The sequence below is a fragment of the Perna viridis genome, chromosome 8 (assembly GCF_037379345.1).
Source record: "Perna viridis isolate PV_CMFRI_1.1 ecotype Kerala chromosome 8, ASM3737934v1, whole genome shotgun sequence".
NCBI lineage: Eukaryota > Metazoa > Mollusca > Bivalvia > Mytilida > Mytilidae > Perna > Perna viridis.
The window spans coordinates 42,736,734-42,869,088 of NC_142452.1; the positions used below are offsets into that span (position 1 = coordinate 42,736,734).

Here is a 132,355-nt window from a genome sequence, read left to right on the forward strand (position 1 = left end):
TTATTTTAAACAGACGCGTCTTATGGTTTAATTACTCCTTGAAGCACATGTACAGTATATCGAAATTAACAATATATACATGTATGATCGGTATATCTTGTATTTAAATTTGTAGTCTCTTTTGTTTTTCTTGTTAGTTAAATGTTTGTAGTTCCGATTCTTTTGTTTGTATCTTCAGTTCTGCTTTAAAAGAGTAATCAAGTTAACCAAGTTTATAGCGGTAATCAAAAGAATGTAATCCAGGGACAAAGACCAGACATGGAAAACAGACATACACAACAAAGAAAATATAGTAACTAAAATCATACATACAAAGTAACAAATGCAAATGAGCAACTCGGACTCCACTAAAAACTGGAAGCATGGACCACGTGCACCGTCCTCTGTTTTTTTAGAAACACCCGCCGAGTTGTTCATAAAAGTCGAGTCCGGGGTAGACAAACGAGGAAAGGAAATTTTTGACCCGTTGAATAAATCAGTTTCCATGGTGCAGATGGATACACCATAAAGATGCACGAGTTCATGATGACGACCATAAAACTTCTGTAGTCATGAATTCAGTATTGTAGCAACATAACTCTGTTCCAAAAGCCTATTTGTTAGCGTACTAGCACGATACAAAAAGTCTGCGTAGTTTCGGCAAGCTCTAGCATAACGTATAAGTTGTGATATGAACATTCCATACACAGCTGCTGAAGGGATGTTGCCGCTGATGAAAGGAATTCTGAATGACAAGTCATCACCTTTGTCGTAAAGTTTGATTTGATTTTTATCGAATGAAAATTTGTGTTCTCTGCCGGAAATATTTAGCCACCGTGAAATCGAGAACATTGCACGGTCTTAAACCTTGTTTTTTTCCAGAATATCCATCGGTAAAGTTTGTCCCAAGTAAGTACAATTGGAATGTTTTTCATTTGTCCAGTTTCTACCTTGAGATTGCCATTTATGTTGCGGCTTTCTCTTTATGACTATTCATTTTGGCTAGAGTTTATCAGTTGGGGACTTTTGTTATAACACTCATTGGAAATATGATCAATTGTTATTCTATAATATCCTTTCCATTTTTAGTATCATGTTTTGTTAAAGTATACTTCCTATCTTTCCTAAGGAGGTAGACCTAGGGTAAAGAACATAACTCATGAGATCAGTGATATGTTTGTATCATATTCACATTCAATTTCACCAAAGCCTATCGAGCTTTCATTTGACCGACTCAGAATGAAATCAATCCAAGTTTCATTGAAGCTTACATAACATTGATGTAAAATGCTGAATACAAACGTTCCAATGTTTTTTTAAGAGTTGTGTCCCATACTCTAGATCTACATCCTTGGGGGAAATTATAGCTTTTGACCTCTGTCTACCAAATATTCATTTTAATGAGTTTATATTCTTGTGAGTAAGTCATATATTATTTACAAACTTTGCCATAAAATTATTGATATGGTAAGAGTAATCAAGGGAACCATGATTCTAGCGGAAATCAAAAGAATCTAATCCAGAGACAAGACCAGACATGGAAAACAGACAAATACAATAAAGAACATAAAGAAGCAAAGATAATACGTAAGTCTGACTAGTGGACAAGAACTACCGTTAGCGTAGTAACAAACACAGATAAATGCACTATTGTATTACCTTTATATAATTACAGAGATAACCAAAAGGTCTTCCATAAGTGTAAACACACCTTCAGGTAAGTCCCGAAACGCCCCTCCGACAAAAGTAATAAAATACACGGTAACAAAACGATGACAAACGACACATAGACACATCATTGTCAAACACTGTTGACATTAGGGCGACTGTGTAATCAAATGAAAGAACATTCCAGCAGGAATCAATTTAATGTAATTCAAGACCGGACATGGAAAACACACTAACACAACTAACATAAACAAACAAAATATTACAAAGAAACAAAAGTAAAACTCGGACTCCACTAAAAACTGGAAGCATGGATTAGGTGCACCGGAATGGTAAGCGTCCTCTGCTTTTCTAGAAGTACCCGCCGAGTTGCTTATAAAAAGCCAATTCCGAAGTAGACCAAAGAGGAAAGGAAATTATTCATTTGCAGTTTGTTTTGCAGTAGACATTAGCATTGATGCCTCCATTATTCACTTAAATTTAAAATTAGTTTTATTGTTTATATTGGTCAGCTGTTATATCCATATAAATTAATTGTTGCTTTTTGTTTGTTTCTCACTACAACAAGTTAATTTCAATATCTGCTATGTCCTGATTGAGAATTTCAATGAGTAAAGAATTTGCAAGATAAACCATATTGTCCAATCATAACTTTCAATTAACTTTATTATTGTCGACATATAAGGTAACAAGTAAAAGATGCTCTGAAAATTTACAAAAAGATGTTTCTGAGTTTGAAAATTCAACTGACAAAAAAAAAAACAACTTTACATCTCAGCTATAGCCTTGCTTGTCTCCATGAAAATAATATTATTGCTACATATACCAACTGTTAACACTTATAAGAAGTTTCAACTGCAGTCCTATCTAACTTTTCATATGCTTGGAAGTGACATTTAGTAGGCTGAAATATATGTCTTATTCATAGTAGTTTCTTAACGGAAAAAATACAAAACAAAACCAAACTGATATGTAATGGGATTTTCCTACTTTTATTTTATTATAAAAAGACATGCGCAATGAACATTGGGAATACATGCCTTGTTTTATCAATCTGTTCTTATATTGTATTTCTTTATAATTATATTCAAAACAACAAACTGATCATGGCTGATTTTTTTTGTACTTTAAAAAAGTTTAAAGCGAGGGAGGAGTTTTCAAAAGAACAACACTTTTACATTTACATTATGATACGAAGAACAAGACACACAATACAAGAGAACTATGTATGAACAAATATAGAATATGAATAAATCTCATAGTATTAGATTCTTCAGAATTGTGAACATCTACATAAAAACTAGATATTAGCATATATATGTTTCTTTACATCTTTGTATATCAAAACCAGTGTATTATTCTATTCGAGATCCTATTTTGTATAAGTTACATACTTTATAAAAGGAAATGCAGACGTCAAAAGCGAAGTTGAAACTTTCTACAACCTATAAATAAACGGTGAACAGCTCATGAATGTACAACGTGCTTCATCTCTTCATTCTCCACCGGACCTTTCTCTACACGCTCTATGAAATGTTTATTACTCCTCATTTCATTTTGTTTTCTGTATATTACCGAAGAAGATTATTTATAAGTTTAAATTGTTTGACACGTACACGTTTTTGTTTATATAAATTTGATTTAATATATAATTTATTTTCAAAATTGAGTTCATTGTTTTTTTTCCATGCGAACTCTTAATCCATATTCCCGGCTCCCACTACCCATATTCAGAAGAATGAGACATTTATCATATGCATGTACTGTATACATATGCAATACTTGAAATAGTAACATTTTCAAAGCTGATATTACACATACGATTTACAAATATCCTTCATAAGCAATTGCACTAGGTTAAATGAATTATAAAATCATGTAAAATGCTCGATGCATACTTTTGCATCCAGCATTCTACAAGATTGCATGCTATATGTGCGTCTTTAAAAAAAAAGTGAGAAAAGTTAAATTAAAAATACTTCTATTTCACATGATGCATAACCGATCAATGGTCAAACAACAGGTGCCTGCTACACATGTAAACAAGAAGTATACACACGGACATTAAAACCTGCTAGCTAATAAACTCGTCATGCATTATACCAACCTGCCATAGTTTGTTGAAAAGTTCCAAATTTTGAAAGTCAAAAGTTTTTCTTTGTGGAATTATGTGTATAACTGCATCAATAACAACTTCAGGAAGCTTCCCATGGTATAGATGCCAACCGCCAATGGGTCAAATACACATACATGATCTGGCAACACAGAGTAAATGATAGCTCTAAGCATAATGCAAACTGTTTTCAGATAGTACCTTTGGAATACAAATTGAAATATGCATAGACTGCACCTCAATTTGACTATTTATAATATTAGGTACTGTAAACCAAGAAATTTTTGCGTGATATAAACTTCCGCTGTTTTTGCGAGCCTGTGAAAATCGCGAAAGTTTATATCCGCGAACAAGTCGGGGAAATTGGATTTTATAAGGTTGGGTGTCTTGTGTACAATGTTATCATTGAATTTTTAACTTCCGGTTGATCAAATAAATACAGTTGTCTTCCTTTGATTTTCAATTTTCGTCTTAATACCTGGAAAATGTCAGATAGGTATATAAAGTATTTATTTTTAGTCCACAAAAATAATGTTTTGTAGCATTCTTAAACTTTAAAACATTCAGTTTAAAATCACTAAAACACGGGGATTTCAAACGTTTGTAGTACGTCAGCACAACTCTCATTTCGGCATCCCTGTTCTGCGCCATCCAGTTTGAATAACGTTGGTTTCTTCCCTGATTTTCTCCCACGCATTTATAATCCATCCATCACGGGTTTAATGTGTAAAAGTTTAAGGTCAATATCACGCTCTTTAACATATTTTCCGGCTTTCGGTTGTGATGAAATCTGTTTATCATCCCAGGAGACAAACTGCGATTTTACTACCTCCTTGAATTGAGCGTTGCCCGATAGGTCTAATGGTTGAAGTTCACCAGTACATCCACCCGGAATAAATTTCACCTTTATTCCAGCCCCTTCTAATTTCGTTCGAAATGAGTCGACACGCTGAGCGGCAAAGACATCGAAGATTACTAAAGCAGGATGTCTGAGAGGTAGATCAAGTCTCTCGCGAGTCCTCATTACATATGAAATGATGATCTTATCTAGAAAACGGAGCATGGTTTCTTCATTTGATCAGTAGTTTTTGGGATATTAATTTTTGGATGGCAATTTTTAGTTTTTCCTTGGTACAATAACTGGGGCGGTACATGTAAGACAACAAAGCAGTTATTTCATGCTCTTTACTTCTGTTTGGCACCTGAAAGTTTGAATAAACCTTGTAAAAACTTTTCAAAAGATCAACACCTAATTTACTGTCATACAAACAACTTGACCACTAAATCAATAAAAAAACAACTTATTGTAATTGAAATCTCCGACACTAGTATTAAACACCTCCAGGGATTAAAAGGTAAAACAGAAATTTAAAATCCACTTAATTGTGAACAAAATATTGTTTATACAATGGTTTTTACCTTTTATTATTTTCATAAAAGGTTTCTGTTGTCTGATTAACATATCATGAGTTAAATTTATATTGTTTTTCCAAAAATAAAATTTATTTAAAATATGAATTGGACTAACCTTCTTGGTGCATAGTCCAGTTTCCACATGGAATAATGCTGATGTTGGTTTGATCAAATTTGATAATCATTTCATGTGGAATTTGACGATCAGTGACAACTGTGTGGATGCTTGCGAGAAAATCAAAATTCTGTTCTTCAAAGTCAAGAGGCAGTTTACGGACTGCCATTGTGCCTTTCCGTCTGACAAATCCAATTCGTCTTAGGAACGATTCTGCCCAAGAACGTACAAGACTAATGTGACCTCCATTTTCACGTTACATGTGTTTTTCTTTCTGTTGAATTATTCCGGTAGCACATGCTATCACAATACTGACAATAGCTCCCGAATTGCGAAGTTCATGAGCATAGTCAACTACATCCTCGTCATACTTTCATAGCAATAGCGGTCTTCCCGGTTTCGCTTTGGAAGTTATGACACTGTATTGTTGGGTGAATGTTATTATTATCTGAAATATTGTTTCGTCATAGAACGAATGGTACTTTCAGTGATTGGTTTGCCTAGTTCCTTAGAAAAATGTCTAACCACACTAGCATTTCCATTCTCGCAAGCATATCGGGATATTTTAGCTCTCTGACTACTGTCATATTGGGAATAATTTCCTCTTTTCCTTTTATCACTGGAACGTATGGCAAATAAAACTGAAGAATTTGCAGCCTGTGTTGTTTTTGCATTTTCTGGTGATTTTTTCCCAAATTTGGATCAGGCAACAAACTTTCCAAATTACTAGTACTAGTATTTACATTCTGAGTTTTTGTTTTTATCAACCACCTTGACAAAGACATTTTGCAATTTGAAAAAAAATAATACCCGAAATTGAGTTGGTGTTCATAAAATCATTCACCCATAAATTTCGATAGGCAATTGACAAGACAAAGTCAATAACGTTAACTATACAATAAATGGCGGTTCCCCGTCATATAGGAGGGATATCCATAGGAAGACAGGGTAAGATAAAGAAAGATAACTCGTTTTTATTTGTATTTTATTTGACAAGGTAGTCGTAGATCCGCTGATATTAATTTTCAGTGATGTCAATATCGCGAAAATTATTATCCGCGAATCGGTCCATTGACTAAAATTCGCAAAAGTTTATCAATGCGAATTATAGTTGGTTTACAGTGAACAGTGGGGAAACCCGCGCATTGTCATCATGATATATTGTACAATAAGATAATGTTAAAAATGTGATTTCCTGTTGCATTTCAGGTCTTCTGAAGGGACAATAAATAATCAACAATAAACACAATTACTATTGAACAATATTGAACAAAACAAATACTCCCAAACCTTCTTCCGGTGAGAAAAAAAAACAAAACTATTTAGAAATAGAAACTTTTAGTTTTAAAATGTAATGTTCACATTGTTTACCTCCTTTTAATACTCTTTCCATTTTCATTAAAACACCTTTTTGAATATTATATCAATTATGGTGTCATACAGAAGACAAAGCCCAAAAAAAATTTTTATATTCTAAAATATGAAATAAAAGTTAAACAAGTACATTTCATAAAATCTATTATAGTAAATTTTGTCCTATTACAATGTCAGTTCTGCTTCATTACACACAGCTCGAACTCGAGCTCGAACAGCATTTTCCCCTTTTTGAGACACACTTAAGATCACTTTCAAGGTTGGAACAGCATGTTACGTCCGAAAATCTTATCAAAAACTGCAGACAGACCTTTCCAAAATTTTAAGAATCTTTAAATACGGGTGAAATGTATATACGAAACGATGTCGAATTGTCAAACGACAATTTCTTTATTCGTATTGGTAACCATTATTTGAATTAAAAAAGTAAAAGTGATGAAAGATACTTTGAAACTGGTCAATTTCGACAATATAAGAGTGAAATTCGCCCTGCTTTTCCTTTAATTTCATAAAAAGGTACAAAACTGAGTTTACTGTGCTTCATAAATCTATTACTGTATATTTTAGGACTAATAATCTCAGTCGATATCCATGTAGAATTCACGTAGGTGATATTGAGCTTTTCATTGTTGTGTGCATATACATGTAAAAGAAAATAAATAGAAAAATGTAGCGTAGTCAATCACATTTTTTTCATATAAATCCTTACAATTTGACCTTTTATAAATGTTGAAACATCATTTTTACTGGAGAAAAAAAACGCGAGGGTTCTGACAAGTAATCTGAATAGGAAGTAAGATGTAGAGTTAAAGGTAGTATACCCCTACGTTGTGTGAGTATATTATAGACGTACTTAATGATTTTACGTAATACTATAACACATACTGCCTGCAGTTGAAGGTGGCATACTGGAATACCACACACAGGAGGAATATTGCATGAGACGAAGTGATCTAGTAGCCTACCTTCAAGTTCGTGTTTGGATATTACATAATCAAAACGATCTGATTCACTTACGCTGTTTACTAGATCTAGAACTTGAACAATACGATTTCTCGTTGGACAATTTGTATAGTTTCCTTTGCTTGCGTCCTTATTTACTGATAAATTACTTGTATACTTTTTAATTAACATAATAATTCATCTTTGTAAACCAATGAAAAACGTAGAATTTCCTATGCAATATAATATCATAAGATAAAGAGACTCTCCATTTAAACAAGGCATATTCCATGATATGTGTAGCATAATAACAATTCAACTCATTCATCAAATATTTCTATTTATTTAAAAATTTATAACTTATAACGTTCTTAACATGTCATCAAATTACAAGAAAAAAATCCTTTCTTAAGAAATACGAGTTTGTGTTGATGGATGCATTTTAAAACAGGAATAATAGGCATATGCCATAGCATAGGTCTTCATTACCCCCTAAATATACTCCATTGTTGGCAAACGCCTACACTGTATTTTAGCAAGACATATACATATATTACATACATTGCTAATAGTCTGAAATCGATGATTATCGTCATTTAAGGATCATCACATTTTATCACTATAAGTATCTTTATTGTATTTTCTAAATATTGAAATTGCTTTTTCTTTGATCAAGGAGGTGACATTGCACTTGTATCGGTCGTTTTTTAAGAAGAACCTTTTTTATAATATGTTCGACTGATATGATGTTAAGAACATAAAAAGTCAGGGGATCAAAGTGTTCAAGGCTATATAACTATCCTTAAAAATATTGGTTTGCTTTGTAAATTACATATGTAATGAAGCCTCTAAATTTTAGGAGGAATTGTTTCAAAATTGATATGAATAAATAAGTTTTCAAAAGTTACAACATTAAACTTTCAAATGTTATGTTTTCTTACAAAGATAAACATTTTTCCTTGTCAAACATTATAATAGTGCTGTTTAACGTTAAAAAAAGCATCCTATGCAGATTTCCTTTTCTCTGTAACATTTCGTATAGAAGTCCCATCCTGCTTCATTTACGAATGGTATATCTTCTAAATCCCCATTGATGGTTAAAAGTTCACATCTGAAAACATACAAATTAAATTGAATAGATTTAACTATCTAATCTGGTAATGATAGCTTTTCATATCTGCTGTACCATATCAAAATCAGACACACCTTACTTTGAGGTGATGAAGCTGAGCAGAATGAATAACAAAAATAACATTTTACGTTATATGTTTACGTAATTTCACATTTTTGCTGATGTATCTAGTGTGAATTGAAATCGAAAGGTTAATGTTTAAGTTACATTGGTATTTTAATAACTTTTCCCGTGGCTTCACACATCGCCTGACTAGCAAAGTACTGTAAGAGTAGGTAAGATTGTGCTAAATGACCAGACCACGTAGGTTCATTATGGACTCTACGATAGTTTTGGTATATTCATCTGCGCCACGTGAACACTTTGTTTACCGTGTCTTTTATAATTAGTTGTCCTTTTTTGCTTTCGTCTATCCCGAGACGTGATATTTTTTTATCAACTCGACTGGTTTTTTTAGAAGAAAGAGGGCGCTTAAACTATCGATGTATCTCGTCAATACTCAAAGGTTTTAGTTGTAATTGGCTAGTTTACTTTTGTTTCTTTGTACGGAATATTTTGGTTATTTACTTCTTTTTGTCAATTAACCTTGTCTGGTATTTATACTTGGAACATATCCCTTTGATTTTCGATCATCTTAGTTCCTTCTATTATATTATCACTTCAATATTTCTTTCGTGTAAAAGGTAGAAATCATTTTACAAAATGACATTTTCTTTAAATAAAAAAAATATATTTTCATTGATGGAGAAATTTAAAACAAATTACCGATTCGAAGGAGTAAAAATATGGAACCCAAGACAGTTTTCGGTCCTACAGTGGGCTGCACAAAGGGCTAATGGCGCTGTCAGAGAATCTAGGACTATTAGCCCCGTTTTAGTGTTTGTCCGTCCACACTTGCTGAAGAACCCAGTAAAGTTGTCTGAAACTTAAAATATTTCAATATATTACCTAAAATTGTTCAGTTCAGCACTGTTTAATCATTTCTACAATAAACGTTGTCAATATGCCTCGTTATGAAGTCTGGTTATGTAATTATTCCGATAAAGACTTTTCGTGTTTCAAAATCACGAGTCATGGTCAGGAATGTCTTGTAAAGAGACGATAAGTATTGAAATAGGTAGACCTAGGACAAGCGACACAACTCTTACAACTCATAGGAACGTTTGTTTTCAGCATTTTAAAGTAATTTAGTGTAAGCATCACAGTAACTTGGACTGATTTCATTCTGTTTAAAATGAAAGTTTGATAGGCTTTGGTGAAATTGAATGTGATACAAACATAATACTGATTTCAAGAGTTAGTTCACTTACCCTAGGTCTACCTCATTAATCACGACTAAATAATAAATAATAAAGAACATTTTAGTTCTTATGAATATTTGTCAAAAGAAAGTCGACATAGTAATTCCTAACTTTCTTAATTTACTGTCCAGAGGCAGCGATGTCTTCATGCAGCATTTTCCCTCAAAATACTACTACATTAGAACTTAAAATTGAGCCCAAAACCACTCTTTAAAGGAAGCATCAGTGAAAAGTAAAAAACCTATTCCGACGTTCAAACTTCAGAAATCGTTTGAGTTGTGTACAGAAAGATTGGTATTGGCTATCGAATTTCTTAACCCACTTAAAGAAACTTACTACTTGTTTTAATTCTCCATTGGCCCGTTTGACCAAACGCCGTAGTCAGACCAACACCTTGTATATCTAAAGGTTCAACATCAAACCAAGATAATATAACATCTTTATTGACTGTAGTCCCTCGGCCGTAACTAAGAACACCATTTTTCCAGTCGAACCAAAATGATGCGTAGTTAGGACACTCTAAAATGTTTTGATAAGTAAACGCTTTCATCGAATTCGAGTTACCTACAGTGAACTTGTATATAGCAGTCCACGTATTGCCAGATGCCCCAATAAAAAAATTGTAAATTCCCGTCATGTCTTGTCCTTCCTTCGAATCGTATAAATAAACACTCGTGTCTGAACATGCTATCACCTCTAAAGTCAAAGACGTGATTGATTCAGCTTCTATACCATATTGTCGTAAATCTGTGATATAATTGACTATGCCAGCCCCATACATGTTGACATCTTTATATCCAATATTAGGAGTGGATACAGGCACATTGACCAGCAATGCTACAATTAAAAAAAAACTGCCGGCAAAGCTCAATAAATAAAATATGAAATATTAAATTTATATTGATGATGGCAAAACCTTCTTTTAATAATTTCTGTCAAAATGTGAAGTTTAAAGTAGTAATTATAATTAATTTGTTTTGAGGTATTTCGGTCTTATCTCGAATTTTCCTACTAAAGCATTTTATAAAGTCACATCATACTGTTGAAATATACCAGACCTTTCTTTAAGAGTAATTTGCAGTTGCAAGGTTAGTACTTAATCATTTTTGTTTGTGGTAAATGGTATCAAACGGTATATGTTTACAGACTGTCTACAGTTACTGCATTCTGTTTACAAGGAAACCTGTTTAACTGTTTAATTACTTTTGTTTTTGCATATTACAATTACATATTTGGCTAACTGTTTTCACATCATTGGTTGACCCTTCTATTTCTTTAAAGATTCGAACATACATGCAACATTGTTTCTCCTGCAATCATCGCCTTGATATACAGGTATAAGGTGTCGTGTGTAGCTGTGCTTTGCTGTATTTGTGTTTATTATGTTTTTTAGAATAAACAAACAAAACTAGAGGAAGCATTCACTAAGGATACGACAATTAACATTTAAAAACAGTTTATGCTTTAAAATATATAGACTTGTGTGTGTTTGAGCTGTTTCCTAGCATCAATTACCGACGCGTCAAAAATAGAAGGATAATTCAGATAGATCAGTATCAATGTACATTTTACCTGTATACAAATATACCAAGTCTGTAATTTTAAATTTCTAACATACTGCAAACTCAAGGATTATTAAAGCATCCGGTAAAAAATAATGAAGTAAAGCAACATTAATCCAAAATAAAATATGTTCTACTTCCGAAAAGGAAAGTACTTAATTGGTCAAAAATAATATAACAATATCGAAATATCTTACGTCAAAACACTATGAATACAAACAAAACCAATAACAAAACACAAACACGAACACAAATAAAAGCAAAACAACAACAAACACGACAAAAGAAACACAAAAATTAATTAAAAGAAAAAAGTACCACGAAATTCGACATACAAAATATTCCGAAATTAACTAAACAAACGAAATAAATAATAAAAAGTACGCTGCACTTACAATTCGTATACTGCAAACATATTAACAAAATATAGCAATTCCAAATATTAAACTGCATTTCAAATTTCTTTTTAGTTCACACGAAATTTTAAAGATCACAGCTTACTGAAAAAAGAGTTTATATATATACACACAAGGTATGATTCCTTTACGGTATTTAAATATAAGTCTTTCCTAGAATCTGGTCTGTTAAGTAACTGTAATGTTGTAATGAAAACATACAAACAATCCCCTTTTTGTGACCACATTATGGACACATGAGATAAAACAACGCTTAGAAATATCAAAAAGAAAACGCCGAACTCGAAGATATGGTTAAATTCTCCGTATATTTTGTTAATGTGGTATGTTGAACAATTATAGGTATAAATATAGTAAATATTCATGGCGTCACAAGGCCTGCCCCTTTTTGAGAGAAGAGAAGGCATGTGGCCACGGGATTGAATAACATTGTTCCAATTTAATATAATTTGAGAGATATTTCATTTTTGCACTTCAGAATATGCCAGTACTTCATTTTGCTGTTCAAACACTTTAAACAGTGGTGGGGGATAGGGTCAAAATTTAGCACATTTTCGCATTGTATGTAAACAAGCCATATTAATGGTCAAAAATGCCACATGACCCTATGTTTTGACAGTAGCAAAAGATAACTTGGCTTATGAACCTAAAAAAGTGATACATAAAACTGCTTGATTTCTAAAGGTTTATTCACAAGGGGCATCACTTAAAATATGGGTTTGCATTGAAAGCAATGGAAGTTTTTTACTGAATGTATTTCTATAGCGTTCGTTAGGTTAGTGTGATATATATTTTACTCTGTTAAGTAGCAACAAAACATAAATAGAAGCAGCAATCACCAAGGACACTGCAAATAACATGAACAACCCTTCAATGTTTAAAGATATTATTAGATTATTTAATATGTTTTTCAACGAGAGGGAGGGCTTTGCCGTGAGACAAGATGAGCATGAGAAACTCCCGCGAGTTAAATAAAAATATTAAATAATGTGCTGAATTGTAAGGTATTAGTTTTCTTTTATTTTCAGTAGTCCTGACCTAAATATGAAAGTTTTATAAGCGCTGCAAAATTTCCTTTCAAGACTATTTTTCGGCGACGTGCTACGTGACGTCACGTATGTTGTGCAGCTGTGATACACATCATTTGTAAAAATCGTTTAACTATGAATGTCGCGTTTAAAATTTGTGGAATGATTTTGGGATTTATTCATTCTAATCGGGTAAGTTAGTGTATTTAATCATTTTCCATTGTAGACTAGACAATATTGCCACAAATTAGCCATTATTTCATACGCAGTAAACAAAGAGACGTTATTTGGGTCGTCAAATATTCCTACGCTGTTGCTTGTATGTCACGCGAGGACATATATAGAAACTGGCGATAATTTTCATTCTCACTCGACTGGCGTGAGACTGAAAATTATCGTATAGCAAGATCAAAGGGATTTTAAACAGAATAGCGATAATTTTGATAATTTTTTGAGCTGGTTAATGACATCATATTTTCATTGTGTTCATAATATCCCGACAAAGAGGAGAAAACCACTGAGGCGTCAAAAATATAACGCAATTAAAAAAAAGAAACATTAGTGCACAAAAAGAATACCTTGACATGAAAACATTGACAAGGATGATTAAAATGATGTTTTTGTTTGTAGTGGGTAACAAAGGTTTTTTTTACATCTAGGCAGGTTTTCAGATGCGGAATATTTTTTGACACTTTTATTTTCAAAGTGAAAACATTGAGCGCAAGGTGAACGTTTTCAAATCTAAGAATATTTATTAAAAATTGCCGCGTTTGAGTTATTTCTTTTCTTAAACCAAAGTTATCACCCTGTTCGTTTTTTTGCTTTACTTCGATCGACGATCTATCAAAAACCGATAAAATAATAAACAACAAAGATCTATCAAAAAGTATTATACCCTCTTCGCAGGAGGTGGGTGTGAAACTAAATAAATTTTATGATGATTTCATACATATTAGAAAAGAACTAAGATCACCCAAAAAGCGAGAAACATATGAAGATAGTTTAACTGAATGTGTAACGGTGTGTCTTTGTGAAAAATGCACAAAAACTTTTGCAACCACAGGGATCAACTTTGAACAGTGATTTATAGTTTTCTTTCGGCTTAAAATTGAAACAATTAAAATATAACATGAAATATCGAAAATATCTTTCGATGAATAATGTCCAGTAAAACATTTTCGAATAATACGAGAATTAAATGCTTTCAAATGATTCTAATATAAATATATCTACTTCCAATACATAAAAGGATATTCTTTGTAGCAATATATCAATATATCTACATTTTTATGCTCTTTTAATTGCTTCTTGACCGTTGAAACTGGGAAATAACTTGTGAAATATATCCTATAGAATAGATGATAACCATCTACGATCGTAAAATTCTAAAGTTTCCTCCTTCTATGGATTGGTGAAAAGGCTTGTGATAGATCTTTTCATTGTACACAACAATAAGGTTCATAAAGTAACGACCGACTGTAGGAAAGATAATTTTCAATGGTTCATTATCCAAAATATTTTAGTACAGGCCCTTGATCGAAAAAAAAAACACATTAACATTTATGAACTATAGAAAACCACATGGCACCAGATTTTTGCTGTCTTAGTAAAATGTTTTTGGACTGAATATTTGGTTTAGTTTATACAAGACCAAAGCACATTTAAACTACGATTTCAGCTGAGGTTTCCTTTCCTTGTTTGCGTATATAAAGCCTCAGTAACACAGTGATTTTTTTTTTCGAAGAGTCAAAGATAATACTAAAACTACAAAACAGAAGAAATTAATTCGCTATACTTACATAAAATAAGAATAACGATAAACAAGGTGCTTCAAATTCCCGAACAAATACAAAACAAAAAAAAAAAGAAAAACAAAATCACTAAAGACAAACAAGCAAATGTGTTTTAGTTAATACTAATTCATATAAATCTAGTACGTCGTGATTCAACACAACAACAACAAAAACAAAAAAACAACACAAAAAATAAAAAAAAACAAAGAAAAAAACAACAAAAGTGTTAGCCATGTATGAATCAGGCGTTTTGTCACATTAATATTTCTGATATATACACATATAATTCTGTCAAGAACATCATTTTTCTATAATTCATTTAAAACATTTCTGAACAAATCCAGTAATGCAGTATTCAAATCATGGCCTTTTCATTGAAAAATTTCATCCGTAAGGTAACCTGTTTTGTTTGATCGATTGGTAATTTACATGCTTCGTTTTTTTTTACTTTCCTGATTCTTTCAAATACTTAGACTTGAAATATTGAAGGTTTTTTTCAGAGAAATATAGTAATCTTCATACTGAGTCAAATATGTTTACCACTTCTTTTGTCGGTAAAAGATATTATTTGATCAATCAGTTGATAATAAATTTATATATTAATTTTCTGTCACTTGTTTTGTTTCATTTCAGTAGTTGGTTAAGGGGGTAGACCTAGGGTAAGGGACATAACTGTTGAAATCAGTGATGTGTATGTATGATATTCAATTTTAACAAGCCCTATCAAGCTTTTATTTCAAACAGAATGAAATCAATCTATATTAGTATGATGCTTTCTCCTTAAATTCCTTGTTAAATAGGTAATTTTTCGTGCATATTGGAAGCAACTAAAACCTCTCAGATAATTGAAGACACGACATTGTAGCAAAATAAAAAATACATGGTCTTGGTAACAGAATGATAGATGATTTGACGATGGTTGGTTAGAACATCAACGGATTTCAACGAACAGGGAGATAATGATTAAGTTGGCCGTGTTTTGATATGTTTGATCTGGGTCTTAAAAGAAAGTTACAAGAAATACTCAAGATGTTCATTTGCTTTTCTTTAAAAGATAATGAAAGTGAAAGCGTGTCAATGTAAATTTATTTATACTCACAGCTGTCAAAAGGGTCTCCAGTACTACAGCAATACTTGATACTCCCATAGTGGTATTAATTCAATATGGATCTTGAAAAATTCGAAATATTTTCTAGAGACCCTCAATTTAAGATTATTTTCTAAATACAATAGCATTAAAACGTATGAGTTTTCAATACTGTGTACTTTTATTCCAGATACTTTGTAAAAATCCTGACTCAAAAACATTATATATCGTTGTTTCTAAAAAAAAAAAAGAGAAGATTCATCATACTTTGTGACAAAATAATTCCAAATTATCTTCCAAATACACAGAAGATGTTTTCAAAATGCTGGAATATTTGATTGACAGCATATTTGTCCAGTGTGGTGGACGCGTTTTCCAACAAACGGTCCGCATTCCAATAGGAATACATTTTGCTCCTAAACTTGCTAACATATTCCTTCACACTTATGAGGCTGACTTTGCAGCTGATTTGGTCCGAAAGAAAGAATATTGTTTAGCTAGATCCTTTAATCTCAGTTTCCGGTATATAGATGACGTATTATCGTTGAACAAGCCTAGTTTTAGGGATTTGATAAATTCCATCTACCCCCCAGAACTTGCGATAAATAATTCTACAGACATTGTGAGGTCAGCCTCATATCGAAAATAAGAAAATTATTGATAAACTTTAAAACAAACTTGATTATTTTTCATCCTATAGAAAACAATAATAATTAATCTTAAAAATATTTTCAAATGAATTATGTCTGGCATGTTCCATATTCTCTGAACTTATTAAGGTAATATTCAGAGTATTGATACTCTCCATCAAATTAGTATGTGAGTTTATTCATGAAGATGCTTGTTATTCAACCTCAAGTGTTGGTTCCTCTGTTGGCAATATTAGCATTCTAAATCTCTGCAATTAACAATATTCAATAAAAAAAATCAAGTTTAAAATGAGTTTAATGGGACAACTGTGGAAATAGTAGGACATAGTCGGATTCATATGATAGGCAAATTCATTATCTTCAAAACACTACTCCTTGTTAATCACTTTGCCTTGAAGCATTACCGTTTTAATTGCAGGCGATCTTGGATGATGAAAAGTATGAATTTGCAAATACTAATTTTGTATATTCACGGTCTAGATAAGCTCAAGGGTCGAGGCATTTGAAAGTACATAAAGCACATTGATCCTTGTCGGTAAGAACGATCTTGTGGAAACGTGAAGATATGTAGTGTAAGAACCAGTTCCTATGCAATACAATATCTATATAACTCATAATTTTAACCGTCCTGTCCCAGTAAACAGCAATTACAAATAGAGAAACCCAGTCTTGCATAAGTCTAGGATATCATCATAGCTTCTATGGATTAGCCAACTGGATATACAAAAAAAAACACAGTTTGTATCAGTTAAAATCAAGAATTGACTCGATGACAGTTAGTCAATAGCATTTGATTTTCATACAAACTAGGACGAATAAATGCGTCCTTTTTTCATTGATTTGCCATTAAAAATTCGTGGGAGTGCCAAACAAATTAATTATTTGACAAAACAAATATATTCAAAAGATAGTAATTTGGGTCATGAACATTAGTCTATTACAAAACACTAGCACAAAGAGCCAAAAATTGTCATTCGGTGCTTTGTACATTGATCCAAATTTCTCAATCCCCTAGCAACACCTGATGGAGGTAATGAATGCCAGTCCTGTGTTAAAGGATTGAGAGTGATTGAATCCAAAATGTGTATTCAATTACTACACCAGCATGGGCATTATAAATTGAAAGCAGGATGGGTATTTTAAAATGAGAAGTGGTGTGACGTCATGTTTAATACTGGGAAGAGGTTAACAACCGAACGTATTTTGTATGATCCGAACGTTTTCAAAGCAATTAATGAAGAGTTCTGTTATGAAATTAAAATTAGAAAATGCAAAAAAAAAATATATAAAAAGAGGAGTGAATTTCATTTTGTGTCATATATCTTCATATTCCATATACTCTCTATAACATAAAATTGATATGGCGTGGTGGTGGTGCCCCAAGTTTGTAATAATTGTGTTGGTACAGTTTATAGGTCCAAAAATAATCAAAGCCTTGTAATTTCGATTTTATTGTCATTTCATAAAGTTGATAAATTTAAACCTATGAAGTTGTCAATATAGTTATTTCGTAATAAAAAAAATAAATAAACAAAGCAACACAAAACAAAACAAAACAATACAAAAAAAATATAAATATATTTTTTTTTAAAATAAGAAAACAAAACAAAACAAAAGATATCTGATCATGATTTTGCTTTTTCCGAAGACATTTCTACTATCATATTCCAAATAATATATGTAGGATAAGACAAACAGACAAAGGCAATTATATATGAATACGTGGAATACATTTGTTTTAACAACATTAAATAATACAAAACTTTATGACCTATTTTTCGTAATGCACCTACTATCATTTCGTTTCATGTTAACATGACATCATACTATACTCGATGTCACATACTGCTCATTTTCCAATATATGTTCTATTTTTTCAACTGTCGGGATTTACCACTAGATTGTCTCTCTTTTATCTACTCTGAAGATAGTTCGCTTATATGCATGAAGAGTCATGATCTACGAGTCGTTTTTGGCTTAAATCATTCGTAACAAATCCGTGCAGGAAAATCCCATAATAAATATCCGGCATGCTGGTTTATACGGAACGATTTATCTACAATTGGAGTTCGTAGTTCTCGTTGAAATCCGGTGACTTTCGCCAAATTGGATGTAAACAAAGAGCTAAATTGACGGACACTTCTCACATAAAACTTTGCAGTTTTTAAGTCGTTAAACAGTTCTAATTACAGCTCTTGAATGCTATAAACTTCCCGCTTACACCATATATTAACCCCATTCCCTATTCCCCATTGGAAATTCCCCATTTCCCACAGAAAAAAGCCCCATTCCTCCATTCAATCCCCATTACATTTTTCTTATCAAATATTAACATTATCAAATTAAATTTAATATTTTTCAAGTTCTTGACATTTTAGCTGTATTTATAAATATTTAAACCATATTTTCATATTGACAAATATTTCAAAATTAATTTCCCAATTCTTCCCATTCAAAATCCCAATCTCCCATACACCATCCCCATCCCCCATATACATTATAGAATGGGAAGCTTTCTCCATACAAGTACTGTACACTGTTTTTGTACATTATTTATGATTTAAAACAATTCAAAACTAGATTTGAAAAAAAGATAGCCGGGATTGACGAGTTGAGGGATTTTATTACTGTCAGTAAGTCACATGCAATGGAAATGTGAATAATACTGAAATCATACTAATTGAGTTATTACTCAATAAAGCTTGACAGATTACAGTTTAGAGTATTAAATGTGCATATAACACATGGCATTTCATGCAAAAGGTAATCAAGGGAACCAAGATTCTAGTGGAAATCAAAAGAAGGTAATGTAGGGACAACAACCAGACATAGAAAACAAACAAACACAAAAAAGAACGTAAAGTAATTAGAATAATACATAAAAAGTAACAAAAGTTAGTGAGCAACTCGGACTCCACTAAAAAAACTGGGCGTATGGACCAGGTGCACCGGTGGGGTATGCATCCCCTGCTACTTCAGAAACACCCGCCGAGCTGCTTATTAAAAGTCAAGTCTGGGTTAGACGAAAGACACGTTGAACAAATCAGTTTTTTAAAATATGTACAGAAAATGCGATTAGCTTGGTATGCTCTTCATTTAAAAGCTTATATAGGTCAGCGGACACTTTTGTTTGTTTGTTTGTTTGTTTGTTTGTTTTTTTTTTTGTTTTGTTTTTTTTTTCATAGACTTGTAATTGATTTACATGATACTAGTATGATATCAGATATTGCTCATGACACAAGGTACATCTGAACAGGTTTGTTATCGAACACATTGCTGTATGACATGTAGTCATATTGTTTTACCTTGAAATAAATGTCAACAACCAAAAGAGCTCAGTAATTCTCCTTTGATTGTACTATATAGTCAAAAAGTACAAGATGTGCACCATCTTAGTGCACAGGTGTACATGAGTTTCCAACAGCAGCTTTATTTTAGTTAGTTAATGTGTATTTAATTCAAGGTAGAACTTTCAAGGATCATTGGTGTATTTTTTTACCAAGTTAACCATATTTTAATAAATCACAATAATGACAAACGTTTGTGTCCACATTTTCTACAAGTACATATAATAGTAAAACATCGCCACAATATTCCGTCAATTTTAGTTTTTCGACATGTTTAATTCGATCAAACTAGTCTTTGACGAAACAAAGTATGACATGACCTTTTATTGTCATTGTAACTGTCCATTACTCTTAACTTTCATTGTGGGTATGTAGATAGGAAATGTATTTTGTATTATAGTTCAATTATATAGAGTTATCAAATTATTTCAAATATTGGTGTTCAATAGACAAAACCCATTGCGGATAGATGAGAATGTTTTTGTTTCTATGGAGGAAGGGGTAGGGACATTTTTATTAGGTACAAGTATGAAGGTTGAGAAAAGGGCAAACACATAATTTTAATTTAGGGCTTATTATATTACACTTGAGTTTTGTACACGTATTAATCATTATTAATGCAAATTTTCAATCAATGAATCAAGGCATGGTGAAGAAAAAATAATATGATTCAAGGTATTTTTTTTACCACATTTAACAATTATAAAGTAATTTAACAATTCAAATTTCAGCATAATCTGGTAATTTAAAATTCCAATAATAATAACAAGTTATTATACATCCTAAACAAATCAACCCCAATGCTATCACATATTAATTATCTGGTAAATATAATATATACTTATTGACTGGATATGAGGCAAATTTATTGTTCGGACAAGAGTCACAGTCGAGGGGAACAATAAACTTGCTATTTCCCAAATACCCAGTCTATAAGTACTTTATTATACCGAAAACATTAGATTTGTAGTACATTTACTCCATATCCTTCCATTGTTCATAGTTGAATGATCATCTCAAAATGATAACCCAGAAAAACGTTTTCCACAATATTTTCAATTTGAATGGCACTGGTATTTTCTCTTCATCACCTTAAAATGTTCAAAACCCAGAAAAACATGCATCTTTTGGCAAAATTTTAATCTGAATGTTGTCTCATTGACCTTTTCACCAGTTCAAGTGGCTGTGAGCATAGTCCATTACGACTACAGACTGAGGAGTCAATCTTGGGAGGGAGTGACTTTCAACCTCCTCTGTAAAGAGATCCTTATTTATCTCGTCACGATAATTCTTACTATCGGTTTTACACTTAATGTTCTGACCACACCCGTGGGATCAAGCCTTGACCATTGTAATCAGCATCAAGGATTATCAATCTAGTACCTTTCTTTTTTGGTATCTTATGAGAACTGTCTTTACAGCGTGGCTCAAAAACTGACGTGGAGGTATTGAGAATATCCAGCGAATCTCCCTTTACTTACGTATCTTGTAAAGGTATATATGACGCCACCAGTGATAAAACATAACCTTATAATTTCGTCATCTTAGGAAAGCATATAAGTTGTTCACATATATCGGTCAGCAGATTTTTATTATTTGCTCGAAGTGTGATTTTGTTTTTAGTTTTTTAAGTAAAAAGAGCGTAAAATGTGCTCTGACTTGTGTGAAGTGAGCTTGAAGCGATGAAAATATTAGGATAGCTAAATACCGATTTCCCTCTAGATTTAAAGCTTATCTTTATAGCAGTTTTATGTCAAGAATAGTGACAAATAGAGGGGTCAAGGCAATGCAAACTCCTAGCTTTTAACAAAATTGATAAATTTGTGCAGAACACCATATTGTTTGTATTTTAAAGACGTACTACATGTACTTATTCACTGCTGTTATAGTACATGTTTCAGTATGCTACTGTCTTAAGGTTTACATATTAAGTAATTACCGAAACCCAAGTTGCTTCACTGTCTGCCACATTAGATACCGAATCAATAATATCTTTCTCCTTCAAGGATTGCTGAAGTGCGAGCATGGTTACAGCTTATGACGTCTGGTGCATCTCATAAAATGTTCTTACCACACATTTGTTAAAATTCTACCTGATAGGAACATGTTGCCGGGTATTGGGCAGATGAATAGACATCACCATAACTCGCAAGGGGTCGTTCCTCTCCTTATCCGTGGGCCATCTGATGATGATTTTTATTTTCATTCCTGAAAAATATGTTACCTGGTAAATACTATGAATATATTAATGTATACCTAGCTAAGGAAATGTTTTCTGGGAAAGAAGTAGCCACTTTTTGTTTGTAATTGTTTACTTTATGCTGAATTCCTTGATCCATGAATTATGACTATTTCCCTCAATGAGGTGCTCAATATTGTTGTCCTTCATAGACAATTGGATGGCGCTTACGAGATTTAAACATGTAAAACCCTTTATTTGAATTATCTCCCGTTGGATTCCTCCGACAGTATGTATTTTCTTTCATGCACATCTACATATGATACCAGCGTTGCTATAAGATTTCATCAAAATACAATGAGTGATTAAGGAGTTATGTTGCGTTTACAAGAAATAAGGGCAGACGGGCAAACGGGATGATTTCTGCAGGGGATATAATGACTTGAATGCTATTTGCTGGATCAAGGCAATAGTGCAATTTATCAACTTCTTTTTCAACTATGTTTGAATCACTTACACTATTTCTTTCTTCCTATTGCAAATTTGAAATTGAAATATATTATTACCTCTTGCTCAACAATACGATTTACTGGGCCTTTGAGGCACCAGTTCACTCACGAAACATCTGCTACTAGCATCTCGTTCCTCGATACCTCCGGAAACGTCTAGGGCAACTGAAGGACAATTTAAGAAGAAGAGGATATAGATACAAGACCATCAATGAAGGGTTCCAAAAAATTCACAATATCCCAAGAAGTAGTCTGTTACAATACAAGGCAAAGAAAAAATGTAAAAGAACCCCTTGTGTTCTAACATACCACCCCTGCTTAAAAAACAGCCACAACACCATTCGTGAGCACTTGGCCTCTGTCGAGAGAAACTCAACATTAGTGGGAGTCAGTGAAGTGGGAGGGATTTTGGATAAAAGAACTCCGTGTTTTACACCCACACGGAATTAACAAAAAACATTAAGTTCTTCCTATTCTGTATAGTTTCGTATAAAAGTGTTTGTAAATATTTTTATTTTTATAGTTCAGTATTCAAGATCAACACACAACGTGTGTCTATAGCACAATGTTCAAGATCTTTGTTACTGTCGGTAAAATTTTATACGTCACAGGTATTCACCTGATTAGGTAGTGAGTTGTCTTCACAGACCATTTACTTTCATACACACTCAGTTTATTTAAGGCACTGAAGAAGGTCATTTGTTGACTGAAAATTTTGCCCATTATATACTTTATTATAGTGTGTTAACATCTTTATCGGTATCCATGTACAATCCTTTAGACTTATATAATTATTTTTGTTTGTGCTGCATCGTCATGACTGGACGATCCGATACCCATTAAGTTTGCTGGTTGGCAGATATATACATGTACTTCATCTTTGTAGGTAATAAAATCTCGCAGGGCACAGCTTGACACAACCAGAGAGTTTATTCGTTGAATAATTCGGTCAGGTATTGACTCTATATATTCAGGCTAATTACAACTCTTTATTTTGGTAGTAATTTATCAGTTTACAAGGGAGTATTTTTACAGGAGTGAAACTTAGGAATTTCAAGCTGGTACATGTAGCCCAGATAACATTTCTGTTAAATAAATGTTTGTTCATCTAATCAACTAAACTTTACCAAAAATTTTTAGACCATCTCAAAATCTAGTAGCCATGGGCGACTGGGCAACTGCAATTTTTATCACTAAGATACGTATCAAGATTACAACTTCCTATCCCTTAGTGAGGATAGGTCAGATATGAAATACAAGTTAGGATCGAAATATCAGGAGAAAAATCCTTCAGAAGCTATAAGAAAAAAAATAGAGATCTTTTATTTTTCTATTATGTTGTGTTTATGTTAAAAAAGAAAAACTGCCAAGATAACTGTAAGACTCGGAAGTGCGATGGGGACGCCGAAGTGCGAACGTCTTATTTCATGCATCGTGGCAAATATAATATATATAAGATATAAGATATCAGATGTACCGGGACAACTTTGTTGCACCTGGTCCATGCTCCCAGTTTTTAGTGGAGTCCAAGTTGCTCATTTGCTTTCGTTACTTTGTATGTATGATTTTATTTACTTCATGTTGTTTGTTGTGTATGTCTGTTTTCCATGTCTGGTCTTTGTCCCTGGATTACATTCTTTTGATTACCGCCATAACCTTGGTTCCCTCGATAATTCTTACAAGTAAAGTTGTATTAAAAATCGGAAAAAAAATGTTGCTTTTTTATAATATATAACATTGTTATAGAATGTCGAAGTTCCGGGGGACCAGACTGGCACTTTCTTCTTCATATTAAGTATAGTCAGTTAATCCATCAAATGTAGACCTCTGTTTGTAGCATCAATCATTCTTTGATAACCTTAGCAGCAGTATGGATGACAGGATGACACATTTGAAAAAAAAAAGCGCCGTCTTATAGTACATTCCATTTGTATTTGCAAATTCTACAGGTACTGTTGATAATTTTGTTATGTAGTACATGTAGTTTATATGCCAATACAGAAGTCTTAAAGCTATCCTCAACCATTTTATAGCTAAATTAGACAAGAAATATTTTCATATTAAAGAGTACTCGTCCTTCCAAGAGACTGCCAGGTTTATTCAATTTTCATTTGGGTGTAGGAAAAAAATGGAGAAAAATGATAAATTTTGGTTTTATAATGTCCTCGACAGTTGGCAGTATGAAAGAAATGAAAGCAGTTTTTTCTGATTGCATGATGACTAATATCATGTCAGTAGAATTTCAAGATAATCGTATATTTACGGTATCAACGAAACAAAATTACATGATAGTCAAAACATTTCAGCGAATCACAAAAGAAAAAAAAACAATAAATAAATAAACGCATCTCGGCGTACTACCGTCGCACTTCTGGGCGACCATCGTACCTCAGCATTAATAATGTAACGCCGAATATAATAACGTTTAATCTTTCATAAGAACTAGAAACTCTTTTTCTGTATACATGTACAACTTATGTTGCGAAGTATCAAATATTAAGTTTTCACTGAAAAAATAATTAAAAAAAACCAACATTAATAACAGAAACATACCATATTGTTGAATCAATAAAATATTTGAACAACCATTAAATTTTTCGAAGTTTATATGTTAAATAATAAAATCATCTTATCTTATTTACATTTTGTGACAATAGTAATTTTACAAGCGTCAAGGTCTACCACAAATCCTGGTAATAATGATTATGAAACACATGTATAAACATATAGATTGTCTTCACAAAATGACAAGTGACATTCTTGTACGAATTAAATTAAGCTGTATAAAGTGTTTTGTTAACCAGCAGTAAAACACTTCAGAACGTTAAGTACAATTCTGTGTAAGAATCAGGCACATCATGTTCTCCAATTAAGGCGTGTTTGCCTCATTATCCTGAAGCATCTGTGACGTGGATCTTATTTTACTGTTTCTGTAGGAAAAGAGTGCGCGAAAATTTTCCCGCCATTTTTCCATATTGAATTTCAAATAAATTTGACCTATTTGACGATGCTATTTGTATATAAATAAAATTTAACTTACTCAATAATACATCCATGTGCTGTTGTTGATGATGTCTCTACCATAAGGGATATGCGAAACTTATTTTAATACTTGTTGTACGTCTGTTTTAAGTTCTAACAATCACAACCTTAGTCGATGTTTTTATTCTATTATCTTTTCGTTAAGACAGTTTTGCTTATATTGACAAAATATGGCTGTTGCGGGGCTGAAGTGGACGGTTATGCTACAGAGAACATCTATCTGAATTTTAACAAATAGCTATACATTTCTAGAACCGGTCGTAAGTAATAACATAAAAAAATCCAGACATGTAAAACAAACAATCACAACAAAGTACATACAGTTATTAAAACAAAACATACAAAGTTACAAAAGAAAACTCGGACTCCACTAAAAACCAGGAACATGGATCAGGTGCACCGGTAGGGTAAGCATCGAACAATCATAAAGTGTTGAACTCAATCGTTTTAATCGTGCTTTCATTTAGTAGATTTCTATTTTCTCCACAATACTAAAGTCTGTATAACAGCAGATATGGAAGTCTATCTTGATAAACAGATAAATAATTCATGAACAAACATCTAAAGCGTAGCTTTTTACTATGATCATTCCTATAGATTCTATATAAAACAAGTAATTTCACAAAATGTTACATAAAACATATTATCATCTTTTATAAAAACAAACCATCTGTGATACAAAATTTGCACGAAGCGTTTCAGAATGATAAATCTATTTGGGTCGTTTCAACTTTTTGAAAGACGAAGAAAAGTTTAACATAAAAATGTCTATTACACATTAAAATTATTTTATTATAATGTATATGGTTCACTACATCAGTATACATTATAAAAATATGTTTACCGGTGACGCCAAAATTTTTGTATAAGAATACTTCACACTGAAAGAGAACCACGATTCTAGCGGAAATCAAAACAATGTAATCAAGTGGAAAAAACAGACATGGAAAGCAAACACAAACAATCAAAAACACAAAATACCCAAAATAATACATACAAAGCAACAAAAGAAAACTCGGACACCACTAATAACAAGGAGCATGGGCCACGTGCACCGGTATGGTAAGGGTTCTTTGTTTTTTTCCAGAAACAACTCCCTAGGTGATCTTAAAATCTCAAAGCTGGAGTAGACGAAAGGGAAAGAAAAACTGTGATTCGTTGAATAAATCTCATGGTGTAGGTGGATACACCGTAACAATCCATACAATCCTTCTGTAGTGATGACTTCAACCTTTTAGCAACATAACCCCTGTTTCATTGAAGTATTCCAAACTTAATTGATTGCGTACATTTGCTTTGATTATAGCCCAATTGATTCAAAATATCAAATCACTCATGTTATATGTATTATGAATAATCATTTTTACGATACTATATAACGAGAATAGGTATGTTGTATATGTCACAGAGACAACAACCCCATCGGGATGAAAATGTCTCCCCAAGCCCACCCATTGGTCTTCAATGAACGACGAGGGAACCCTCATACCACAGGACAGGATGCAACTGGCCTTTAAATATTATTATCCACAGATACAGCTAATAAGTTGCCGGAAAATAATCAAGTAATATAAAAATAAACTAAAAGGTAAAAACACAAGACGTGCAGAGGGAAGAAATTCCTGACTGGTACAAGCGCAAAATTGGACGGGGTTAAGGTATTTTGGCATGATCACTACCCACCCATTTTAACCATTTGAATCTCGATTTTGCTACGTATTGGATCTAACGCAGATAATGGTGGATTACTCCTTGAAACCCGTTTATTACATACATATTGGGAAAAAGTCTTCAAAATATATTTTCCTTACTCGAGCTTCCTGGTTTAATATATACATTCTACGAGTAAAGTACTTCCTATATCAATGTAATCAGGTTTTATTTATCATATAAATCAAAATTTTCAGTAATACAAATTTCAAAATACCTTAATCACTGAGGCTTAAATCCCTGCATTGCACATAGTAGAACCTTTCACTGATAGATTTGTCTTCCTAGAGGGTATGTAAGTCTCGTCATGTGACCCCGCGATTTCACGAGAATGGGTCATAGTCTACCATTCAAAAGCATGGAGACTTGTCATTTAGAAAGCGTTTAGTTCAGTGTTGAGAGCAAAACATCATTTTGTAAAAAATACCGACAAAATATTACTAATATCTATTTCTATATGATAAAGTTATTAAGAAAAAATATGAAATAGAAGATTTCGCATTGTTATACAGCGTTTTGAGTACCCGGAAGTAAACAATAAAATGCATATCGGTCTTCGGTTTTCAATACGTTCTACGTCGTAAATTCCGGTAAAGAAATTGAAACTAGAACGAGACTTACATACCCTATGTCGATAGTGTTGGTTAAGTGCATCTACAAATATGTTTTTGAACTACACAAATTATTTAATGTGACAGTTACTTCACTTTTTTACATATTATATCTGCAAAACTCACATATCCCTTCTTTTGTAATCGATCATGTTCCTAAATACTATCTGCAATTTTCCCGCCATTTTTCCATAGTGAATTTCAACTTAATTTGACCTATCAATATCTTAAAAGGCAAATTTTACAAACACTTTAAATGTTACTTCTGGAGTTTATCGGGTATAAGGACTTGGTTAATGCAATAAAATCTCCGCGTTTTTTTTTTGTCCTTCATGAACCACACTTTATACATATTTTGCATAGTTTTAAGACGGAAAAGTACTTAATTGTTAAATGGCAACATTAAAGGGGAATCAAGGGACCATAATCAGGGAAAAGGTTTTTCATGAAAAACACTGCAATGGGGATTCTATTGGGGATAGGGATTTTTCTATGAGGAATGGAGAAATATCAATGGGAAATAGCGATGGGGACAATGAGAAATTGGGATGATGTATTGTAAAATTGGGGAAATTATACAATTTAAGAGCTGTAACACGCACATAAGCTATTAAGTAATTGTGCACCCTCAACTCCATTCGAAACTGGAGGCATGGGCAAAGTACATCGGTCGATTTAACGGCCTGTGCTTTCTAGAAATATTAGCCGAGTTGATCGTAAAATGTAGCTCCCGGTCGGAATAAAAAGAAAAGAAAAAAAACAATGAAATCGGGTCTTTTGGTGTAGATGAATATACAATAATTATCCACAAATTCATAATGACGACCACAAAACTTTTGAAGTGAAAACTTGAAATTTGTAGCACCATTATCCTGTACATGAAACCTGATAAGAATACACACCATGCTCAAGCGCCACGTATTTTAAGATTTTATAACACATCATCCATCATGTGTTAGGGTCTTACATCGATCAAGTGTTATTTTCAAAGACATTAAATATAGGGCAATTTGCTGTTCTTAATGTCTTGGCAATATTCCTTCATCTTACAAACTGAATTATGCATGCGAAAAATAGTCTGTAATATAACATCAATCTTCTATAAGTTATCCGTCAAACAGACAGATATTCGAATTATGTCGAAAATAAAAAAAAAAACAAAACAAAACAAAAAAAGTAATTAAAAAAAATCAACTAAACACAACAATAAACAAAAAGCAAAAAACAAAACAAACAAACAAGCAAACAAACAAAAAAACAACAACCAAATAACAAAAAACAAAAAAAGAAAACAAATATATATCTGTGATACCTAAAATAATGAGTAATTTTAGCGGACAAAAATTAATACCCTTATGCTTATTTTTTTATGCTAAAACAAGAAAAAACAATCAAAACAAAACAAAGCATGAAAACGAAAACAAATGTTTACTTAACCTTGTACAAATAAAGTTTAATATACCATGCTAATGTTTCAAAATAAAATTGATAAATTTGTCAGTTATTACAGAATAACTTAAGAGGGAAAAATAGCGACAAGAGGGTTTTCTATATATAAAACTTAGGCTTCATACAGGTAACAAATGCCTCTTGATAAGATAAACGGCTTGCCTAGGTTTGATTATTTAGGACAAAGCTATTTGTATATAAATAAAATTTAACTTACTCCATAATACATTCATGTGCTGTTGTTGTTGATGTCGTGACCATAAGGGATATGCAAGACTTCTTTTAACTCTTGTTGTACGTCTGTTTTAAGTTCCAACAATCATAACCTTAGTCGATGTTCTTATTCTATTATCTTTTCGTAAAGACAGTTTTGCTTATATTGACAAAATATGGCTGTTGCGGGACTGAAGTGGACGGTTATGCTACAGAGAACATCTATCTGAATTTTAACAAATAGATATACATTTCTAGAACCGGTCGTAAGTAATAACATAAAAAAATCCAGACATGCAAAAAAAAACAATCACCACAAAGAACATACAGTTATTAAAACAAAACATACAAAGTTACAAAAGAAAACTCGGTCTCCACTAAAAACCAGGAACATGGATCAGGTGCACCGGTAGAGTAAGCGTCTAACAATCATAAGGTGTGGAACTCAATCGTTTTAATCGTGCTTTCATTTAGTAGATTTCTATTTTCTCCACAATACTAAAGTCTGTATAACAGCAGATATGGAGGTCTATCTTGATAAACAGATAAATAATTTATGAACGAACATCTAAAGCGTAGCTTTTTACTATGATCATTCCTATAGATTATATATAAAACAAGTAATTTCACAAAAATGTTACATAAAACATATTATCATCGTTTATAATAACAAACCATCTATGATACAAAATTTGCACGAAGCGTTTCAGAATGATAAATCTATTTGGGTCGTTTCAACTGTTTGAAAGACGAAGAAAACTTAGCCTAAAAATGTCTATTACACATTAATTTTTTTCTTTCATGATGTATATGGTTCACTACATCAGTATACATTATAAAAATATGTTTACCGGTGTGGCCAAAATTGTTGTATAAGAATACTTCACACTGAAAGAGAACCACGATTCTAATGGGCCCCGTGCAGGTGCGGGTGTCAAGAGAATAGGACTGCAGCAGCGTTTAGCTTGTCGTAAAAGGCGACTAAATAGTGCTCAGAACCCTAGCCGGGGGCTAGGGCGCTCTGCCCACAGAGCAACTGGAATGTGTGCCCCAGGTGGTGGAATGGGGTACCCCTGGCGTGTTATATGCTGGAGTTGTCAGGCTATAATACGGAAAACCTGACCCCAAACCGTAGTGGTGCACCGTGTTGGGAAAGATGGCACGTACCTCGCACGTTAAAGAACCCTACTGTGGTATTCTCCCGGAGTAGGAACCTTAGGGCTTTGCCACAGGAGGCAAATTGCCCGACCCTACCCACCTCTCCCTATTTCCAGTGGCAATCAAAATTTGTCGACCCCATTGTCCTTGTGTCCCATCCCTTTTTCATTTCATCATCATTTCATGTTCATTTTATCATCAATTTCATGTTCATCGTCTGAATATAGCTGAAATACTGCTGCTCGGACGTTAAACTTCAACAAACAAAAAAACGATTCTAATGGAAATCAAAATTATGTAATCAAGGGGTAAAATAGACATGGAAAGCAAACACAAACAACCAAGAACATAAAATACCCAAAATAATACATACAAAGCAACAAAAGAAAACTCGGACACCACTAATAACATGGAGCATGGGCCAGGTGCACCGGTACGGTAAGGGTCCTTTGTTTTCCAGAAATACCCCCGAGGTGATCTTAAAAACTCAAATCTGGAATAGACGAAAGGGAAAGAAAAACTGGGACTCGTTGAATAAATCCTATATGGTGTAGGTGGATACACCGTACCAATCCATACAATCCTTCTGTAGTGATGACTTCAACCTTTTAGCAACATAACCTTGTTCCATTGAAGTATTTCAAACTTAATTGCGTACATTTGCTTTGATTATAAACCAATTGATTCAAAATATCAAATCACTCATGTTATATGTATTATAAATAATCATTTGTACGATACTATATAACGAGAATAGGTATGGTGTATATGTCCAACAACAACCCAATCGGGATGAAAATGTCTCCCCAAGCCCACCCATTGGTCTTCAATGAACGACGAGGGAACCCTAATACCACAGGACAGGATGCAACTGGCCTTTAAATATCATTATCCACAGATACAGCTAATAAGTTGCCGAAAAATAATCAAGTAACATAAAAATAAACTAAAAGGTAAAAACACAACAAGACTTGCATAGGCCAGAAATTCCTGACTTGGTACAAGCACAAAATTGGACGGGGTTAAGGTATTTTGGCATGATCACTACCCACCCATTTTAACCATTTGAATCTCGATTTTGCTACGTATTGGATCTTACGCAGATAATGGTGGATTACTCCTTGAAACCCGTTTATTACATACATATTGGGAAAAAGTCTTCAAAATATATTTTCCTTACTCGAGCTTCCTGGTTTAATATATACATTCTACGAGTAAAGTACTTCCTATATCAATGTAATCAGGTTTTATTTATCATATAAATCTAAATTTTCAGTAATACAAATTTCAAAATACCTTAATCACTGAGGCTTAAATCCCTGCATTGCACATAGTAGAACCTTTCACTGATAGATTTGTCTTCCTAGAGGGTATGTACGTCTCGTCATGTGACCCCGCGATTTCACGAGAATGGGTCATAGTCTACCATTCAAAAGCATGGAGACTTGTCATTTAGAAAGCGTTTAGTTCAGTGTTGAGAGCAAAACATCTTTTTGTGTAAAAAAAAATATCGACAAAAAATGACTAATATCTATTTCTATATGATAAAGTTATTCAGAAAAAATATGAAATAGAAGATTTTGCATTATTATACAGCGTTTTGAGTACCCGGAAGTAAACGATAAAATGCAGATCGGTTTTCGGTTTTCAATACGTTCTACGTCGTAAATTCCGGTAAAGAAAATGAAACTAGAACGAGACTTACATACCCTATGACGATAGTGTTGGTTAAGTGCATATACAGTTATTTTTTTGAACTACACAAATTATTTAATGTGACAGTTACTTCACTTGTTTACAAATTATATCTGCAAAACTCACATATCCCTTCTTTTATAATCAATCATATTCCTTAATTCTATCTGAAAATCAACCATGTTGACAAAGCAAATGAGACTGATAAATATATGGTTAGCGTTCCAAATTTCTGTAAAATGTTTATCTTTTCGATAAAGTAAAGGCTTATTATGAAAACATTTGTTTGTTCTTAAATTAGAATAAATAATGTTCTTGTATGTTGTAAACGTTGTTATCTGTAAAATATATTAATTTTCAATGCGATACTTGAGTTTGGTATAACGTTGCAATAACTGTTTATGTTTATGAATGTTTATGAATTTAACTTATCAGAACTTATTAGAACACAGAACAGCATTTGCAATCATGATGATTTTGATGTGGATAATGTATTCGAGGTATAATTGAGAATAAAATAATGTCGAATCCAAGGTGTTGCTTTCGAATCCAAAGATTCTCAGATGCTAAGGTTTTCTACATCATTATGTCCTATGTGTGTCGTATAGGGACAATATTTAGTATTGCCGTCGAATATTTTCAGTTTACAAATAACTGCAAAAAACACTGAACCTCAGCAGTGTTAATATATAAAAATGTCAAATTTAAAAAAAACATGGCTTAAACATGGACACATGTAACAAAAAACGGGGAGTGACATCAGGTGCCCCTTGAGAGAAAGGGTATCCTGCTCCGCCAGCAGCACCTGCCATGTAGTAAGTAAGGTATAAGCCAGTAATAATCTGACAACAATTTTGTAGTTCAGCACTTCGTGCCAGACACTTTTGTCTTAAGGGCGAAACGGATTGACAAAAATAAAACATCTAGTAGGCAGTAAATCCTACAAAAATCAAGTTTTGTGGGTATGATTGCTGATAATAAGGATTGGTAAATGACATCTTGGAATTAACAAAAAATGATTTTTTTTCAAATAAAAAAAATATATTCACGCCTTTCGTAATAGTATAAAACTATTTCAAATGTAAAGTCACTAAGTTTCCACATCATACGATGTTAATACAAGAAGTAAGCAGAGAAGAACGACAAACAATGGAATATAAGTCAAATGCTATTTTTAGGAGTGTTGGAAAGATAAAAAGTGTTAAAGCAATTGTGGTAATTATCAAGGCTAGAACGTACGCTGCTTGTCTAATTGATGGCCATGGTTTAGCACTTAAACTGCTTTGAACACTGTAATAAATACATTTATTTTGAGGAAAACAATGACTGAATAGGAGAGGTTAGAGTTCTTTGTCTCTTTTTTTAATGTTGACAAGGTAAGATCATTTTCAAGAAAATAATTCAGATTGCCAGAATGAACATCAACTTGCTGTTACTAAATTTTGTCCTGGAAATATGCGCTTATCAAACAAACACTTTAGATGCTTTGGAAGCAGCCATTGCTAATGCAGTAGCAGAAGTTAGCAAACGGAAATCAGCACAAGATCAAGCAATTAACGGTAAAAATCATTTATATAAGAAATTCCTTTCATTATTTATCTTTATTTTCAATTTTGCAATTGTTGATTGCTTTTGTGTATTTTTAATCAAACTAAAAAAAATTGATTTTGATGAACCGTGCAATATTGACTCAAAATTAATATCTAGGCTCTGATATACAGTGCCATTAAGATTAGGCATGATTGTTGAAAGAAAGTTTCGCCATTTTTCTTACTTCCTACTTAACAATCGCCAAGAAAAAAATTTTGATAACTATTTTATCATTCACAAGCATAGTGGTTGTCTCAATCTGTTAAAACTGACAATATAATGGTTGTTAGGTTCGAATATGAACTATATAACTGCTCACGAACACAAAAGCAATAAGGGAATATGATACAATATTTTCATTCTGATCAGTTTTGTCCACCTTACCAGTGCACCTTGTCCATGCTCCCAGTTTGTAGTGGCGTTCGAGTTGATCATTTGCTTTTGTTACTTTGTATGTATGATTTTAGTTACTTAATGTTCTTTGTTGTGTATGTTTTGTTTCCATGTCTGGTCTTTGTCCCTGGATTACATTATTTTGATTACCGCTATAACCTTGGTTCTCTTGATCATTCGTTGCACTTGTATATTGATATCAAGAATACATTTATTGATCTTTATATGTATGTATGTATTCGTCAAGACTTTGACTTTGAGATAACCTCGACTCGTTTTTACGGGCTGCCAGGTTTTATATTAAGTCTTCCTGCTATATATTAACAAGTGTATACAGGTAAATGCTAATACTGTAAATGCCGGATATGAATGGATGAAGCTTCATTCGATGATTAATTCTGGCGAATTTTCAGTATATATGATATCTGAATTTCAAGATGTCGCTGTAGTTGTGTGCTTGTTTCACGTAGGAAACTAATTGTTCTACGGACAATCTGTAGCATGTTTCACTTCTTTCTGAATGATATCTTGGAGGTGTTTATCAATACATGATCCCATGGACGATACACTCAGCTATTTGCGCTTCACTTGGCATGTTCCAAAGTGGGTTTCGTTCATACATCGATATTTTTTCCGTTCCTATGAAATAACGTTGTGTCTATCTAAACCACGTGACTAAAATCACTTTAGACTGTAGGGTTCCTATTTCGCAACACATTACAGATACATTATGTCATTACTTACTTTTATCAATTGAGTGGCTGTTACCTGTTTTAATCTTATGTGCTTTGTGTTTCATTGTTGTATGATGAGTTATGTTTGAGGAGATTGCTGCAAATTATGTGAGTTGTCAAAATGTGTTTTATATTCTCATTTTTTGTTATGATACTTTCTCTCATGATACTTCTTAATAGTCTTTGTGTACCTATCTTTTATTGCGTTTTATGAATAATTAGATATCGATATATAGGACCTATTCAAGTGTGAATTTATCAATCATTAGGTGACAGAGAAGAAAATGTGACATTACGAAGAAGGACAGGGTTAGCGTTTAATCCTGTTAATATCCATGCAATGTTTAGTTATAGGCGGGAAACGCATACAGCTGTTGAAGAAATTGGAAAAGCTGGTGATATTGTAGTGACAGCAACTGAAATATACGCATCACGGTAATATTGAAATACATAAATTAATTGGTACGTAATAACACATCCATCCAGCGTTGATCTCAAAATCGGAAATAAATAATAAAATTAGAAACACTAGACTAAGGTAACAAAGGAATTGCAAATACAAAGGAAACTGAATCTTCAATAAAATATGATTCATCAAAGTAAACAGCATGAAAAATTCGGTTGATTAATTACTCAATAAATAATTATCGTGTACTGATTGAACATTTTATCCTTACGATTTAATTTCATTTGAGCATCATGCTTTTGATCGTATACAATTACAGTCTTGCATATTAGTCGGTAATAAAACTGTTTTATCATTAATTACAAAGAAGCGTGAATTTCAAACCCCATATTGTGTGCTATACAATTGTACAAGTCACCTCGAGGTTGCCACTGTATGTTCGTTTCTGAAAAGTATTTGTTTTGTTCTACTGACTTAATGGACCTACAGTAGTTCAATAGAAAGCGGAATTTTCTCTAGCCCTCATAGTTTCATCTCGGTATTCGTAACATATGTAAATCTCCAGTATATGTCAAAAATCACAAAAAGTGGGAACAAAAGAAAAGAATAAAATGTTCTTATGTAACTTAAATCATAATTAATAATATTGGATATGGTTTTCTATATTGATTATGATTGTTATAAAGATTATTATGCCACTTCCACATAATTGTGTTGATTTATACGTGTAGTAACCTGTTTTATTTACCTCTTTCAGTGTGAGTCCCTCTAACTGTTATTTTAATCGTTTTCCTTATACAATGTATAGGCAAAACAATCATGGAAGCGTGAACAAAGGGACAATTCAAATACGTCAACTACGTGACCTTAAAGTGAAAACATGAAACAAAAACGACAAACAAACAATGTAGCGAACCGAATGAATTAAAATTACATATAAAAACTGAAGGTAAGGTAAAAAAAGGGCGTCACAGACAAAACTGAAGCACAATCAATTAAGTCAGGTGCGGGTGGAAGAGTAAGAAGGTCCGGCGCCACAAATGACAACGTCATAATGAAATTGAGTGTAACCCGGAAAAGGTCAAGTAACAAAAATGCAGCCCACCCCCCTACACGAATCACAATTTGGTCGAATCAAATATCATTCATATTTGTGCGATATAAGTTTCATGATTCTAATAAAATAATATTACAGAAAATTATGAAAATATTATCAAAGTAGAAAAATAAAAATAAGATAATAAAAAATCGCCATATAGCATGGCACAATGTCTATGATTTATATACAAACACCGGTTTATCATTTAACTTGATACAAAGTCATCTCAAGAATCTAAAAGAACATTTCAAAGAAAATGAAATGTATTTTAAATTTATTTCAACGTCATTACTTGTAATAACGTTGTGATTACTATATGTAACTACAATTAAAAAATCGTATTGAATTATATGGCCTAGCTCCTTTGACAAGAGTTGGGGTAGCTACTTCACTGAAGTTAGTCAGTGTCAGGTTCGTAGCTTGCCATCCGGTAAGACGTGAAGTGTATTTGAAAGAGTAATCAAGGGAACCAAGGTTATAGCAGTAATCAAAAGAATGAAGATATCTTGTCTCATTTGTGAAATAGAAATTTCATATCGATTAAACGAATTGTGATGTCGACCGTAAAACGTCTGTAGTGAAGATATTTATTACAAACAAAGGTCGGAAATACTCCTAATTCAAAATTAAACCACCTGACAATATCTGTGCTCGTGTGCAGGCTACACATTCCATGTGGCAGTAACTTTGAAATGTATAACACGAAGAGAAGTTAGAATATTTCCACTTAAAAAGGAAGTGAACGATCAAATTCTTTACTTTTGTCCTATAGTTTTGATTCTAAACGTCTTGCTATTTCTATGTATAAGTAAAGGGCTAGGTATGAAGAGAATGGTATATCAGTTATCTTGTTTAGTTTCAATTTCGATGAAACTAATCTTTGAGACAGTGTGATTATTCAGATTATGCATCATCTTAGTGACGGAAATTGAAACTGATATTCAACATGTAATTTCCTTGGTTGTGTAAATCTATTACATACGTCTCAGAATGTGACAACACTAATCATCTTTTCTCTGAACCATCAGATCAGGATTGACCGATGCAGGAAAGATAACATTAGCTTGTAAGGGAAATTTTCAAACGATATTAAAACTGTCAAAGTTTGCAAATACGTATATAGATTTGGCAGTTTCATTTTCGTGGTCGTTTCTAAATTTTTTTCAATATTTAATTCAGAACTGGGATGATACCAGACGCATTTGCCTTTACTAGACAACTTAAGCGTGTATGTCCGGTTCGTCAGGCTACCTGTGATCCGAGTAACCCCTACAGAATTGTAGATGGCTCATGTAACAATATTGCCTTTCCGCTTTGGGGTGCTGCAATAACTAATCAACCGAGATTTTTACCTCCCGATTATGGGGATAGTAAGTACATGACCTCCCGACTATGGAGAAAGTAAGTACATGACCTCCCGATTATAGGACAGTAAGTACATGACCTTCCGATTATGGGGATAGTAAGTACATGACCTTCCGATTACGGGGATGATAAGTACATGGTCTTACGATTATGGGGATAGTTAGTACATGACAGTCAACTATACTAGATTCTTAAATGTACTGTAGTTAAAATCATTAGCATTTTCACTTTCTGTTCAATTGTGTTTTCGACCTTATAGTTCATAAGATTTGATTTCCACTCGATTCGTTTAAATTTCATGAATTTTTATTCAATGTTATTTAAACAAAAAGAAGCAAAATACATCAATTTCAAGAAGTTCTAACCACATGTGTCATTTCAATGAACTGACAGTAGTTTTATCAAAATATTCGATCTGCATAGAATTGATGTGGGGATTTTGGATCCGTCGAAAATCATGACTTCTGATTGTTCCTTAGGTATGATTGTTAGGAATTTTTTTCAAGAATAAACATAGCTAGTTTTTACAAAAAATAAATGTTGCTTTTCAATCCAGGTGAGCGATTCAGGCTTTTTAGAGTTATATTGATGAAAATGTTTTCATTTTAAACAATTCTTCGTTGTAGAGTTCAATCTGGGCTCAATACCAAGAACAAAGAGTGTAACAGGACTTCCTCTTCCAAGCCCTCGAGTGATTTCGAATGCCGTTCACCAAGGGGGATTTTCTGAACCAAGAAGTAGAATCTTCAATGTTGCCTTTACCCATTTCGGTCAATTTGTTGATCATGATGTTATCGCTACACCTATTCTCGATGGTAAGGAAACATATTTTATATGAAGAATATGCCTCCAAATATATGAGCGACCATGCTGGTTTATTCACATGAGTTTAAAGGTCAGATTGTGTATATTTCCATCGAATTATAACTTGATCTTATCTACAGACAGTTATACTTGAAATCGATACTTATTATTATGGTTGATATATTCCTTGTTTATTGATCATATTTTTTAAATTTGTTTTGTTTTGTTTTTGTTGTTTTGTTTTTGTTTCTGTTTGTTTGTTTTTTTTTTGTTATGCTTTTTGTTTGTTTGTTTTTTGTTGTTGTTGTTGTTGTTGTTTTTTTTTTTTGGTTTTCAGGATACATTTTGTCCTCAAACGTTAATACGTTTTCATGTTTCACAATTTCGTATTGACGGAGAGAAAAATTAAAGCAGATATTGAAATTAAGATGCGTTATTATGTCGATAGAAGTTTTTTATCGAGTGTTCCCAGTGTAATAAATTTCGGAATGCGAATCAAATTTGATAATTTCACTCTCGTTATTTCTCCCGCTAAAACATCAAAAATTTGGTATCAATCCGCCAATCACAGAATTTAAAATTCATGTTGTAAATATAGATAGATTAATAAGAAAATCTACATAGTAAATATGATAATCAATTGATTATCGTGAATAACCAAAATATGATTACATTTGCCAAGAAACTTTGACGATTTAACTCGTGATAATTTGGTTATTCCCTCATTCCAATTATTTATCTTATTAATTTCTTATGTAAAACATTATGTTCATATCAGTGTAATTTGACAGGATCAACATAGAATGAAATGGGCAGATAAGTATTGAATTGTACAAAGGCAAGCAACAAAAAGAAAACTAAAAATGTTTTTTTATGACGCAGACTTAAACAAATACAACATACATCTTTGAAACTCAATGTAGGACTTTAGAGTCTGTTTGGCTACCTACATGACGTATGAGAAGCAAAAACAGACGTTAAAAACGTGAGCAGCTCTGACCAGAGTGCCGGGTTCTGTGTTTTTTTTTCCTGCTGTTTCAATGCATTTCGCATCCAAGAAAAACAAAACATATCAAAAACACATTCCGACCTCGCAATTAGCAATTACAATTAAAGTTAAGTTAAGTTATATTTAATATGATACTTCAAATTTTTTTCAAGCCCCCGAACGGGACTCGAACCCAACACCTCCGGCATGCTGGCTCAGCGTCTCTTTCGCTAGGCTACGGATCATAGATGAAGGATGTGCCATAACACTTAGTGTCAATCCTGCGTCTCAATTTTTGTCAAAAGAAAAAACAAAACAAAACAAAACAAAAGCGTTCAAAGGGAAATAACTGGAATAATAAGAAACGCTTACAGTGTCACCATAACATTGATTTCAGATAATTTTCATAAAAAAGTCGTGGCAAACAATACAGAAAATCGTGCTCCACGTGCAAAACGTGTTTGGCATGTCACGGACGGGCTAGGTCTCGATCCTCACAAAATTAGCTGCCTAATATCAGGGGAAATTACATGAGCTTTGTTTCCTTACATTTCTAGCAGCGGATGACGTCCCATGTGTAATCTCGTTGATAGGGGAAATTGCGAAACAATAAGTAAGGGGACATAACGTAGTCTTGCATTTCCGTACGTCTGTTGTACTGTTATCTATTGGTCTCGTCCGTCTGTGAATAAAGAAAACCTGCACAAAATTTAAAAGATGTGCCGGTTTAATTTTTTATCTTCTAAAATATTGAAAAAAAATACAAAATTAATTAAAAAAAAATAAAATGAAAAATAAAAATAATAATGCTCATTTACAGGTCGGTCGGGTCCCGGAACTATGGTTTACCAGCAGTGGAATCGACGTATTGATTTTTTTTGTTTTGTTGTTGTTTGTTGTTGTAAATTGCGTTCAACTATATTTTCTCTATATATTAATATAAATATTGGTTTATTTTGTTAATTGTAGAAGGAAACCCAATATCATGCTGTTCTGAAGGGCGACCCGTGAAACGGTATTGCTACGTTACATTTGCAGAATAAATAATTGATAAGCATCAACATTATATAACGTGTGTATTCAGTAATTAATCGAGTGCACACACGTTTGCATATAACTTAATACTTTCTTAATGCATCTATATTTGCAAGCTCTGTGGAAAATTGTCTTATTGTCAATTGAAAATATTCATTTCTCCGAATACTATTTTTTTGGAAAAAAATACCTAAGGTTATCCGTATGCAAATTAAATGTCATGTCTATGATGGCAACAACGTCGGCGATAGCTTTAACTTGCGCATGCCTTATAGCCATCTTGTCTACGACAGAAGGTTTTAGATGCAAATTTTGATTTTGTTTGTTTAGGGAATCATATCGGAGATATTTAATTTTGAGCCAATGTAATTTTCTGTTAAGGCCAGAGTGTTTTCCGTTCCCTACCCCTCCCGGTGATTTTCGGTCAACATGTATGTCTTTTGTCAGATCAGCCTTTGGTGTTGAGCCCGGATGTCCTCCATGTATGTATATCTTGTCATAACGGTTTGATATAAACATGCGAAACATGTATCATTTCTTAATAAATGGTGATCACTCATTTTATGAAAAAAGTAGCCTTGAATAATGTAAAATTACGCGTATTCAGTATGGCTTGATGAACAGGTTAATTTGTTAACAGTGTCCATATATTCTGATTGATGTGTTTTTTTTTTTTTGCGCAATTATTATTTGGATTTTGTTTTGGACAATTTCAGTACTGACATTTGTTCGAAGCTGTCTAACAAGTTGGTGTTAACATTTATGATACAGTTTAACGTACACATATATGAAATAGACTGAACTTGTCCATTTTCATTTGGTCGCGTGCATGACTCTTCCAAAACGGTTTTTGGTAAAATTAAGATTAATGGCAATTTATATGCCCTAGAAGCATGATTCATTTAGAGAATAATGAATTTGTGAATGATAGCCATGTTTAAAAGGTAAAAAAGCAACTAAATACAAATAAAATGTTAATCAAACGTAAAAACAATTTGATAAATGTGAGCCCAAAATTTTGTTTTCGTCAGGGCAAATATATTGAAGATAAAACTGTCAATCATATTTTATTTGTATTTAGTTCCTTTTTTACCTTTCAAACGTGGCTATTGTTCACAAATTCATTATTGACATTTAATTTGGGCACTTCACAACATAGGTTATTTTTATGATGTATTATAACTTATCCGCAACTTTCTGTACACCGAATACCTGTTCCAATTGTAGTGTAACTAATGTTATTAAGCGTATTGAATGGCGGAGTTTCCGTATTCTGTGGTCCGTATTGAATGGCGGAGTTTCCGTATTCTGTGGTCCGTTTTGTTACAATGTATAACAAACTACTAGGCAAACGTGTATTTGCAACAATCATATATGCAATCAGGAAAGAACGAGGAAGACAAGTACAAAGAAAATAATTGACAATTAAACAAACAAATAACACACAAACATAAACTCTATAACAAAGCGTTTAAAATAATTTAGAACAAACAAACACAATTTGATATCCAAATTTAAAAAAAGGAAAATAATGTTAAAGAATGACACTTCTTTTTCACCCTAAATTCATCAATGTTTGACCTTTAATTCAAGGTGCCAGAAACCAAATCAATCAGGTGTCCTCATTTGTTGACCTCTCTGTAACCTATGGCAACACAATGGAAGGTCAGAACGCCCTACGTGAACGCGGGACAGGTAAGCCATTCCAAAGAATCTTACAAGTACATGTTTTTCATTACAAATCAATTATAAATTCAGACACTGACAACAATATGGGTGACTCACTGCACACAGAAAAAAACAGAGCAAATTGAGTTTTCTTCAATCTACAAACACCATATTTTACACAGCTATAGTCCTGATCGGTAGTGCATCTTACAAATTGCAAATTTCATTAACAAGCTATCTATTATTTAAAAAAAAACTTAACAACCGAATGCTGAACTCAAACTTTGTGCTCTCTAACTATTTCTGAATCTGAAATAAAAATGATTTTTTTTATGTTTTCACATGGATGAATCATTCTTGAATCGTTGACGTATCGATAAACTTTACATCTATTTGTACTACAGTACAATTCATAGATAAAATGGTTACATGGAAAAATTATCTATAAAATATCACGTGGTCTTAATTTTGTTTTACTTGAAGAATAGATATCAAATTCATGAATTGCTTACTTTAAGTCTTAGCATTCGTTTAGATTTAAATACAATACCTAAAATGAAAAGAATAAAGTTAAAATATTGAATTCCGATCATATAATGTAGTTGTATGTCTATATTCCAAAGTTATGGAAGTAAATCGAACATTATTTTTCAAGACAGATCTATGTTCTTAACCTACAAAAATATAAATTAAAAAATGTACATTTTTTCAACATTTATATCATACCAATAATTCAAAATATGTGTAGCAGGCCATGTGGGTTAATTCAGTAGTCTTACATTTGATACGCTGAGTGTTCCTTTTTTAATTTTTATTTCGTATTAAATATTCCACAACTAAAGTTCGTAATAGTTGATGCTAAAATTGACACTCACTGTTTCTAAAATGAGAGAAATCCTTACAAGAGGAAGACCGTATATGCATGATTTAGGTTTAGTAATTGCATCGAATATAACATATATATTCATATCAATTTTAACGAGATTAAATATGGTGTATATTTAAAATAAACGATACCACCACCAGGATGAAAATGTCAGACCAAGTCTATCCATTGGTTTTCAACGACGAGGAAACCCTCACACCACAGTGCAGACTATATCTAACCTCAAAACTTCATTAAAGGGTAATCAAGGGAACAAAGGTTATGGCGCCAATCAAATGAATGTAATCCAGGGACAAATACCAGACATGGAAAACGGACATACACAACAAAGAACATAAAGTAACTAAAATCATACATACAAAGTAACAAAAGCAAACGAGCAACTCGGACTCCACTAAAAACTGAAAGCATAGACCAGGTGCACCGGTAGGGTAAACGTCCTCTAAAAACAAGTTCAGCGAAAGAAATTACTTAATTACTTGTTTAATTCAGTTTTAAATTTACATATATTTCCTCGAATTAACGCACACTTGACTTAGATTGAAATCAGTTTACAATTAAACAACTCTTGTTCTCCATGTCCTTATTTTGTCATGTGCTATTAAAAAATGGCTTATTTCACCAAGGATATTGAACATTCTATTTTGTTTTTATAAGCTTAAATATATGGATGTTGATACGTGCTATTTAAGTTTTACTTTCGAAATTACATACTTTAGGTAGGCTAATAGAAGGACCAGGCAGGATCTTACCAGACGCATCGACGGATATGGAGTGCGTTATGTCAGACACTTGTTTTTTATCAGGTATAGATCTTTCTAATTGTTGACCCTTTAATCCGTAAGAACGATTGGTAAAGTTAAAAAAAGAATTAGATTAGCGAGCAAGTGAGCTCAACAACAATATTTGTGTACGTGAAAAAAAGGGAAAAAAAGATGTGGTTTTGAAATTAGTAGAAATGAATTTTCCACCGCAAGAATTTATCGGAATCAGTAAACTAAAATTGTTTAGCTTTGATATTTATCCTTGCAAATACATTTGTATACACTCGTTTTAAATGCACACCTTTTATTTTTGTTCTGCTTCTTATTATAATTGATAGAATAGTCTGTTTTAAGCATCTTTCTACATGTTCCGATGGCTGTTGAAGAACAAAACCTGCATTTGAAAACATAAAGTTGCTTTTGTATTACACCATCGGAAGTATAGTTTTTTTTTAATAGAAACAACAATCATATTTTAAATGTAAGAAAGGGACTCATTTAAGTATATTTGATCATCTGTGGAGAACTGTTATATTCCTGGAGTACATGACATTTGACATATACACTGTATCATAAATAATAAATTACACAATTAACATAAAGTGTCAGTTTCTGTACGAATCAGGCAGTGGGTAAAACATGGTATAAAAATGTCATTTTGAAAGTTTAATTTGACCATTTGCACAATCATAATCAAGGAAAAAGATCAGATTTCCCATTTCATTTTGGTTAACTTAAATATAATTTTATTGAAATGCACTGAAAATGAACATTTCAATGGGCAGTCAACTCTGTTAAATACTTTATTTTTCTCACATTCTATTAACAAAAAAAACTATGAAATCCAGTGACGTAGAGATCTAATTATACAGAAAATTACTTATAAGAACTATCCTGATGATGTACTGTCGTGCTAAGTAGGTTGGATCCTTATATTTTTTTTTATCTAAAATGAATCAGGTCCCGATTAACATAAACGGAAAAGCTCTATCAGCCCTCAAGGGGAAACATAAAAATGTCTCGCTTATATAGTCAATGCTTACTCGATGTCATTTTAGTTTGTGATAAATACCATTACATTCTAATATTAATCGCATTTAATCACAAAACTTACTGCTTCATATCGAAATAAAGATTTCACTTAAACATTCCCATTGATAAATCAATATTTCATTTTTGAAGGAAGAAATTCATTAGTTAAGACTATTTTATTCTCTTGCATGTAACTGAAATAAGTTCTCCTTTTCTACGCACTCTCTCGCGTGGTATATTATTTGCAGACCGAGGTTCTTTGATGTACTCAATGTTTCTCTCAATTTAGTGTAAACTCAATTAAAGTATTACAAATGTTTGAAAATAATGAACGCATCTAAAACTATTAGCATTAGCATACAGTACTTCATTGAGAAAACTTTTCATTCTATGATACTTGGGGATTGGTAATGTCAAGATGGGATGTAGGAATGAGGATGTGAATGAGGGTGTGAATGCGGAAGAAGGGGGTACAAGTTTTTAAAGTATTTATTTATATAATCTGTCTTTCAAATTAAATGGAAAATAACATTTTAAGTGTTGAATTATTTGAAAATGTATAATTAAATTGTACATTTTAAAATAATTTAAAATATGGATATTTGATTAAGAAAAATACAATTGGCTTTCTATGAGGGTGGGAATTTTTTTATAGGGACGGGATGGGATGAAGGATGGTATTTTGTGTAAATTGGAAGTTATACCATTTAAGAGCTATTTATTATTTGTTCAAAGAAATATAAAATGATAGTCTCTCTTTCTTTTATAAACCAATTATACTTGTTCAAAATTATGTTCGTAGTTAATGTGAACGGTAGTTCTCTAAAAAAGAGAATATTGTATTGTTACAAATACTCTATTGGGTTAAAATAATTTTATTATTATATAACGAGAATAGTTATGGGGAATATGCCAAAGTGACAATATCCCCATGGGGATGAAAATGTTTAATTTCATTTCATTTCCCCTTTAAGAGCACACACATAAAACGTTATTTTTTTAAGATGCTATTTATTTTCAAATAAAAAGTATTTGTTTGTTTTTCCACGTTTTTAACCTGGTTTTTATCTTATATTCTAGGTGATAATAGGAATTCGGAGGTACCAATGTTGAACGTAATTCATACCATATTTCACAGAGACCACAATAACATTGTAGAAGGCTTGCGAATGGTTAATCCAAAATGGAACTCTGAACGACTTTTCCAAACTGCGAAAAAGATATTGACTGGAATTTATCAACATATAGTTTATACAGAGTTTCTTCCGATTGTTCTTGGTCAAGAAGGCATGGATATGTTTGGGTTGCAAAGTGTGCCTGTTGGTCATAGCCACCAGTACAATCCAACTGTTCATCCGGCTACTCGGAACGCCTTTGGTGCTGCAGCTTTTCGGTTTGGTCATACGTTAATTGGTTCTTTTGTTGGAGCCAACAACCCATATTTGAGATTAAAAGCCTTTGATAAACTAGAAAACCATTTCTTTAGCACAAATGTCACCAGAAATCAAGTTTTATTTGGTACAGATGGCATAGGACGATGGATGTCAGTGCAGCCAATGAGTAAGGCGGATCGGATTTTGACGCCTACAGTGAGAGACAGACTGTTTCAAACCATGCCTGGAAATGGTTTTGACTTAAGTGCTTTAAATATGCAGCGCGGAAGAGACCATGGTATTCCATCTTATAACCATTGGCGAAAATTTTGTGGACTACATCCCGCATTACACTTCGGAACTGGACCTTTAGGCCTTTGCAACCACGATCCATTTACTGCTGCTGCCTTGCGCTCTGTGTATAGGTTAACACTTTATTAACGATATTGCATCATTTTTAACATTGACTATTGTTTGACATAAATATACAATAGTTTGCACAGTTAAAGTGAACCCCTTTTGGACTATAAAATTGGTTCGAAACAAACTTGTTTGCGTTTCACCAAGGTTCAAAATATATTAAACTTGATAGAACAGACTGCTTAAAATGTTTGGTCAGGAAAGGTTTTTGAATTGTTCAAATTGTTATGGAAAAACTTGTACAATAATAGATAAAATGAATTTAAATATTAAATCATGCAAAATTATCCATAAATATTTTGAGTACATTTTCTTCAAACTAATTCGTACTTATATAAGGTGCAATGGCCGAAAAAAAACATACATAACTTTCTCACCCACGTTCATTATATAAAATGCAAATTGCCATTCAGATCCATTTTGCAGACATCCAGATGATATTGATCTATTTGCTGGGGCACTTTCTGAACAGCTAGCTCCTGAAGCGCTAGTGGGTCCGACATTCAGGTGCATAATTGGTCTCCAATTTAGAATGTATAAAGTTGGTGACCGATTCTTCTATGAAAACAACTTTTTTCCTACCGGATTTACACCAGGTAAGTAAGAATCAAATATGTTCTGTATACTGAATGGATATAAAGACAATGTAGTTAGCTTTTTTCTTTTCATGCATATACAAGTATACACTGATTACATTTGAATTTGATTCGTCACAGTCAGTTTACAACTTACAATTATGATTATTTATTAAGCTATAACGAATACATTTTCATTAGCAAAAACTTTCGTCTATACAGATACATTTGGTACCCTCCCCGCTTTTCTCTTTCCCATCATAATAATGCCCCGATCCTGCTTTGAACAGATAAAACGTGTTCAATGTGTCCATCAATGATTGTATATAGAAATTTGTGCCTTAATATTGTAAACAATATGTATTCTATTATAGCTCAACTTAAGGAAATTAAAAGCCAGACCATGTCGTCTCTGTATTGTCGAGCTATAAGCATTAGCAGTATGCCAGAAAATGCATTTGCATCAGGCATATCCGGGTTTGTTTATTTAGATTTATTTTTCTTACGTGTGAAGACAGAGTATTGTGTGTGTGTGTGTGTGTGTAAAATGGATTACTCGATTGATTCTGGTTTCATTTACATCTAAGTTTAAGTTTAAACTATTGATCATTCTGCACAATTATACATCACTCCATTTAGGGTATTATTCAAAATTGGCAAGGGACTAGCGATTATAAATTATATTTTTGGTATAGCATGGACGGGTATGGATTCACACTATCACATCGAAGACGAGGGTGCTGCCACCTGCCACTAGACCAAGAAGCCATTAATAATAAAACGAAGAATCTCGATTTTACGTTATTTCAAAAAAAACAAAAAAAACACACAGCTTACTTGAAAATTTGTATAAGACCATAACATATATATCTCGTCGTCCGTATTGTGTTTCATGTCTAACATAGATATATTCGAGTGAAATTTTCTCTTATACATGACAGTCTCATAAAATTCTGCATAATGTACTTACATGTTCATCCTTTGTTGATCATGTTTGTATTTACGTTCATTAGAAATAAAATGAATTTTAAGTATCCCATAGTGATGGTTTCTTTTCAGATTGTTAGCTACTACAAACGCGTATATACAATTATTTATTTCATATATTGCGTAACATGCGTATTTTTAATTTTTGCAGATCACCCAGAATTCCTTGTAATTTTTTCCGGAAATTGAATATGCTACCATGGAAAGAATACTAATGTTAAACAAATTAAAAGGGAAGATGTATGTGTGACCTGTATTATATTTAGGTTATATTTGTTCAAAACTTTATAATTCGCATATCAAAAAAAATAGAATCTGTATTACGAACATAAGCAGACATTGCATAAGTGAAACCTTCAGTGAAATACATTAAAGATAAAAAAAAAGATTTGTTTTTATCTGCCATCTTGTAAACGCGTTTTATTTTACTTTATGGAGGTAAAAAATAGGGTAATGGATATAACTCTTCAAATCAGTGATCTGTTTGTATTATATTCCATTTCACCGAAACCTGTCAAGCTTTCATTTGAAACAGAATAAAGTCAGTTCAAGTTACTTTGATGCTTACGTAAAATGCTAAATACACACGTTCCAATGATTTGTAAGAGTTGTGTTACCTAGAGATAAATTTGTCATTCTACATTATCAGTTACGTTAAAATTATTCCCCTTATCTAATTCTGTGTACCCTAGATACACTTCCTTAAGTTCAAACACTTTAAATGTGACTATTTCATGATATCTTTGCTTTGTTTACCTGAGTTATATGCACTTGTGAATTATTATGTTTACGTTTGAAGACGTTTTCTTTTTTCCATATAACTTTGACGTGTTTTTTATTTTTTTAAATTTTTTTAGAAAATTCGACCTGAACAAGTTGATAAATAACCGGACGGGTTAGCGTCCTTTGCTATTTGTAAAAACATGTAAAACTATCTAGACTGAAAACTTTGTGTACGAAAGGTCGAATAAGAAGCATTAAAAATAAAATTACATGACAAAAACTTGACAAGAACCGGAATTAGAGACGATTGGAGTGAATTAAGTTCGATGAGCTGATAATCACATAAGACATGAATTCAAACTGAAGTAAATTGTCTCATCTGTGATATATCAATTGCATATAGTTCACTTTAAATGTAAAACAGTTAACTATAAACAATAAACTGCTGTGGTGATATTATCAACAAAACCTGAACATACATCTGTTTGGAAACTGAATGGTAGTACCAATGCTCTTATTGAAACGTAACGTTTCGTTTTCAAACCAGGCACAAGATCTCGAAATGGCAGAAGTTATTTATTTTATATGATGGCATTAACCACATACAGAATGTTAAATAAACAAATAGTTTTTCATACCTCAAATACCAATATGGCAGACATTTGTCCTTTCTGATCAGAAGCTATATGTAAAACAATCTGTATAATATGTTAATAATAGCCCACATTAAATGACATTATATGTAATATCAAGAGAAGATCGGACAACGGACATAACTTACATTACTCGACATTACTTGACATTGCTATTGTTTTTTTAATTTTGAAAAGTGAATTTAATTAAATTGATTTATCTCGCTTTACCTAATTGTCATTTCACATTATCAGTTGCGTTAAAATTATTCCCTTATCTAAGCTTGTGTACTTGTGGTATGCGCATAAATGGCTAATGATTAGTAAATACCGTTTTAAACATTTAACAATAATATTGATATATATTTAATTAAATAAAGTAAAAAAAAATGTAATTGTGAATGAATCATAAAAAATGCATTGTATTTGTCATACTCACACCTAGTAAATAGATGCTCAAATTTCATAAACAATCCATTCAAATAAATGTTTTCATGTCGACAAAACGCTCAATTCCCTAAAAACATCAACAACTTCTATTGAATATGTCAATGAGAAATTAATCAATGTACTGTACTCGAGAAGCAAATATTAAAAATTGACCCAGTAACTCCACTACGTATTAGATGAAAATGTGAATTAAAGTTCTCATGTACTAAATCAATATATATCGATTGTATGAATTTTTACGTCTAAAATAGTCGGGAAATTGCAACAGTTGGGATTACTTTATATAAAAATAAACCATTTCAAACATATCTGAACACGAGTTGTAGTTGTAAATTGTTGAAATTAAACTCTTTGATTTAAATTCACGAATGACATCATATCACACAAAAATTACGTTACATCTTACATGGGTAGTGCGCAAGTTACATGGAACGCCTATATAAATGAATACAAAACTTCCTGACATCCTGCAATATTGAACGACAAACATTTGATTGGCTTTTTTCATGTATCTGAATTTCAATTAAGCGACTGTCTGTTAAATCATTCACACTTGAGCTACAATCTTTAACAGTGGTGGGCCCAGAGACTCATCAATAAAAGGGGACACTAGGGGGCACCAGCAAATCCTCGATGAACACACTTTAATGCATACATTTACACACAAAATATGTTATCTTTATACATTTGAAATTGATAAGGAAGGGGCGGGATCCTGATACCCGTGGGGTCCTTCTTTGGTTGAAATCAATCCTACTTTTAAATAAGTGTACTGTTCATCTAGCCGCAACTAAATTTCATTTGCTAAGCTGTACCTCAAAGGAAACAATATATCGCATAAACACCGTATATAAATTATTACAAATAACAATAACATCAGACTGTTATCAAAATCATAATGATATCGCCTCAGCAAAGTTCTACTTTTATTTGTCTCTTTCGGATGTCACAAGGCGATAACCGTACTAAGTCTCTGTTAAGATCAAGATCAGTATATAATTTATTTTAAATTAACCTAGAAGTCAGTTTTTAGTTCGTCTGAAATCAGCATTTTACCCCCATTACAAGAACGCCTAGATGCTATATGCAGTGACTGAATGAAACAATTGATATGTCTAATTATAACTAAATCACGCAGTCGCTTTCACAAATGTGTCCCATTCGATCGCAAAAAATGTCCATTATACAAGTATGTTACAAACTTTTTATGTTCGTTTTCTGAATTTGATAGAGCTTAGAGGAGGCGATATTTCCATGATATCTACACCAAATACGTTTGTGACTAGTGATATGTATTGATCATATTCGTCCTTTGTGTTCTAAGGGCATAAACTTACAACCAAATATATAAAAAACTATTTCAAATCGTTCAAACCGATACGTATTATCCGCAAAATAGTCAACAGAAAACAAAAACGACTACAAGCGGCCGATATAGAAATATCAAAACGTTCGTCTCTGCGAATATTTCAATTTTACACTAAACCTAGGTTGCTTTGTGGGCACATGCCAGGAGCGTTGTAATTGAAAAAGCCCGGTAAGAATCCTTATACTTCAATTACATATATAGCAGGTATCATTTGTGCCACCTACGTTTTAAAAACTATCAAACTGTATACGTTTGTCAATTGATACATACGTCTTAAACCAAATAAACAAAGAGTAGAACACAACAACTATTTCTCGATCAATACACAATCTCTGTTAAACAAGGCCTACATCCGAGAAGCTTATGACAGGAAAAGAATGTTTCAACCGCTTGGCACCACTGTATTTTGTGTCATTGTACACAACAATTAAGTGGCCCCATCTAACGTTGTTTATTTATAACATAATTATTACGGCAATGAAATCTACGTTTTTAGAAACGATTCGTTTTGTGTGACATATTATCGGTATACTTTTTGTAATAGGACAAGTTTGTGGAGACTGACATATTTATGAGTTCTACATATTTACGATAAAAACGTATATTTTAATCAAATTGATACCGAAACCATCGCCCCCTCTTCCAACCCTAGCATAAGTGCATGAAAAAGGTGATTAGTTATTCATGTTGGCATCGACCTCGAGATGTAACAATATAAACAAAATGACTGAATATTTAGTTCTGAGTGAATATAATATTAACTAAAAGTTGCTACTCGAGTAATTTCAATCTGAAGGAATTTTAAAGATATGTGTTTAAGTGAAACCATTTTGCATCTTTTTTTTTAATGAACCGAATGATTTTGATTTCATTAGCTTAGATTTGGGGTAGCCATCTTAAGGAAACCCAATACTTGTGTGAAATTGTGAAATTGTGTGCATCTTATCTACAAACAAAAAAATTAAACTATAAGTGTACAAAGGGAAAATGGGATATTCCAAATAGACAACATTTTAGCTTACGGCGACACTCATCTAATTGGGCGAATTTCAGTTATAAATGTTTCAAAAGTCACCCAGACAAATTATATGCATTTAAGAAGAAAAGAACGAAAAAAAACTAAGTAAAAAATCCCCTGGGTAAGACTTGATTGAACCTTGTCTTATAAGCAATCTTATGGATCCTGTATGACATGCCCATAAAAAGAAACGAGTGGGTTGAAAAAAATATCTCCATGCAGAACTATAGTGGCAATATTCCAGTATATTTTCAGTACAGTCTTCGTTTGTTTTGTAGCTTAAACCCGCGTCTTTAGTTTTAGTATTTTGAATATAATTCTTCTTATATTCTATAAAAAAAACAAACCCGAAGTGAGCAAATCCTTTCCTAGTAATATAGAAACATTAGTCAAGTTGTGAGAAATTCAATTATTAAAAAAATGATGTTTCGAATTCAATTTACTCGAAATGTTGACCTTAAATTGAAAAGTTTGTGGCAGTGTAAAACATTTAGTTTCTTCGTTTTTATGCTTGCATTCTTTAGATAATTGTTTTCTTACTGAACTAAATATTTCAATGTTTATTTTGTTGTGATAATTCTCGGGCACTTTTCCCCCACAACTAGGGACGCCGTGCAACATGTAACATAACGAAAAAGGAGTTTAATCTTTGAGCATTATTGAAGGTATAGTTTGGTGATGGGGTCTACAAAGGATGATTGGCAGATAGGTGTAAACTGACTGGTTAGGCAGTTCTATACTAAACAATCTCGAAAAGAAAATATCCACAAATAAAGATTCAACAAAGAATAACAATAGATAATAGTAATCAAGCAGTACAGTCTTATATGATAGTGGCTATTCTGGTAGCAACGTGGGACGGATAAAACAGAACTGTTAAAAGATGAAGAGGATACTGTTATGGCCACATTTGGTTTAGATTATAACTTATCAGATCATAAAGTAGCTGATTTATTCATTAAGACTATTTTGGGGGTTAATCAAACAGACGTCATGTGACCGTTGTAATTGTTCTGCCCGCAAATTAAAATCATGACATTGTAAATGTTTCAGAATTTGTATTTCTTTGGCAAGAAAATGACAAAAGTTCTGATATATATGTAAACGTCTCAGAATGTGACGACTCTATTCGCTACATTGCTCCATCGGATCAACTTGCTACAGGGAAAATAAAGAACGATCTGAAAAATTCCCAAAGAGTTCGAGTCCCGCGGAGGGAACGTCCAATTTAATGCAAAAAAGGTTTAGTCAAATCAACCTTCCCTGTATGGTAACGGTACAAAAACCAAAGATATTCACATAATATTGTAGAAAAAAAGGTTACAGTGTACAGAGGTGTACAGTTTAGGGAACTGCAGCAAACATTTTAATTCAAAGTAACTTAAGGGAGATCAGAGAAGGGGTCCAGGGTAAGCCAAAACTCATATATTAGAAAATTGTTATACCTATCTGATGTCGATCAAAAAGACACCCGTTTAATAAATGCCTGAAAAGTACTTCCATTGCGAAAAAAAATCTTCATGGTCAAATGTTGAATATGTACATGAACAAAGAGAAATAAATCGAAATTTAAGAAATGACTTTTTGACATAAGAATAGAATTGTTATACCAAGTAATGTCGAGGCTTAATATGTTATGATCGTAATCAGACTTTCTCTTGTAAAACACTTCTACTTGTTATGTACATTGTCGTACTTAAAACCCATAAACTGAACCGTGCAACTATTAGACAAATCAATGACAGATAACTCATTGTTGTCTGGTCGATAATGATTAGAATTATCTAATAACGGATGATAGGTTCATCTAAATTTTAAATTTATATTTGAATGAATCACATGTAATGAATGTAATTATTATAACTGTATAAAACATGAAATAAAATAAATTCACGTTTTCATAATACGTACAAAAAATGTTTAGAATAAAATGAACTTACGATTTATTTATATGTAACTTTTGTAAAACGAATTAAAAATGCATATCGTTTCACATAGATCAAATGTGATAAAACAGAAAAAAATATATAAAGAATATACCTGTAGGAGTGCAAGATAAGGAAATCACAGACGCTGGAGTGCGAGATCAATTGTTCTCTACCGAGACTCCTTTTGTGTCTGATTCTTTTTCTCAGTTCGAGTAAGTTTTGAATTGATATGTCACGTCAAAGTGTAAAGGCGTAATATTTAGGTCATCTCAAAACAGTATAAAAACAATGAGACTCCGCCTAAGAAAGCGGGTTTTTAATTCTTTTCTCAATTCAAGTTGTGAATTGAAACAATTGATCTTGAAGTATCAGGCACAGACATGAAAAAACGTAAAAAATACTTAGCTTTTTGTTATTTATCATGCTAACATGACATTTGGTAAGTAGCATTTAATTTTATTATATAAAGTCCCAAAGTACTTCTATCCTAGAAGTCAAACTTTCAATTTTGCCTTTACCCATTTCGGTCATTTTGCTGATCATGATGTTTTTGGTACTTCCATTATTAATAGTGAGAAAACTTTAAGTATTATGCATGAAGAATTTGCCTAAGAATTGAAAAAGAAGCAGCCATGCTGTTTTATTTTCCATAGTTTAAAGTAGATTTTTAATTTGACAAACAAAAACAAAAAACAAAAAAAAAAACAAAACAAAACAAAAAAAAATCAAATAAACAAACCAAAAAACATCTTTCCCAGTATTTTGATGACAGATATAATCTTGAAAGTTGATACTTAAATGACGTAGTATATATTCCTTATTTATTATTTGTATTTTTGTTTCAAGGTACGTTTTGCTCCCCAATACAAATACAACATATGTCTTTGAAATTCTAAATACAACTTTTGAGTACATTTGCCTTCGACAGCCTACATTATGAGATGCCATTAACGTCCTAAAAAAACAGGTAGTGCTTTTTATTGGTTAAAAATATTACAGACACATCTGGAAGAAATTATAAACTTTCTGCCTAACGGTAGTTTTCCCTTCCAGAAATTGGAAGCAGAATTAAAAGTACATGATTATGGTTAAGGAATAACTTTTGGGGAATTACTTTCTGTTTAAAAAGTAAAATTCTCAAAAATGCATCTAAGTGCATTGTTTTACTATTAATAAAAAATGACTTTTACAATTCTGTATAACGTAAAATCATGATTGTTTCTAACATTTCATATTAAGGACATTACAGCATCACTTTAAACGGTTAATGAAAATAGGAAATGTGCTCTCATTACATTAGTATATATATATATATATATACATGAATGATTAAAGATCATTATCATCACAAACAATATACAACGCGTGATTTCAGTGTATGAACAAGTATGCAACATGTGTTCATAGGTTTTAATGTTATCTTAATTCTTGTATATTTGTCAGCTCTTCGATAGATTGTCACATCAAGTAAGAAGATTAATGACTATGAATCTGATTAGGTGTGAAAAATATAGAGAGGGTAACCTATCTGCACAAATATGGCTTTAAGGACAATAAGTTCATGGGAAATTCTTTTACAGACGTTATATCTATCTAATATAGGACAAAATATTTTGCACCAATGTAATTTTCTATTCAGTGTCAGTATCTGTAAGAATCAGGCAGTCAGTGAAACATGGTATGAAAACCCACCATTTTGAAAGTGTAATTTGACTATATTCACCATCAGAATCAAGGAAAATATTCCATATCATGCTGGCCCATTGGCATTGAAATGCACTGAAAATGAACATTTCAAGGGCAGATAACTCTGTCAAAAAGGTTATTTTTCTAACAATCCATTGAAAGATTTCTGAGCAAAACCATTGATGCAGAGATGGGGTTTTGACATTTTGCTCGATTCTTACAAATACTTACACTTAAAATTACTATGTTTCCTTTCCATACCACTCCTGTTGAGCTTTGGTCGACATATATGTCTATTGTCAGAATAGCATTTGGTGCTGAGCACGGATGTCCTCCAGGTATGTATATCTTGTCAAAGCAAATTACACTTTGGTATAAACATACGCAACATATCTCATTTTAGTGTAAATAGTGAGAGTTACTCATTTAAAAAAGAGCCTTAAATAACGTAATATTTCGCTCATCTAGTAGTTTCACATGTAGTTAACCTTTTCCTTTTTTACGGTGTCATGGTCATTTGAATGCTCTTTTTGTGGAATATTCAATCGGGTTTTCTTTTATTGCACGACATAATTCAATTTAATTAACTGCTAAAGAATACGTTATGAAAAAACAGCATGGTAAATCATCAATACAATTTTTAAAGATGGTACACCTAGATACAAATATATAGTTCTTGGTAGAGATTCCTCATACTTTGTAAGAAATATTTCAAAATTATTTTCCAAATATACAGAAGAAGATGTTTACAAAATGCTGGAATTTTTAATCGACAACATATTTGTCCAGTGTGGTGGATGTGTTTTTCAACAAACGGTCGGCATTCCAATGGGAACAAATTGTGCTCCTTTACTTGCTGACCTATTCCTTCACTCTTATGAGGCTAACATCCCTTTGGCTCCTGCGTATGGTGTGTTCATATCACAACTCATACGTTATGCCAGAGGTTGCCGAAACTACGCAGATTTTTTTATATCGCGCCTGAACTCTAACAAATAGGCTTCTGGAACAGGGTTATGTTGCTACAAGATTGAAGTCATCACTACAGTAGTTTTATGGTCGTTATCATGAACTCGTGGATCGTTATGGTGTATCAATCAGCACCATGAAAACTGATTTATTCAACGGGTCATAGTTTTCCTTTCCTCGTTTGTCTACCCCGGACTTGACTTTTTATGAGCAACACGGCGGGTGTTTCTAGTAAAGCAGAGGACGCTTACCCTACCGGTGCACCTGGTCCAGTTTTTAGTGGAATCCGAGTTTCTCATTTACTTTTGTTACTTTGTATGTATGATTTTAGTTACTTTATGTTCTTTGTTGTGTATGTCTGTTTTTCATGTCTGGTCTTCGTCCCTGGATTACATTCTTTTGATTACCGCTATAATCTTGGTTCCCTTGATTACTCTTTAAAAATTAATAACGGGAACTACAATACTGATATTCGTCCGAAGCTGTATTAGAAGTCGGTCGGTTACATATATGACACATTTTACTGTATTTATATGTAAAATATTTTTTACCTTTCCATTTTGGACTTCAAACCCATTTTCATCTGGTCGGATGCATGGCTTATTCAAAACGCTTTTTAGTTGAATTAAGTTTAAAAATGTTTATGCCCCAGCAGCATGATGTAGTATAACCTATCCGTGATTTTTTTGTACATCGAAAACCTGTCCCCTTAATGGTGTAACTCATGTTATTGAGCGTGTAGAATGGCTGAGTTTCTTTATTCTGTGGACCAATTTGTTACCAGATAATATTAAGAGACAATTTATTTTCCTTTAACTATATATTGCGAATGCAGCCGATGGAAATCGGAAAATGTTACTAATTCAAAGTACAAAATTTTAAAAATCAAATGCACAAAAACACCTCTAAAACAAAACATCTTCACCAATTAAAACTCTCAAAGAATTAAAACAAGCAAACCAAAATTATCAAATAACAAAACCATAAATGTTCTAGAAAGACACCTATATCTAGCCTATTTTTTCATCAAAGTTTTCCCTTTCCGTCAATGTCCTAGAAACCTAATCAATCAAGTGTCGTCATTTCTTGACCTCCCTGGAACCTATGGCATCACAATGGAAGGTCGGAACTCCCTCCATGGGTACAAGACAAGTAAGTTATTGATAAATTCTTAAAAGTACATGTTTTATTTATACCAAATCCATTTGAAAATTCAGACACTGACAAAGGTAAAGCGATTCATTGCATAGAAAACCCACCAAACTAATTGTTGTGTTTTTCAACGAACCGATTTCATGTACAATCTATACATTTGTTGTTTTTAAATACCAAAACAACCGATTGAAGAACTAAGACTTGGTATGTGCTCTTGAACCGTTTCTTCATTCGGTATAATAGTGTTAATTTTGTGAGGTTTTGACATGGATGAATTACTCCGAGGCTGGTTCACATGATGACTGTTACTGAATATCTCGACATAAACAACATGTAAATGACAATAAGAGGCATCGACCTCTTTATTTATGGTATCTATTTTGTTGTTAAAATAAAATGAGGAACTTGAAACTTAAACGCTCCCGAAGAAGCATATGAATTCAATCACCTTAGTCCTATCATAATTTTTGTCAGCCCTGTTATAATTATCTTTCAAATTGGTCAAATGTGTTTTTATTGTCGTTATTGTCCTTATGCATTCTCCTATTGTCATGGTCTGAAAAATGTATGGGCCGAAATGTCCAGCTTTGGTTGGGAGTTGTTGGTTGTCATGGTTTGGAATGTCTTCGGGTCTAAATGTCCGGTATTGATAACGTCATTTTCGTAAACAATCGGGTGCCATTTTTTGACCATCCCCATCTCAGAAAAAGTTCAATTTGTATTTAATGGCCGAAGCTAGTATATGTTTCCTAGACCCGATTCTACATGCACAAGCCGGATATTGATGCTTTTTCTGAGCATAAGTATGCAAGACCCAGTTGATAATACAGCCATTTACGCTCCTTTCGAGAGCGTATTAAATTTCGATTCGCTTATGTATTGCTTAACATGTTCGTCTATTTATAGGCATTTTTTTCAGAATTTAAAAGTACAATTGATAGTATGAATAGGAGTAAGTGTTATGTACTGTATCTCTAGAATGTCACATGGTCTCTTTTTTAACTTGACACTATGTTATATACAAACAAGTTTGAAAAGTAAATAATATAGAAATGAATAACATACTTTTCATTTATGATATCACCTTTATATTATAATTATAATAGTCAAACTAACTGAAACGAATGAAGTTTTTGATATTGTGACCCAATCAAATCATGCAGTTGTATTTATAGATTCCAAAAACAGAGAAAAAAAACAAAAGATTAATTTTAAAAACTGAATAATGTTCATATATCAGCAAAGACATACATTGAAAAATGTACAAATTTCTTAAACATTTAAAACATACTCAGAATTCCCAGAGGTGTGCACTAAGCGATGAGGGGCATTTAGTATTCTTAAATTGATACGTTGATTATTTTCTTTTCTTCAAAAATGAGGTAAATTCTTAGCAGAGAGAGACCATAGATGTGGAATTGCATCGAACATAAGATTTCTATTCATATCAATTACATTTAATTGTTTACTTTAGTCTTCTTTTTCTTACATTTCCTCGAATTTATGCATACTTGACTTGTGTTAAAAGAAGTTTTCTTTTTTTTTGTTCATCATATTTTTATTTTGGTTTGTGTTATAACAAAATGATTTATTTCATATTTTTGTCATTTTGAAGGTTATTGAATACACTGTTTTTATTTCATAAATTTATATACATAAATGTAAATACGTGCTATTTTTATTAATACTTTTGAAATTATTTCTTGTGGGTAGAGTAATTGAAGGACCAAGTCGGATCTTATCAGACGCATCGACATGCATGGACTGCATTATTCCAGAGACTTGTTTTCTATAACGTATGAAGAGCTTTATCTGTTTCCCTGTTATTTGTGACAAAAAAGTGGTATTGTTCAATAGAAAAATGGAATAGTCAGTATGTGAGCTCAAGAACAACATTTGTATGCGTGCAAAACAAATATTTTGAGATTGCCACAGTGATAGCTAAAGCTGTTCCATTTGCGGTTTTGGAATAAGTAGACATTGATTTTCCGCGGCAAGAATATTCAATATGGACATTTATCGGAACCAGAAAACTAAAATAGCTTAGTTTTGACATTTACCATAAAGGTCTTTCCCTGTCAAGGAAAAGCATTAATACTATTCGTATAATTATTATTATAAATGTTTTCTTTCTTCCGCCAAGATTTGACCTTGTCGTTTCAAGACTTTTTTTGTTTGTTCCTATACTAAATTAATCTTTATAACTTCAATAGGTAACGAGTCATCCTGTGGAACAAAAACATATGTCGTTACAAAATAATTTTATTTTATTCAAAAACCGATTGGCCTTCTTTTCCTCCTAGACTATAATGAGAAGCTCAAAACCATTAATATTATCATGTTTGGTGCTACTTGTTGTGTAGCGTCCCAACATCCTGGAAAGATATGAACACCACATGAAGAGTTATTTCACTTCAAAGTTTGACCTAAAATCGGAAGTGGAATTAGGATGTTACATACACCGAATAAAGGCACTCAAAAAATTAAACAAGAATAAATAAAATTTACATGTAAAAAGAAATCTAAATGGTCTATAAAAATTACCTTTAACAGGATGCTGAATCTGGATGGTTCTTTATAAAACATTAGTTGGGTATTTTAACTCATGTTTTATGTTGAATATATTTAAAGTACAATGATATTTTGCGATAACTGCGAGTTGAAATTACTGTTTAAGTTTTGTTTATTTTTGTTTTTGTTTTTGTTTTTTGTTGTTGTTGTTGTTTTTGGTTTTTTTTATTTTGTTTTGTTTTGTTTTGTTTTTTTTATTTTTTTTTCTTTTGAAAAACCCTCTTTCTATATTTGGTACTTTATTCTTTACAACGGGTTTGCAACGCGTTTATTATTTATTTATTTTTGTTTTGGTAAAATGTATTTACTTCCATCCTATGTATTCTATATTAACGGAAAATATCAGCATCTACCGTGATTTATTGACTTTTTAATGTAAATGACTACAAATATTTTCTATTGTACGAATAATTTGCCTCAAGGCGTGTTTATCACTCTGTTATTTATGATTTCCTACCCTTGAAATTATCTCGTTACAACAGTTTTTCATACCGTAATAAAAACTTTGTTTTATATTTAATACAACAGATCTGAAAATTTGTTTTATGGTGCGAATTTCTTTGTTTTATATATATTACCATCATAACTGTACGACAAATGCTAATTCGTTTAGATCCACTTGAATAGGTATTTTGACAAAAAAACGGCTAAAGCTTAAGTATGTGGAAATAAAAATGAAAAATTACGACAGAAAAAAAAATTCTCTAACTTAGCTTTTGACACTGATAGCTTCTGTTTTATTTTACTTAATTTGAAACTTTATTTATTCTGCTGAATCACTGTCTTATTAAAGGAAGAAAAATTATCATAAATCTGTAAAATTTGTGTAAGGATATTTTTGTTAAAATATGGCATACTACTGTGTTTAATGAAGCTATAGAAAAAATACTGTATTTTGGCCGTAAATACATGTACAGTCAAAAATTGGTATCTCAAACTCCAATGGACCATTGAAATGTGTTCTAGTTATCGGGAGTCCGAGAAATTAAAGTTCGAATATTTCCGGATTTTTTTTCGTTGCCGGTCCGAGTTCGACTCTATCGTTAGAAATTGCACTTACTTCTTACGAAGTTGTATTAGTTCGTGGATCCTTTTCATTCGCTTTCGGAAGATTATGTTGATTTGTGGACATTAAAAATCTTTGTGTTCGCTTTTAAAAACGTTCGGAGTTCGATCTCCTTGGTCAATAATTTGTTTTTATCTAATTTTCTTTCATGCTTTCATCGCACCGACTTCGGCACATTCTCGAACTTCAATCAGTACTATGTTAAGATCAAAACTACCTAATTAGTGATGACTTAAGTATTACCTTTAATTAACTAAAATGACACTGACTAATGATAGGGTTTCAGTTTTTCACATCTTTTATTATCCAAGCTGACGAAATGGCTGACAAGTTCGAGTTAGTGATGGTTATTCTCAAAGATTTACTACCGAACGGACTGACTAGTCAGTTCGAGTGGTCGGGAAATCGAAATTCCAGAAATACATTGTTATTTATATTGATTATATAGGAGAAAATGTTGGTACTTTGAATTGAGCGAGTGAAGTTCGACTGTATATGATCTACTAGTGAGAATTTCTTGTAATTTTTTCCGGAAATTGAACATGCTTCCATGGAAGTAATACTTCAGTTAAGAATATTAAAAAGAAGATTTGTATATGCTATTATGTTTTGATTATTTCTGTTGTCAACCGTGAAAATTGTTATATTTAAAACATGTAATAGTATGTACTGAGGACATAAATAAAAGATGCTAAGTAAAAAAAGATTTTCTCGATCTGCTTTCTGGAAAATGCGATTAATTTAACTTAAAGTACAAAAACATGTAATAGACTGTTTTTATGATCTGACATGACTTATATTGCACTTGTGAATTCTGGAGTTTGACAAGGTTTCCTTCTCCATATCAATTTGTTTTGTATTGAAACATTTATACTTGTTGTGTAGTAATTTGAACTGATCATGTTGATGAAAACTGAAGGAAAACAAATACACAATTTTAATTAATGTACGATGTCCATGATTATTGGAATATATTATTACGTTTATTAATATATTAATTCATTCTCGCTTACATTAAATAATAGTAATGCTTATATGGTGTTGTCTCTACAATAATGTTTAAGATGGTTGAGTACCCTAACTAAACCCTAATAAAATGACCAGTAGAAAGAATAATCAAGGGAACCCAGCTTCGAGTGGAAATGTAAAGAATATATTCCAAGATAAAGACTAGACATGGAATAAAAATATGGTATGCGTAAAAAAAATAAAATAAATAAGCAACCCGGCCACCACTACAAACTGGAAGCAAATGTCAGGTATGCCGGCAGGGTAAGCGCCATCTGTTTTGTTTTGTTCCGATGTGTTTTTTCTTTAAACAAGCAAACTAACCAAACTGAAAAATCATTTTGTGCTCGTTTTTAAATATAGGGATTTTAAATGTATGCTGGAAAAGGACTTCTATAAATTATATTTTCGGTTTTGTCTTAGTAGGATGTATCTATTTATACCAGTAACAACGAATACATTACAAGGATTACATAACAAAAAACCTTTCAAGTAACATTTTGAGGTGTGTTTTATGAAGTCATGAAAAGAAGAATGAGGGTTTACTGGGCAAGAAATTAATGCAATGAAATGGATACAACCATACATACACGTTTAAAAAGAGATGTTATTTACTTGACAAATTTCTTTCGCTTTCGTTTCATTCAACAAGTTCAGACCGGAATCACCGAAGCATTACAGCAAAGGGTCAAACAAGAAACACTTAAAATAAAATTACAAGGTAAAAAAACAGGAACAAGAGACAATACATATACACCGAGTAGAAAACAGATAATAATACACTAAGATATAAAAAAAGATGAGAAAAACAAGACAAAATATTTAAAAAATATTAACAAAAGAAAACTTAAGCTCTTACAACATGAATTAAAAACAAACAAAAGTGATATAATTCTGCTCCGTAAATAGCACCCGTTATGTTGCCAGTGATAACACATCCAGAATCGATCAATTTCGATGAGCTGTTAGTCCAATAAGACATGAACTATAATTGAAATTATATTGTTTCATCTGTGATTTATCAATTACATATGACAATTAAGTGTCAGTCCCTGTAAGAATCAGGAAGTAGATTAAACAGAGTACAAACAATCCATCATTTTGATAGTGTAATTTGACTATTTTGCACCATCAGAATCAAGAAAAACAGTCACGATTTTCAATATCATGCAGAACTATTGAGGTACAATTTCATTGAAATGCACCGAAAATGAACATTTCAAGGGCAGATAACTCATTCAAAAACATCATCTTTCTAACGTTCTATTGAAAAAAAATGAGCAAAGCCAATGATGCAGGGATCAAATAATAGTCTTTTCAAATAGAGATAGTATCCTTGAGTGATATTACATTGTCAGATTGGTGGGTTTTTGACAAGTGTATTTCTGATGTTGTCCATTTTGCCTGAATACATACATACAATACATACAGTTAAACATTAAACTCCTACAGCGGTATTATTCACGAAATCTGAACTTACTTTCATTTCTCTTATTGAAACTTTTGCAAGCCGTCTCGTCTTCAAACCAGGAAGAGAACGTAAAGAGGCTTAAGTTAATAATTTATATGATATCATTTACCAACTCCATGCTCTGGTTTACAACATGTTTCATAATTTAATAATTCATCTTACCTCGGACACCAATATGGCACTCACAGTGGTGTGAGGATTTCCTCGTCGTTCATAGAAAACTTATGGATGGCCTTGCGCTGACATTGTTCTCCCCGTTGTGGTTGTTGTCTGTTTGAGATAAGGTATGTAAGTCTCGTTCTAGTTTCATTTTCTTTACCGGAATTGCCGATGTAGAACGTATTGAAAACCGAAGACCGATCTGTATTTCATTGTTTACTTTCGGGTCCTCAAAACGCTGTATAACAATGCAAAATCTTCTATTTTATGTTTTTTTCTTAACACTTTAAACATGTAGAAATAGATAATGGATTTAGTGCAGGCGGTGTTGCCATAGATGTCACAGCGGTACGAGTTCGAGTCCCGTGGAGGTAACGACAAAACTTTGCTTGACAGTTCTAACATCGTTGGGAATTTGTCAGACCCTTCTTTATATATATATATATATAAAGGGTAAAGACAAAACAGGGAAAATCAGACACACAAAAGAACACACAATAATCAAAATAACACGTACAAAGGAACAGAAGTAAATGGTGTACCGGACACCACTAAAAACAGGGAACATGGACACGGTGCAACGGTAAAGTAAACGGCTTTTCTGGAAATCCATTGAGTTGCTCATATAACGTAACGTCCAGGAAAGACGAATGAGGACAGAAAAATAACTATAAAATAACCTTTCATAATAACAAAGGATTTCAAACAGGTCATTAAGAGATTTGTAGCAAACTAAATAGGGCAAGTATCATTTGTTACATAGCAATGTAGTGACCTAGGTATAAAACCTACTGACCCGTGAAATGCAGTACCGATCACTAAATGAATACGTAATGAACTAACCCCTATTGAAACCCATCATATTCACGACATGCTTGTACTTGATAATAAAATCAAATTTCTAGAATATCAAAGGATCTTGGAATATGGTCACATAATCAATTTATGACACTTTTATTTGTTTTCGTCTTTACAAAGCTGCTAATACTGTTTCAAAACTTGTATAATACTGTGAAAGAATAATAATAAATAAATTAATAGACAACTGGTGAAATACATATTAAAACGTATGTAATTACACTTGTCCTACATTCATTTAAAACCTTTCATAACTGAAATATACGAATCCTGTTATTTATACAAAACATCAATAATTACCAATACAATCTGTACTGTTTTAAGTATGACATGTTACCCATGCATAGTTGTCAGGTAAAACGTAAAAAGTTTCCCATTAACCTTTACAAAAAAATGTAAAAACATAAAATAACTTGTACATTGTTCTTTAAATTAGATCTTGTAATCATTGTGATGAATATGTATTGTTTCTTTTTTGTAATTGTTTATGTCTTAACATAATCATTTCATTTACGGTATTTGTAATAAAAAGCTGTCATCAAGCATGATGTGATATCACGACAGTGAGCAGTTTGTTATAGATATAAAACCCTTTTCAGCATAAAATTCGAACATAATTTACTATTGCAAAAATATTTCTACCGGAATAAATAGTTGCGTAATTCATTGACCCACATAAACATGAAATCATTTTTTCCATTATTTTTCCCTATCAGCTTTGTTATGATACTGCCAATTTCTATTCAAAAACCACCGTTATCCATGCAATTTGTACTGTTGTGTGAGACACCTCGTTATTCATTGAAAGCCCTAAGGTTGACGTGAGTTGATGTTTTATCATTCCGGTGGGGTTATTGTCTCTTTGACATATTCACCAAATCCATTCTCGAACCAAATCCATTCTCGATTTCATTTGTATTACTGTTAGAGTACATTTATTCGTCGGTACCATTTTTCGTAGTTTAGGGAATAATTATCGATTTCGTAGATTCTTAAATTCGAGGTTTTGACAACTTTATCGTAAAATCAAATAGGAATCTTCTTTTGTTGGATACCAAATTTCTTGGTTAACCAAAAACTCGAAAATCACGAAAATTGGTAACCCACGAACAATAATACTTCCACATTATACCTGAGTGTATACTTTCTAAAGTATATCAATATGTAAAGTCACGATGTAATATAATAACGAATTAGTCAAAATGACTTCAGTCTTCTGTTTAACTGGGCAATAGTTTTTATATCTACGTACTTCCATTCCATATTTTTTCCTATTCTCATTGGCTTCCAGATGTTTAGTTATTATAGGAGTTTATCATTGAATACCGTTTAAACCCGATACTACATGAGCAGTCACGGTCGTGCTATTCATAATTGATTGTGAAGGTATCGTTATGGTTCAGTATCTTGAACCATTTGTCGACTGTTCACTCGGAAACAGTGAATTTATAACCCTTCCATGCCAACTATTATCTTTGGCGTTGCTGCAGATGAAAGTTGATACCTCGGGGGTAATAAATTACCGTTTACAGATTAGCAGGTTCCTTTTGGGCAACCAAGGTCGTTCTGAGTAAAAATTAATAATACTGCGCATTCATTAACTTCGACTGGTTCGGATTTTCCGATTTCAAAATTTGATAAATTCTTGGTGGAGTGAGTTGCTCATTTACTTTTGTTACTTTGTATGTATGATTTTAGTTACTTTATATTCTTTGTTGTGAATGTCTGTTTTCCAAGTCTGGTCTGTGTCCCTGGATTACATTCTTTTGATTACCGCTATAACTTTGGTTCCCTTGATTACTCTTCTACAAGTAGATCAATGTTGACTGATCTCGACTGGCAATTAACAATAAAGGGTTAGTTTTAATGTTTTACAATATTTCTATTAAACAACTACGAATGTATATGATGCAGTATAAGCTTCTTCAAAACTCTATTCTGTCGGGTTGTGTAGTAAATAAATGATTTTAAAAAATCTAAAAAGAACTTTTGTTGAAGGGTAACAGAAATGATTAACATACATATTGCATTAAAAGGAGACAATTGGGAAACTAAAGGATGTTCTAATTTGGTGAGTTTGACATTTCAAGAATAAATAATTGTATAGTTCTACGTATAAATCGCCAAAATGTTATTTCATAGTATTGACAAAAAATAAAGATTGATTGTCAACTAGAAAACATGTGGTTTCTTTCTGTCATAACATGCGTTTGTTTGACTGCGCCATCAGTTCCCTTTTTCTCTTTTGAACTAAAGACATGATCAAAAACTGTCTTTCAATAACAATTGTGTTGTCGCTATTTCCTGTTCTAACGTACACTCAGGGTGATATAGGTGCAGCTATTGCCGATGCTGTTACGGAAGTAGGAACTAGAAGACCCGGGGGACCAGCTTTAGCTTCTGCAGCTACAGGTAAAACTGTTTTTTCTTATATTTTCGCATATCATTTTTGTTATATGATAAAAGTTGACATGAAACTATAAACTGTTTTTAATGAAGACGCGCTAACATAGTACTGCTTTCTCGTAATGCCTGAAAAGTAATATGGTAACAAAACAAATAATTACTTAATATATATATATAATGTTCCTGAACGTTTAATGATAATAATAAAATGAAATAACTCATATTTTTAAATTGGGGTGAAAGATATAAAGCAGTACAGGTAATTTGAATTTTAAAATATCCATTCAAAATTATTCTGCCAAGAACGGAGGCATGATTTATTTCCAGCTAAAACTACAAAAAATGCTGTAAGAGACATGTTGGATGTTAAGTGATAAAAAATGCTTAGATTTGTCCTCAATTAAAACTTAAGGAGGTAAACCTAGGGTAAAGGACATAACTCTTAAAAAATATTGGAACATTTGTATAAAGCATTTTACATCAATCTCTTTTAAGCATCAAAGTAACTTGGATTTATTTCATTCTAGTTCAAATGCAGGCTTGATAGGCTTTGATGAAATTGAATATGATGCAAACATATATCTGATTCTAACAGTTATGTACCTTACCCCAGGTCTACCTCCTTACAGTCTCTAACTACAGAATATGATTTGTTAACTGTAAAGCGATTAATATTGCTTGCTATAAATACCTCGCTTTTAAACTGATATAGTGACATTTTAAGATTTAGTACACAAACTTCTTGTTATGAGTACAAAAATATCAAAGCCTACCTTGATTTAAACAAATTACTAACAAAAGTACCAATCTCTTTGTACTGACGATTTCGAACAGGCACTAGCAAACGCTGTTTGTCTTTGTACTTTAGGGGCTGGACCTCCGGCCGATGTATCAGGTTTTGGGGGAGTCCCGGGGGCTGGCCTAGCGGGTGTGGCTGCCCCTGGACCAGCAGATGCAGCGACTGACCCAATATCTATCCATGCTTTGTTCAGTACAAGAAGAGAAGCTCCGGGCACTGTTGCGGCATTTGGAACGGCTGGTGATATCACAACAACGGCAACAGCAAATTTTGCTGCAAGGTCAATACTTTTTCTCAGAGCGACGTGCATTTTCTTCCAGTGTTCCTTGTGCAATGTCAATTTTCTTATATGTAAAACATCTATTTGAATAGCACGATCTACAATGTTTGTTTGTATCTCCATTTTATCTGTTGAAATTGGTCATTAACCCTATGCAAAAATAGACATCGAAGCTCCTTGTGCCACAATTATGTTTCATTTAGGCCGTGTTCGTTTTTTAGCAAGTTCTATGTATCGACTGAATTGGTGATCCAATGCTCATCGATCGTTGGAGTATTTGAAAAACAAATAAAAAAGGATATAAAAGAAACTACATGAGTTTGATATTAATTCATATACTTAAATGTTGATAATCGGTATTAAAAGCATGACAAGTACTTTGTACATTACCCCACAATGTGCTACTCGGTTCACAATATAAATTAGCTATTAGAATATTTTAATTTTGAAATCACTAACCATAAAGAGATACAATCTTTGCGAAACCGGGTTGAATATAATTTTGAAAATTAGATGGGAACACTTTTTATTTCAATCAAAGTGTGGATTAAATTAAACAATGGAAAGGATTTGTAAAATTAGCAGCAAATATTTTTTTCCGCCTTGATTAACAAAATGAACCATGTCCAACAGTTGTAGAATAAATCAGTTATAATGACATTATTTCCAATTATTTATCTTGATACGTCAAATGTCAATGTAGGAGTGGTGGGGCATTACCAGATGCAGGAGAATTTAGCAGACAAATTGCACCATATTGTCCAGTGCGTAGAGCTTTGTGCGATCCTGGTGCACCATATAGAACAGCAGATGGTTCTTGTAATAATCTTAACAATCCATTGTGGGGCGCTTCAATCACTAATCAAGCTAGGTTCATTCCACCTACGTATGGAGACCGTGAGTAATATTACAGATAAGAAATTATTGATAACTTTTTAAATTGTTATTTTCTATAAATAAATATATTCAATTGTTGTCCTGCATAAACGATTTCAAACATAAATGAATCACAAAATTTATTTCACGCCTTTAATCGGATAATCATCCCTCGAAGCGTGGTAGCCAAGTTTGTTTAAGAAAGCTACAACATGCACATGGAATTAACAAAGTTATTAAAACTTCCACTGCTTCTATGAAGATGAACAAGCCATCATAAAAAGTCAAATGCTTCTCAGATTTTAATTATCTATAAATAACATTAGTGTACTTTGTTTTTTTATAATGTCGAATAAATTATTGGATATTGTAGTAGATATGGTTTGTTTAAAATATTCAGAATTATTTAATTTTAATTTTTAATTTTTAATTTCAAACTTGGTTTTGTTTTATTTGTGTTATATTGTTTTGTTTGAGTTTTGATTAATTTTTTTTTATAATAATGTAATCCAAATCTAGCGGTAGCAATCTGTAAATCAAATATCACATATGTTATATTGTCGAGAATGATGTGTGATGGACCTTTTGTTTTATGGTACATGTATCTTGGCGAACAGTAAGTCGTAAAATAACATATATATGCATAACATTCTATACCGCTGCACGATTCCACGGTGGAACGTTTTGAAATACCAAATAACGACAGTTTTGTACACTAGACAGAAAATATAATAGCGAACCCGATCGGGCGAGATTTATATGTTCTTACATGTGTTACAGATAACCTGACGTTTGACTTTCAACAAGTAAAAGTACGTACTTCTTCCCTGAAAACGAATATGTTTGTTCTCTTCTCATAAGAGATCACCGCAATCAAGTGACGTCAAATTATCTCTTTCCTTTGTGTTTTAATATATCTATTTCGCTGTCACTTTTAGGACGTTTCTGGTTGTACGAAAACGAGTTTAGACGAATACGCTTGGCTTCAACTCACACGGTAATTTCAATTCGCAAAGAATCGTTTTCGGGACACTGGTGTTCTGTCAAAACGTTCAAAACTGACGTTTTCCTGTTTTTAGGGATGCCATATTAAATGTAATGTAACTTTGTAATTGGAATAATTGCAGATATTTGCACCAGTTTCCTGAAATAAGAAATTATCAGGCAGTAGAAATAAGATGCCCATGAAATAGAAATAATACGCTATTGTTTCTCCTTCCAGCTTCAAACATTGGTACAACTCCACGAGTCAATAGTGTAATAGGGGTACCTTTACCTAGCCCACGAATAATATCAAACGCCGTTCACAGAGGTGGGGTGTCTCCACCAAGGAGTACTATCTTCAACGTTGCTCTGACTCATTTTGGGCAATTCATCGACCACGACATAATATCTACACCCATTCTTAGAGGTAATATAACGGGAAACAGTTGTCATAATTAGATTAAAAGTGATTGCGTAAACCCTATGTCGTTTACCCTTTATCGCATGCCTTATATCACACCCCAAGGCCTATATCGTATACCTTGTATCACCCCCTTGGACCTATATCGCATACCCCATATCGCACCCTAATAGTTGCACACTTGAAGTATAGTCAAACCCTATGATATAATGAATATGACATTCCAAAATCTGTATCACGCATGATATCAACCCTTGACCTACAGAACCCTGCGGGCCGGTGGGTCCCAAAAAGTACCAAAAGTACAATACTGCTGTTTCCTTTTTACTGCAACACTGCAACTCTTTTTTTTTTGGACACAATTTTTGGTTCTTCTCCAAAGAACTTCAGATGAAGGATACTACAGACACTGTGAAGCCTCTTATATCTTAACCGATACTTAGAGATCGATGGTAAAGGAAAACTACTGATCTAACTATACGACAAACGCGATTACTGTTCATTCCGTATTTTCAACGTTTTCTTTTATCTGTGGCAACATCCATTCAGCACCTGCGTATAGAGTTTTCAAATCAAACCTCATGCATTATGCCAGAGCTTGTAGTAACTATGTAGACTTAGTTTTTTTTACAATTCGGCCTCTGGAACCGGGGTGCTACAGGATTGAAGTCATCACTACCGAAGTTTTATGGTCGTCATCTTGAAGTGAATAGTTACGGTATATCCATCGGCACCTTAAAAACTGATTTGTTCAACGTGTCAAGTTTTCCTTTCCTCTTCCATCTACTGTGAAAAAGCTGAGTACCCTTACTCTATCGGTGCACTTGGTTGTGTCATGCTCTCAGTGGAGTCTAAGTTGCTTTGTAACTTTGTACGTTTTAGTTTGTGTGTCTGTTTTCCATGTCTAGTTTTTCATTGGTTTGGTTCCCTTTTTTCACTCTTTGTATAATCTTCCCAAAAGGCGTCATACATGTTTAAGAAATTATTATGTAAAGCAACTTTATAAATTTAGATCACTATTTTATCCTCAGCTGGATATCCTCCATTCATTTACAGAAATATTATATAAATAATATAACTTTTGCATATTAGACACGCTTTTACCTAGAGTATGGTATTACACTGCAAGCGTCAAAATGTTTGCTTTTTCAGCGATTAACAATCTGGTGCGAAAAAAGTAACTGCATATTTGCATTTTAAAACAATATTTCAAAACCTCAAAATTTGGAACCATCGATAATATTTGACAATAATAAAGAGACTAAATTTGTGTAAACTTAACTTTGATGCAATAACTTATAATCGTCGGGGAGTATGTTAGAAAGTTATCGATAGCCTCTCACACCTTTAAGTATCTAAGCATTTTGAATTAGATTACAATGCGTTTTTATCGACGAATTATGTGTCTGAATAAATAGACGATTAAAAGGCTATTTACCATAACATATTTTCGTTTGATGACTGTATAACCTCTAGATTAAGGGACTTATATGATAGCAAAGTCAACTGTAGTCATGTTCAAATCATATGAAACCAATTAAACTTGAATTTCAGGATGTTTGCTGCTCATGTTTAGTTATTTCTTTACCTTAGACTTACCTGTATGTGTTGGTTTTTTTTAATAGACAAAACCCGCTTATACAAATCCTATGGGAAAATCAAGTCAAATACTATTCAAAATTTTAAAAAGCTTACATCTAAAAAACGAGCGCACTTATCCATCATTTTTTTTTTCATATATTGTTCTTTAGCGTGCAAGATCGCACGTGATTGCACAACCATTTGAAATCTTGTTATTCTTAAACACAGCAGCGAACATCCTTAAGAAACACGTTTAGTCCAATGATCGCTTATCAAAGTTTACTTAAAGTGCAAAATTTAATGATGATGCATTGTAGCACAACGTAATTTGTTAATCAAAGTATGCGTCTTATGACCATAAAAGTACTTTCTGAAGTGTTTTGTCATACAATTTGTCAACCGTGTTTACCGGTACATCAAGATCAAACGGTCTACATGTTTTTATAGCAAATTTAGTGTAATCTGGTACTAAATTTAATTTCGGTACATTGTAAGATATTAGCAACTTTATCCAAAATTATGTTTCCTTTTATAAATTTCCCAATTTAAATTGCCACGAAGCAACATCCGACAAAAGTAAAAATCCAAGGCTCTTAGACATTAAATGATTAGAGTCGATTTTCATAAAAAATGACATCATATGATATTTCTAAAATCTTATCTAGACTCAATTTTCGACCGATCAAAACACTTAGATTTCAGATTTGAAGAAATTAGAAATTATTCGAGCAAATATCTCAATGTTTTATAAGCCAATTTAGTCGTAATGTGACCATGAATCTTTGTGTGAAAATAGTTAATATTGCTCATTGTTTCCTATGTTTTTCTTAATTAGACCTCTTGGTAACTCCACCTTGAGATAGAGTGTCAATGAGCTACATGTATGTAGCAAGACTCTCATCTACTTTTACTCGCATTTACATTGTGCAAGTGGCAAAGGAATGCGTGTGTATTTATACCGAGCATTAAATACCACTTCTGTTTGTTTGTTTGTTTGCTTGCTTATTTTTTGTTGTTGTTGTGTGTTCATTCTTTTGTTGTTGTTTGTTTTTGTGTTTGCTTTTTGTTTTGTTTTGTTTTGTTTTGTTTTGTTTTTTGTTTTTTTTGTTTTGTTTTGAATGTAGATCGTTCTTTTTTTTAGGTTAACGTTTACATCATGGCTGTAATGTCTTTGAATTGTCCTTCTTTTTTGTCGGTATTTTTACCGATAGTAAGAGAATCGCGCTTTAACTCTGAATGGAAAAAATAGTATTTGTTGATTTATTATTTATTTCTACATTGTACTCTATATAAATACAGGTGAGAATTTTGCGGCTATGCTTTACAGTAGAGAGAAAATCATTATAAAACTGTGTGTAATGGTGTGTAACTGTGGAATACCGGGAAAAGTTCTGCTGAGCATTGAGCTCATTGCTTTTATCACTCAAGCTTTTTTCTTGTGTTTTAACTTTTTCAATGATTCAAAAAAACTCTTACTTAAGTTAATTATAATAAGTTTTGTAAAAACAAGTTTTCAAAACTCAATCGGTAAAGTCAGCAAAATATATAGACCAGATTAAATAATAGAATAAATTACATAACTGTACACATAACAAAACTTAACATTAAAGATTAATGATTGGTTTTCCTAAATCTCGCTGTAGTGTAGAACAACTAATGATATATCAATGGGTTTTTTTGTTTTTTCAGATGGTAATGAAGAAATACGATGCTGTACCGGTGCAGGTGTGCCAGTTTTAAGGTAGAACGAAAAAGGCTGATATAAGCATGTCTTTTCAGTATAAAAAGTGGGCAGGTGTACCTTTTTTTAAATATAGTAGGCTCGGAACCCCTATCTGTGAACCAAGTTGTACCAGATTTTTTATTTATATAATGGTAAGAACCTCCTGATGCCAAAGATACTTAGTCATATTTATGACAATTAAATATCTCTATGACGGTTCCATGGAAAGAGTAAGTAGAACTAGACTGTTTATTGTTAATTTATAAGACATATTTGCATCCATTGAAGAACTATTCTAATTCTGATATGTAACTAATGAATTAATTGTCGAATATTGAATGAAAAAAACATGAATATAGAGATAGAACTCTAGCTTTCTCAGAATTGCGACGACTAAATAGCGTTTTCCAACTATAGAACAAATATAAATATATATCTGATTTTTTAAATACATGTATATATCTGTTGTTATACTGTTTTGGCCATTCATTTCTGGCGCAGTATTTTTAAACACTGTTTTAAAAGTACAAGTACATTATTGACGTAGGAAATGTATATTCACTAATACTGACAATGTTTTAGACCAGAATGCTTTTCATTTTTCACACCACCCGGAGATTTCCAAACAACGTGCATGCACTTTGTTCGATCGGACTTTGGTCCAGAACCAGGATGTCCTCCAGGTATTTTATCAATTCTGTATACATAGTTAGGCCTGCATTTATCAAAACCTAGCATTGTCAGATTAGTGTTTTTTTTTCACCGTGGTAATACAAATTGCTTCAAGAAATGCTAGAAATAATTCAGTACGAATTGCATTTCATAATGCCAAAAGAAATGAAATACGGACATTTAATGTGATCCTGAATGCCTCGGTTGCCTCGCGTAAACGTGCCACAATCTTATAAGTATTCCATACTGAACTTCGGCTATTTTGATTCAAAACATTGGATTTTACATTTTTTTGTCGCCGATGGGTGACTTACTGTAACTAGCAATTCCATTGTGAGACATGTAGGTAATATGACACTAAACGGAACCATGTAATACGTTTGAGTACAAGTTACCTTTGATATCCACATAAGTTTTTTTTGTAGAAAATACAAACTGTCAGTGTGTATCATTTGTATGATATGCTTCATAAAATCAAAATAGGAACTGGAAGCAGAAAGAGTAATCAATGGAACCAAGGTTATAGCGGTAATCAAAAGAATGTAATCCAGGGACAAAGACCAGACATGGAAAACAGGCATACACAACAAAGAACATAAAGTAGCTAAAATCATACATACAAGGTAACAAAAGGAATTGAGCAACTTGGACTCCACTAAAAACTGGGAGCTTGGACCAGGTGCAGCGGTAGGGAAAGCATTACGATCTTGACGCATTACGTATCTTATCATATATATATGTATTGTTTCATTAATTTCAGGACCTAGGAATCAGATAAATCAGAGAACGTCCTTCCTGGATCTATCTGTAACCTATGGCAATACACGTGACGGGCAAAATGATCTCCGTGAATTTAATACAGGTGTGTATAATTGTTTGTAATTGACAGTCCTCCCAAAAAAAACTGAAATGTGTAATGTAATATTCATGCTCAGGAATTTTAGAAGAGAACTTTCATAAAATTTGAAAGCTGTGTATAGGAAAATTGGTATTCTAATTGATATTTTAAAGTTGCATTATTTTTAAATATCTATGTCAATTTATATAATTTCAATATTGTAATAAATGAAATTAATCCGTCCACATACATTATCAAGAGTTATGAACACAAATGTAACTCACACTTTGATGATTCGTTGCCTTAACTCGACCAGACTGTTTTATGGTACAATTCTTGTACTTTCAGGTCGTCTTTTGGAAGGCCCAGGCCGAATTCTACCAGAGGGTCCTAGTGGTTCTGAATGTGTAGGACCATCCCCTTGTTTCAAAGCCGGTAAAAAATGTTTGATAATTCAAAAATATACTAAATGTTCGAAGTCTCAGCAATGATGTGTGTTTGTTCGTAGTTTGAACGATGGTCAATAACCTTAATTACTTGCTAATCGTTACATGTTGTGTAAAACCTTTATCTAAATATAACAGTACTACTACAGTTCGTATAAACAGATTGTTGTCTTTGCATGCGCTTGAGGTTGGGAAGCGGAAACGGTACAATTAACACTTAAGAAAGTTTATTGTAGTTTATAAACAAACCTCATTTTGCCTACGATCCTGTTTTTCATATTTATAGTAACGTTCATTTCTCGGTTTAACTATAATGTGGATGCAATTCAGTAGAAATAATCACGAACACGATAAGCTATCATATCATTGTGATACAAAACAGTTTGTTTGTTTGTCTATGCATTCTGAAGCCAGTAAGACTCAACTATACATCACAAAATTACATCATACATTTTTTCTAACGAATACTCGTTTTCTGTAATAGGAGACAACAGACCTGCTGAAATTCCGATGTTGACCGTGATGCATATAGTATTTTTAAGAGAACATAATGACATTGTCGATGGATTGAGGAGTATGAACCCTTCATGGGATGACGAGCGTTTGTATCAAGTTGCGAAAAAGATACTAACGGGAATATATCAGCATATAATATATACAGAGTTCTTGCCGATTATCATAGGTCAACAAGGCATGGATATATTTGGATTAAGAAGTACTCCAGTTGGTCACAGTAATAGCTACAACCCAACAGCTAATCCCGCGACCCGTAACGCCTTTGGAGCTGCAGCTTATAGATTCGGCCATTCTCTAGTTGGTTCATTTGTTGCAGCATACAATATAGATTTAACTCCAAGGGCAACTGATCTCTTAGAAAACAATTTCTTCCGGACCGATGCTATTAGAAATCCAGCTTTATTTGGGGCAGATGGTATTGGACGCTGGATGACGTCGCAACTCAAGAGTAGGGCTGACCGATTCCTTACGCCATCTGTTAGAGATAGACTATTTCAGACAGCGCCTGGTAATGGATTTGACTTAAGTGCATTGAATATTCAACGTGGTAGGGACCACGGCATTCCCTCGTATAACCGTTGGAGGCAGTTTTGTGGACTTCCACCTGCTCTTCACTTTGGAACCGGACCTTTGGGATTAATCAATCATGATCCATCTGCTGCCGCTGCTTTGGGCTCAGTTTACAGGTATAATATGTTGTATTGAGTTTCTTCTTGTATATACAATTAATGTACTGTACAAAATGTATAAGTAAGCTGAAATTTTCTTTTATCCATTGCGACACAGGGCCTATGTCTGAAGTTTTGGATTCAATAGGACAATCTTGTTGCTTTAATAACTTGTGGATATGGAAAATGACATCAAGATGTCGCTGAGATACACAATCACCAAATTACAGAATCGCCATCGTTACAAAAAATGTAGGCATTTTGACAAAATTACTACCGATCTGTGTAACAAAACTGAAGTGTAAATTAATGTATTTGTTTTTTGTTCAGTCAATATGTATTTGACATTTTTTTAGTCATCCAAATGATATCGATCTCTATGCTGGGGCTCTATCGGAAAGACCAGCTCCAGGGGCGCTCGTTGGTCCAATATTCAGATGTATCATTGGGCTTCAATTCAGATTGTATAAGATTGGTGATCGATTCTTCTATGAAAACAACTTTGTTCCTACTGGTTTCACGACGGGTGAGTTCATTTTCAGGATGTTTCTGTATTTTTTTTAAAAAGATTTCCTAGACTATTTCAGCTCTTTTTGCTAGTCAGATCCCAAGTAGTCCCACAGAAACACTTGTTTACATAATCTGTCGTCAGGCATTTTCATAAGTCTATTCCAGTATCTAACCATATGTTGAAAATGTCTATGTCGTGATGGTAACCAACCCATATCTCCGATTATTGCCGATTTAGGTGCGAACTTGTGTACTCCTAAGAAGTATCTGATTGCTTTATTTTGAACATTGTCAATACAGTTGAAACCTTTAAATCCCCATATAGCAGCATTATAGTCAATAATCGGAGCCACACATGAGTAGAACAGTTTTTGAAAAGTACTAACTCCACAGTCCTTTAGCCCGTGCACTTTTGAGATTAGGGCCCCGAGGGCACGACCTCCAGCCTTAGCAAGATTATCGGCATTTGACTCGAATGTTTTCTTTTCATGAAATATCACGCCTAGATACTTATATTGTTCTGTTATTTGTAGCATATTATCACCAATTTTAAACTGGAAGGATGTTCTTGGTCTTCGTCCCGATCGAAAATGAACGACTTTAGATTTGTCCGTGTTAATGAGAACTCGCCACTTTTTACACCAGTTGTAAAGAGTATTCAGCATAAGCTGCATGTCATTCTCGTTAGTCGCAAACATAACTATGTCGTCGGCATACAATAACAGTGAAAGTTTTTTTGAATGGATATCGATACCCAACTCTAGGTTATTTATTTCCTGAACCAAGTCATTTATGAATATCGAGAATAGAGTCGGGGACAAATTATCACCTTGCTTAACTCCTGAATAGCACGTGAACCAGTCTGTCATAGTATTGTTTATTCGTATGCTTGCTGAAGTCAATGAATATATACTTTTCACAGAGTTATAAAGTTTACCATCGATATTCTTTAAGAGTAATTTATAAAGGAGCATATCACGGTCTACGAAATCGAACGCTTTCTTCAGGTCTACGAAAGTTGCTATTATATTTTGGTTATTTCGAATTATACTGTTCAGTGTAAAAACATGGTCCTCACATGATCTTTGTCGGCGGAATCCATTTTGCTCGTCTGCAAGTAAATCATTATCCTCTAAATAGGAAGTTAGACGATTGTTCATAAAAGAGCTAAACAGTTTAGATATACATGACTGTAGACACACTCCTCTATAATTCAATGGTTCTCGCTTATCGGAGGACATGTCTTTCAGGATGGGAAACAATATTGCCTTTCTCCATAAAGATGGTATCAAACTTGTATCAAATATCCATTGAAAAAGAGATAGTAGAATTGGTAAGATGTTCGGCGATTTAAGAACTTCGTATGGTATTTTATCCAAACCAGTAGCTTTTCCATTTTTCGTGGCTTTAATCACTACAGAGACCTCTTCAATAGTAATATTGGAATTTAATTCTTCGTTACATTGATATAACGGATCTAACATGTTGTTTTCTAGTAGATTTTTATGCTGTAGCGATTGTCTATAAAATTCATTATCAAAATCCTGATTTGCATTAGTGTTGTTGTACATTTTTTCAAATTCGGATTTCCATTTTTCGCAAACTTCATTTTCGTCATTAAGAATATTTCGTTCATCGTCATAAACTTCCATGGGTATTTCGGATTGTTTTCGTGGTCCCATATTACGTATTTTAGCCCAGAATTCGTTAGGGTTTTTTGTTGTCATTGTTTCAAGTTCCTCACAGAACGCATTTCGGTGCCGTCTTTCATAAAATCTCAATCTACGATCAAATAGTTTTTGTGCACTTTGGAATTGGAGCCGTTTTAATCGTTTCGAATTTGTATTTCCCGTACATTTTAAGAATGATCGCTCTTTAAAGTGCATGTCTTTCCAAAGAGTCGATAGTTCTTCATTCCAGTATGGTTTATGATTTCGGAAACGTTTTTTCGTTTTGTTACTTGGTGCAAAGCAAGGAATTGTATCATCCATCTCCTTTAAGATAGTATCGCACAAATCCGTATATATTCCATCTATGTTGCTTTGTGTTTCACGGGTCCGTTCAATACGTGTTATAAGTGTTTGTATTGCTTGTTTCGATATATCAGAGGCGAAAAAATCGTTCGGAATCACCTTCAGTTTATATCGTTTTTTGAAAGCACTTCCTGATTTTTTACTTATACTATCGACATTAATTTGTGCGTTCAGTTTAGTTTCTAGTACAGAATGATCCGGGACTTTCGAGCGGTCATTTAGGTATCCAAATAAGTCGTATTTTTCAACTATCGATCGTATGGTGCAAACCTCGAACGAAATGAATGTCTGTAAAGCTTCATGTGGAACGCATATATAATCGACAACTGACTTTCCTTTTCCCGATATGCACGTATAATTGTTTTTTGAATTATCATATCTTCCATTTAGAACGCACGTTTTAGATTCGTTCAAAAAGTCTATAAAGGCATGTCCATGTTGATTAATTGCTTTATCAATGCACGACCTTTCCGGTACAGAATCAAACTCTGAAACGTCGCTTAAGGATCCAATGCGCGCATTCAAGTCTCCGCATATAATATGAGCGTCACAGTCGTTATAAGAGTACATGATTGACAGGATATGCGCAAAGAAACTTTGTGAATCTCGTCCCCAAACTGAATTTTCCGGCGGTAGATAACAAGATATCACGGTGAAACTGAGGTCGGTACTTTTGGAAGTAAATTTTACACATAGAATACCATCGTATGTAGCGTCTATTATTTCCGAAGTATATTCCTGATTAATCCAATGTTTGACGAAAAGTCCGACACCCCCAGACCCTTTCGGTGCGTTTCTGTGAATTTCTTTTCTATTCGATCCTATCCATTTATAATTTTCTATCTCTAGTTTATCATCATTTTTCAAGTGCGTTTCGCATATACTGAATATATCGGCATCTACATTTTTAACAATCTGCTTTCGTAATAAAGAGTTATTTTCAGTCCAACCACAAACATTTAGCTGAGCTATGCTAATAGTCCAGTTGCACCGGCCGTGTACCTATTCCGAATCGTTTTGAATATCGTTTGCCTCCATCGGTACGTTTTCATTTTTCTTAAGAATGCGTCCGCTTCCCGTTATTCTGTACGAATTTCCGTGTGGTAATTCTTTCAATATTGTTCTCGCATTTGTTTCAAGAAGTCTCTCCATGCGTGATTTCGCGCCCTGGATAAACACCCGTTTATATTCATCAACTTCTTTGAGTTTATATTTATTTCGGAGAACGAGTACTTTTTGATCTGAGTTTTCGAAACTGACTTTTATCAATGCCGGTTTGTCACGAAATCGCTTTCGTAGTCTAGCTGCTGCTACAATTTTCACGTCATTTGATATATCTTCACCGATACTATTTATAATGTTATTTGCTTTTTCGGTTATATCTTCATCGTCAGAATATGGAACATTTTTAACTATAACGGTGATTTCATTGTCATTCAGTGGATCTGGCCTACGTGGATTGCCGTGAGCATTTTGTGTATTCGCTTGACCGTTATTGCCTAATCCATGTTCATCGACCGGTACATTGTCAACAATACCCTGTATAGTATCAATACGTGTAGTGAGTGTTTCTAAAGATTTAGCGAGGGTGTCCATGCGTGACGATTCACGGGCCATATCAATGTCTATGTCAGTTTTTAGAGCTTTTATTTTATCATCAATAGTTGATAGGACATCTTTTCTTAGTTTGTCAATTTTTGATTCAACCATCTTTTTCATACTATCTTGTCCATCTTTTATTTCTTTAACACTTTTGGCAATAGAAAGTACTGAGTCTTTTAATTCATTGAAATCGGACAATTCACAGGTAGCCATTTTACTTTGTTTACGTTCGGGTTTGGGGGTCTCACCTTCAGAACTTCGCTGTCTTTTGTTAAATTCGTTCGTTGAGTCCGTCATACTCCAGAAACATATGAAATATTCATAGTGTCAACATCACTTCAAATTTCTAATGTTTTTAAGCACTTAAAGTTCATTTTTTCACTAGTATTTACGCTGCTCGTGTTATTGTGTACCTTTCCACGGTATCTATATAAGGGCCTGAAAAATTCCCAACGATGTTAGAACTGTCAAATTTGCGAAGCAAATTTTTTTGGTCGTTCCCTCCGACTCGAACTCGTACCGCTGTGACATCTATGGCAACACCGCCTGCACTACGTCCAGCGCCCTAGACCACTCGACCAGCTAGGCTATATAAAGATATAGCTTTCGCTGGCCGGGTCATACCTCCTCGTAGGATTATTCTAGGGCTGTAACTTAGTACACGATGCATGTTGGGAACAGTTCATCTAGGTGTTATTATGTAGGATAGAGGATCAAATTAATGATGCATGTCACAACAAATCAATATTATACACCGTCGCAGAATGTGACGACTCTATTCTATAAGTTAACGTTATCTTCCCTGTATCAATTTGATCCGATGGAGCAGTGTAGCGAATAGAGTCGTCACATTCTGAGACGTTGTATAATATTGATTTGTTGTGCCATGCATCATTAATTTGATCCTCTGTCCTACATAAAAACACCTAAATGAACTGTCCCGTACTACCATACATCGTGTACTAAGTTACAGCCCTAGATTAATCCTACGAGGAGGAATGACCCGGCCAGCGAAAGCTAAATCTTTATGTAGCCTAGCTGGTCGAGTGGTCTAGGGCGCTGGACTTAGTGCAGGCGGTGTTGCCATAAATGTCACAGCGGTACGAGTTCCAGTCCCGCGGAGAGAACGACCAAAAAATTTGCTTCGCAAATTTGACAGTTCTAACATGGTTGGGAATTTGTCAGGCTCTTCTTTAAGTTAACGTTATCTTACCTATATCTATTTGATCCCATGGAACAGTCTAGCGAATAGAGTCGTCACATTCTGAGACGTTGTGTATATGTGACGACTCTATTCGCTACACTGCTCTATCGGGTCAAATTGATACAGGGAAGATATGTAAACGTATAGAAAGGTCTGAAAAATTCCAATTACATAATAACATCTAAATGAACTGTCCCGTACTACCATACATCGTGTACTAAGTTACAGTCCTAGATTAATCCTACGAGGAATGACCCGGCCAGCGAAAGCTATATTTTAATATAGCCTAGCTGGCCGAGTGGTCTAGGGCGCTGGACTTTGTGCAGGCAGTGTTGCCATAGATGTCACAGCGACACGAGTTCGAGTCCCGCGGAGGGAACGACCAAAAATTTGCATCGCAAATTTGACAGTTCTAACATGGTTGGGAATTTTTCAGACCTTTCTATACGTTTACATATCTTTCCTGTATCACTTTGATCCGATGGAGCAGTGTAGCGAATAGAGTCGTCACATTCTGAGACGGTGTATAATATTGATTTGTTGTGACATGCATCATTAATTTGATCCTCTATCCTACATAATAACATCTAAATGAACTGTCCTGTACTACCATACATCGTGTACTAAGTTACAGCCCTAGATTAATCCTACGAGGAGGAATGACCCGGCCAGCGAAAGCTATATTTTAATATAGCCTAGCTGGCCGAGTGGTCTAGGGCGCTGGACTTAGTGCGGGCGATGTTGCCATAGATGTCACAGCGATACAAGTTCGAGTCCCGCGGAGGGAACGACCAAACATTTGCACAAATTTGACAGTTCTAACATCGTTGGGAATTTTTCAGACCTTTCTATACGTTTACATATCTTCCCTGTATCAATTTGATCCGATGGAGCAGTTCCAACATCGTTGGGAATTTTTCAGACCTTTCTATACGTTTACATATCTTCCCTGTATCAATTTGATCCGATGGAGCAGTTCCTACATCGTTGGGAATTTTCGGACCTTTCTATATATATATATATATATATATATATATATAAATCTTTGTCTAATGAATATCGTAGTATATTACCAATATAATAAGCCACTCTTGAATAAGGTGGTTAAAAATTATGCTTATACACATCAAGTATGCTTATTATGTGAAAATATATATATATATATCTTTGTCTAAGGAATATCGTAGTATATTACCAATATAATAAGCCACTCTTGAATAAGGTGGTTAAAAATTATGCTTATACACATCAAGTATGCTTATTATGTGAAAATATAGAGTTTTGCATATCGAAACTGGTACAAACTAGTCTGTAATAAAAAAGAAATATACGATATTAGATTACTCTTGAACGTTACCATACATATTTATGGACTGGCAAACCAACCGATTTTTTTCAAATGTCCATATATCCTGTAAAGTAGATAATAGATAGGTACATATTTCGTATGCTTGTAATTTTAATGAAATTAAAAAAAACAAACTTATATAACAATATATATATTGTTGTTTTGAATATAAAAAAACTACGTCATTCTCCTCTTCCAAAGATTTAAGGCATATATTAAAACGTTTTGAACGTAGGTTTTATATTGAAACAGAATATAAAACAACTTTGGAAGATGCACAAAAATAAAAGAATTAATTAAATAGATTATATGCAAAGCCTATTTCAATAATGTTATAGTTCAATTACAATACGATCAGTGTTTTTACTGCATGCTATACCTTTTTTTCTTACATATAAAACATGCACATAAGCGTATACATTTTTTCTCTTTTAGCCCAGCTTAGAGAAATAAAAAGTCAGACGATGTCAGCATTGTACTGTAGAACTATAAGAATTCCCAGTATGCCGGTTAACGCGTTTGTGTCTGACAGAAGTGGGTTTGTATATTTGATATCGACATACCATATTGCCATTGTGAGCAAATTTTACTTTTGCAGCCTTATTATCGATCTTTAAAGAGTCTCTTACTGTCATATTATAATAACCAAATTAGTTTTTACAACGAACCAAACTATAACTCCCAATACGTGAGTATAAAGCATCTTAAGTGACCCTAATATTTATAACTTATCAATGTAAAAAAAAACAAAAGACAAAAACAAACACAGCACCATAATCTCAAAAGAGACAAGTATTTGAAATTGTAGATGAAGATTTTTTTACATTGAATAAAGTAAGGTTTGAGTATGTTAGTAAAAGTGATATCCTATAATGTACACATACCTTGTATGCTTTATTGGAGAAAACGTTTCAATTATGCATAATCCAGTAATATGAAAAATTTGTAATACGTTTTTAATTACCAAAAACGCCCCTCGGATAGAATGCTTTAACAATAATTTTATCCACGAAAGTCCCGATAAAGACAATTGATTCTGAACTACATGACAATTGTATTTAACAAGCTAAACCAATGTACTCATGTTATGTATTCGTCGATGAATCATTAGTTTTAAGAAGAAGATACTAATGCAAGGATAAAATACATTATTTGTCACTGTACAATATTTCGGAAAGGTTACCTAAACAGCATTCCAACGTTGGTGCAACGGAGTCATTTACGTTGGGCCAACGTAGAGTACACAATGTTGGCCCAACGTTGGCCCAACGTAATTCCAACATTGACCTAATGTTGACCCAACTTAGGTCCAACGTTTACCCAACCATGTGGTCCGACGGTGGTATTTCTTAAGATATTAGAACATAATTTTGTATTTTAATTCCTGGTTATATCGCAGAGTGGTGATTCTATGCACTTATTCAGAGATTAAAACACTCAAATTTACCCTCAGTTAATCATATAAATTCTTTTCAGTAAGAATATACCAATGACAAGCTGATTGTAGTTTATAAGATTAAAACAAGAACATATATTATAATATTAGCAGATACTACAAGCATTGGTATATTTAATATTGAAAGTTGGCAATTTTTTTTGCATTTAATTAAATAAACGAATGAATATTTTATTGCATCAGCAAAACATTACTATGGCAAATAACACAATATACATATATGACAAAAATAACAGAGGACAAACAATGTGTAGTATTATCTGGTTATATGAATGGTTATATCTAAATATAGTGAAAATATGAAATAAGCTTCAAATAATTTGAGCCCTCAATTTAGACATTGACATATTTTTTTTTTCTGCACGATCTTGCTTATACCAAATGTCAAAGTTTATGAGTATTAGGCCACGAACAACAATATTTAGGTAAAAATGACATCTCAATGACCTAGGAGTATCGTTATATCTAGGAGTTTAATCAAGGTTTCAAAGTACCACTACGCAATTTGGTTAAAAATACACATTCATAACATAAATAATTTTCAAAAACAAAGTTAATCTTATATGAGCTATGGAAAGGTAATTTTTCATAATTTACTACACTAGCACGTCAGTTCTGATAATATTGATCACTAATACGGTTTTTGATAAATTCAAATGAAAGATAAATGCTATCTTGATCCAGCCATATATTGTTTAAACCAAGGAAGGCTATACAGTAAATCTGGAATTTTATAAGCCCAATTTACTTACATAAAAGTTTATAAACATCATACACAATTTAAATTTCTCATATATAATGCGTAACCAATATTTAATAATTCTATATTTACATACACATTGGCAAGTGGCCAAGTTCGTCATATAAAAATGATGTTGGCACATTTCTTCTTAGTCTAAGAACATTACGACAGAAACGTTTAAAAATAATTTCGACATTGTTGGCCCGATGAGGCCCCAAAATTTCGGAGACATGGTTCAAAACAGATCCAACCACACTATTGAATTATGCACACTTCTGCTTCATCGTAATTAAAACCTTTTTGAATTAATCGATCAAAGATGAAAGCGCTCTTGATTCTTGATGTGATATTCTGTTATGTGTTAGTACAAATTTCCGATTATAATGTAAAGGCATTCCGAGATAAACATAAGAGTTCACTATTTCTAGGTCCTGATCTTTATATAAGGGTGGAGAGGGCTAATCATGTACATTATTATTATCTTAAGTTAGATTTGGTTATTCATTATAAGTTTGGTGTTATCAAGTTCTAATTATTAAACGCGGATACTTGTTGCATAAATATTAAACATGTAATAAGTAACATAATTTGTGAAAAGAGCCAACAAAAGTTTTTTTTTTTTAAAGAAGTAAAATTATGTTAATAAATACATATGTATTTGCTGTTTCCGCGTTGGGCCAACGTTGGCCGAACTTAGTATCGCAGGTAAGGTTTAATACAGTATTTGCTTTCACACGTCCGGATTATCTTCCTTGTTTTACTTTTCTTGAGATCTACATACATTGTTGCATCAAGATCAAGAATAACATGAAGCTGCTTTCACATGTTTGTCACCGAAATTGTTTCCACGTTGGTGCAATGTTGGTTCAGTGTGGGCTCACTGTTGGCTATGGGTAGAACAAATGTAGAATAATGCAAGTAATATTATCATGGTTTTGATTTAATAATTGAAATTTAACAAATCTCTCAAGTACAAATAGATTTTAAAACAAGTTTTTTTTTAAAGAGAAACATAATATGGAACGGTTATCCTGAATATAGTAGTACCAACGCAGAATCTTTCTATTGTATGACATATTTAAAATTTCAAAACGTGGTGTTTAACCATGAGCTTGTCTAGTATAGACCATTTTTGTAAAAATAAATCGAGAAGAAATATTTCCATAACAATCGACGACTACATTGGGCCAAAGCTAACTAAAAGCCAACGAACCAATCATCAGCCAATGGTGGCCCAACGGAGGTATGCTGTCTGGGTTATACATCGTTATGCTTTCTGTCTCACAAAGACTCACGATGTTTGGATAATAATGTTGCGGGAAAATCAATAGAAGGGTTTTTAATCTATCTTGTAGCCTTGTTTGTTCACACATTTTGACATGCATTGTCGCTAATCACATTTAAAAGCCAGCAAATCGTTAAATGTCTATTTGGTATGCAGAAATTTATATATATATATATATATATATATATATATATATATATATATATATATATATATATATATATATATATATATATATATATATATATGTATTTTCATTTCAATTTCATAGGGCACCAAGAATTCCATGTCAGTTTCTCCGTCCATTGGATCTTCGACCATGGAGGAAGTAATCAAAAAAATTGGTTATAGCAGATAGATTTATTGGCAATAAATTATTATAGACAGTTTTGTTTCATTTGTATTTTATCATCGTTTTTATCACATAATTACATCTGTAGAGATATTTTTTATTGAATGGGGTCGACGGGACGACATTAGAATTCCCCCATAGACCATTTAACTACATGCACAATGCTAAATATTAAACATCACACCGTTGTTTATAGGGATACCAGTGTATAACGTTTCCTTATGACGATTTACAGTCTACCCAGTGATGATTGGGTTTTCTCGTAGTTCACTGAAGACCCATGGGTGGTCTTGAAATGACATTTTGTACATCCCGGTTAAGTTGTGGTCTCTTTGCCATATTCACCATATCAATTTTCCTTTTATACCGGATGAAATGAAAAGTCGAAGCAAAACATTTGGTTAAAGGCAAAATTGTTCCAAAAATAAGTGGCAAATAAAGCTCAAATTCCTAGAAAAGCGTCTATTCCTATTGTCGACTTTAATCGGACTCTCTTTATGTGTATCCATGTTTTATAGTTATTCTTTTTTTTTTCAAATAAAACCAGAATTAATTTCAGAAAACTCCCATTCAATACACATGATATAAAGTCAAATGCAACATTAGACAAATGACGCATCGTAGTTATTTTTATAAGTTTAACCCAATGGAAGTTCATCTTCTGAAATGGCCTTCAAGGGCGAAGAATAGTTCCTATCGCACGCAACCCGCTACGGACTATTTTCCAGATAGTTTTAGATATATTTAAATATTTGTACGATTCATTTTTCGGACAAAGGGTTAACCGAGTCAATGAATTGTCTACAGGTGAATCACAAATGTTTGTCGTCGAAATGGTCACTTTCTTATAACTGTTTCACCACTTAGTTTAAATATGATCATTCAAATGACTGACGTAGATGACATTTAAACTAGACAGGAGGGACAAGAAGCTTAGGAATTTTCTTGTTTTTTTTTTTTTTGTTTTTTTTTTTCGTTTGTTTGTTTGTTTGTTGTTTTTTTTTTTGTAAGAACCACTGATGGTGCGGGCTGAAGTCTAAAGAATAACTCGAATCAGTAGTTTTGGGGATATGAATACATCTGCCATATTAACACAAACACAAACAAAAAAAACTCATTACGACCATCATGAATAGTGAAACTCTTTTTTGGTATCGCTGATTTTTCCGCAAACATTTCAAAACTATCCGATTTGGATATTATTTGGTTTTCAAGATAAAAATGGCATGCTGAATCTAATTTTTAAAGATTTGAGATGCATTTTTCAAAAAAAAAGCTGTCGCCATGGTGACCGATTTTTCCGCCAATTTTCAAAATGCTCTGATTTGCAGGAATTTCGAACCTAAGGGAAAACATGAAATGCAGAATCCATTAATGTGGGTTTTGATATTCAAAAGTCGCCGGTAATTTCGACAAATGTTTACTCGTAGAAATCCGAAGTAGAATTTCTATCTGACCGAGGTTTTGTTTTCTTGATATGAACGTTAGCTTTATCCTACCGGTGTGCCTGGTCCATGCTCCCAGTTTTTTTTTAGTGGAGTGCGAGTTGCTCATTTGCTTTTGTTACTTTGTATGTATTATTTTAGTTACTTTATGTTGTGTATGTCTGTTTTCCATGTCTGGTCTTTGTCCTTGGATTACATTCTTTTGATTTCCGCTATAATCTTGGTTCGCTTGATTACCCTTTCAAGCAAATCCATATCATAATATGCGTGCAATGATATTAAAGAGACGTAAATGTATGAATATCATTCACTCAGTTTAACTTACAACTAAAGACTGAGTTAAAATGGCAATATGTCCACTTTTTAAGATATAATCGGTTATTCAAATATTTAATCAAACGATGCTTTAGATTCGGTTCAATTCCACAAAACAAAGTGCTGTGTCTGAATTGCTTATGATATATATAAGTTTGATCTGCAAAACTAATATATGTCATGAAATAAGGAATTATCTGCGCTTTGGTGTTTTGATTGACAGCGTAACAGAGTCAAAGTGCGTTACCAAAACACAGTACTAGTAAGAAAACTATGCACTTTTAAATTTAAAGTGAAGAGACTAAAAAATCAAATTCGATGATGATCTAAGTAATTTTTATCAGGCTAAAGACCAAGGCACATAGAACGTAAATAAAATAAAATTTGGGATATAAAGCCCATTTTTGATGTCCAGTAATGTTTTATAGATTCGAAATTTCTGCAAATCAGAGCATTTTGAAAATTGGCTAGAAAATCGGTCACCATGGCGATTTGTACTTTCGAAAAAAAATATTTGTTTCGATATAAAGTGAAACAAATTGTTCATTATATTCCTGTTAATCACAGTGTTATTGATAATTTCATTTTCCGGTATCACATAATGAGTTACCCTAAGCAATTAGAGCGAAAGAACCAACAATATAAGCATCATTATTCATTATACAAGATAACTTGTGCAGAGAGTGGCATTGTATTGTGATGAACATGGAAACGTTGTCAAATGATTACAAGAGGACATTTATTCTTGTTCAAGCTGCAGTTATGTATTTTTACAGAACATGGGGTAAGCACACGCGTTTGTTTAATACAGCATGGCAGTATCTATTCATATCTATGATTGTTCCCCAAAAGTAAATAATTCACAAATTGGTTTCGATGTTTGTAAAGGTTAATCAAAATACAATACGCATTGTATATTATATAATTTTTTTTGTTTTGTTTTGTTTTGTTTTTTTGTTTTTGTTTTTTTAATTTTTTAGGTTTTTGTTTTTTTATGTATATATACCATGTTTTTTTTATTATTTTGAATTCAGTAAAAGAAATGTTTTATGTACCATAAATGACTGTGTATAATTAAGCATTGAGGCTTTACATTGAGGAGCTATTTGAACATATAACGTTTATTTCTAATAGCCCGTCGTCAATTTGAGAAAAAAAAACTCATTGGGTATTCACGCGTTGGTAAAGTCATGTATTTCTCCCTGTAAAAGTAATCAAGAGAGCCAAAGTTATAGTGTAATTTAAAAGAATGTAATCCAGGGAAAAGACCAGAAATGAAAAACAGACATATACAACAAAGAACATAAAGTAACTAAAATCAAACATACAAAGAAACAAAAGCAAATGGGCTACTCGGACTCCATCAAAATTGGGAGCATTGACCAGGTGCACCGGTAGGGTAGGGTCATCTGCTTTTCTAGAAACACCAGCCCAGTTATTCATAAAAAAGGCATGTCCGGGGTAGACGAAAGAGGAAAGGAAATCTATGGCACGTTGATGATGATGACCATACAACTTCTGTAGTGGTGACTTCAATCTTGTAGAAACATCTTGCAAAAGAATGAAAACATGCTTTTTCTCTTCTTAATGGCCTTCAAGAGGGTTTTGGTGCCTCCTTTTCTTTATATGTACTTTTTAAATTACCAATTTAATGTATAAAATTGAAAAGATATTTATAGTATATATTATGATTTTTTTTTCAGGTCAAAACTTATGTTTTATAAAATTTATACAAATATGTACTGCTTATCTTGTCAGAAAGTTTATGTGCTTGACAGTATGTGAAATCTTGTGTTTCAACCCCTTTAAATTTTAGCTAAAATTTCTTATATTTGTATTTGAAGAACACCGGGTCTCATCAACAGTCTTGGTTCTCACATTTTGAAGAAAAAATTGATGTTTGGTTGACTGCAATTACATGTAAACTAAATCTTATAATAATTTTTTCAGCACTTCAAGAAGTTTTGCTTCCTATAGATACACCAAATATAGGAAACAAGGACATTTGGGAAGAGGATTTTTTATTTCATGTCATTGACCTTACGGGCTATAGATTGGAAACACGGAACTTGTCATTCTTTTCATTTCATGTAAGGGCTTGTGCTGACTGTGCATTATACCTAACAGACTCAGAACATGTGCAAAATGCAAGTGAATTGTACAGCATTTATTTTGGAGCCTCACGTAACAATTATTCTGCAATACGTCTGTGGAGAAATAAAACCGGCAAACAGTTAACTAGAACGTACGGAGCTTTCTTAGATTGCAACGAATTTAAGTCATTCTGGGTTAGCTTGAATGACGGTTTGCTTCAGTTTGGTAAAGGACAAGAAGCAGGAACTGACGTCATATCAACATGGTTAGACCCTACGCCAATCACTATAAATGGTGTTGGTATAGCTACAGGGTTTGGACAAACTGGAAGATGGAAAGTACCATTGAGTGGTAAGTGGTTTTTGCAATTAATATGGAATGGTCTCAAGTAGCTGTATTTGTAAGGGTCATATAAGTATGAATGGGTGATTCATTTTAAACAAAATGCATTCTTTCGTCGGTAGGCATTATATAGTTTTATGATTTAATAGTCAATAATTTTTCACTAAAGGTCATAGATGAATATTATTTTGAGAGTATTTTGAAATAGGGGTTACGACAATTGTCCCATTTTTTTCTATTTGAGAACTTCAATGTTCTAGAACATTCAAAACATATCGCAAATATTGACACCACTGCAGTACTCTTGAAAGAACAACTTCTCAACGAGTTTATTCACATCTTTAAGATATAGTTTGGACTATTGCAGCTTATGACAGATTTGAAACAGCATCTCAGTTGATAGCAATGCCTACTTTATCGTTATCCTTCACACCCCTTTTTGAACCCATTTAATCTATATACAAATGTACCAAACACTACATGCATCACACTAGACTGATAGTATTCTCTTACAAAAGACACGCACGTTGATGTTATTCAATAAAACCAAAATATTCTATCAAAATAATTATACACTTGGTAGATCAATTGTTTTACAGTTTGTGATTTAATAATGAAGAAACATTGAATGGGATGACTCTCTGATTAAAATATGACGAAGCTCTAAAACATCAAAAAACCGGATATTATGAGCTTATGTTAATTCGCGTTCCGAACACACTTGCGCATAATCTTGATTTTTAAAGAAGGATTACGATATTTGATGAATAATTTGTAAATACATCATCTAGTCAATTTATTTTTTACGTTTTATTTTCTGTCGCCTGATACTTAAACCAAATTCATCTTATTGAAAGAGCAATATGCTTCGTCTCCGATAAGGTCATACCATGCAAGATTCATTGACGTTTTGATATTTGATTTAATTTTTATATTGCTCTCATACATTTTTGATTCCCATTCAGAGGCTTTCTAGACTTAAATGAGATGAAAGATAGATGCATAACCATCATAAAACTGAGGAAATTCCTTATGCTCGCAAATGAACACTTTGCACGTTTAATCTTATGTTAACGGGTCTGATATTGGAACATTTCTAACATGACGTTATCCCTGCTTTCAACGGTTTTATATAAAAATTAGACATTATCATTCATATGTATGTGGTAATGAAGTACTAATTTTATAGGATTTTTTTATCATTATCTTATCGAACTTCTTTTTGACATTCTCCGTACAAGTGACTGGTTTTCTCTTAAATGAATTATCTTGAACAGCATAATTTATACTACTTTTATGCGATTTAAATATTAATTTTTTTAATTGATGAAATTTACATTACATATTTTCATCATACAAATATCAATTTTAAAATGTGTCTGATTAATACTTCCAAATTTTGCATTGAGTCGACAAAAAGTATTTTTTAAATGTCTGATCATACTCCTTGAAAATAATGCACGCAATATTTTGACGAACTTCTTAACACATTTTAAGTACCAGTCTGTGTAAAAATCAGGCTATGGGTGGCACATCAAAATTTTCAATTTGGTCTGTTTTGTCTCGATTGTATTCGTTAAATTTAGTAAAAAAGAACATATTCTATTTAAGAGAGCGTCCACGCAAAAACCAGGGAGTGGGTGGCACATGACAAATGGTTTTTTTAAAAACAATTTATCCTTTCTTAAATTTGAATGTTAGTTTTTGATGAACAACAACGGTTGAGGAGAAAAAAATTACATAAAAGGAAATGAAATTCACTATACTGCTGAATGGACCGCATCTTTAATTTATCCTGAAGCATCTATGACGTATTTTATTTTAAACTGCTTATATTAGGAAAAAAGTGCAGAAAAAATTTCATTAGTGCTTTGTAAGTAAATTTGACCTATCAATATCTTAAACTAGTATGTTTAACAAACAATTTAATGGTTATTTATTGAAGTTATCAGGTAAAGATTTTTCACACTTTATGCACATTTTACCCGTTCTTAGACGGAGAAATACTTAAATCCCTTTACCTAATGTTAAAAGCAAAAAATAAGTACACCATCATCAAATTTAATTGCAAAAAATGCAGCACATATTATCATAACAAATTTTGGCATGATGTATATGTGTATAAACGAGTAAACACTCGCTAGTAGCAGTAGAATGAATTACATAAGAATTGAAATCGAAAACCTATTCGAAAACTGAGAGTTTCTACCTGATCCAACTTCTATACAAGTAACCCTTGAAATTTTGGCAATTTTTTGTTTGATACAAATTGGAATAGACAAGGTGAAATAGTGGATTAGAAACGTAACCATTATTTCCAAATAACATTTCCTATGTTAAGCATATCGTGTTTTTTTTTTCTCCAGTTGTAGATCAATTCATTGGCTTCTACAGTAAGTGTAGCAGATCTAACCTTTACGCTGATATAGTTGTACACCATGCCTACTATTCATCAAAAATAAAATGTGCCTCGTTCTGTAGTAAATCTGATGTCTGCATTGGATTTAACTATCAGCGTGTAAACAAACGGTAAGTGACGCAACACATCAATTCAAATATTTACATTTAATTCCCGCAAAAATGTGATTAAAAAAAGCTTCAAGTTCTCAATTTATTAGATCTATTAAGTACCATTATAATTGACGATTCTGCATTTGCATATAAATAAAAAAAATTCTTGCCTTTTTAAAATTTGAAGTAAGTCTAACATCCGGTTTTGTTTATGTACATTTAAAAAGAGTCTATTTGACCTGAAGCAGGACATTAAAACAGTCGAACATTTTTGTTCAAATACTGAAATTCAAATCGGCAACTACGGTCTACAAACGTAATTATAATAACTTCATTTACTTGAGGCAAGATCCAGTAGCCTTTATAATAATTCTATGTTTAAACAATAAAATTGCCGTCGATCTATTATCGACAAAAGACCTAGTTAGTGTGAAAATATCGTTTTATAGAATGTTGATAACATTGAAATTTGTCAAAAACACCCTTCAACTGCGATACTAGTCTACCTCATACCTCTTCGAAACGTAAATACCATTTTGATCAGGTACACATAAATCAGAAATAGCTATTTTAGCCAAATAGAAACGTCATGTATGGTCTATATGTTTTCCAGATGGAAAATTGCTAACACAGAAGACAATATTTTCTTCATTTGTATGTCTGTTGAGTCTACGAAATTACCATTTTTTAATTTAAACAATTTTTGATTTTGTTTTCAGATGTGAAATTTTAAAAGTATCGGAGGAGATTATAATCGATATCCCCCTAGTAAATGAAGTTGATTGGAATTACTACACTAAATGTTACGAAGGAAGAGAACTCTGTATTGGTTGCCTCTTCTGAGCTTTTAAAAGAAATTAAAAACAGAATGCAGGCCGTCGTTGTGCTTTGTACTTAGATTTATTTAGTTATTTTATTGATTTAATGTTACACGTACCTGATTATAACTGCTATTCAAACAATGAAACCTCAATAAGAAATGCCAATAATCGGAAATGAGCGCGCAATTTTGTACAGAGCTTTTTTTTTTCAAAAGTAAAATTGTAATATGGTTGGGTTGCCAAGTTTAAATTACCACTTAAAGCACAAACAGTCGACATAGCTATGAAATCATTGAATTTGTACGTGGCATACTCTTGCCTGGCATATTCATACTTTATATCCTTGTTTAAATATTGATTATCTGTATTTAACATATTCTTAATGTGTTTGAAAACGAGATTGAGATAATAACATATGAGTAACAATCGTCGCTTTCATTGGTCAATTCAGAGGACATTAGGTATTTTAGCAAGCTAATCGGCGCAGTTTATCGCTTTTTTCTATAGATAGCCATTCAGGTGTGTAACACACCGTCTCTTCGCTTTCAGACTGTTACAGTCTGTACGTTCCTTGCTTCTAACTTATCAACGGTTATGCCGTTTCCTCACACGAAGAATGCTACAAATATAGGGTGGTAAATAAACGTTTATGGAGTTACATTGAAGCCAGTCACTTCCAGATGCATTGTCATATCGGTTTATTTTTGTTTATGTTTTTGTTAATTATTTAGTGTTACGCATTAAAAAAGCGATATACATCATTATTTCATGTAAAACCTTTGTACATGGTGAAATAAACTATGTGTTTCCTATTGAGTTTTAATTTAGACAGTGTTATAGTTACATAGCCCAGTGCACAAACGTACAACACAACAAGGTGTCCTGTGTGAGATTACTAATTCGGAATATAGGTAGTTGATATTGAAACATGAATCTTGAAAAGCAAATACAGCTGTATAATACAGAGATCATTCAATGATCAGTACACTAGCACACACTAAACACCGTACACTATACAAGAAATCACACTATCTATTGCACATTTCAAAGTTTGAACTGGCATCTTCACTGAGAAACTTGAACATACAAACGACTCCCGTTACACTAGTAACGTATAGTGAAGTTTGATAAATAAAAAAACAACAGTAAATTGAGTTGACCATGCCATCAAAACAAAACAGGTCGATATAATACAAATTCAGCACAACATACTACTTGTAAGACTCCTATATTAAGTAGCAGCTTCCTCATATTACATGTACACTATGTACCATGCTTACAATTAGATTATTGCAGTTTGATTGGATTGTTTTGTTTGTATTGGGGGTTGTCTTCATGTGTTTCTGTTAGTTTTGTTTCTTTAATTTTGGTGTGTGTAGCATTTATGTTCGGAGTAAACATCTATTAAATTACATGGTCTGATACAAGCTAATCCAAACAGGTATACATAACAGTGGTTAGAAAGACTTAAACATATAGCCATTAATTTCATTACGACTGGCAACGGTTCTGCCAAGAGTAATAAATCTAGCAACTTTATTTAGGACTTTAAGTAAACATTTCAGTTGGTATTTAGATATCCTACCTGTCCATGCTCCCAGTTTTTAGTGGTGTTGAGTTGCTCATTTGCTTTTGTTACTTTGTATGTATGATTTTAGTTACTTTATGTTCTTTGTTGTAAATGTCTGTTTTCCATGTCTGATCTTTGTCCCTGGATTACATTCTTTTGATTACCGCTGTAACCCTGGTTCCCTTGATACACTCTTTGATTACCGCTATAACCTCGGTTCCCTTGATTACCTTTTGCCAATAAGCAATATCAACCATCCGTAGCATATATTACCACAGTAATGTTCTATTATCGTAATAGTATTTATAAATAAATATCAATAATCATAATCAAAATACTGTTTGGTTTAAATTTATAAAAAAAAATTAATAAGTATTACAGTTTAGTTTTAAAATTGCTTTAACGCCCAAGAAGACGACTGTGAAATATAACCGGAAAAAGTTACATTTGCCGGAAGCTATAATCTTGGCTTGAAAAGAACCAAAACGTTCCGGAAAATACTCAGATACTAATGTAATGCCGTAAAGTGTGGCCACAAAGTTTCCGTTGCCAATCAATCCAATATGAATCATATTTCATGGTGACACTTGTAGATTGATAATACAAAGATGAGATCAATGTCATTTTTATTTTAGAACGGCTAAATACAAAAATCGAAAGGTGTTCATTGACCTAGTTGAAAATTGACGATTTGTTGATATTAAAACTAGTTTCATATTTACTAGATTTGTAATAGGGAATGCATTTTTATCGTGCCTTTAAAAAGGAAGTATGAAAAATTCATGACCATATAATAAGATAGTTATTGCAGTTACCGCAAAGATCGTGCAGCATTTACCAATATAATAGTACTAACCCTATATAACTGACCTTTTCAAATTTGATATCATATTAGCAATTAAGGGGACAAGATTAATCATTATGTCAACTAAACAAATTTGCGAATATCTATCTTTGCAGTTTAAAATCAATTGATAATCATTTCATGGCGATAAAATACTAATTTGGCGGTTTTTAATTTGTGCGCTTAACTGTCCGTCTCAAAAGTTATCAAAGTTACATCACAAACATAAGTACAAAAGCAGTATGTATCCGATTACAATAATTCTTAATTCCATATAATCACGCAGTGAACTGACATCTACTACATTTATCATTGCCAACTTGCTTTTGTAAAAATTGTCAATGTAATAGACTTTTTCGACTTTACTGCTATGAAAACGATGAACAAATTTAAAGTACACCTCTGTGAGAAAATCTAGTAAAGCCCTGCCTCGCTGACATCAATTTAACGCACGTTCACTGGCTACTCATTTTTTAACATGAAATAATCGCTAGACTGGTACATTAAAATATTCAAGTATTCAAGTTACGATAAAAATTTCTAGTCTAGACTTGAAACGGGTTTTATATTTAATTTGAGAAAAATTATATCTTTCTTTTTTAACATTATTTAGACCAATATTGTATTAGAATTATCAACTTGTTCTACTACGTTTATAAATCGGTTACTTAAACAAGCACTATTTAAAAAAAAGATAACCGACGCAGAAAAATTGTACTTCTAAGTTTCCACATTTCTTTCAAGAAAATAACAAATAGCACGCAATTCAAATTTGAACGCTTTTTTCAATTTTTTTTTATACGGTTTTGATAACGCCATCAAATAATCTGTATTTGGCCAATTGGGAAACAAAACTGCGATCAGATGACATGCGTTTTCATAGAATAGCATCCGAAGATAAAACGGTAAAAAGTGGAACTCTACCTACTGCGTCGGAAAAAAGTCTTAATATCATGGAAATTGATGCCTTGTGATATAAAAAATAATGATTGGCAAAATGTTTATGTTTCTCTTTCGATAAGTCTAACGGTACATGATTTTCTTTACATCGACAGATTTCAAGAAGTTTAATCATTCAGTGTTACTTTTAACGATGTTTCTCGTAAATTTCAACTGTTTTCTGCAATTTTAATTCATATAGTTGACAATAAAACTTTACTAAAGTGAGCTCTTGATAAACCGACAACCTCTGAAGCCATGTAATAATAGCTTCAATGTGTTTTGAAGCTTTATGAACAGAGAACCTGTCTTGACCAAACAAAACTTTTCCTCAGGGTTGGATTACGCAGGTCTTATTTTATATATATGTATACGTATATAAGTATATGGTAATATATATATATTTTTTTGCCCAGTTTGCCATTTTTTTCTCCTTCTTATGGTAGTTTGTTTCGTAAACCAAGCAAATTACTGGCTTGACTTGTCATGGGCATATCATCAATTATCTATTTTTATCATTTATAAAAAAAATAGAAATGTCAAATTCTAATCTGTATAGCAACGTTCCAAATTGTTGAAATCAAGACATTTTTTGCGCACTAAAAGTCTTTAATGCCGATTATAACTATATTTTCTTTTATCTAAAGATACGTATCCAGATAACATATTGATTAATTTCTTTTGCATAGTTTGCAGTATTGAAGCAAGGTTTACCAATAGACAAACGCAAGCTTTGTTAGAACTTCGTTTTTTTTTTCAACCTGTGTATTGTTTTGCGCTTCGCCTGCTTGCTGTAAAACGTCATTACAGATTTTTCAGACAGACTTTAACGTTGACACGAACCCAACAGAAATACAAATGAAACAGTATGAAAGTTATGCTAGTTTACACTGGACTTTTATATTTTTACAGTTTACAAGGTAAGAAGTAGATTTTCTTTTGAATTATTGTCATTGTAATAGAGTAATCATGTACCATACATACAAAAAAAATAATAGTGTTTTATTGATAACTTTCTATTTAGTACCGACTTAATGTTCAAAGAATATTATACTTAAGTTTAATTGTATTCCCTACTTGCGGAGCTCGGGATGCAGCCATATTTTGTCCTGTTTTTGCAGAGCTACCTCCCGTAAGAGTAGGTGTAATTTCGAAGTCTCTCTAATCGATGTTCGGATTCGGGTGCAGAAAAAAGAGGTAACTCGAATGAAAATGGAATCCCCAGCAGACAAACACAATGGTGTTTCTAAAATTTACAGGGTGTTTCGTTTTGTTGGTAGGTTACATAAGGATGATTTTCATTTGTATTCCGGGTAAAGAAAATTTATAGCAGGGTCAGTAGAACGAGAAATTCCCTTTTGACTTTCGAGATTTTCTAAAGTATCGTCAATATCGGATGGAAAACCTTACGTGTTTCGAATAGACACCTGATCCAAAGGGAGACAAATGTTGACAAAATGTTGGTCCGTAAGTCGGGAATAGCTCAGTTAGGCATGTGAATATACAATATGTCCATCGATCAACTTAACACTATCAAATTAAAAATTCTTTTAAAATGAAGGGACAATATATCAACCAAAATGAACAAAGTGAAGCTTTTACTCTTACATCCATTTTTCTTCAAATTGTAAAAGTACATGTTATAGTTTTTGAACCAGCTTTAAGGATAGCTGCTTTCGTTGTGTTTTAAAACTTCTTATACTGCGATTTCGCTTTTATTCCAGCTTTTGAGGTTATTGTTCCTATAAATTCTCCGGATATAGGTAACAGAGATATATGGGTTTCTGACTTTCTTTCGCACATCATTGACCTAAAACACTATGGATTGAATGCGCGAGGATTTTCGTCCTTTTCATTTGAAATCAAGGCCTGTGCTGATGCATCCTTATATCTAACTGAATCGGAGCATATACAGAATGCTACATCACTGTACAATATTTATATTGGAGCAGGAGGAAACGCCCATTCTGAAATCCGTGTTTGGAGAAACAAACAACCTCGTCATGTAGTTTCCACTTTACGGTACGAAACGTTCTTAAACTGCAACGTGTATATGCCCTTCTGGATAAGCTTGAATGGTAGTTTTCTCCAGTTCGGTAAGGGAAAATCAACATGGAATAATCTGATATCTAGTTGGAATGACCCTACGTCGTTTGAAGTAAATGGTATCGGAATAGCAACTGGTTTCGGACAAACTGGGAAATGGAAAATTCCAGTTAATAGTAAGTTTTTGAAGTGCCTAAATTCAAACATGAAATTCACCCGATTCATTAAAAAATATTCATGAGACGAATGCATAGAATTCTTTATTTTCTGCTCATTTTCCATGCCTACAATATGCGTGTTCCTTAAAGATGCATTTTCAATTACGTGTTAGCCAAACTTGTTCCTGTATAATTAACAAGCAAGGAAATAGTGTTTTTATAGTCGGCTACATGTACACATAACCACTGTTCAATCCTTTTGCTGTACACAAACAACTGCTGTGTTCGGCTCTACCTGCTATTTTATTTTGTGTTATAACTGTAACCAATTTTTCGTCATATTTTTACCAATACTTCCCAGGTCCGTATCTATCCTACATCCTACATAAGGCCTTACACAAAACATATTTGAAAGCATATTTGTTTTGGTAGTTGAACAAAGAATTAAAACTTCATACTAATAACTATTATACGGGTGTTTAACCATCTGTTTTAACTTTTTGTGTTCCAATAAAGATGGAACATTAAATGGGCCGTCTAAAGTAAATGGAAAACGTTAGTTCAACACACAATATGCATTTGTTTTGTACATGTAAAAGCCAAGAACCCTGAGTTCATAATAATTGATTTTTTTTTCTCCAATAAAAAACACCTATAAGAGATAAAAAATGATTATCATTAGTGCAGCATCATAAAATTTATCACGTTACGTCACTACAAATAAGCGCGAAAATGAAGTTCACATTTGACTAATGGCAATTTGCTCATTACGAATTTTAAAGCAAAATTGCATTTATCAACAACTTTAAGCTTTTCTAAACATGAAAAAGATATCCCAACTTTTTTGTTAAGAAAACAAAAGTTAATATTCTCAACTTGCATGGTCATGGTTGTGAAGTACTACTTTGAATGATGTTTCCAAAAACTCCGAACAAATCCTACGATATATATCATGTTGCTAAACAATATACAAGAAATGAAACAAAACATTATTGCATTGAACGTTTTGATATGTTTCCTGTTTTATGAATAACGATTTACTTTTGTGATCACAGTTAAAACTGCGTTGCACATTTGTAATTCAGTTAAAGACAAATGCTCTTTCACAATCTAAGGTCAGCTTCATTGCAATTTTTTGTTCTGTTTTTTGTTTTTTGTTTTTGTTTTTGTTTTTGTGTTTTTGGGTTTTTTTTGTTTGTCTTTGATTTGTATTGTTCTGTGTTTCCGTGAAAAGATAAAAGTAGTAACAAAGAAGATTGAAATTATCGTGAACTCAACATGTTCATGTTTTTTTTTTCTCCGTTTAATTAATAATAAGAAGTCATCCTGATAAACATTACCGTATTGAAATCTGAACATGTAGTTTCATTGTTTAATTTTGACCTCCGCTAGTGGTTCTTTGTTAAAGTACATCATGTATATCCTTTAGTACGTTCATATCCGTAATCATTGAGATTTTTTTACACGTTTCGAGTCTAAGCTGATAGGAGTACAGGGCGCACAAGGTGTATATTCAGATCTATTGAAACGTATATATTGATGTAGTTTTAAGTATCAGTCATTCTAAAAATCAGACAGAAGGTGATTCATGCATGTCAAAAACCCACCAAATTTAGTTTTATTTCTTGTTCAGAAACAGTTACTGATTACGTAACCAGTCTTAGTTTTTCATTTGGTTGTTGCGCTTTTGAGATAAAAATTATATAGATTGCGAATGAAATTTGCACTTTACAAGAGTTATCGTTCTTGATTGGACTCATTTGGTTGCTTTTAGTGGGAAATAAATGTATGATTTTCTAAAAAGTGCAAAACTGAATACAGAAAAGGTTGTTGTTATATGAAAGTATAGCATATGTAGACTAAAAAGACATCGTTTGCTTGGTGGGGTTTCCTTGACCATGAATCACTTTACTATTCGTAGTGTCTGAATTTTATGTGGACTGGTACTTAAAAATACGTTTATTCGAAGACTTTTTTGTTCCGCATTTTGTACCTAAATATCAGTATCAAAAGTAAATACATTACTCTAAGTGCTATAATTTAAGTACACATTTCAAATGAAATCAAAATATATACATATATGAACAAACATAATATGTTATAATGTATTGATGAAAAGAAATGATACATGACCCAAAAAAAATAAGCATACCGAAACCCATGAAATATAATAAACTAAAAATCTACCAATAAAAACTAAACATTTGACAATGTTAAAAAGAGCAACCAAGGGAACCAAGGTTATAGCGGTAATCAAAAGAACGTAATCCAGGGACAAAGACCAGACATGGAAAACAGACACACACAACAAAGAACACAAAGCAACTAAAATCATACATACAAAGTAACAAAAGCAAATGAGAAACTTGGACTCCACTAAAAACTGAGAGCATGGACCAGGTGCACCGGTAGGGTAAGCGTCCTCTGCTTTTCTAGAAACACCCGCCGAGTTGCTCATAAAAAGTCAAGTCCGGGGTAGACAAACGAGGAAAGGAAAACTATGACCCATTGAATAAATCAGTTTTCATGGTGCTGATGGATACACCATAACGATCCACGAGTTCATGATGACGACCATAAAACTTCTGTAGTGATGACCTCAATCTTGTAGCAACATAACCCTGTTCCAGAAGCCTATTTGTTAGAGTTCTAGCGCGATACATAAAGTCTGCGTAGTTTCGGCAAGCTCTGGCATAACGTATGAGTTGTGATATGAACATTCCATACGCAGGAGCCGAAGCGATGTTGCCACCGATGAAAGGAAAATTGACAATTCTGAATGAAAAGTCATCACGGTTGTCGTAAAGTTTGGTCAATAGTTTTCCTTTACCATCGATTTCTAAGTGTAGGTCAAGATATGAGGCTGACTTCACAGTGTCTGTAGCATCTTTTATCTCAGGTTCTTTTAGGGTAGATGCGATGTATCAAATCTCCGAAATTAGGATTGTTTAAAGATAACACGTCATCTATATAGCGGAAAATTTATGAAAAAAAAAATTTACGACAAACTTGGAATAGCTTAAAGAGTAGACATGAACATCGCCAGATACCAGTATCTATATTTTAGAAAGACGTAACTACAAATGCGACAATTTAAACAAAAAGTAATCAAATATTAAGTAGCAGACTTTGTAAGAATCATTAAAATTCTGTAAGATGTGATACACCTTAAAAAGGCTACTTATCATTATTATTATTATCATTATTATTATTATTATTATTATTATTATCATTATTATTTGTTAAATTGCTTTGTATTTCTTTATGTTGAAATTCCACATGGAATTTCCAATAATTTCTATTGTATTTTTGTCTCATTCTCAGAGTTATCTCCCTTATTTTTTTATTTCTACAGTGCATTCTGTATCATTTGTTTTTCTCCCATGAACTAAGATTTTTTGAAGAGCCGCGTGTTTCTTTCTGTTTAGTATGCATTTTAAACAAAAAATCAAAAATAAAATAAATGTAGGCTTTCCAACCATGAATCTCATTTTGCATGATTCTTATGTCGAGTGCAAGTTAATGAAGTGAAAAACCAACTATAGATTAAACATGAGCATTACAACCACCACTTATATATGTTTTGTTTCTTTTCTTTAGTTGTAGAAAATTTCATTGGCTTCTTTAACAACTGTCAGAGGACCAACCGGTTAGCCGATTTAGTTAAATATGATATCCTCTCTGTTTCAAAGATTTTTTGTGCGTTATCCTGCCGAATTAGCGACATCTGTATTGGGTTTAACTACCACCCTTCAGATACAAGGTATTTATAATAGCAAATCCTCAGTTAGACCATTTCCATGAATTAAGCGTGCTTGTGTCCTAAAATCAGTTTGGGGATGATTCATCATATTTCAAGATATTATATAAAATTGTTCATATACATTTGATGGGTCCTAAATTGAAAGGTTTCTGTGTTCATTTCAATAAATCTTTTATACATTATGACGTATTTTTTCATTTGTTACACTGCACAAATTCTGGCGGGAAATTTTCTTGTAATTTTTGTATTAGAAAGTAACCAAATTTTAACCAAGTTGTCAAATAGCTCCCGTGGGCAACTTTCAAACACTCTTTTTAAATGCAGTTTGTATGAGGTCTACTGAAGATTTCCGATCAAATAATATTTGGGATTAAGAAACTCTTAAATATCCTGCCATAAGCTTCTGTCTTGTTTAAAGACAGAGCCGTACGGAAGTACTTTTCTGTCTAAGAATCCGGCAATATGAATATAAGATGTAGGACATGAAAAAAGACGCAAAAATATGTCCGCATTATCCAAATATTTATACTTCATAACAAGTGTTTGATAAGTTTGAATGTTTAAGATATTTACAGGTAAATTTTGTTGAAATACACAATGAAGAAATGGAGTGAACATTTTCATACACTTTTTACCTATATAACCTGTCAAAACTAATTTTAAATAGCTTTATCATTAACGTATTTTGACATATATCACAACTTCGTAGTTTTAACGTCTTTGGTTTATCTCGGACAGTCAATCAGTGGATGAATGTTTCTTGGAATGCAGAAGAGAACTACACTATCAAAGCATTTTTTCCATACTACATTTTTTTTTCTCGAGTCCTTGTTGCATTCTTATTTCTTGTATATATAACAATAGTGGATATGGTGAATAGGTCAAAGAGACAACAACCCTACAGGAATGGCAAATGTCAGCTGAAGACCTACCCTGGGTTTTCAATGAATGACGAATGAATACTTACACCATAGGGCAGTCTGAAGCTGTCCTTAAAATAATATTATACACATGAACATATACTGCAAATACGTGTGCATTCATTAAGTAAATATATAGTAGATAATATTTTAAAGACATATCCTGTTTATACCATGTTTCATTTTGAAAATAAAAATTTTGGCAGCTAATCAGTCATAAAAATGAACTCGAAGAAAAGAATTTTTTTCATATTTGCGATAGATTTTAAAGATTTTATAGCTTCTACATGTCACGCACGTGACCCAAAAAAATATAAATAATGAAAATCTATTTAATTTTCCACTTAATTCAACTTTTGTTTTTGCTATATCAGCGTGCTATTAGATATATGCGTGTATCATTTAAATGATTGTCGGTGTATTGTGTACATTTAGCAATCATCATTGCTAAACATTTCGACATATGTTATTCGTGATTTTCTGATAATCTTGAGTCTTAGGGAAGTGAAAGACCACCATAACACTTTAGATAATGGACTATCTTCACCGACTTCAAATATAATTACTTGATGCAGTATTCATTTTGCAAAAAAAATGAAAAACATTTAATTTTAATGATAAATCAATCTCATGTTTGTTTTAGATGTGAACTATTAAAGTTTGAAGGAGATACAGTGGAGATACATCTAATGGATGTCGTTGGTTGGGATTATTATACAAAATGCTACAAAGAAACACAACTCTGCATTGGATGCTTCTTTTAGGTTTATTTAGATGGACATTGTGTTGCAGATTAAAAAAATTTAAAAAAATGATCACGTGTTATTGTAATTAAGGTGAAAGTGTGTGTGTGCTTGTTAAGTTTTCATTTTATTTATTATCTTGGACATTTAAGTACCATTCCGTCTAACAATTAGGTAAATGTGACTCATTGTGAAAAACAAACGGCCGAACATACATAAGCTTTATTTTCATGGAATGATAGACCATTCTGTATTATTGTTTGTATATTATGAATACAAAACGTTTATCACCCACATTAAACAAACAAAGACAACTCTTGCAAATTGTTAATTTCATATTAAGTAGCTGTCTTTGTAAGAATCATGCAAAATCTGAAAAATTTGATACATCCCAAAAAGGCTACATATTTTTATTTTTTTAATTAAGTTGTTTGATGGATCTATACTATAAAACGTGTAATTATTCATTCAAATATGCCTGCTCTTAGGAGATAATCGACATCGAAAATACAGTAGATTCTATTATATTTGAGCGCCATTTACAGAATTATCTCCCTTAACTTTAAAATTTATAGTGCATTTTATATAATTTTTATCTCCTAAGAGCACGGGTTATATGAAAAACCACATGTATATTTCTGTTTACTATGACATTTCAAACAAAATTTCAAAAATAAAAATATGTAGGCATTTTACCCATAAATCACATTTTGCATGATTCTTAGCTTTATAAAGGTCAAAATACAAAAAAAGAAATCATAAAGGAAATTGATGTCGCTCGAGTCAGGTGTTTCTAGAAAAACAGGTTTACCATACCAGTGCACCTGGTCCATGCTCCCAGGCTTTAGAGTCCGAGTTGCACATTTGCTTTTGTTACTTTGTATGTATGATTTTAGTTACTTTATGTTCTTTGTTGTGTATGCCTGTTTTCCATGTCTGGTCTTTTTCCCTGGATTACATTCTTTTGATTACCGCTATAACATTGGTTCCCTTGATTACTCTTACAATGAATACGGAATACCTTTATGAAGCTACTGACATAGTATCAATTGCAAATTTCATAAAACTAACGAAAAGGTGTGGATGGTCAGACATCTTATTCACTTAATATCACTCCGCTTTCCAAAATGTCTTGTCCATTTGTGGAAAACATATACAACACATTACTTATTACATGTAACTCCTGCATGTCAAATCAAAATACTCGAAGAACAAGGCAATTAATAGAAACCATGATCAGCAAATCTAACCATATAAATTATTTTTTTATTCTTAATATCATCCCGATATGAAACTCAGTCACTGTCTATGGTAGAGGTCATTCAAGGAGTAGAAAAATCCACCAAAACAACGATGTTTTTTCGTCTTCATATAAAAGATTGATTTTTTGGTTACACAGATCTGTATTTTTTAGAAAACCGTGCATTGACCCTCCGCTGGAATTTTGGTTCCCTGGATAACTCTCTCTCTCTCTCTCTCTCTCTCTCTCTCTCTCTCTCTCTCTCTCATTTAGATTAAATCAAGAACGATATTTCTTACAAAGTGCAAATTTTAAACTCAATCTATATAATTTTCTTCGGGGAAGTCCGACAGCCGAATGCTTGTTTAAGACTAGGTATGTGGTATAAAACTGATTCTGAATTTGAACTAAGAGTGAACGTAATGGGGTTTTAACATGTATGAATCACCTCATGTATGATATTTACGATGTTTTACTCAATTATAGACATCTAAAAAAAAATAGAAAAATGTATTTCAACATTGGTGATTTGAGAGAGGTGAATGCGCTGTTTTTTTTAAATCATTTAGCTGCCACCGATTAACGAGGTAGACTTAGGGTATGTGACAAAACTCATAAAAATCATTGGAACGTTTGTATTCAGCATTTTACATCAATATCATATAAGCACCAAAGTAACTATTGAATGTAACCATTGGATTGTAATTTTTTGTTTAACTAAACGATAAAAAACAATAATTATATTTGCATTTTCCTATCGTCTTTTATAATGGAATTCGTGCCATGGTCGTAGGTCCAATTTGTGGTGAAACTGACAAGGAATTCGTGGTGTACTGAAAAAAAATCAATATGTAAAACCAACTATGGTAAAATATCGCAATGTTTTAAATTGTCAATGGATAGCTTATGATTTATTTCTGTAATAATCAGGCAGTGGGTAAATTATGCAGGAAAATAACACAATATTTTGATTCAATATATTCAACACATGCCGGTACTTAAAACCAAAATCGTAATTCTATATCAATTTTTGAAAAGTTGTTTTTAATGTTTCTTCATTTCAGATTGTAAGATAGCAAATATGCATATCATTCATTTGAAATTGTGTGGAGAAATAATTTCTTATATGACTGACCAACAGAAGTAAAACATTTACCCTGGATTCAAAGGAATGCAAAATGATTTTGTACCCGGAATCGATTGATTTAACCACTATTTTACAATCAATAACTGAAGTAGAAGTCGTAACGAATTTAATAAACTAAAACTTTTGCAATTTACTCATTAACAAATAAAAATGTTAATGTTTCAACTTACCCAGCTTTATCTGATACAAATGCATTTGCCGGCATACTACCAACACGTATAGTTCGGCAGTATAATGCTGAGAGTGTCTGTCTTTTTATCTGCATTAATTGAGCTAAAATAAAAGGAAATGTAATTGATTAACATAGTACAAGTTTTGTGACATGTAAATCATTCGAAGATGATATCGTAAGAGTCTAAGTTTATGCTGTTTAAAGTGTATCATTGCTGTTTATTGTGTCCTTAAAAATGCAAAATCGTTGTTACAACCGGTTTTTAATCGATGTTGTTTCTTTACACAAGAAAGCATTTGAAAAATTGAGTTTATGTAGACAAGTACACATTTTTACTTAGTCAACTTGCAATTGACAGCGTGCTTGTAGAAACATTTAAATGTTTTTGAAGACTAAATGATATGACAAATACAATGGTTGCACATTGAAATATTAGTACTAACTGGGAAACATTGTGACGAATATCATTTTGCCGGATTATCTTAAACTTTGCCTGTTCATGTATTACTGTAATGTCCCTCATACTTATGAGATGTGAAATTACCTTTACTTACCAGGAGTAAATCCAGTAAGTTTAAAATTGTTTTCATAGAAAAACCGATCACCAGTCTTGTACATTTTAAACTGAAGACCGATAATACATCTGAATGTCGGGCCAACTAGTGCTCCAGGTGCAGGTCGCTCCGAGAGTGCACCAGCAAAGAGATCAATATCTTCTGGATGTCTACAACATTCATATTAATTGGTGTTGTGCTATTTCTAGGCAAAAGTTCGATTTTTTTCACTTGTAAAGATAAAGGAAACACATACGGTTTAATCAATAAGTGCATGATGATTCCTAACCATTACTAATACTACAAATAAGGAGGTAGACCTAGCGTAAGGGGCATAACTCTTGAAATCAGTGATATGTTTGTATCATATTCAATTTTACAGAAGCCTTTCACGCTTTCCTTTGAAACAGAATAAAATCAGTTCAATTTACTTTGATGCTTACACAAGATTGATATAAAATGCTGAATACAAACGTTCAAATGATTTGTAATAGTTGCATCCCTTACCTAGGTCTACCTCTTTAAATAATACAAACAATGTTTTTCATTATCAATCAAGCCATTATGAAATCGAAAAATTATATATATGAAAATAAGAAATAAACATAATAAAACTCCACTCACAAAGTATGTAATGATTTATGGCATTGGAATCTGATTAATCATGTTTTTGTGTAATTTATATGATTTATATGATGACTATTAACTCTTATAGTGTTCATATTTAGTTTTTAATATGATATACTATTTGATAGATATCAAAATCTCAAAATATGCGTTCTTTGTTTCAATTCTAAAATGTTTATTTTTACCAAGTGTAGTTTGAATACCCGTAACAAACATTGATAACGAGGCCAACCAGTATACAATACCTGTAAACATATTTCAATGCATCTGCCACTGGTGGTTCGTGACTTGACAATCCAAATGGTCCAGTTCCAAAATACATTGCAGGCCGGAGACCACAAAACTGTCGCCATCGATTGTATGACGGAATGCCGTGGTCCCTTCCACGCTGAATATTAAGTGCACTTAGATCAAATCCATTTCCAGGCATCGTTTGGAATAATCTCTCCCTGACAGCGGTTGTTAAGAACCGGTCAGCCCGACTACTCAGTTGTGAGGTCATCCAACGTCCGATACCATCTGTTCCGAATGACGATTTATTTCTTATAGTTTCAGGTTTAAAAAATTGATTTTCTAGAACGTCAACAGCCTTTGGGGTAAATTTTGGATCATAAGCCGCAACAAACGAACCAATTAGAGAATGACCAAATCGGTAGGCTGCTGCGCCAAACGAATTCCGAGTAGACGGGTTTATTTTTGGATTGTAACTGGTCAAATATCCAAGTGATCTACTTCTTAGTCCAAACATTTCCATTCCTTGGTGACCAATTATTATTGGCAAAAACTCAGTATAAATGATGTGCTGATAGATGCCCGTCACAATCTTTTTTGCTTCTTGAAATAGGCGTTCGCTGTTCCATCCAGGGTTCACGACTTTTAATTCCTCGACAATGTTGTTGTGTTCGCGGAGGAATATGATATGTACCACGGTTAGCATTGGATTTTCAGACGTTCTGTCGTCGCCTTCAAGATAAAGAGTAGTATGGATGGAGAGTCGACCAAAAAGTGACTATAATGTTTAATCTAAAATTGGCATTATGTATTGTTTCGACATAAAACAAACGGTATATCCAATTGCACCAAGAGAACCAATTTGTTCAATGTCTCATCCTTTTTCGTCTATTCTGGATTTGGCATTTTGTGAGCAAGTCTGTTTCTAGAAAATCAGAGGACGCTTACCCTACTGGTGCAATCGGTATATGCTCCACGTGGCTCATTTACTTTTGTTGCTTTGTACTTATCATTGTGGTTATTTTATGTTCTTTTACGTGTATGTCTGTTTTCCATGTCTGGTTTTTGTCCTTGGATTACATTCTTTTGATTACTGCTATAACCTTGGTTCCCTTGATTACTCTTACATTATTTTGATTTCCGCCGAAATCTTGTTTCACTCGATTACTCATTTACTCCATCATATGTCAGACGACATAAAGACTTCTGGTAATTAGTGCATTGAAATGACCAAAACAAATGTTTGAAGTTCACTTGCATTTTGACATCTATGTCGCTTTCTGGTCAATACTTTTGGAAAGAAAATTGTGTCCACACCCTAGAAACAACTTCATATTAAGTGAAAGGATTATTTATAACACTTAGTTTATCTAGTGGTTTCTTCGGTGTGGATATATTTTTCTTGATGTAGTTTCTCTTATTATCTCAAAAATTATCTGCAGTTTTTGTTAAATGACGTATATTAGTGGCACTACTATGACGCCATAAAAAATTCCACAAGACATTATTTTTCCTTATATTTATATATTTTACTTTGAATATTTAAAATAAATAATCATATTAAAGTTGATATTTTTTTCGCAATAGTCATCGCCTAATACCCCAACACTTTTGTTCATAAAGACGTTGACACTGAAAACACAAAAAAACATTCATCCATGTGTTTCACCCATGACTTTTTTTGATGAATGTGTCTTAATTATAAAGACAAATTCGACATAATTTGTTGTGACATGCATCATTAATTTGGTCCTCTGTCCTACATAATAACACCTAAATGAACTGTCCCGTACTACCATACATCGTGTAATAAGTTACAGCCCTAGATTAATCCTACGTGGAGGAATGACCCGGCCAGCCAAAGCTATATTTTATAGCCTTGCTGGCCGAGTGGTCTAGGGCGCTGGACTTAGTGCAGGCGGTGTTGCCATAGATGTCACAGCGGTACGAGTTCGAGTCCCGCGGAGGGAACGACCAAAAATTTGCATCGCAAATTTGACAGTTCTAACATCGTTGGGAATTTGTCAGACCTTTCTATACGTTTGCATATCTTCCCTGTACCAATTTAATACGATGGAGCAGTGTAACGAATAGAGTCGTCTCTCTCTCTCTCTCTCTCTCTCTCTATATATATATATATATATATATTGACGCTGTTTTTGCGTTATTGTATGATTATTAATGTGACGTTCATGTTTTAAATGTGTCCAATATTACGTTTACAAAACAAAATGTGTTAATAATGTTAATTGCAACGTGTGGTTGGTACTTTGTTTTACAAAATGGTCTGTTTTTTGGGTTTTTTTTTTTTTTGTTTTTTTTTTTTTTTTTTACTTTATGTCGATGATAAAGGAAGTAATGCAATAGAAAAAAGCGATAACAGAGTTTATCTTAGATACTTTAGCTCGTTAAATAATAATTGGTTACCTCATCGCGAACAGGGAAACAACGGGAAAGAAAATAATATACTATACCCGTCAAGAAACATCTGGTCGACATTGAACAGGGCGTGTCTTCGGGAGCATCGGGCAATATTCTACCAACTCCTTCTTTGAGGCGACCTTGAATAAATCATGAATAGTTTGGACTAAATGCCTATCCTAAATTTTGACTTATGAGTGCACTTTGTTGTGCTTAAGCAACGAACAAGAGATTGTTTATATCTGCATAAGCATACACGAACTGTGAACATAAACAATACTTGAAATAAAATAACGTATTTGGTTTTTTTTTCAAATCTAAACATTCTGTTGCAACTGAATATATATATGTCAACATGTATACTAAAAGAGTTGAATGAATGGAATAGCCATCCATCGTCGAATAGACACGGCGTATTGCTTTCTTAAATCACCTGTGGGTCAGTTCGTAAATATTTTCGAGTTCTCGTTCATAATTTATGATTTTGTTTTGTTCCGTCACTATATCCAATCAGGACTTACAGCAAAGCAAAATGAACCTTTTATCGCTTGTTTGGTCGTGAAATTTCCAGGCTCAGAAGATGATGGAAAAACATCGTTGGTGAAAATGATCTATATGATTCGTCTTCAGATATACAGCAAAACCTGTATAAACCAAACCACTTCCGTAATTTAAAAATGTTCCATTTATAAGAATTTGGGTTTACAAAGGTTCAAAACACATTTCTATTGGTGTAAAGGGATCTTAAAAAGAGTTTGGTTTTCACACGTATTGGGATTTTTCAGGGTTCAATTTAGACCAGTTTTGCTCTACTGTCTTCAGAAAAAGAAGCGACTTCTGGCAGTCGGGCTTCATCGGGGCGTTGTCGAATTTTAGGTTATTTCGACATCAATATAAATCATAGTTTGAACAAATTAACCTCTACTTAGAAGAGTTCCATTCCTATAATGATAAATCTGATTGGATAATGCTATCATGGGAATATTCACGAAAACGAGAAAATATTAGACATCGACATACAGGTGATGTGAGTAGACAACACAGCGAAATCAACCGTGGTGTCCGACGAAGAAGCAAACGTTTAACCACTTAATCACGTATATGTTTTATCCAGCGAAGAGATCCGCCATGTCCATGAATATTTTGTTTCGAATAACGAATAAGTAACAGTTTAAGAGCGAACAAAACCCATGTAAGCTACTTTGTAGTATACCAGCAAAGGTCAAATATTTGCATTGCAGTATATATTATATATTTTATGTTATACATATATGTACCTGACCAACGTTCACGTAGACTGTTTTGGCCATCTTCAGTATTGCCATAGGTCACAGAAAGATCAAGAAAAGACGTTCGTTGGTTGATTTGATTTCGTGGACCTAGAAAAACCGAATCAGCAATTTAAACAAAGCATAGTCTGGAATAGTTTACATCATAAATATAAATGTAGAACGAATGTACATAAAAAGGCAGCAGATCGACAAATCGAAACTGTCTGCAACCTTTAGGAACAGTTACCCTCAAATAATTATATATATACATATACACACATATAAAACATATAACAAGAGTTGTAAATAAAGAAAACAAAGACCTAGTCATTTAATCAGTGCACCTTGACGTTTTTTGATAATATGAATATTTGTGTGGGTGCCTACTTTTACTAAAGGAATAAAACAGATACATTAACACCGCCGAGAGAAGGTTCTAAGAAAATGTAAACTTATCACACTATAAAGTAGATGTGAAATGTACTTAAACATCTAAATTATTATCCTAAAGATTCAAATCATTTCAAATTGGCCAGTTTCTTTAATTTTTATCCATAACAAAAAACAAATCATTCATCTGATTTTTTCTGAAAAAAATGAAAACAATTTGGAGTAAATCAAAATTAAAATATAAAATGAATAAATGAAAAACGATAAGAGCAAAACTATCATTACCCTTTTAAAGCTTGATTAAATGATCACAGACGCATCCAAAGCCGATGACCGATGATAATCTGGTTTAATGGTCAATAAACATAAGCGAACCTAAGATTGCAAATATATAAACTCCAACGATGGATATGCACAAAATATGAATAAATTGCCGCTCATGTAATAAATAAAAACCAAGATAAAGTTAGCTAAATTAACTTAAGTATTGTGCATTTGTATCTAAATGAAATATAAGTCATTTGAAGGAAATATTTAAATGTTTCTCTTTTTAAATTTGAATATTAGAATGTATAAAAATAAATAAAATAACGTCTTATCCGCTCAGCCAATTAATAGACAGAAGTAGTTACTTGTGACTCGAAGTTATATTTAAGGGGAACTAAAATATAAACCCGGGCTTCCAAGTTATGGCCAATGACTGGTCTGATCGTGGTTTTGTTATATAAAATGATAGATAATTGGTTCATGTATAACAGACTTTTCATTGCAAGTCATATTTAGTGTCATTCCAAATTCACATTGAATTAAAAATATAAAATCCACATTTTAGTTCATTTAAAAAAAAAACGTAAATGAAAAAAAGTTCAATTGATGACTATATAAACATGGATAACTGACACAAACCAATCCGTAAAATATAGTAAGCAATCAGCGTTCATTTGATCTTAAATAGATGCGATAACCATTTTCACGAATCGAAGACTGAATATGGACATTGTTCCGTGAGAGATGACAGTTCAGAATTATAGTTGCCCGGATTGTTTCAAGTAGTGTATAAGGAGGTGTAACTTGACTAGAAAGGAATTTTATACCACTGTTTATGTCAATGATTTGTATGTTATTTATTTCTCTTTGACCATTGCTGATATTCTAAAACCAACATTCAACTTTGAGAGAAGATGCATTTGCGATGTGAAATGGGTGAACTTTTTTGAAAACAAAATTTTACATCTGCCATCCACTGCCTGAGTTTTGTCAAGTCGCCCTCTTAAAAATATATACATACAACTAAAGGTAAATAAATCACCAAAAATCAACAAAAATGTGCTTAAAACAGTAGACGAAATATTTGTTTTATCAGCAATGGGAAGTAATGTAACTGCCAAAAATATAGCATCAGAATATGTATTTATGCTTCAATTAGTCTGAGACAACATCAGCTTCTTTAAAAGCAAAACGCCGTAGAAGAATTTCTACTATACCTGGTGGACATCCTGGCTCAACGCTAACATCCGACCTCACAAAGGACATGCATGTCGTTCTAAATTCTCCTGGAGGAGTAGGAAATGGAAAGCACTCTGGTCTAAAAGATTAATATCGAATTTAAGTACTAAATACTTGCTTGTTAGTTTTTATTTTTTATTTAAAAAGCACGAGAAGACCCGTGCAATATATTCTTTTCATATTTCCGTCGTTGACTTCCTTTTTCTTTTCCTGTATAATTTTAAGCAAAGGAAAGTAACTCTCCTAATCGAAAGACTAGTTTACTGGAACAATTGACAACATTAGACTTTAAATTCAAATAATCATTTGACTTATTTGAGCTGCTGTCAGTACGAGGAATTTATTTCAATTGGCTTTCCCCCTTATAGTATTGATTAGGTATATTTTAAAAATATTTTACCCAACTGGACAAGAATATAGTATGAATATGTTTTTAAATTAATATTGGTTAATATTACCTTTCCAATATTTTTTTGAACTTGACAGTTCGTGCAGTATAACTATACTCCTGATAATACGCACAAATATAAACGGAATAATTTTATGATATTAAATGTTGTTTTCAAAAACTTGGAATGGTTTTAAATGTAACGTATAATGAGTAAAGTGTATGAATATCATTACGAATTATCCGGAATGTAATTAAAATGTTTCGCAAACTGTCGATGTGAAAATCAGATAGAGGTAAAGAGAAAAGAAAAATATTTACCATTAAAGAAGCTTTGCCTGAATTACGCGAAGTTCCGTTCTTTTTTCTCCACTTTTAATTTAAAAGAACATGTACTGTATAGTGCAGAATGTATTTTTTATTTGGCAATTCAACTATGTGTTGTTAACGTATAAAGATAATTAATAAACAACGTTTATGCTTATTCCATTCACCTGTTGATAGGTCTATCTCCTGTACAACACCTTATGGGTTGGTCACCATCTAAATAAATATAATGTGTATCTTGATCAAGAAAAGTACCAACTACACATGTGTACGCCTATAACGATAATGGGTACAATTAATGGAGTATTTCTATGAGAAAAATAACAAAAAACTTTTCTAGCTTTAATCTAATTGTCTCATTATTTATCATTCTAATTTGCCTATTTGTGACAAAGATGATTGAATGTTGATGTTGGTTTCGTTTCAGTCTTTTTTGTTAATATATTATGTTCTTGACACTTTTCAAGGAATGTTACTTTTGTTGTTGTTTGTTTTGTTTTGTTTTTTTGTTTTTTTTGTCTTTTGTTTTTTTTGTCTTTTGTTTTTTTTTTTGTCTTTTTGTTTTGTTTTGCTTTGTTTTTTGTTGTATTCTCGACATTGATTGACATATACGTATATCAACGTTCTGAAATATATCAACATTATTTGACATTATTATTTTTCATATGAAGGAATATAAGATAATTCCAGATATCTTCTATTCATTTAAACCCTTGAATATTTTTATATTATCTATAATGATAACTTTCGAACTTTGATGTCAAGATACGTGTGTCAAGTTTTTCACATGTATGCAATTTGATAAGATTTTAGTTACAAGTTTCAATATACTTAGATACCTAAAAAAATAAGATATGAGAGCAAACATAAGTCCATGTCACAAAACAAGTAAGGTTGTACTAAACTGTCTTACCTCTAACAGTTGGTGTTGAAATCACGTCATGGTCTATAAATTGTCCAAAAGTAGTCAATGCTACATTAAAAACATTACTTCTTGGTGGTGAAAATCCGCCTCGATGAACTGTGTTTGATATCACACGAGGATTAGGCAAAAGAAGGCCTTTCACACCTTTTGTACGGGGTGTAGTACCAAGATTTAAATCTAAAATACGCGTACCAAATCTAAGGTTCAATTGCTTTGAAACAGATATATGATGTGAATTGTGTACCTTTTTTACAATCACTCACACAAAAACATTTTGATTTATAGTAAATGGTTATTGTTACGTCCAAAAATAGATGAACAAAATTTATTTGCTTTTAAAGATAAAGGTCACTAAATTACAGGTAAAGCAAAACACATCAATTGCACACAAACTGCTTTGAATTATATTTAATTGTACTTAATTATACTGAGATACCACGACATTTTTTAAACTGTTTTCTATGTAAATTATTCGAAAGCTAATTAAAGACTATATTTCTGTACAAAATATAAAAAAAGGATTCGCACTTACAGTCTCCATAACTAGGGGGCAGAAAACGTTGTTGTGTTGTTACAGAAGCGCCCCACAGCGGATTTTTGAGATTGTTACAAGAACCATCTGCAGTCCGAAATGGTGAGGATGGTTGACACGTAACATTTCGTTTAGGGCAGTATTTTGACATTTTTCTACTAAATTCTTTGACGTCAGGATAGACACCTGTCCTATATTAATAGGAAAACATATTTTTAAACGATAGAAGTAAAGTTAGATTATGTTTTCATTATGAAATATTGATTGGCATTTTTTTGTATCGTGCTAGACTTCTTACAATTAGGCTTATGGAACAGGATTATGTTGCTATAAGATTGCATAAATCCCTACAGAAGTTTTATGGTTGTCCTCATGAACTCATGGATCGTAACAGTGTATCCATCTGAAAAATGAATTCATGGATCATTACAGTGTATCAATCTGCATCATGAACTCATGGACCGTTACAGTGTATTCATCTGCATCATAAATACTGATTTGTTCAACATGTCATAGTTTTCCTGTCTTTTTTCTTCTACTCCACACTCACTGTTTATGAGCAACTCGGTTGTTTCTAGAAAAGCAGAAGTGCAGCTGGTTCATGCTCCCACTTTAAGTGAAAAATCAATTTTCTCATTCACTTTTGTTGTTTCGTTGTTTTTCTTGTTTTGATTATGTTATGCTTTCTTCTTGTGTATGTCGATTTTCAATGTCTGGTCTCTGTTCCTGGATTACATTCCTTTGATTCCCGATAGAACCTTGGTTCCCTTGATACTTTTTGATACATTGCGATCCAACCAGATTCCATTTGCTTTTTTCATGACTATTGAAGTCATCTGTCGTGATATTTTTACTTAACGAAACCAAAGCATGTAAAAATTAAGGGGTATTTAATAACATTAACAATACTTATATGTTTCAAACGTTCCTTTTGTATATTCCCTACTTGCGGAGCTAAAGTATCGTCGATATCGGATGGAAAACCTTACGTGTTCCGAATAGTCACCTGCTCCAAAGGGAGATAAATGTTGACAAAATGTTGGTTCGCAAGTCGGGAATAGAACGAATGGGTGTAAAATTTTGAAGTGGGGATAAGAAACCAGATTGGAGAGTAGGGGTATCGTTGTCAGTTTCGATTTGACAATGGCATTTATTCGCTTATATGGTCACCTATGACTCCGGAAAGGGGTTACAAATCTTTTTTATTTCTATATTTTACCGCTCAATTTTACATTCTCTTATTCACGTATTACCACAATCAATGTGCACCCTGATATATAGTTTCCTATTCACAGATAATATGATAGTACGAAATGAAATAAATGAAATAAAGTGAAAAGAAACGATTCTATGAAGTTAATATGATATACAATTAGTAGTCCATGTTAGTGTTAGTGCCCTAACAACTCGGTATAAATTTGTAGTAACAATACATTATATAGAAAACACCGTTAAAGGACTGTCTGTCCATTTAGAAACCATGCAGTTCCTATGATATGGATGGCACGTTGTCAAATTTATTCCATATAGTTGTTTGTTTCAATGAATCGACAATGGATAGCTCAGAAAATGATTTTACAATTTCATTAGAAACAAACCAATTTTGCACAAAATCAAAGAGTAATCTCCTTTGTATTTCAATGTTTTCTATGTGTAATTGATTTCTCTTTAACCGTTGCAGTTAATCTATAACAAACATTTAACTTCGAGAAAGGACTCATTAGCGATATGAAGTAGATAAAAATGTTTTGAGAACAAACTTTGTAATGTGCAAGACACTATGTGGACGCCCTCTTCAAACTTGCTTAAACATTTACCGTATTAACCTTACGTTTTAATACATGATGAGGATTTTTTATTCTTTCAAAACATGCTGCAAAAACAACTTATACTCTAAAAAATTTGTCACTCGACAAAAAATATCGGTCTTCGTCTTTTATGTAATTTTGAAGGGAAATAACACAATAATTGAACTGATCAAATCTAGGCAAAGGTCAAAAGGAATAGTTTTAGTGGAGTCCGAATTTGTAGGTATGATTTTAGTTACTTTATGTTCTTTGTTGTGTATGTCTGTTTTCCATGTCTGGTCTTTGTCCCTGGATTACATTCTTTTGATTACCGCTATAACCTTGGTTCCCTTGATTACTCTTAAAAGAACAGTTTGTGTAACGAATGGCCGGCATGGCAACATCGTTGTAAAAATGGAAAGTATGAACCGCCGCAATGGTCCTGACTTATTACAAGCATTTATGACAGGAATGGTGGATTAAACCTGGTCTTTGCAGGACGCTTAACCTCCCGCTTCTATAACGGTTTATTTTTTTTGATATATTTCAACATTAGTAGCCAGCATAAAATTGCCACCGGTCATAATCGGTAAAATTAGGAGTCAAACAGTACAGAACATATAATTATAGCAGATGTAAAATATCAATGATTTCACATTGTATTCTTCAAAGCCTCTAATGTAAATCAATTTTTCCGATAAAATGTGGTAACTAAATGATTAACAATTTTATCTTTTGCTCTCACCTTCTATAATATTTTCCAGTTGCCGCAATCATGATATCACCAGCCATTCCAAACTCTCGGATGGCACTCGACGATTCTCGGCTAGCACTAAACATTGAGTGGATATATACTGGATCGTTGATATGTTCTTCACTGTAATTATTAAAGGCAGCATCATCTTTTTCAAAAGAAAAAAGAAATATACCTTCTTTATTTTTTGTCATAAGTGATTTAATTAAAATTTGAAGTAAACAAGTAACAAAATTAAACAAGCAATAAAAACCAAACAATCAAACAAAACAAGAAATTAAAATTCATTTTATACAATCAGAAACAATAACGACGTATTTAATTATACATGTAACTGCAATTTGAAGCGTGTTCTTGTCATTCTTCAAAGGCAAACGTAATTCATTCGAGTGAATATTAAGAAAAAAGTAAACAAAAAGTAAAAGATAAAGTGAGGATAATGAATAGGAAAACAGAGGGATTTTTTCTACTCGATTAATATTAACATAAAATTTAATCAGCTGTATATAACAATAGACCCTTTTTGCTTACGTTCGAATAGTCGATGAGCATGCGTAGAGCATGCTCAATATACACTTCCGCTAGGAAAATTCTTTTGTTCTACCCAAGCCCTTCCGCGCGGAAGTGTATATTGAGCATGCTCACCAACTTACCACAAAAGGGTCTATTTTATTCAAGTGCAAGCATTCAGATAGTACTATCTACGAATACTATTGATGTATACGCTACTTTTTGACAATGTTTTGCGAAAATTATTCTGTTCTGAAATATTATTTTTTATCAGATTATATCTAAATTTTAAATAAATAGATATCTTCAAACAGTCATTGTCTCTATTTAAAATTCTCAACCCCGAATCCCAATTTTTCAATCACACATTTACATAAAATGAGAAGAATTTTCAACATTGACTGTTTAAATATATTTGAAATCTACGAAAAATATGAATCTAACCCTATGAAATAAGATTTGATTTATTTGAACCGGATAATTTTCATCTGTCGGTGCTGTACCTTGATTTTGTTTCCTTCTGGCATTAACCTCGTTTGCTGCTTCAGTAATAGCTGTCTCCATTATATCTTGTGTCTGTGCATCAACTGCAACCAATGCAAAATTTAATACAAGTATTAAAAAAATCATCTTTACAATCTGGTGGTAGGACAAGAATTGGCACACTTTCTTATCTGAATTCCTACCTATTAATATACGATGAGAATCTTTATTTTCGGTATGCAATCAATCTTTTTATTATGTATTATAATTCTTTGTTTTTATATTTATATTTAAAAGAATAAAGGATTGCTTAAAATTTTACAACTATTTAAGTACACGGATCATTTAAAAAGTGACATAATTAGTTGCACAAGATGTATGGTGAAATAAAATATTGGAAATTACATTATTTCAAACAATTTCATTTAGCATTTAAAAAACGATACTTTAAGACATTCAGGTCTATGACCCGTTGTTAAGAACAGAGAACTAGGGCGTTTTACACACAATGTAATGATATTAAATATCGAATAAGATCACTACACACCAGTTGAACCAGAAACGCATTTAACCCAATGTGAAATCTCTCTCTTTTTTTCTCTGCTTTTTTGGCAGTCACAATTGAGATAACTATGAAACCAACAAATCCGTTAAATTTTGGTTGCATATTTTCTTCTAAGTCTGTTAATTATTATTTCATAATTTTCGTATTCCATACACACGTCATTTTTAAATTCAATATTTCGAAAAACAGTTCATTAATAGATTATATTAGCTTCAAGTGATCATATTAAAAAGGAATTGGATAAACATAATAAAACAGGTGTTGCTTTATGAATTTGGCTATCGATGCATCCAACATATTTGCTCATTTCATGCGCCTAATTCCAAGTTTTAAAGCTATTGTAAAAAAGAGAATTTATGGAAGCTTAGATTATTTTTTATTTCACCTGTAATTGTACCATACTTCAAACAAGTTTTATTCGACCAAAAACCTTAATGTATCGCGTAAGAAAAGGAACAGATATAGTGAAACGCAAGAAATACACAATCGTACAAACCTTATGAAAAAAGTAAAGTTTTACACATCAAAAGGTCTTCAATTAGTCTAAGCGCACTTTTAAGTAAATTCTGAAAGGCCCGGACTACAAACGTCCATGGAAACAGAAAGCTGATACTTCTTCAAAACAGACCAAAAGTCAAATTATGACCCGAAGACACATAATGATCAGCCTCCTCTAACTGTTGACAAGCGTATGTCTGCGGCGGAGTTAAACTGGTTTTATAATAAGACAATAAAAGCGACAAAATGCTAACTTTCCACCCTTAAATCCCTACCAAAACTACATATGCAAAAATATGATCACAAATGCTAATTTCTACCATACACAAACTATAAATAGAAGTCTTGAATCCCTATTGTTTTTGTTCTACATTTTTATTATTATTATTATTATCATAATTATTAGTCCGAAATTTAGTCCGTAATATCATAAAACTAGAAACATGTATGCGGTACAATCTGAAGTCCAGATTTTCAGCTTTCAAATAGATTTGAAAGTCACCGTGGCCATAGAAACCAACAAACATTCAAAATACTCTGATAAGTATTTAGATGTTAGGCTTAGGTGGAAATATTATGCCAAATCCAAATTTTGAGTTTTTGGAACTGTTTGACGTCACAGATGAGACCAGTTTTGGGGGCCCTTCATGATCCTTCAGAATATAAATATCTCTTGTTACTAATTATTTTTTTCAACTAAGAACTGATATCTTTCAAAAAATACTTAGTAAGAGATGCATTTTCCCAAACTCCTGATTCAGTAGATATTTATGACGTTCGAGGAAATCAGAGTAGTTAATGCTTTTTTAGCGAAGGGAATTAATTGTGAAATATAAACATCACAGCACATCACATGCCCCTGGGAACAGGTTTGTTTATTCTTTTTTTTATCACAAAAAGTATTATTAAATCATTTTGTGTCCATATTTGAATTCTTATATCTGTTCTAAGACAGCGATTTAATGTTGTTTATGCTATGCCAAGTTTTTTAGTCTATTTCCTTTTCTAACAAGGGTAGAAACTTTATAAATTATAAAAATAGAACATTTTTGACCAGCAGTAACTTCGCTTCGTCATATATATATGCAAAGTAACAAAAGCAAAATGAACAAATCAGTTTTCATAGTGGAGATGGACACACCGTCACGATCCACGAGTTCATGTTGACGCACATGAAATTTATGAAGTGATAACAACATAACCCTGTTCCAGAAGTCTAATTGTAAGAAAGTTAGCGCGATAAAAAAAAAGTCTGCGTAGTTATGGCAAGCTCTGGCATAACGTATAAGTTGTGATATGAAAACTCCATACCCAGGTGCTGAAGGGATGTTGCCAAAGATATATCTCAAGTTCTGTGGATAGGTGCCATGTACCAAATCCCGTAAACTAGGATTCTTTAACGATAACACGTCATCTATATAGCGGAAACTAAGATTAAAGGATATAGCTAAACGATGATTCTTCTTTTGGATCTGATCAGGTATAAAGTCAATCGTCAATCTCATAAGAGTGAAGGATTTGGTCAGCAAGTAGAGGAGCATAGTTCGTACCCATTGGAATGCCGACCATTTGTTGAAAAACACGTCGACACTGGACAAATATGTTGTCGATAAAAAATTCCAGCATTTTGAAAATATCTTAAGTACATGTGGAGCTGATTTGGAAATTTTATTTTACAGAGTATGTGGAATCTCTACCAAGAACAATATATTTGTATATATGTGTACCGTCTATTTTGGACTAACAACAATGTATGTTTTGTAGTCGGGATTTTAACTGAATATCGGAAATACAAGTATAAAGAGTTGCAATATCATAGGTTTTAATGCTATTGTATTCTGATAATTATATTGAATTGAAGATTTCTGGAAGATCTTTCCAATTTTGCAGGATCCACATTGAATTAATAAAAATACGGGAGTAACAAGTGTCGTGTTAGAACTAGATATCCTCTTTGACAGCTGTGAGTATAGAAGTTAGAAGTTTTGAAAGACATTTTGCAGATCCAGCTATATAGCGTTGTTTGTATGAATTCTTGTGAAGTTTGGGAATCCAGTACATAGACTGTAGATCACAATTATTGCCCTTGAGAGACCAAAAGAGGATAGCAGGATAGCACAAATTTATGGTTTTAAGTGTCTCAATATGGCTGTATTTAAAAAAATGTTATTAGATTATCTGCATTGGAACATTTTCACTATATCGTCGAATAAAACATTTTCCACATACTTAAGTATTAACAAAGTAAAGACGGAACATTCTGTTATATTCTGTCAAGCGGGTGTAACTTTTATTACAAAATTAAGCATAAATTAACCTTACATTTTGTGCCCGTTGTGCACTTGTTTTGAACCGAGTCAAAATTTAGTGTCACATTAACATGTTATTTATCAAACGGTTAATGACGTGTCGGACAAAAGGAATGGGACATTTGTAATGTAAACATATTAATAACAAATCTGTTTATAAAATCGAAATAAACACCAATAAGCACATTTTATCAACACCAAAGGATTTGTTATTCTTTGTAGGCCTACAAGATAAAATAAAATGGAGACGTAAGACTCGTGTGTACATGTACTTGCGAATATGTATCACGAAAGCTTAAAATTCAGTGCTGGTATATGGTGTATATTTGTTCGAGTTCTTTTAAAATTTACCTGAATGAAATATATTCATTATATATCTTGTTTATAATATATAATTTATGTAATATGATTTTCTAAGAAAAGAAACAACTATATTTTTTAAATAAGGCTAGGAAAGCAAATGTAAATGAGCAAAAATAAAGACCAGTAGAAAATCGAACAAATGTGGACTTAGGTGATCACCATAGCAACTAGGAAATGATGCATTATGTAATTAAATCGATCTTCTGTATAGATTGTTTGCCTGAAACTTAGATAGCCCAAAAATATTAATTGTGTCGCAAAGCGACTTCTACAGTACATCTGTATCATATTTAGCGTATAAGGAAACCTCTTTTTTTTATTCATTTGGATAAATCATGAAAATAAATCTGGTAAAAACCGTTACCTTGACTTGAAACTGGCCGTGTGAACAAGATTCGAGATAAAGAAGAGGTTTCATCGGTCAGTTCGCACGTATTCTGTTTATTTTACATTGTATTATGTGTTTGCTTGTTTGTTAATTATTATTTTTAGTAGCTTTTTTTTTGTTTTTTGTTTTTTGTTTTTGTTTTTGTTTTTGTTTTTTTTTGTTGGATTTGTTCTGTTTTGTTTTGTTTTTGTAAATTTGTATGTTTGTTTGGTTTTTTTTTTACTTGTTTCTATTATTTACATCTATGGGATTCTAAACTGACATGTGACATCTGGTATTTTCTACCAAATTGAATACGACGATAATTCATCCGCTTGGTGAAACAAACACAATGACACGCTTCAAATAGTTTCATACTGTATTCAACATAAATGTTCAAAATATACTTTAAGTCAAGAACCACTTTGTCAAAATGCTTTAGTTTTAGTCATGTTTAAAATGGAAAGCTATAGTTCGTTAATAAGGAATGCTTAGATAACAAGATTTGAAATGTCGGGCGAATCACATATGAAAGGCAGGTTTAAGATCAGAAATTAATATTTTCCCGTTCCTAAATGAATTATTCAGAAGTAGGGCAAGCCGATATTTATTTACTACAACATATTGCTCTTTCTATATTTATAAAAATAATAATTATTTGATTGTGGTCCAGCTAAATGTCAGCATTATTGAAAGTTTTCTTGTTATAAATCAGTTGTATCTTTTCATGCGTTATACATTGACACTACATGGCAAGAATAACTCACGTGAACTAAAATGGTAATTTTTAGCTTATAATCGAGGGAAAAAAAACATGTTGGGTACTTTAGTCTTTATATATCAACATATTCAACATATCTCCTCATTTCATGCGAGTATTTTTCAATTTCAATGTGAAAATACTGAGTTTTTCATAAAATGGGAAATTTTCGGAATTTCATATTTTCTTCCATTTTACCTGTAATGGGCATTTGTTTTCAAGTACTCTACTTAAAAAAGCTTTTGTATACTTATACACATAGAATCTATTGTGAATTAAGAACAGACAGATTGGAATGAATAATTATTTATGTCATTATAATGACCCATAAAACAACCTAATTACAAAAATAAAAATGTGCAGACTTTTATAGGCTGTATCACATATTACATATTAAAGAATTTGCATTGTTTTTTTTCTTTTTTTACAAAGACTGCTATTTAACACAATAGTGTAATCAAATGGGTATTTTCATATTAAGCCTCGGGCCAATACAGGTGGTCGAAACCCACTACAAGCACAATGACTTGATAAAGGATTAATATAAAAAATATCCATTTTATGACACATTTTATGGTTTTAAATACTGTATAGAAACTCATCTTTCAACTGTTGTTTTTGCGAGACAAAAACTGGGCTTTATACAGAATTTACAAGTCCTTATATGAATTTCAGTGGTCTTTATACTGAAAGTTAAAATTCTGAATAAAGTCCAACAAAAATTCATATGAAGACCAGTAAATCCTTTTTTTTTTTTTTTTTTTTTTGTCGCAAAAACAACAGTTGAAAGTTCTTCGAAAATTAATCTTCGAAAATAGCTTGTATATATGATTCAGAGTGGTCCATTGATCTGTGTATGGGTGCAATGATCGTGTTAAGAAAGTACGAATAATAAAGTTTTTCTCGTTTTCTGCAAGGATTGATATATTTATATCTATATTTGACTCCTTAATTAGGCATACATCCTCGCGTGATGGATACACAACTACTTTACACACTTTTAGGACTTGAGCTGGAGGTTACAACTAAAATAGTGACACTCACTTTGTGTATTGTTCTTGTTGTGCCGTTGGGTTATATCATTAAACAAGCCCGATAGACTTATTTATGACCAAGAGGTAGCGTGGGCGGCTTCTTTTATCTTTACATGGTTCGGCGACTAATGATATAGGTGTCGACGCAGGTGTATTACTTCGATAATAATTGAATTTAATTGAATTTCTTTTGTCTTACGAATTTTGAAATAAAATAATTTACATGGAGAATTTGACACAATACATAATATATAATAGGTGAAAATAGGTGGGTTTAAGGGAGCCTTTCTAGTACGTACGATATTTTTAAGTCAGTTCAAATATTTAATTTTAGCAAAATGAGTTACCAAATAAAATAATAAAAAAACAATAAAAAATTAACAGGTTCGTATTATCCTCTCTACTTGCAAGGACTTCTTGTTATACTTTATTATACAGGTTCACTTGTCAGGAGTAACATTCCGTAAAAAAAGAGAGAGTTTAAATCTTAGAATATGAATTTAATTTATTTTATGTAAAGAGTTCAATTTTACATCACAAAACATAATGACATATTGCTACGTAATCTTCCAACAGAAGTGGTGTCGTCTCTCTATGGATTCTAGTCTTTATACATGTAATAGTTCAATATTTCTGACATTGTTTATCATTTTCTTCTCGAAGTGGTTTAAAGTGATACAACTGTAAGTATATACTCGCTGGCAAACCAAAACTTGCATTTTTGTTCACTCTCAAATGCAGAAATCATGCAAAAAATGCAGGAGCCCCATGCATTTCAGCTACTCGATCTACGAATTAAGAACCAATTACGTAACACGGTCACATGACTACATTGCTAATTATAATTCTTATGGCTTGGGTCATCGTAAATTTTATTTACTTTATCTTTAATTAAACAACGTAAGTGACTAAAAGGAGCGTTTTGATTGTATATATTAGTTGTAATAATTCAAATAATCCAAAAATTGAAGAAAAAAATGTTGTCACTCTCCTTTATATTAAACTTAAACACGAAGTTTAATGCAGTAGTTTTTTGCCAATATGTCTTAAAATTAAAAGCACAATGTTTTCTGTAAAACGCAATATTTATAGCCTCGATTGTATTATTTAAATAGAAGCATAGCTTTTCTAAGATAGGGAAGGAATTTCTGTAAAGCTGTCAATTGCGTTTACTTCACAGGTTATGTGTAAAATATTCAAACCAACCGTGGAGAACTGTTATCATTCCGTTTTTCTGAATTGAATTAATCTTGAAATAATATTGCTGAAACAGCTCGTTTGAAGTGAGGGTTCAAAAATATTGAATCTCCTGATGCTCGCTTCTATAGGCAATGCATACGCATATACCATATTATACTTTACTGCACTGAATTCTACATTTGCAAATTTCATAGGAGAAATGTATACTAGTCAACAAACCCAAAATTAGTTAAAATTTCTATTTGAAAACGTCCTATGTGACACGTTAACAATAAATTATACGTCTAAAACAGTTTTAGACTGTAAACAGATTTAAACTTGTCGAATTCAAATGAGAAACGTTTGCGCCCTTCAACTGACCCCAAATTATGTTATCACGATCAGATGTTCCTTGGGGCGTTTTTTTTTTCGCATGCGATATGCGGTTGCGTCTGCTGATGTTGTGATGCTGCAACGACTTACTACGTTTGTGTCATTGTTTAGTAATACAGTTTAAGGTCAGAAAGTGTCACCAGTTTTTTTTATATTTTATTTTACCACATGAAAATGTAAGTATGTGTCATCCCATCTCGAACCATTCCTACTGTTTCTGGTAACGCTTATTTCGGAATACAGGTCGGGTTTGCTTTCCATTTCTTAAAAATAGCTAATTTTAATACTTAGTGCACTAGCTCAGATATTGAACAGAATAATTCAAATCCTTTCTTGATGCATAATGATCTCGTTGACTACTGGATGGAAAAGTAACATTCCAATTATTATCGTATCCGTTTCGGAACATTTTTGAAAAAAAAATGGATTAACATATGCTTTTTGGTCGTGCTTACATACATAAATTGGAAAAGAAGCTGTAGATTGAAAAAAATAAATATACATACATATCGACAAATTCACAGTTGATTCGTCTCTTTTATTTATAAGTACAGATACACCTGCGGTCAATTGACCTCACATTTCGTCTCCGGTAATCTTAGACATTCTGTTCTGTTTAAAAATATACAAAAGCGACAGACCTTTTTACACCTGTCGTATACCAATGATGCGTATGTAAATATCAAATTATAATTTCACTTAAGTACGTTATAGTTTCCAGATATTTAGATTTGAGAAAAGTATTTGATTAAATATGAAATACATTTGTAAAGTTTGATATAGAGAACAAGTCATCATTGATAAAAGGTGGGGAAGAATAAATGCTCAAAACATGTAGATTGAGACATACAAAGTTGTCAACAGGACAAATATTAAAAATGTTAAATGCAATTGACATTATCTTATCCGTTGTTGTGTTTTAGACGAAGTGTCTTGGTATCTGACTGCATCAAATACATTTTAAATCTGCAACTGACCATATACAATGTTACTTTAGGTGTTAGGAATATGAGAAAAAAATCCCATGAATTTAAAATTGTAACTACAAATTTATTTTTGTAAATATTGTAAAACAAAATGCATTTTATTAAATCCGTTGCGAATCTGCATCCAATGGTTATTCACATGGCATGGTAGGATGAAGAAAACGCGGCGCAAGATTTGCAATTTAGTGTTTTGCAAATTTAAATTGTATCGTGTTCTACATAAATATGTATCACCGGGATTCGCAAAGGCAGTAACCCAACGCGACGAGATTTTTTAGTGTGGTTATATGGTTTCGTCTCCAAATCTGGTAGTGATTTCGGTTTTCTCCATTTCCTTTGTTTCAATACAGTAAAGATTCGTACAGGTATAACAAGAATTAGATACCAGTAGATTTCCATCAAAATAACATCTTATTCCTTATGCCATTATCTTAAATGTAACCGCATTTTAGGTGTGTTTGTAAGAATCAGGCAAAATGGGAAAATCAGAAACATCCATGTCAAAACCCTTCCGATCTGACAACTTCTGACCACTTTTTGTTTTTTATATGATTTTTCACTCCGTCAAGTATACCTCTTTTCTTTTTTATCAATGCAGTTTGGTCCCCTTGAGTGCAGGAGTCGTGAGTATTATCTCTGGTCGAATAATGCAAACGACTTAAAAATAGATAATCACTATTTATCCGCCGAGCACGCAATATATGGCAAAAAGTGTGAAGACTGATACATGCTCGTAGTCAGGGGATATGTCAAAGTGAGGGGACATTCCTCCCAATGGATAGTTTCCCCTCAGATCTGAGGATAGTACAAAGCATGGTTTGCTCGGTTGCACAGCCGTTCTATACTTCAATGCATGAAATGTCCGTCATAGGGCGAAAAGCAACAATCAAGCATTCGATCTATAATTCATAATTCAACGGTCGAGTACCGTGTACAGTAAGTAGATTCAAATTATGTTCGATAAATATGTTATTAATACTTCATTGCAATATAAAACTATACTTGAGTAAAAGAAAGGATACAATACCAATCAAAAATGCAATGATGTTGTTCTTTTATGTTATCGCATACTTTATTGACATAACATTGTTTTTACATATGCAGTAAATGCATTGTTTTCTGTGTGTTGTCTGTCTGCGGGACAATAACATTTTATAAGGGCAATATCTGTCCTATGGTTAGCTTTACCGATGTCACTTCCGCGCAACTATCACAGTCGATTTGACGCAAAAATGTCAGTCAAATTTGCTGATAACGCACTATTTTCGCTAGTCTTTTAAATTTGTTCTTTCTTTAAAAACAAATTTGATAAATTGTTCATTACTGGAATGAAACAAGGGTAAAATAGTTTCCCCTGCTCATTCGGAAATCGGATATAAGTATGTAATAAACAGATTAATAGTATTTTAAAAACAATAAAAAAAAAAACATACATTACAGGTATTGCAGTCACATTTTATATTAGCAGATACAGACCATAATGGGAAAAATTCACCATTTTTTTTATTTATGAACATATATACATGTACATATTTTGTCCTAAAAATAGTTCAATTTGTGCAGGATACGAGGATTAGTATATTTACATACCATTACAAACTTGTAAGGCTTAATCCCTCAAGAAAAAAAATCGTGAAATAAGATTTAAACTTCCGTCACATTGCTAAAATAAGAACTATTCCAGCATTTGGCAGTTAAAAAAGTAAAATAAAATA

At 32.6% G+C, this 132,355-nt stretch overlaps 4 protein-coding genes, 1 long non-coding RNA gene and 1 pseudogene across 8 annotated transcripts; 3 read left to right on the plus strand and 3 right to left on the minus strand.

Moving 5' to 3' along the window:
• Positions 1–5,283: 5,283 nt before the first annotated feature.
• LOC148610610 (uncharacterized) lies at positions 5,284–6,073 on the minus strand (annotated as a pseudogene).
• Positions 6,074–7,931: 1,858 nt separating this feature from the next.
• On the minus strand, positions 7,932–9,812 carry LOC148610611 (uncharacterized). Its single transcript, XR_015914606.1, has 2 exons — positions 9,685–9,812; positions 7,932–8,715 (listed from the first exon to the last, which is right to left on the minus strand). It is a non-coding gene; the product is annotated as an uncharacterized LOC148610611 (long non-coding RNA).
• A 24,063-nt stretch (positions 9,813–33,875) lies between these two features.
• LOC148610612 (peroxidase-like protein) lies at positions 33,876–48,919 on the plus strand. 4 transcript variants are annotated; one of them, XM_088595802.1, is made up of 12 exons: positions 33,876–34,045; positions 35,473–35,638; positions 37,888–38,078; positions 38,700–38,888; positions 40,835–40,880; positions 41,282–41,382; positions 42,494–42,595; positions 44,174–44,260; positions 46,331–47,048; positions 47,470–47,639; positions 47,993–48,095; positions 48,757–48,919. In XM_088595802.1, exons 1-12 carry the CDS (start codon positions 33,901–33,903, stop codon positions 48,818–48,820), a joined length of 2,082 nt encoding a protein of 693 aa, XP_088451928.1. In that variant the 5' UTR covers positions 33,876–33,900; the 3' UTR covers positions 48,821–48,919. The 4 variants fall into 4 exon arrangements, with proteins under 4 accessions (XP_088451928.1, XP_088451930.1, XP_088451929.1 ...); XM_088595804.1 differs by lacking the exon at positions 33,876–34,045 and adding an exon at positions 34,724–34,806; XM_088595803.1 differs by lacking the exon at positions 33,876–34,045 and adding an exon at positions 35,148–35,311.
• Positions 48,920–67,909: 18,990 nt separating this feature from the next.
• On the plus strand, positions 67,910–88,450 carry LOC148610613 (peroxidase-like protein). Its single transcript, XM_088595807.1, has 12 exons — positions 67,910–68,080; positions 68,943–69,153; positions 69,857–70,050; positions 71,252–71,440; positions 74,705–74,756; positions 75,321–75,421; positions 76,171–76,272; positions 76,597–76,683; positions 77,179–77,896; positions 78,235–78,404; positions 85,011–85,113; positions 88,330–88,450. Exons 1-12 carry the CDS (start codon positions 67,927–67,929, stop codon positions 88,388–88,390), a joined length of 2,142 nt encoding a protein of 713 aa, XP_088451933.1. The 5' UTR covers positions 67,910–67,926; the 3' UTR covers positions 88,391–88,450.
• A 2,425-nt stretch (positions 88,451–90,875) lies between these two features.
• Positions 90,876–96,750, plus strand: LOC148610614 (C3 and PZP-like alpha-2-macroglobulin domain-containing protein 8). Its single transcript, XM_088543208.1, has 4 exons — positions 90,876–90,954; positions 92,121–92,615; positions 94,973–95,135; positions 95,837–96,750. The coding sequence occupies exons 1-4, from the start codon at positions 90,876–90,878 to the stop codon at positions 95,958–95,960; spliced, it is 861 nt and encodes a 286-aa protein (XP_088399334.1). The 3' UTR covers positions 95,961–96,750.
• Positions 96,751–108,781: 12,031 nt separating this feature from the next.
• LOC148610615 (peroxidase-like protein) lies at positions 108,782–119,599 on the minus strand. The gene is made up of 10 exons (XM_088595822.1): positions 118,653–119,599; positions 118,109–118,297; positions 117,363–117,411; positions 116,459–116,559; positions 114,591–114,692; positions 113,367–113,453; positions 110,907–111,624; positions 110,035–110,204; positions 109,479–109,581; positions 108,782–108,994 (listed from the first exon to the last, which is right to left on the minus strand). Exons 1-10 carry the CDS (start codon positions 118,801–118,803, stop codon positions 108,916–108,918), a joined length of 1,749 nt encoding a protein of 582 aa, XP_088451948.1. The 5' UTR covers positions 118,804–119,599; the 3' UTR covers positions 108,782–108,915.
• Between the last annotated feature and the right edge of the window lie 12,756 nt (positions 119,600–132,355).

Excerpts from the sequence above, each read along its gene's own strand:
- LOC148610613 (XM_088595807.1), top strand. The coding sequence starts at position 67,927 with ATGATCAAAAACTGTCTTTCAATAACAATTGTGTTGTCGCTATTTCCT. Across the intron at positions 69,154-69,856 it reads ACAGCAAATTTTGCTGCAAG|GAGTGGTGGGGCATTACCAG; the intron begins GTCAATACTTTT and ends ATGTCAATGTAG. Across the intron at positions 76,684-77,178 it reads ATCCCCTTGTTTCAAAGCCG|GAGACAACAGACCTGCTGAA; the intron begins GTAAAAAATGTT and ends TTTCTGTAATAG.
- LOC148610615 (XM_088595822.1), bottom strand. The coding sequence starts at position 118,803 with ATGTCAAAATACTGCCCTAAACGAAATGTTACGTGTCAACCATCCTCA. Across the intron at positions 117,412-118,108 it reads TTCAACACCAACTGTTAGAG|ATGGTGACCAACCCATAAGG; the intron begins GTAAGACAGTTT and ends ATATTTATTTAG. Across the intron at positions 110,205-110,906 it reads GCATTGAAATATGTTTACAG|ACATCCAGAAGATATTGATC; the intron begins GTATTGTATACT and ends TGAATGTTGTAG.
- LOC148610614 (XM_088543208.1), top strand. The coding sequence starts at position 90,876 with ATGGAAACGTTGTCAAATGATTACAAGAGGACATTTATTCTTGTTCAA. Across the intron at positions 92,616-94,972 it reads ATGGAAAGTACCATTGAGTG|TTGTAGATCAATTCATTGGC; the intron begins GTAAGTGGTTTT and ends TTTTTTCTCCAG. Across the intron at positions 95,136-95,836 it reads TATCAGCGTGTAAACAAACG|ATGTGAAATTTTAAAAGTAT; the intron begins GTAAGTGACGCA and ends TTTTGTTTTCAG.
- LOC148610612 (XM_088595802.1), top strand. The coding sequence starts at position 33,901 with ATGAACATCAACTTGCTGTTACTAAATTTTGTCCTGGAAATATGCGCT. Across the intron at positions 44,261-46,330 it reads AGACACTTGTTTTTTATCAG|GTGATAATAGGAATTCGGAG; the intron begins GTATAGATCTTT and ends CTTATATTCTAG. Across the intron at positions 48,096-48,756 it reads TTTGCATCAGGCATATCCGG|ATCACCCAGAATTCCTTGTA; the intron begins GTTTGTTTATTT and ends TAATTTTTGCAG.